The sequence below is a fragment of the Carya illinoinensis genome, chromosome 14 (assembly GCF_018687715.1).
Source record: "Carya illinoinensis cultivar Pawnee chromosome 14, C.illinoinensisPawnee_v1, whole genome shotgun sequence".
Taxonomy (NCBI): domain Eukaryota; kingdom Viridiplantae; phylum Streptophyta; class Magnoliopsida; order Fagales; family Juglandaceae; genus Carya; species Carya illinoinensis.
In genome coordinates, this window is record NC_056765.1 from 1844853 (window position 1) to 1986003 (window position 141151).

The following is a 141151-nucleotide window of genomic DNA, read 5'->3' on the forward strand; positions in this document are numbered from 1 at the left end:
TTGGGATCTGCGTGCAGACGGTGCCGGCAAGCTAGCTAGCTACCTCTCTCGTATGAGTAATGATACAAACGCAATATATTTTCACAACATATTTCTTAATAATATTGCAAGATAAGGATATTTTTATAAAATAATATTACTTTTATAAGATGTTTTATAAAAATACTCCTCATTTAAAATATTATTATGAAATATGTTATGAAAAATATTGTATAAATTATTTTCTCTCTCGTATTGCCTTTAACCAATATTTGCTCAAAGATAATTATATTATTTTTTTAATATAAAATAATTATTTTAACTCGTCACAATAATAAAATATATAAAAAATACGTAAAAATTAATTATATATAGCAAAACTCATATTTATTATATGCATTAAAATATAAAAGACAATACTATGTTGTCTAAGTTTGTTCCTTCAATTTGATCGTTCATATATTTTATTTATTTATTTTTACTTAATGGTTAAATAAATAATTATTAGTATTGATATTTTTTTATTAATGTTTAAAGATATTTAAAAAATATTAAAAATAAAAAGTAAACAAAAAATACAATTTGTACTAGGGGCACGTACAGTAATAAAATCTTGGCATCATGGTAGGCTAATAGCACTACCCTTAAGATAGGTATGTGTAATGAGACAAAATGAAAAACTGTGAGAATTTTATTAGTAGAAGTGAAATTATTTAGGTTAAGATATTTTATTGAATTTTGAAAAATTAAAGATAAATGATTAAATAAAAATATTATAAAGTTAAAAATTTTTTTGAATATAATATTTATTTTTGAAATTTGAAGGAACTATATTATTTGTTGTGTTTTGTTTTAAAATTTGGAAAATTTGTATGAGTTTTTGTATTTGGACAATATTAGATGAAAATATTAAAATTTTGAAATTAAAAAGTAATTTATATTTGAGTGATGTTTGGAAATAAAATTACTAAAAGTTTTGAGGTTCTCAACTCTTTTGCCAAACAAGGCTTAATCGTGAAGTGTTTTAATATTTATGAGAATATTTTACCTTAATTTTCTCAAAATTACCATCGTTTTTTGGCCAGCAGACCATCAAATTTTTCAGCTAGGATGTAGAACAGGCCACTGAAAAGGGTTTTTTTTTTTATAGATTAATTTTATAGTATAGTATAGAGTTATTTTATTTTAAAGTTGGTGTATAGAATACACCATCCACATTACTTACATGGTAAGATTTGATTTATAAAATTTAAATTTGAAAATATTACTTCTAAATCAAATTATATCATGTAAATATTTTATTAAATATATTATCTACGTCAGCTTATAAATAAATTTTTCTTATATTAAATGCTGCAATGAATAATTCAAGTCGTGATCAAAGTCTAAATTCGATCTCAAAATATTAGAAGATAAAAATTTTTATTTATAAGTCAGTATAGATAACTCATATAATAATTACTTAGAGCACTGGTATTGGTTTAGTCAAATGCCGGCATATATAAAAATTTTGGTTTTATATTAGTGAAACTCTCTGCATTAGAATAGCCAAAACTTAGAAGCTCCACATATAAGCTACAGTTAATCTAAACATTTCTCCATCTTTAGCTAGACATTATTCATATCCAAAACACATATTTAATTCCAAAATATTTATATCTCCAATTATTAATTAACATTATCAATAATAATATTAATTCACTGATTTTTGTATGGTTATTAATATTACTATCTATAATTATTAATTAACATATGGTTAGTATAGTTGTAAAATATATAAAAAAATATATATTATTATTAAAAAATAATATTATATTAATATTTTGGTTAATATATAGATAATCTAATGTAGGATTATATATTGAACGGTTTTGATTTTAGGCAAAAATAAAAGTAATTAAAAAAAGCCCAAGTCCATCTCACACAGAAAGGCCGAAGTATGGAGGTGGCCAATTGCCCATAGAAGCCCACTAGCAGAGAGAGCCAGGCCGAAACAAAATCTGTGCGACAAAGACCAAACATCCTCTGCATTTCCCCAACAGGGTACCCCTAGCACACCTGCACCCTGCACCCAAACCTTCTTCTCTCTCCCACCCTGCGAGAGCCGAGCGACCCCACTCTTCCCACGCCATGTTCCGCCGAGCCACCGGCCTCCTGGCCCGACGCTTAATGTCCTCCTCCGGGTCCAGGGCTAGGCCATACTCGACCGATCTCCCGGCGGCTCCCACTGAGGATTCAACCTTCGTGGAGGCCTGGAAGAAAGTGATACCAAACATAGAACCCCCCAAGACCCCTCTCTCCTTCATGAAGCCTCGTCCTGCTACTCCCTCATCCATCCCTTCCAAGCTCACCGTCAATTTCGTTCTCCCGTATGCCTCTGAGCTGTCCACCAAAGAGGTCAGTCAGTCTCGCCCACATTCTTATTCGTGAGTTTGGTCTAGTTTAGTGTGGATTTTTGGGGCTTTAGTTTATGTTATATGAATTGTTGGGGGTGTCGTTTTATTTTTGATTAGGTCTGGTAGTACGGCCTCTGTACTGTGAGCATTTGTTTTTTTAGGTTTGGTTCTTTTTATTCGGATTTTGAATGGTCTGCGCTAATTTGTGTGACTGTTGAATATCGCACTCATTTTGTCGATTAAACATAGATCTATTAACACTTTTTGCACAAACCCATCTAATCTCATTATAACTCGTCCAATCAATATAATTTTCTCAAACTTTTAGATAAAATATAATAATCAATTCAATATTTTTAAGTCACGAAATGAAAATTATATTCTAATAATATTTTATTAAACTTTTACGGCATCGGTTGTGAAAATCTAGGTTTTTGCTAGTTTTGACTTTTGAGTTCGAATGGCACGTTTTGACTCGTATTAGGATTTCCTAGCACCAATCAATTTTTACCATTCGGGAGAGATGGACGAAACACCACTGGACCAGCTGCATTTTCGGAGATAGAACAACTTCGGATATCAGAAAATGTCTTCTGTTGGCCAGCCTTTAGGTGAAGTGCTCTCATATGATTACACAGTTAAGATGAGATGAAATAAGATGTTTCGTTGAAAGTTGAATAAAATATTATTATAATATAATTTTTTAATATTAATTTTGTTTTGAAATTTTAAAAAATTGAATTGTTTATTAGATTTTGTGTAAGGATTTGAAAAAGTTGTAATGATGAGATGAGATGAGATAGTTTAGGTTTGGGTAAACAAACGAGGCCTAAATAGCTACTTAAGTTTGGGTTTTGATGGCCTTTGCTTAGTTTTCTCTTTTCTGTTCATACTCTTTCTAGGAACTTTTGAGGCACATTTTTCATTTTTCTTTTCTTGGGTTGGGGGGAGGAGGGACCATTTCTTGAACTCAGAGAGGAACTGTAACTCCAGGATAATCTCATAGAAGAATGCTGGGTTTGAAATCATCTCTTTAACTTTTGTATTTCTTGGACGTTACCTGTGTCGCGAGTAGAGAAACTCATTGTTAACAATGATTCTGCTTTCGTTATTTTTGTAGTCATTTTTCTGTAGTCATTTTTCTTTCAGAACTTTCTAGCTATTTACAGTCCAGCGTATCATCTTTTGATACATCGCCAGTCTTGTGTATAGGCTTCCAGGAAAGGTTTTCTAATTAAAAGCCAAAAAGTATTGTTTGCTATATGACTCAATATATTTCCTTTGAGTGACAACATATGAAGTTTATAGGTACACTGACTTAAAGAGTTCACTTGGATGTTGTGTTTCCCATAGTTTGTTTTCTTCTATTGCATATTAAACTTGTTTGGATTTTCAGCCTTGTTTCTGATTTAAATTTAGTTTTGATTTTCCTCTTGAATCTCCCCCAGTGAAGTTGCTTACAATGTAGACCTAATGATTATGCCCCCCTCTCAAGTTGTGACCTGTACCCTTTGAAGAGCAAATATTGTGGATGCCTTACCTATATGTAATATATATAATGTGGATACCTTTTTCACCTTTCAAAAAAATCAATAATCTTCTACTAGTGTTTTGGATTTTCAATTAGGATATAAGTGGTTGCCGAGAAATTGAAATGAATATTTGGGAATTGAATGTTACCATAACAAAAGAAGTGATGGTTGGCCTGTAGAACTATCTTGCTCATGATTTCCTAAAATTTTCTTGGGTTTAAAGCAATGAAGAGTCATTTGTTGGCGGAGACATTTTTTACTTTGGGGATTAGTCGAGAACCAGAGCTTATCTAGGGCAGTAAAAGTTTTCGGATACCCTGTCATAAAAATAAAAAAAAGGAGTCATTTTAAATTCTTTAAATGACTCAATTTAAACCCTATATTCCCGTGTGCTTGGGCTATGTCTATCTCTATATCAATAAAATTTCTTCTTACTTATAAAAAGAAAATTAAACCCTATGAAACTCCAAAAATTGAATACTATATTTTTCTGCATGAAGAGTATAATCCTTGTACGGGTTCACCTGAAGGAAGTATATATTAATTCTTTCTTTTTTCTGGATAAGTATATATTAATACTAGCTTGTAGAGTATAAGGCTTTTACCCAGCGCTTGAAGGAAGCTTTGTTGCCCATCATTGTAGCATACCGTTCTTGATGTCAGGTTGACATGGTCATAATACCAGCAACAACGGGGCAGATGGGTGTTCTTCCTGGACATGTAGCAACGATTGCAGAGTTGAAACCTGGCGTCTTGTCAGTGCATGAAGGGAATGAAGTGAAGAAGTATTTCATCAGCAGTGGCTTTGCTTTCATCCATGCGAACTCATATGCAGATATTGTTGCCATCGAGGCTGTCCCTGTTGATCAAATTGATCCAAGCCTTGTTCAGAAGGGACTTGCAGAATTCACCCAGAAGCTGAGCTCGGCCTCAACTGACTTGGAGAAAGCTGAAGCTCAAATTGGAGTTGGTGTGCACAGTGCTCTCAACTCGGCGCTGACAGGCTAGTGTTACATATAATTGTGCCTTCCCCCCCCCCCCCCCCCCCCCCCCCCCCCCCCCCCTTCCCTTCTTTTCTCTTGATTTAGCGATTCTCTCACTTCTTTGACTTCTTTAAGGCTACCCCCCATTGACGCTTTTGATTTGTCTCCTTGAACCAATACTACTCGAGACATTTGGTTCATCTACTTCTGTGTTGAATGTGGGGTTGGTGGAAATAATCTTTGAATATGTATTCTGGCATTCAAAACTTGGAGCAGAACTTCGAGGAACAAGAAAAGTTTCCTTTCTTTGTTTCTTTTATTCATCTTTTGGTTTAAAGACCACATCACCTACGCTGTTTTTGTATAGAACCTGTTCATAGGCAATGCGCATGAGGAACATGGTTTAAGTGAAGAAAAGTGTTACAATTACAAAGAGATTTTACAAAAGTAAATTTACAAACTAACATAATTTTATATGATACGTTATATTAATAGTTTTATAATCTAACGTACCATATTAACTTACTGAATTTACTTTCATAAATTCTTTCTGTTAGGAAATTATAAACTTGCCCTTGGAACTCAATAATTTATAAATATGATTGGACAGTGAACAACATGAGAGGATGCTTTTCAAGTCCAAATCGTTTTCAGTGCATAATTGACATGTCATTTTTTTTTTTCATAAGTAATATTAAATTTTATTAATGTAAAGAATGCGTAAGTCAAGTAGACTAAGATTATACATGTGAATACACCGTTCTAAGAGCTAGAAACCGTTGAACTCTAAAGCCATCGCCCACATGTCATCAAGCCCCATTATGTGTTATGGTTTTTAATTCCAAGTATATGTAAACAAACATTATGAAAAAGAACGATGTTTACAATCTCATGCATTGCAGCTGTTATCGTCGCGTTACAACTAAAAAACTATAAGTTTATATAGATGTTTTACGTATTGAAACTGACAAGCTCGTAAAAAATCATTTAAAATTAAGTTATATTAAAGTCTTCTTATATTTTGAATATATAGTAATTGATCTTGAACACGAATGAATTCAATCAATAAATATTAAGTTTATAAAGAGAATTATAATTTGTTCGCATCAAATCCATTTTACGATATGTATTTAGAATATAATTTTCTTTAATAATATTTATAGATCTAGAATATTTTAATTTAATCATAAGAAAAATTTTATTTTCAAGTTTGTGAATAGAGCAAGTCTAGTAAAATCGTTACATGACATAATTTTATTTAAAAAATAAATTTTAATTCATGAAATGAACAAACATATTACAATCGCTTAAGAGCATTGACATTGGTTTAGCCAAATTCATCTTCAAATTTGGCCAATATCAATATTTTTTTACATTTTTCTATTCCATCAAAATTTAATCCCCACAGCATTCATTCTCTATATAATAATAAAATATTATTAAATTAATAAATTTTTTATTTAATTTATTTTCTCACATTTTGTAATTCTACCAATTAAATGTTAATAATAATTATATTCTAATTAGATTAATATTAAAAAAAGTATTATTAAATGTTAATAATAATAATTATATTATATTACATTAATATTATTATATTATAATTAAATTAATATTAAAAAAGTATTATTAAATGTTAATAGTAATTATATTCTAATTAAATTAATATTTAAAAATGAATTATTAAATGTTAATAATAATTATATTCTAATTAAATTAATATTAAAAAAAATATTATTAAATATTAATAATAAAAATAATTATATTATGTTATATTAATATTACAAAAAAGTATTATTAAATGCTAATAGTAATTATATTCTAATTAAATTAATATTAAAAAAAGTATTGTTAAATGTTAATAATAATTATATTATATTCAATTAATATTAAAAAATATTATTAAATGTTAATAATAATTATATTCTAAATGTTAAATGTTAATTATATTCTAATTAATTTAATTTATTTGTTTGGAATGAGAAATTAATATTTTAATATTTGATAAATGAATAGTGATCTTCCATCTTTAGCCAATCACTATAGCAAAACTCTAAATTAATTTAGATTTGCCCAATCCAATATGAAGAATTTTTGAACTAAATTATGTAAAATTTAACCAAACAACTTATTTAGCCAAGCCAATATGAATGCCTTAAAAGTTAAGTTTGATATTAAAAATTTAAATTTTTTTATATAAATTTTATATTTATTTATTTTTTTAAAATTAATTATATAATACCTACACACTCACAATTATAATTATAATTTCTTATGATCCAATTACTCTAATCTTTGACAAAAAAGAATTGATGAAATTGAAAATAACATAACCAATTAATTAAATACAATAAATTCCCAATTGCGTTGTCACGATCCTAGGGAAATACTGTCCCTTGGATCTTCACGTCGTGGCGCAGTCGTGGCACGTGCAATAATTACGTTGCGTGCTGCACCAAGTAGGCCCCACGTGCTTAGTGCAGGTGCTGACCGGGCGACACGTACGATGTATGTGGGGTCCAGAGATAAGGACACCAGTCACCAAGTGGGCCAAGTACAGAGAACCAGCACGACGATGCATCAGATGGGTCCCACTTTTTAATTTGTTTACGGGAAGTGGGACCCAGGCCAACTCAGCTCCAACGTGGCGGTTGTTATACTTCTGTTTGTTTTTAGTTATTTTCTCAGGAAAATGAAGTCTTTATATACGCCCACTCTTCCCGTTCACTTACCTCTCTCTTTTCCAGCATCTCCATTATCATTCACTCTTCTTCATCGGGGAGCCTTCTCCATCATCTCCAAGAGCCGAGAGTCTGCATCGATCTCTGCATTTTTTTCAGCATGAGATCGACTATGTCCCCTTTCTTGGTGGTCGGCGAAAATCACGACGAGCCCGGCCACTTCCTTGAATCTTGTTTCCTTTGCCGGAAACCCCTTGGTTTGAACTGCGACATCTTCATGTACAGGTTAGCTTGCCTTTTATTAGTTTATTTCTTTTTTTTCAATGAAGAAGTTCATATACTACTTTTTGGTCTTCATATCAAGAACTTTATTTCCAATAAAGAGAGTCTTGATTTGATATTCTTAAACAAGCTCTTCCATAGCCCGAAGTACCTAATGATTACTTGGATTCTAATGGGTGCATGGGAAATTTTGCAGAGGGAACACACCGTTCTGTAGCAAAGAGTGTCGGAGAGAACAGATAGAGTTTGACGATGCCAAGGAGAAGAAGAGCTGGAAAATGTCCCCTCCCACTTCTTCTTCTTCCTCTTCCTCTGCACCAAACAAGTCTGTAAGAACGGGTGCGGTTGTGGTGTCCTAGTGATCTCTACCAAGGAAGAGGTTCCACGCGAAAGTTGGAACTTTAGGACTCGAGTCTCAAATCTTGTAAAGCTAGCCATGAAGAAGCCGAGGGCATGCATGCATGCGTCTTTGACAGCCCGAGATTTTGCATATTCAATGCATAAAATGAAGCCCGGCGTAAATGCCTGGTTTTGTGAAAATTTGGGTGTAATCGATGATCTCTGTTTAAACTTTTTTATTTTTTCTAAATTTTTTAGGCGATGATGTATCAAAGACACTTTTGCATGAGTAATCTTTACTCTGTAAATTTGAGTTTCTTAATTCCTTCAAGAATCAAAATCCATTTGTGTAGTAGCAGAACTCGGGCTTTATCGAGCTTCAAAACTCAAAAATGGAAAAAGCTATGCGCACAAAACAACAGAAATGCATAGAACTGTCACATAAAAGTAACTTCCCATCTAAAAAACCGTTAAAAGTAACTACTTTTTCATCATTGGCGACAAAGTAATTTCAGGATGCACAAGTCATCGATAAGGAATTTCTAGTAAGTGCACCAATAATAATTTGTAGTATCATTCTGCCTTTTAAGATGACAAGAGGGTCAAGATCTTGAGGGTCCTGAGAGAAATAGACAACTTTTACTTGAATTTTAAATTCGGCCAAAGATTTTAGAAGATCTGGATACCCTTATGTGCTCACTTTCATAGATTTCCATCTTTTAAATTCTAATCTGTAGAAGATGATGTATTGCGTTAAATTCCTTCTTATAACAAAAGTTTTGTTATTCGTGAAGCAAAAATGTGTTGGGTGAGCTCTTTCCCATGGATGATTGGATTGTAGCGGACGGTTTTCATGCATAATTAATTTGCTTTTACTTTTATTACTCGTGGACAGCAAAACGGAGAAACCTATGTAAAAGGAAACAAGTGTTCCACTACATAACCTGTACACAAAAGGATCGTCTCTTAAAAATTGCTAGCCATGACTTCCTTCCAAAACATACTTCTCTTCTCAGTGCCGGGTGATGATCAACATAATCCAACTTCTTTTCTACCATATCCGATGTTTCTGTCCATGAATTTTCGTTCCTTCAAGGTCATAAATCTTTGCTGGGGGTAAAACTATCAAGGAACTTGGGCTCTCTGCATGATCATAAACCTTCTTCTACTTACACCCTCCACATGCTCACCCAGTTTTGACAGCTGGGTCATCCGCCTTTTCCATGATTTTGATGCCTCCATCGTCTGATTCAAGTCAATCGGATGATCATTTTCAAAGGACTCGAGACTTCTCTCACAAGGGTCATCTTCGTCGGATTGTTCGATTATCTGCTTCAGTCTCTCTACTACCTGACTCATCGTTGGCCGATCTTTTGCACTCTTTAATAAGCAATTGTCTGCTAACTTGGCAATTTTTCGAGCAGCACTACTGGAATACTGGTTTTCCAGCCGAGGGTCCATTATCAATCTGAATCTTTTACCATCAGCAGGGAACCGTTTCACCCATTCCAAAAGTATCTGTTCTGCCCTTGGGTGGTTTCTTTCCACTGATCTCCTGCCTGTAAGAATCTCATACAGTACAACACCAAAACTCCACACATCACTCTTAATTGTCAGATGACCAGTCTCAATGTAATCTGGAGCAGCATACCCGTGTGTTCCTACCACCTGATCACCACAAATGTTCTAATAAGCACCTCAACAGTATATTAGAGTTGTTCCAACAGAACCTCACTTCTCTTCTAAGCATGTATCACTTGACTTTAACATACAAGACATCAATCCACCCCAAGTAATTCTTAAACATCTAGAAAATCATTAGTATCTTCCAGATAAGTGTAACATATTTAATGGTGAAGGAATCCAATATATAAAGTAAGGTCTTTTTAAGGTACTAATATGTTCTCCCAAACACACTTTGTGGTGGGGGTGATAGCAGCTTCTCATAATACCTTAACTTACCTGCTTACAATTCTGAGGATGCAGTACTCATTAGCGAGCATATAGTATATGAAGATAGTTATCCCTTTTTCACATACAAAACATGAAATCCAGACTCATGCAACAAGCAATGGCCGTGAAAGAATCACTATTGAAATAGTACCGCATCTCAAAATCCAAGGGGGCAACCCAAGCACACAGGAAAATGCAATATACAATATGAACCAGCCAACTAGGTGGAAGAAGGGACTGAATATTCCATAAAATCTAGAAAATGGGAGAAACAGAAACCATTGAATGGAGCCATCAATATCAATACTAATTGGCAGCAGTACACCCAACACTCGGTTTAGGGAAAGGAAAACCTATGACATGATTGGTCTGGGTCACAGCTCCGTTGTATTTGCTAAACTTTGGTGGACACCCATCAGTATGGCCATTGAAAACAGCAGAAAACTGATCCAAGTTGGATCAGTGCTTTGCCATATTGCTGGCTTCACAATTTCATTCCTGAATTCTAAAAATCATTTCTTAATTACCTCTTCCCGTTGATCAAAAGCATCCACCAGTGCCACACCAATAGCAGATTCAGAAACTTAAGAAATTCTTGTGAGGCCTTATCAAGCGAGGAAAATATTATGTAATTTGATTTTTAGTATTATCCAAGAGGGGTTTTTTCCTGATCTATTTAATTGACTATTATATTTGGGGGGAAAACACTTCTGCTAAGTGGCTTTCTATGCTTTAGAACCTTATATATCATATACTTCGACTCATTAAATAGTTACCAGTGATGCAACCTAAACTGCTAATGAAAACAATTGCACATGACACTTACAGCTGTTGAAACATGAGTTCGCCCAGCAATTGGTCCCTCCCTAGCAAGCCCAAAGTCAGAAAGCTTTGGTTTGAAATCCTCATCCAACAAGACATTGGATGTCTTGAAATCTCGGTATATTACCTTCAGCATGAGCATAGTGCATGTAAGTTTAACAATAATGAAGGGCGAACATGAATCTTTAAGATAACATGGGGTAGAAGGTATAATGTAGAGCTGATTGTGCAACAATGACTACCACAGATTGAAAATTTATGAGCGTATTTTTACAAATCAGAGAGAATCTGTAAAATGCTAAACTATCTGTTGCAATCAATCACAACATCGTCAAAAGCCAGCAAATGTTTTTTGGGGAAGTAAAAGGCGAGTGACTGGTATAGGAACTGTGCTAAAATTCCACAATCATGGCCACAAAAAGTAATATATACTAATCATATTTTGACTCACATCTGCCAAAGCTACAGCACATACATGGAGAAAGCCTGGTGCTGGGCAAAAGGTTAGGGAGTTCAAAGAGCCATGGTTATGGTTCAAAAGGGGAAAACTGTATTGCTGTAGGTACTTGTGTAGGATATTAAAATGCAAAATGATAGTTTTCAGAGCAGAACCTGAACTTCCAATCCCTCATGCAGATAAGCTAGTCCTCGAGCAGCTCCCAGCACTATCTGTAATCTTGTTTTCCAAGGAAGCACTGTGTAAGCCTTATTGAAAAGATGATTCTCTAAGCTTTTGTTTGCCATGTATTCATAAACAAGTAATCGCTGGATCCCACTTTTCCTGTCCATAGCACAGTACCCTATGAGTTTGACGAGATTTGGGTGCTCCACAACACCAAGAAATTGAACTTCTGCCACCCATTGTTTGTGGCCCTACATTGGAAACAGCAAATTAGAAGAACCATTCAGAAAAACAAAATCGTTATGTAATCACAACTGAATGTAGGGAACGTTAAGAGCATGATTATGGAAAGAAACAACAAGAGCAAGAGAGAGGAAGAAAGATCTTTCATCAACTGGGCAGATGGTTTTTTTCTTTTCTGTTTCTTTCAAAAGATTAATTTTCCCTCTTTTTTTCTTACGTAAACACAAGGATGGTCTATCAACCCAATTTTTCCAGGCAGAGGGGCTCTTCAGGTCTAAAATATTAAAAATAAATAAACTTTTGAGGTATAGATTTGTAGGATCATCCAAGACACATCTACACTGGCAAGAACACTGACTTGCAAAGTGTGGCTCAGTGGTAATGAAAACAGCAGAAACTGAAGGTATTTTGACATCTAAAAGTTGGTGGTATCCACAAGTGCCCATAGGTCCGTGCAAGAAAAATAGGTGGTTACAGGAATGCTGATGGAAAATTACCTAAGCTCAAGGTTGATGACAAGCTGCCACTTGCATAGAGAGTAATGTCACTATCTACTTAGAAGTTGACAGTTGATTGCATAAGCGCTTAGAAGTTTTTACAAAAAATGATAATGGCAAACTCTGATTGGCCCTAACACCCATTCTCAACTCTCAGGAGTCACAATTAATTAGAAAACTACTTTCCATATACTAATCAAGGTTTATACCGAGCATAAAACATGACATGAAAAAACCTCTAAAACACATCTCATAGAATTTACCAAGTCAATAATTCAATATTATTCTATCGAGCATTTGAGCATTTACAATAAGCATGAAGCCAACAGTATTATTAAACGAATTAAAAGAGTATGATTCCTCATATTGTTTAACAGACACTAATATTCTTACCTGTAATCCGTCCTTGTTGAGCTTTTTAATTGCAACCACAATTGGATCGCCCTTGCCCTCAGCATGCTTGATTGAGCCTTTATATACACTCCCAAACCCGCCTTCCCCAATCTTAAGAAGCCTACTGAAATCATGTGTCGCCTGTTGGAGCTCCAAGTATGAGAAGACACGCAAATTATGAGCCCTCTCCTCATACAGTTGCGGTATACTACGCGGGGAATATGCCGAACAGGAAGACTTAGTGGTCCTATTAGAATAATCGGATTTTCTTTGCTCTTCCAACTCTGGTGCTGATCTTTGTTCTCTGCCTCTGGATTTGTCCTTAAAGTAGTAGAAACACTTCATCGCGTGGAACTTAACAAGGCCCTAAATCGTGGAACTTAACAAGGTCCTGAATCTGAATGTTATCTTGTATTGGATCAACCCATAAAAAGGACTGCAACTGAACAGAAAAGTACAACTAAAAAGCATCAGCATCCTGTGTTGAGCGAAATGAGAGAGAGAAAAACATATAAAGTAAATGAAAAGAGTGAAATAAAGTGAAACCAAATGGACTGAAGAACGGCATCAGAACAGAGGAAATTAAAAGGTAATTGGCTCTAAGAATAAGTGTGAAGAGAATTGAAAAATGGAAGCAAACGAGATGTCAAGGCAAAACCAAGTAGACTACGAATGACCCTGGCAAACTGAAGGAATAACAAACGACAAAGAACAGCCAGATAGGGAATTGGTCACAAAATAGGAGCAAAAGCCGGCAGAACGAAGGACACCAAAACAGAGAAAATCCAGAAGGCAACGCAGTAAAGCTATAAACTTTATCACCGACTATAAAGAAGATGCAAGTACAAGTTTTTAGTCCAGGAATTCAGGATGACCATATTAAAAATTAAGCCAGCCCAGAAAAGAAACACGAAAAAACACCCGAGAGTTGAGAAATAAAAAGAAGTTCTAGTAACTGTGTTTGCTCGAGAAAGGCGTTTACCTCTGTATCGTTTTTCATTTTCTGTGGTGTTGGGGTGGACTTCCATAGATTTCTTTTCTTGCTCTTCTGCTCTCTCTCTCTCTCTCTCTCTCTCACACACACACCTCAAATCTGGATAATGAATGATCTGTGCTCTCTGTCAATTCTGTTTGGTTTACTGAGGGATTGGCCTGGAAAGTGAACTAGGAATTACCATATGGTATAGCCTGTACCCCTTCCCTTTGTACTGTTTTTTATCTAGAAATTCAGCAAAGGAATAGAGGATCAACATAAACGTCGGTTCTTTCAAAGTTGCTACTTACTTGACTGCTGATAGAATATGATCTTGTGAGAAACAAGGCCAGTATAAAGGACAGACAATTAGGTGTCGAGATCAACTATTCCCTGTAAACCCAAATTTGACACTTAATTTCTGGTGACTTTAACCTTCCTACTCGTGATGTCTCTTTGTCTTCTTGCTTTAACTCAGATTAAAATTTTGGAAGAAAACGCAGAACGTAGACCATGGATTCAGCCAGTTTGCCCTTTGTTTTATTAGCATGGCTCTCTCTCTCCCTCTCTCTCTCATGAAAATTGGAATTGTGTGACTGATATCAACATTAAAACGTATCAGCGCCTAAGACTAGAAAGATAGAGTTTGACTCACTGTAGATATTAAAAAAATAAGCCGTGTTTGGCTTTATTGATGTTAATGTCAAACAGATGCAGAGGTGTTAATTGTATTAAATTCTGGGCCACCTAACAAAAACTAGTTGCAGAAACAAACAATGGCGGGCCTCACTTTCCAGAGTAAAAAAGAATCTCTATCAACCATGCCATAGCAAATTAAAAGCATGCTTCCTTTGTCATGCAATATCCTTCTGATTAAGGTATAATGAACAGGATGATGAAAACGAAAACCAGCAAATGAACTCAAACCAGCCCTTACTCCAAGACCCAAATGACACATGAAATTACTTCTTCCTGGATCTGAAATTGACCTTGTTTTTCATTCTAATTTGTGACAAGTTGGATCCTTTTCGACAAACCGACTCTAATCTCCAAACCTTTGACAATACAAACACCATTCCCTGATAATTGCCTCCCTGACTATCATTTATCAAGTGTCTTTTAAGAATGCTTTGTTCATGGACAAGCTTTGCATGGGATGATTTGACCAATTATCTACAGTATTCCATAAAGGAAGACCAGTCCCGGCTTTAATGGAGGTCATCATTACATGAAGTTTGCAGAAGTTGGACTAAATGGAGAGGATCAACTGAAACTTCTCAGTGCTTTCGCCCGAATTCGAGTTTCAACGAAAGTAAAATGAACCGTTTTTCACTTTCAGAAACCTTAATTATTCTTATAAGAAAATAAGAAGTATTTTGCAATGATTTCTAGCACTTATAGTCAAAAAAAGCCGCCCGCATACTACGGAACAAGTATGATCGTACAAAGATTTCCATAGGAAAGACTCAGAAGATAAACAAAAGGCTCATTCCGAAACCTAATCATTAAGAATATTAGCATTGCATAACAGTTTTCGTACCCAATAACAAGCAGAAAGCCTGCAATTGGGATGGCAAGCAGCTCTTGATTTAACGCGTTGAAGTTTTTAAAAGTCTTAAAAAGAGGCGTCTGATTGAAAAAGAATCTCAAAGCTAATTCGGTGGATAAAAGAGATAAATTAATTAACATCAATAGATTAATGTTAGATGAATAGAAGAGATTAAAGTTAAATAAAATATTATAAAAATATTTATTTTTATTTTAAGATTTAAAAAATTGAATTATTTATTATTTTTATGCATAAGAGTTTAAGAAAGTTATAATGTTAGATGAGATGAATTGAGATATTCCATCAATCCAAGCAATGCCTAAAGTATACAGGTGTATAAGTCATGCGTATTTTTTTGAAAAAAATGAGTTCACCTTTAAAAAAAGAGTACTACTACATCCACAAAAGAATTACATAAAAATAATCTCACAAACTGAAATAGTTTCATCTGATCCGTTAGATCTGCATTATAATAAAAGTAACTTTACAATCTGACGAACCGCATTAAGTCACATCAGTTTATGAAATTACTTTTGTGTAATCACTTTGTGGCTAAAGTATTTTCCTTCAAAAAATCATTTTTTTCACGTGGATTCTAGATTTACTAACATTTGTTAAAATAGAGTGTACCGAACTTGCGCATCTTAAAACTGTAAATATTATTTCTCTTAATAACATGTGTCTCAAAAAAAGATTAATGCTACATATAGTGCTATTTGTAAAAGCCAAAGCTCTACTTTCTCATTTTGAAAAAATATATATAAATATGAGATTTACGTAAAAAAAAAAAAGTTGATATTACATGCGGTGCCATAGTCTTTATTTTTTATTTATTTTTTATAAATGTTTAGTGTTCTAAGTGGTAATATATTAGCTATCCTAAAAGGACTTGGAAGAAACCCTTTCGTGCATCTTAAGTTTTGACACTAAATTATTTTTTATTAGCCAAAGTATAAGAGATATATTAATAAAAAAAAAAAAAAAAGTGTGTCAAGCTTCCTTGTCATTCATTGATATTGTTTATATATCATGGATGTATATTCTATTGGACCAATAATATAAAAACCTTGTCACTTTTTGGTAGATCACCAGTCGTTATGTTACTCTCAAGTGATATCACATGTATTAAGTGAATAAATATAAGATTCACGATTAATTTTTAATAATTAATTTTATTTTTTAAAATAATTATACAGTATTTATATACTTCATAATTATATGTAATATTAATTTTCAATTACTCCTATATAAACCTTTATTAAAGTTATAAATCTTGGTCCCCATTTAGCAAACCAAAAAAATACTCTCCTAAAAATTATCTGCTTTGAAGGTACCAATTTCGATGCTCTCAAGCTCTAAACTTGGGGGAACACATTAACCTATATATTTTGTCAAGACTTGGAACGATTCTCACCTTTATGATCGAAATTGGGCTTAAATTGTGAGCCCAAAATGAGGATGGGCACAAACCCAGCAAACAGACAACTCAACACTAGCCCACTAAGGAGTTAACCGGCCCAAGTATATTTTCTTTGGATTTGTTTGAGAATCTGGTCGTCCTCAATCAGCACTTGCATTTCTAGTAATTTCAGCAACATATAAATCCAAGAGCCCAAAAGAAATAAAAAAGGTGTATGCTTCGTGTCTCGTGATCGCTTAAAGATTCCATTGCCTCCGGACCTTTGAATCCAAATTCGAATGGGAAAATAATAGTGTTAAATACATTTATAAATTGTATAAATATTGTATAATTTTTTTAAAAAATTAGTAAAATTTACAATTAAAAAATTTAATATTTTTATATAGATATCGTATTTACTCTTTTTTTTTTAATAATAAGTGTGTCACCTATAATTATAAATATCATTTATTATTAAAAAAATACTTTTAAAGGGCACCAAAATTCAAAATACACCACAAAAATTGAAAATGCTTTTAAAGTGAACCAAAATCCAATATTAAAGCTGTATTGAATCACAATATATACATAGATAGAGATGAATACACTTCTATTGAATGCAAGGAAATATGAAAGAAAAAAGTTTGATGGATGCAACCTTTTAGAACTTTTTGTAATCAATCCCGATGGCCAATACGTATCGTCTCATCTAGTTATTATAATTTTATTAAATTTTCACATAAAATAAAATAAATAATTTAAATTTTTTTAAATAATAATAACAATACAAAAATATATTTTAATAATATTTTATTTAATTTTTAAATTTTATCTTAACTTATCTTATTTGTAAAAATAAACGAGGTAAAATCGAATTTTAATAAGAGAAACTTGTTTTTTTACAAAAGGTTATTTATTTATTTGTATTTTTTAATGGATAATAAGTTAATAATAATGTTATGTATAATTATTTTTACGTATTTTTTATATATTCTATTGATGTGATGAAATTTAATATTTATTTTATATAAAAAAATGATATAAATAATCATATTAATATAATATATAATAAATATATAAAAATAACTGGATATAAAATTTTTTGATAAGTAAATAACTAAGTACTGTGTATCCATGAAATTTGGTCCACGAGATGTACAGATTTACCGATACAGTCTCTTGTTTTTTATCTGATTTTTTCAATGGTGGGCTTGACTTTTGGATGGCAAAGATTTTGGTGATGTTATCTTATTTTTGGTACATCCTTAATCAATGCCACTTGAACTCTATATATTTTATTATTTATTACTACCTAAAGAAAACAAACAAATAAATACAAAACATATATTCCAACCATGTCAATTTCAAAATCACAAACAAAAGATATGTCACAAACCAAAGCTATCTCCTCTACATATATTCATGCAACATCATTGTCCTAATCATAAATATATACTTTTTTATTTGAAATTCAAGAAGGTTTGATTATATATATATATTTTTGATAAGTGGGTTGAATTATATTTTTTTAAAATAGTTTTATGTTTGAATTTCAAAGTTTTAAATGAAATAAATAGACATATGAAGAACTTAGAACATCAAGAGATGTGATTAAATTTATTTATTTATTTTTAGAATTAAATGGCTCAAGTTGACTGAATTTTATTTTATTTATATAATATTTATGGTTGGCTCAAATAAATTAATACGAGACCCACATAAAAAAAATTAATTTTTTAATAACATATCTCATTTTTTTTTTAAATGACTACACGACATTTATGCACTTCATAATTATATATAGTATTACTATTTTTTATGTAATACTTATGGAATTAGCTCAAATAGTAAGTACCTTGGTTTTAATGATTTGCTCCCTCCATATATATATAATATAATTTTCAATTTCTCTTAAAGGCAAACAATTTATACGGGCTATCGAATTTTTTTCTAAATTATCCGAAATGTATTGAAATAAATTTCTTTATGTCCCCTTAAGATTAATTGAGATTTTATTCTCGAGCACCTTATATATATAAAAAAAAGGAGTAATATTTTGAGGTGTGTAACATTTTAATGGATGGAGCGAAATAGATTCAACAATTCGACTTAGAGAAATTAAAAAAAAAAAAAAAGAATATAAATAAGAGGAATCGTAGATGAAGAGGACAAGCGAGGGCCAAACCTTTTTGTAAAAGCAAAGAACGAAAGATTTTATGGATTCAAAGAGGACGAGGAGCGTAAAATATGTTTGATATTCTCTCATATTCCTCAAATTTTAGATGATTCTAGAAACTTGATTATTAATATTTCCAGTTTTAAAATGGACAAGTTTTATATATTTTTTTAAAAAATTTAAATAAATTTGAGATATATAATAAAAAATTATTTATTTTAATGATAGATCTTAATCTTTTTTTTAAAACAAAATACATAAAATTTATATATTTTAAAATTATATCTAACAACTTTGATAAAACAATAACTAGGTAGATGATAAACACGTGTACCAAGAAAAATTACTACAATTTTTAAATTTTTTTAAAATAAATAAAGCGTGATTTTACGTAATATGTTAGATTTAATTTATATTAAAAATAAATTTTATAATTTTATATATAGCATTAAATTATATTAATTTAAAATTTATTTTTATATAATTTTTTTGTAATTAAATTATTTATTGCAAAGAAATATATGACTAAAGTACAAAATAAAAAGGAAAAATATTAAAAAGATATAAAAAGAGCGAAAACATCGCAGTGGATTTGACCATTCAGGTTTGTTACCCCAAAACTCTCTCCTTTTTAAAATATATATATATATATATATTTTTTATTAAAATGTTTATTTATTTATTTGTTTTATTTTTATATATCGATCTCTCTGTCTTACATTTTTTCTAGTTTCATTACTCACTCCCTCTTCCATCTCTCTCTACAGTTTGTCTTTCACCGTCTCCGATGAACGTCCAATAAACCCTAATTTCGCTCTACACTCTTCACTCTACAGGTCCCTCACTCTCTTCCATATCTGTGTAATTTTTTATATGCGTTTGTGGGTTTTGTTTTGTTGCTGTAATGTCGTGGTGATTATTTATTATTGTTGATTTTTTTTTCTTTCTTGTGGTTGGATCTTGTTTGGCTGGCTGGCTGGATGCAGAGAAAGTTGTGAGGAAAATAAATTACAAAGCGCAACAAAATAGAGGGAATCTAAGGGTTGGGATATATGTCCTACAATCAATCAAGGCCGGAGAAGAGCGAGACGACACAGTATAGGAAACCCGAGAGGCGATCCACGAGCTCCAATCAGCAGCGGGGCTCCTCCGGCGCTTACGGTAAGGGCGGCGGGCCCGCCCCTTCTCCGTCATACAATCAATCCACCAACCGCAGGTATGGTTGCTAGGGTTTGTTATTTCGAATATTTTTCGCCGTTTTATTTTATTTTTTATGTTTCAAAATTTTGTGGCTTTGTTGTGAAGTCAGGGTTTGTGGTTTTTGTTTTGTGATGTATAGAGGGATTCGGGCTGTTTATTTCGTGATTTGTGATTTTGGGTTTGATATTTCTTTTGGGGTGTGTTTTTTAGTTTCAAGAAGAATAACAATAATGTACAAGGAGGGCAATCTAGGGCAAGCGTGTCCACTGTGAACTCATCTTCGTCGGAGTCTAGTAATCCTTCTACACCGCGTGGTACTGTTCTGCAGAATGGTTCCCACGTACAGCCCCAATTACATGGTATGATTTAAACAAAAAAAGCCTTATCTGTTGCATTGCTTTGTGAATTTCTTTGGTGAATGTTGGTGGGTTTTCATTATAAATGAAGGAAGCTTTATTTATTTTAATGATTTGTTTAACCTGCTTAATCTGTTGACATTATCTTTCTTATGGGGCTTGTTGTTATGGGGTGTCATAGGAGCAGCATCTGATGTGCTGGTTACAAGCACAGCTGCCAAGCCACCTGAGAGTTTGGCTCCTCAGAGAATCGCCCGAGCTGTTCCGAAGGCTCCAACTTCTCAATCTGCCTCCATGAGCTCTGACTTGACAGCTCCCGCAACACCCGCAAAGTGTATGCATAGGAGCTTTGGTTATATTTCTATTATTTGTGACTGATTAAAAGGAATATTTCTATCATTTGTGAACTTCAGTTTATCTTGACAGTGATTTATCCAAAAAAAGAAAAAGAGTTTATCTTGACAGTGATTTGGAGTCTTAGACAAATGAACTAATGACATGCATTTAATGTTTTCCTGTGGATTAGCACCCGGAGATGCGAGCAAAGCATTCCCCTTTCAGTTTGGGTCCATAAGCCCTGGTTTCATGAATGGGATGCAGGTATTTTTATGCTCTTACATCCACTAAATGCACATTCTTGATTTTTCTGTAGAATGGTGGTCGGTGTTGTTTTAAAAATCTCACTCTATGTGGTCAAATACTGTGGTCATTTTGTGTTTGTAGGTTCCTGCTCGAACTAGCTCAGCGCCCCCAAATTTGGATGAGCAGAAACGAGACCAGGTTTTTTACTTCATTTTTTCCCCCAATATCATTATGTGGACTGCTATCTATCACAAGTCTGATGCTTATTGATAGACTCTATCCCACTTTTTATGCATCAACTCATGTAAATTTACTCGATTACTATTAAAACTTGGCATATTTTTGATTTGCTATTTCACTTGTGCATGGACAGATGGTTGATAGTGTACTTCCCGTGTTCTTGTGCTATGCCTTTTAGATTTTTACAATGAACTCTGTGATTAGTTATCAAAAGAAATTGTGCTTTGACAGTTGGTGTTTGGATAATACTAGTTATCGTTGTGGGTGGAAATTTATGGCTCGGGGCATTTATATTTGAGCAATTTAAAAAACATCTATGATTTTTTACCTGCAGGCACACCATGATTCTTTTAGATCTGTGCCTCCTCCGATGCCAGCTCCTCCTGCACCTAAGCAGTTACCGAGAAAGGATGTAGCTCCTGCAATCAAATCTAATACTGGGGAGGCTCATTCAGTGCTCAAGGCAAGAAGGGATGCACAAGTCTCACCTGCACCGCCGGCAAGCCAACCACAGAAGCCATCTGTTCATCCTATGACTGGTATGTCCATGCAAATGCCATTTCACCAGCCAAAAGGTTCGGTGCAGTTTGGTGGCCCCAACCAACAGATTCAATCCCAGAGTATGGCAGCTGCTTCACTTCAAATTCCATTGACTGTACCTTTAGCTATGGGAAATGCACCCCAAGTGCAACAGACTATGTATGTTCCAGGTCTCCAACCCCTTTCTATGCAGACTCAAGGACTTATTCATCAAGGCCAAGGGCTGAGTTTCACCACTCAAATGGGTCCTCAGTTGCCCCCTCAGCTGGGCAATATGGGATTCATGACTCCACAATACCCCCAGCAGCAGGGGGGGAAACTTGGTGGTCCTCGTAAAACTACAGTTAAGATTACACATCCAGACACACATGAAGAATTGAATTTTGATAAACCGGCAGATTCCTATTCAGATGTTGGGTTATCGGGTCCTAGGTCTCACCCTAATGTGCCTCATTCCCAGCCTATTCCATCATATGGACCTACTCATCCTGTTAACTTTTATCCTCCCAATTCTTACAACAATGCCAGTTCCATATTTTATCGGCCCCCAAGTTCTGTTCCTTTAACAAGTAGCCACTTACCGCCCAATTCTCAAGCTTCAAGATTTAATTTTCCAGTTTCCCAGGGCCCCCAAAACTTGGCATTCATGAATCCACCTGCTCATAATCCCCTACCTGTAAATAAGACGGGGACCCAAATGCATGGTGTTGCAGATCCACCAAACATGGAACAATCTCGTGATGTACATAATATGATCTCCTCTGCTCCATCGACAACGACACCAGTTACAGTTAAACCTGCTGCTGGTTCTTATATTGGAGAAAGGGCTACAGACTCATTGTTATCAAATAGTCCACGTGTTGTAAAGGTTGAATCTCCTAAACTTGTGAGGCCGTCTATGGAAGCTAGCTCATCACATCCTAAAAGAGATTCTGAGATTTGTTCAGAAATATCTTTACGGCAGCCTAAACCTAGCACTGAATCATTGGCGTTCAAGTCCTTGTCGGTGGCAACAAATCAGCCAGTGTCAGTATCAGATGCTGGTGTTCCTGAGGGGCTTGTATCCAATCACTCTACTTTGGATTCAGTTTCACCAACTGAGGAATCTGCACCAGTTGTGCCCAATAATGAAGGCAGAAGAAGGGAAACCGTTGACAGGTCAAACTCTATTAAAGATCAGAAAAAGGCAGGCAAGAAAGGACTTATCCAATCACAGCTGCAGGTACTTTTGTGCTGTATTTGCATTAACATTTTTTAATCATCCTTTCAATTTAGTTCAGCCTTTTCCTATTCTTTTGATTTGATTTTTTATTTTTGCAAAAATTTACTACATTCTACAGGTTGGTAGCCAATATGCATCAACCTCAGATATGCCTTCTCGAGCTCTAGAGCTCAGTGCATCTTTTAATAGTGGAGTTTCAGGAGCTGTACTGGCTAAAGCGAATACTACACCTGTGACAAGTGATGTAGTTTCTTCATCTCATCAATCACCACCAACTGTTGGTGCTGCTGCTACTAATGCTTCTGAATTAAAGGTTGACAGTGTTGGAGAAGGTGTCACCAGTGTCTCATCTGAAATTTCTGGTGCTGGAATAATTGTTGATACCTCTGAAACTGTTTGTGATGCTAAACTAGATGAATCCAATTCTCAGGATGAACAATTAGCACATGAAGCTGTGGGAAAAGATGAACAAGGAGAAAGAAAATTGCCTGAAGGGCCCAAGCATATTAACAGTAGTCAGATATCTTCAGAACCTGTTTTGTTAAAATCTTCTGAGGGAAAACAATCTGGACAGGAGTCTGTTCTTAAGGAAATTACTATGAGTGATGAGGTTCTGACTTTAAAGGCTGAACAGAGGGGTCTGGATGAACCTGTGAGGTGTCATACAGGAATTGACAGGATGACTGATAATCTAGAAATTTTGAACTCCAAGGTTTTGGGTTCCACAGTTGGTGGAAGTCCTAATGGTGAGAAGATCTCAACTTTGGATTCCTCGTCAAGCAGAAGCAATAGCTTGGGCAGTAGTGAAATTGCTATGGTATCTGGGATATCAGATCAGCAGTCTGCTCCCATTATGACACCTGATCTTGCAGAAGCTACTTCAAAACATGGAGGGGAAGGTGCGGAGGACATTGGTGGTTTGATCTCTTCTGCAGCATCAGGTTCCAAGGATAAACCTGTCCTTGATCTGAACAGGGCAAAGAGTACTGCAAAAGGAAAGAAGAAGATAAAAGAAATTCTTCGAAAAGCTGATGCTGCTGGGTCAATTTCTGATCTTTATAATGCATATAAGGGTCCAGAGGAAAAAAAAGAAACTGTTGTGTCTACAGAATGTACTGAGAGTACTTCTAATGTGCATGTGAAGGAGGCACCTGCTGATGCTGTTGAACTAGATGCCATATTGAGTGAAAAGAGAGGACTGGTTGAAGCTGAACCTGATGATTGGGAAGATGCTGCTGACATATCTACCCCAAAATTAGAAGTCTCAGATGATGGACTACAGATCCATGGAAGAGTGGATAATTATGACAATGATGGAGATGGAATTACAGCCAAAAGGTATTCCAGAGATTTCCTTATTAAATTTTCGGAGCAATGCATTGATCTTCCAGAAGATTTTGTGATTTCAGCAGATATAGCAGAGGCTGTGATGAGTGCTAATTTTAATAGCTCTCATCTTGTTGAGCGCGATTCATACCCTAGTCCTGGAAGAATAATAGATAGAGCGAGTGGGGGATCTCGAACAGACCGCCGTAGTAGTGGCATGGTCGAGGAAGACAAGTGGAGCAGACTACCTGGTAATTTTGGTTCCGGGCGGGATGTGCGTCAGGATCCTGGTTATGGAGGTAATGCAGGTTTTAGGCCTGGCTCAGGTGGCAATTATGGTGTTCTCAGGAACCCACGTGGACAGACACCTATGCAGTATGCTGGAGGAGTCTTCCTTGGGCCATCCATGGGTCCTCAGGGAGGAATGCCTAGAAATAATCCTGATGCTGACAGGTGGTTGCGTGGTACTAATATTCAACAAAAAGGTTTAATTCCTTCCCCTCAGACTCCATTACTGATGATGCACAAAACTGAGAAGAAATATAAAGTAGGTAATGTGACAGATGAGGAACAGGCAAAGCAAAGGCAATTGAAAGCTATTTTAAACAAGCTTACTCCTCAGAACTTCGAGAAACTTTTTGAGCAAGTAAAAGCGGTTAAAATTGACAATGCAACCACTCTTACTGGCGTCATCTCACAGATATTTGACAAAGCTTTAATGGAGCCCACTTTCTGTGAGATGTATGCCGATTTCTGTTGTCGTCTGGCTGTGGATTTGCCTGATTTCAACAATGAAGAAAATGAGAAGATAACTTTTAAGAGATTGCTTCTGAATAAGTGCCAGGAGGAATTTGAGAGAGGGGTAAGAGAGCAAGAAGAAGCTAATAAAGCTGATGAAGAGGGTGACATCAAGCAGTCTGCAGAGGAAAGAGAAGAGAAGAGAGTTAAGGCTCGGAGACGAATGTTGGGTAATATTAGATTAATTGGGGAGTTGTACAAGAAGAAAATGTTAACTGAGCGAATAATGCACCAATGCATCATCAAGTTGCTGGGCCAGTATCAGAATCCTGATGAAGAAGATGTTGAAGCTTTATGCAAATTGATGAGTACCATTGGAGATATGATCGATCATCCCAAAGCTAAGGAGCATATGGACGCATATTTTGAGCGAATGAAGTTGTTATCTACTGATATGAACTTATCTTCTAGGGTCAGGTTCATGTTGAAGGATGCATTGGATTTGAGAAAGAATAAATGGCAACAGAGAAGGAAAGTTGAAGGGCCAAAAAAGATTGAGGAATTGCACAGGGATGCTGCTCAAGAACGGCAGGCACAATCCAACAGGTTGAGCCGTGGGTTAAGCATGAACCAGTCAGTCAGGAGAACACCTATGGATTTCGGTCCAAGAGGGTCATCAATGTTGTCTTCCCCAAATAGCCAGATGGGTGGTTTCCGTGGAGTTTCTACTCCGGTTCGTGGGTTTGGCAATCAGGATATTCGGTTGGAGGAAAGACAGCCTTATGAGGCTAGGATGTTGTCAGCTTCCTTGCCTCAGAGGCCAATGGGTGATGATTCTATTACACTGGGACCTCAAGGTGGCCTTGGGAGAGGAATGTCAATCAGAGGATCACCATCAATTCCAAGTGCTCCTGTAGCTGATGTATCTCCCGGCCCTGCAGATTCTAGAAGAATGACAGCTGGTTTGAATGGTTACAGCACTGTATCAGAGCGTACAACATATGGCACAAGGGAGGATCTCAATCCAAGATATAATTCAGATAGAATCGCAACTCCAGCTGCTTATGACCACTTGAGTTCTCAAGAGCGTAATGTGAATTATGGTAACAGAGACCTGAGGAATCTGGACCGAAGTCTCGATAGATCTCTTGCTACATCGCCACCTGCACGAGGGCAGGGAACAACTTCTCCTCAAAATGTCCCTTCAGAAGTGTGGCCTGAAGAACGCCTTCGGGACATGTCCATGGCAGCAATTAAAGAATTTTACAGGTTTCATGTCGTCTTATGCATGCATCTACTGTCTTGTTATCCAGTTTCAATTTTACAAGTTCAGAAAAGTTTTCATCCTGTGCGTGCTAGTATATAGCTGCTTGCCTTAAAACCCCTATAAATTCATGCAGTGGTGATGCCCAGTTATTTAATGTCCATTGAAGGAACATCTAGCATATGTTAGGGATTACATTGGAAAGTGAGAATCAAGAGGGCTATCATATCTGCTCATTGTTTGTTTTGAACTAATAGATCTTTTACTCAAATTTATTGGGGTGGAATTCTTTGGAGGAAAGATGGGCTTAGATTTTAAATAAGATGAGATGCTCAGTTTACTTGTTTTTCCTCTTCCATGAAAGTGGTGGTGGATGAGCTTGACTTCTTTATCTCGTACTCTGTCAGATTTGGAACTCAGGTGTGTAGTGTGTGAAAGGCAGCTTTCTTGGAAGTTGTAGCCTTCTATTTTATTGATTTGGGAACAAAGCCTTTCTGTAGATTATGTAAACATGCTACCTGTGCTGACTTCCACTGCTAGTTACATTTAAGAATGTTCTTTCTTGACTTCAGTTAACATGAACTACTGCCTATGGCCCGAAGCGAGTATGAACTAATACTTACCGTAGTAGCCAAGTTGATCGCCCATTTTTCTCAATTGGCTGAATACAAATCATGGAATATTAAAAAATAAAACCCTAGGGTTGGCTTAAGTGGTAAGAGCCTTGGTTATGGTGGTATGCTCTGTTTGTACTTTTGGGTGCAAGCAATTTCTTGGGGCCATTAGACTGGAGGAATTTCCCCTTAAATTACTTAATGTGCACTTTTGGGGAACTCCTTGCCAACTGTCTGTGCACCCACGGGATTAGTCGGGGCTTTGTTCCCAGACACCCAGTGCCAATAAGAAAAATGTTTAGTATCTCTTGCAAATTGAAATGTGTAATTTTCACTTAGTTTTGCCTTTTTTTTTAAAAAATATATGTATTAAAATTATGGAAGAATGAGATATCCCATAGCGTGCCCTTAAAAAATTCAATTGGGGCTGTCTTTTTTAGTTGTTGTCTCTATCTAGAAGGGCTTAAGCATTTGAATGATATTTTTTGTTTGGCTTTCAAATTTAATAGACTGAATAAATAAAGGTAGTTGTCCACCTCTGCCCAGATTAGGTTGTCAGCAAAATAGGAAGAGAATTATTTTTAGAGCAAACCACATGAAGTTTTTTCATGAAGAGAAATATTTAATAATTACTATCAATATTTATAAAAACTATTAGCCAACATGATGTTAAAGCTCTTTCAGCTTGTTTTTCCGAACTGTTGTCTTTTAGGTTCCTGGTAGTATAATAGGACATGTCCCATTTGAAGAGTTTTGTGAGATAATGGTGGGAATGGTGGGCTGGTACCTCATGTGCCTCAGCCAAGGCACAGCAGCAGGTCATAGGGGAAAGAGTACAAAGCATTCTAACTTATTGAAAAGAGTACAAAGTATTTTAGACTTCTAAACTTCTAAATTTTCTAATATTCATTGACATGACCTTTCAAATTATTGAAAAAATTAAATGATCAAATTAGTGGTCATTTAATGTAGGATTGGATGAAGTTCCTCAACAGGAAAACAACTTATGCTTCAGATATTTGTATGCTGTAATTCATCTCTCAACATCTATCTTGAGGAATGTTGGTTTTGCTTTTGGGATAGTTGCGGTATAAGGCCTTGTCAGTGATAATATATGTTAGTTTTCTTTTATTTTTCAATATACTGAATAACCTTTTTATTTCAGTGCCAGAGACGAGAAAGAAGTTGAATTTTGCATCAAAGATTTGAATTCCCCTAGTTTCCATCCGTCAATGGTATCTTTATGGGTCACAGACTCTTTTGAGAGGAAGCATATGGAAAGGGATCTTTTGGCTAAGCTTCTAGTCAATCTTTCGAAGTCTCGGGATGGCCTGTTGACTCAAACCCAGCTCATTAGAGGGTAATGATAGTTAACCATCTACGAGTCATCGTCTTTTCAGCTCACCATTATTTAGATATATATATATGTAGTGTTCGATTTTTTTTACCTATAAAAAAAAATGTAGTGTTCGATTTACTTACTGCTGTTTCCCTCTTTCTGGCCAGGTTTGAATCTGTTCTGACTACTCTGGAGGATGCTGTAAATGATGCCCCAAGAGCGCCAGAATTTCTTGGTGGCATCTTTGCCAAAGTCATTACAGAAAATGTGATCCCTTTTAGAGAGATTGGGCGGTTAATACATAAAGGTGGAGAGGAAGCGGGTCATCTTCTGGAAGTTGGGCTTGCAGCAGATGTTCTTGGAAGCATCTTGGAAATAATAAAATTGGAGAAAGGGGATTCTGTCTTAAAAGAGATGCAAGCAAGCTCCAATTTGCCTTTTGAGGATTTTCGGCCCCCAGATCGTAACAGGTCGAGGAAATTAGATAAATTTCTTTAGGGGATATTGATGCTCATTGTATCTTGCTAGGGGAAAAAAAAAATGAAAGAAAGAAAAATTGTTCTGTAGTATGTTAGGCTACTTATTAAATAATATTTTTCTGTGGGTGGGTGGCGATCTATATATGGGGTTTTCCTTCTCCTTGTCCTAATATTATTCTTGAAATGTTAACTGAGATTATGAAAGGTTCAATTGAGCATCGGAAAATTTTTAAGTTTTCCAACTGATATTTTCTTTGTTATATGCGAGTTCATAGGCATCTCTGTCTCCTTTTATTCTGTGAATGGTGATGTCTTCCAAACCTGAATACGTGTAAAAACTTCCTTGTTATATTTCTTTGGGTTATACGTGAAAACTAGGAAACATAATGGCGTTTTCGGTGATTTAGAATCACCATGTTTGCAGGCTTTATGGTGATATTTCAGTGTGTTGGGTTGAACACTGGCCTAATATAACCCTTTTATGCATCATGGTATGTTGCTTGTGACCGTCTGCTGTGTCTTCAAATTGAACTGAAAATGTCAAATTTCATGACATAAAAACAAGAAGAAAGAGTTCAATAACAAGTAAATTAGGGCTCCTTAAGGAGGGGAGGTACTTTGTCACAAATTCCAAATGGGATAATCCAATTAAGATGTATTGTGCATTCGTTTGTCCTGGCTGAGTTGGTGGCGACGTACTTTATGCCTGATGCTGACTAAAGTTCCTCAAGATTCTCTTCGAGGGGCCAGATTTTCTAGTTCAATCAACTTCCATTCCTAGGAATCCTTATCTAACTCAGAAATTCCATCCGGATTGAAGACATTGCTTGGCAGAAATTCATTTGCAAAGAGGTTTCAAGTGCTTCAGCCCTTTCTTTGGGAGTTCCTGATTGTAATTTATACAATGGAAGGATCCACTTTCTCTGTAGCCTGATTTTTAAGAAGATAAACGAGAATATGAAAGGCCAGATTGATGCTGGAGATGAACAGGTAAGACCAAGTGTGTTTTACATGATTGTTGCTTTGTTATAACAGTAGAATATGGGATTTTCTTGTAATCGTTGATTGTTATCACTGTTTCCTTTCCGCCATAAGTAAGTAATGGTTTCAACAAATTATGATTTCGTCCTCTTAAAATAAATAAACAGTTGAATATGTAGCCACTGGCCCACTAGCCATGAATAAATCTTGAACCCTTTACTATAAATTCACAAAAGAAGTCTTCCTCGATTTACAACACTCATTACAGTCCGTCCAAGAATATGGTAAAACACATGGGAGTGCACACGCACAAAGACGCTAGCAACTGTCAATCTGTTCTTTGTTTACTGCTTCCAATCCTCTGATTATTTAACTTATTTTACAAAAGAACATAGACAGCAACTAAAGGCAACATAAACCCTGAATATTGTGTAACGAACACGAGGTTTGGAGATATAAAACTTAGTTCCACCAATAAAATCCATCACATATTTCATATCCAATGTTTCTTTAACGATAAAGAAAACCCTTTTCCTCAATATTATTGAAAACCAAATATAGTTGATAAAAAAAGCAATATTAACAATCATAGGGAGAACGGTCTTGAATACACATCAAATGGTTCGCAGGCAGTCAACTGTGGTTCCTGTTAACAAATAAAAAACAAATAAATAAGGTGCAGTACCAGTTTAACAACCTAATCCTATCACTTGCTTAAAGACAGGACTTTGGACATAATATGAAATATGTTTGTAGTGAAATGTGTCCAATCAGCTTCAATTTCTGTGTGTTTGGAAACAACTAGCAATTGACTGGAAGGGTCCACTTTTAGTTCCCCATATATAAATTCCTGAGGCAGCATGCCAGGAATTCTAAAGTGGATATCAGAGGCAGAGCTTTCAGTCATTCTGCAGCATTATGGATTAACCAACAATATAGCAAACAATACCTGTTTTAGCCCACCACTAACACTGCCTCCTGTCAAAAGCATGGTGAGAAGAGATGTCACAACACCTCCACCCATGTCGTTACTACCGGTACTTCGAATTGCTGAACGCATTGAATTTAGCATTCCTCCATATGTATTCCCATGCCCACGCTCAATTGCTTGGATAAAGCAGAAAGTCATGGCACCTGTTGATGTGATCCTTGATAGAGCCTGTCCCCAACAAGCATCAGAATTACATAACATAATTTTTATTGAGGTTACTGTTGGTGTTCTTTACATTTATCATCATCTTCATCATGATGTCACTAAAAACAAGTATAGTTATAAACTGTACCAAAATATCTACTTAAGACTTCAAACTTACAGATGTATCAGCCGAGGTCTGATCATCATCACAACCACTAAAGGATATAGCTTCTCCCCCACTTGTTCCTTTCCATACACCCGATCGAGGGCGATGATCCTCCCATATATATTGTCCAGTCCTGGTGCCAACAAGAAGAGAAAAATCATGGTGAAAATTTTTGGAATGCTGGGGACTTAATAAGAACTAATTGCAAAGGGGAATAACTTCGTCCCCAAGATATATTAGTATCATAATCTACGAACACAAAAGAAAGAAAATTCGAGAAACAAACAGAACAGTAAATCTGCCAAAATCCCCCCCCCCCCCCTCCAAAAAAGAAAAAGAAAAAGTAAAGGTGAAGATGACAAATAACCTAATAGTTTGGGAAATGGTTAAAAAAAAAAAAAGGCGGAGGAAAGAAAATCCAAATTTTTTTTATATGTAATATTCAGATCATACATGATACCCAAGCAAAGTCAGATAACACAGACATACTGAACTAACAGCATATAAATATAAATATACATTCAATATTTCAAAAACCATTATGGGTGCAAAGAAGTGACTGGTAAAATATGTCACAATAAAAACTGGATGGCCCTCTCATTAAAAGTTTAAGATTTTGAAACATTTTGAAACATTGCTACAGTAGAAGTAAAAAGCAAAGTAAAATATAGATGTATACGTATAGGCTGTAAATATTTGAAACAGAAACCAACCTGTTCATCCGGCAAAGGAATGGCAAATCTAGTACAGTGCCACTATGACAAGCATCTATTATTGCATGAAGCTTAACACCATGAGGAAGAGGTCTAACAATTGTTGCATTGATTTCATCATCAACAATCATACCCTGAGTTTCGAAGTCCAAGGGACATAGAGTTTCATCATATCCGTCAACTTCATCACCGTTATAGTTCCTCTGTCGTGAACCATGACCAGAATAGTGAAACAGCAAGGAATCTCCTGGTTGACAACCTTGTACAAGCCAATATAATGCCATTCTAATATTGTATTTTGTTGGGATTTTGTACGGATCAGTTTCTTCTTCTGTGTTTTATATTTCAGGTAAGAATTTGCAATAAAAAATTTTTAGAATAAACAACAAAAATACTTCGCTGAATGGATCCGGAATAAAAATAGTAATCAGAGACATAAAAATATTATGCAACTGTTAAGACGCAATAGGCATGCTTCATTCCATGATTTCTAGTGAAGATGCTAATGGCATTTCAATGAACTCTCTTGCATTGATTTCTCAATACATAGTTCGCTTCTTCCTCATTTAATTGCCAAGAAAATTTGAAATAAAGCCATTGAAAAACCTCTTTTGTCTCTTAGTATCACAACTAGACATGACACTAGCAATCAGTTTAACTCATACAATTTTCATCTAAAATGAATATTGCACAAGCTCAACCTGGAAAGTAACACCTTCGCGTGGCAAATTAAATGCATGCCCTCCTCCATAATATTAATATGTTAAGTGAGACCGGGTGATGATTTGTACTAAGTCTTGATAGAGCTGCCTTGGATTGCCTCTGTGAGATTGAACCAGTTATTTGTATCACCATGTAGGGTGTTATCCCATGGGTCTTCTCTCACAAGGCACAAAGTTAGCGTGCAAAACATCTGCGATGGATGGCAGAAGTGAACTATTTATTGAGTAAGAACATAAAGTTAGGATCCATGGTTTGCTTCTGCTTCATTTTAAAAACCAGGTTGATAACATTTTTCTTGTGGTGTTGTATTTACTTTCAACTCTCTTTGTTGTTTATGTTTTAAAACTGTATAAGTACAATGAGGATGAGTGTGCAAGCCAAAGTAAGTTAGGAGATATTGACATAGTAAAGAATTGAATAATAAGTGTTTATCAGATTGGCACATGAGCTCTAATGATTTCATTAGGCTTATTTTATTACAATATGATTTTCCATAGTTTTGATATGTTTGATTTGTTATATTTATTATTTTGAGGTTTACTAAAGTGCTTAGTGTAAATGAAGTCTTGATGTTTATAGAATTCTTAACGCCTGGTGTAATGGATAGTAAGAACGCAGTATTCCATGGAATGGATGTGTTAAAAAAGCAAGTTGCGTCTGCTTTTTCTCCAAAGGACACTCTAAACTAGAAACCTCTACACACACTCCATGTACCTTTATTCAAAGGTGTTATCCATGAAAGTAGCATTATGGAATAACTATATAACAGTATTTGGTTCAATACTCCCTTGCATATAAAATATCCGCCTCTACCGTACTGTCGATAGCTACTTATATGCACCTAACAGTTCTCTCATTAATCCCATTCATAGAAGAGACATCATTCAAGCCTAATATCTCCTTTCCAGAGCAAGAAAATCTATTTTTTAAGATCACTCGTGAACTTTTTTCATTCCCACCACCCTCTAAAAATGGCTGCAAATTAGGCAAATAAACAGAGATTCACCATTTGTATCAACTATCATCTGAAATTCTAAAAGCCCTAACTCGCAGACGCAGCTCTCGTTAAAACTTGCATCAAAAGTTGATATCTCATACGAAAAGTTCCTTAACTTTGTTGATGAAAACTTTTTCTTGTCCGGCACATGTAAAAAGAAAGTTCCATTAAATGGCATGGCATTTTGCTGATCTCAAAAGAATCGAAAACCCAAATATCAGAATTGGAGTTCTCAAGAATAACCGTCGCAACACAAAGAAACATGCTGTAACAAAAACAACCAAATTTGGACATATTCAAGGAAATCATGAAAACGAAACAAAAGAATTTGTTTAAAACCCAGAACCTAAAGCAACCGAATTTATGAATTCATTTGCAGTCAATACACATACACAGACAAATACAAACATACATATACATACCGGTGAGCATGATAATGGAGTCCGGGGGAAACTTGAACTTGTTGATAAGGAGATAGCGCATGCACTTGGCGTCGTTGATGCACCCCTTGAGCTCATGCGTCGAGTACCTGTACGATATCCCGCATATAACCGCCCTCTTCCTCCCGTGCGCGTTCGGAATCGGCCCCCGGGGCGCCTGGCCGTAGGGCGAAGGAGCAGGAGGCGTCGGCTGGGAAGCGGAGGGGAAGAGCGGAGTGTGGGACGAAGGAGGCGGCAGTGCGCGGGGATCGGCCACGTGGGTGACAGCCTGGCAGATGGCGCAGCGGATGGATCGGGCGCCCTGCGGAAGCTGGAGAGGGTTGCGGCAGTTGGAACAGTTGATCAGCATAAACATGGTCGATTTCGTAAACTCCAAGGAAGTCTTGTTTCAATTCAAGGCCTGAGATTTTTGGTCTGGAATTCAGCGAAGTTGAGGGATGCGAAGAACAATAATTATAAAGTATTTAATAAAAAAGGATAAATCATAAAATTCACGCCCTTCTTTTAAAAATAAAATAAAATTTATTATTAAAAAAATATTTTTTTATATATATTTCAGATTTATTTACTTTAAAAAAAACGTATAATTTATACATTTTAAAATTGTAAATATTATTTTTTTAATTTAAATAAAAACAGATAATGTGAAAATGTAAATATTTTAATTTAAGAATAAAATAATTTATTTTTCATTAATTTCATCTGAAAATTAGATGAGAAGATAAGGCAACTTGGTCCAATGCAGCTACAAGTTTATTTTTTTATTTTTTTTTAATGTGAAGATTAGGGAGTCTGCATTTTGATTGGCTGAGGAGGTTGAAAATTTTAATACATGTTTGAAAAACTTGAATTGAAGATCCAATGGGGCATGGTAATGGAAGACGGGAGGATGGTGGTGACAAGGGGCTTAGCCATTGGTAGAGTGGGCCACACCTATTTCCTTAGTGACTTGCCACTTTTACCCTCCTTGATTTGGCTCTTCAAAATTCAAATTGTTATTAAGAGGCATTTTTTTTTTTTTAAAGACGTGATATATGTAGTTATAGATTATGTAAGTATTACGTATTTTTTTAAAAAATAAATAAATATATGATTTATATAAAAAGATTAATTTTTTAATAGTAGACTTTATTCTTTTTTAAAATAAGTGTGTATCGCTTATATAATCTATGACTATATCTAGTATTATTTATTTTATTATATACAATCACTTTTGTATACTCTTTATCCACTCTACTGATGTGATTGATTAAAATAATTATTTCATATAAAAAAAGTGACGTAACCAATTACATTAATAGAATATACGTGTATAATGAATATATAAAAATAATTGTATATAAAATTTTTATTTTTTATTTTATTTTTTATCATAACATCAAAAAGAAAGACTGAATTTTCTATTGAAGATTGGATCATAAACATTTTAAGCTGTAATTTAGAGCAATTTTCTTCACAATGTATAAATTGATGTATAAATGAAAATGAATGTTATATATCATATTTTTATTATACTTTTATCTTATTAAGTAAGATGTGATACATCTATCACAATTAGATGATAAAAAAATATGTAATAAATTATCATTTAATTATAATAAATGTGTTACATCTTACTTGTTAGGGTAATAATTTAATGTATAGAATTTTTTATAAATGATGATAAAACAAATAATTATGAATTTTGTTGTATTTATCTTTAAATGAATAACAAGAAATTTAGACAAAATATAAATATATTATGTAAAACTATGGAAAACTAAGTCAAAGAAAGTCTTTGATTTTACGTGGTTAATTGAAATAAACTAGACAAGTATTTTTATGAACTTCAACACATTTTGGATTATACAAATCATATTTCAAATAATGATGGTGATGGTACATCCCATCTTCCATCAATTATAAAGATTTTTACGGGAATTATGCATTTTAGATAAGAAAAATGGTAATTACAGTTGTGAGTGTGTAAGTGTCGTGTAGTTATTTAAAATAATAAATATGACACCTACATGAAGAAATTAATATTTAAATATTAAATATTATTTTTTTAAAAAATAATTATACGATACTTACTCACTCAATAACTTTATATAACATTATTTTTTAGATAAATAAAATAATGTTTTTACACAACTAGAGCATTGGCATATGTTTCAGAATGGGCCTCAAGATATTCATAAGCCCAAATCTTGAAAGGGCTCTGTCCATAATCCGGAAAGCATAAACCCTAGGGCACCAAATCTTCACCCACGGGCTTATATAAGTAACAATCCACGAAACGAGGACTTTTCGATTGGCCGCTCCCTCAGGAACGATCGAGTCTCGGCGGGTTTCCTAGGGTTTTCTGCTTCTCCAAAAATGGTACTCTCTCCTTCCTTCGTCGACTTTTATATTGGAGTCTGATATGAGATCTTTTTGCACATCAATGTGTATACTTTGTGGAAATTTATCTGATTTCTACTTATTGCGATCGAGAATACTGTTTAACTCAGAACGCATAACTGGTCTGGTAAAACTATTGGAGTCTCTACGGAGATAATAAAGATGAAAGTCTGGATTTCTCGCTATGTTATTAGGTGTGGTTGAATTTGAATATGATGGTTATTTCTCTTTTTAGTATTGTATCGTTTTAAATCCGATAAATCAGCTTATGGAGGTAAGTCGATGTAGATATGGTGTAGTTGAGTCGGGTCTTAAGGCAATGGAGGAGTTTACTTGCTCGTTTATATTTGGCTTTAAGCTTTCAGTTCTAGTTTTTGAGCTGCAGTTGGGTCAGTAATAGTTCTTCTAGAGAATGCAGCCTAGTATAGCTCTAAATATTGGTATAGATTGTTGATTTTTTTTTTTTCTTCTCATGAGATGAAGGTTTTGGTTTAGATGGTGTGATATTCCGCTATATTTCTTTGTTGCGAGGATGGTCCTGTATGTTATGGTGTATGGAATTTTTAACGTCATTACGCCTTAGTAGGTGGTAGGTAATTATTGCGATGCCTATTAGGATGGTATGTGTGGGTTTTGTGCCTGAGCTCTTTAGTGCTGGTTTTTGCAACTCGTACATTTGTTTTAATTTCTAAGTAGCATCTTGTGCATTTTTTTATGTTTCTTTGAGCTTTGACTCTCTTATATTTGGTTAGATTCTGACTTATCAAAAAACAATGTATTTTGTTTGATTCTGTAGGTTGTTAGTATATGAGTTTCCTGCTGGTTTTAATCTTTTTTTGAATATTCCTATTTCTGTAATTTCATAGTCATGGGTGGTGCCTTAATTTACATTTCTATCTTTTTGATGGTATGCAGACTAAGAGAACTAAGAAGGCCGGTATCGTTGGGAAGTATGGTAAGTTCTATATGCTTATTTTTCTCTTGATAGGAATTTGTATTTTTAAGCTTAATTGGTTGATGTGCTCCATTTTTTTATCTATTCATGCTACAAGGTTAGAAATATTGTATATTATAGAAGAAAGGAATTAGAACTGTAGTTATGTGATGTGTTTGTCGTTTCCTCATCTAAGATTATGGTTTATCGTAAATTTGAGACTTGAATAGTCTGGATTACTCTTGAGATCTTTATTGTGATACTGGTTTGGATATTATGGACTGAACGTAGTTTGACTTTTCTGTGCTGTATCATAAGCCTACTGATTAAAAAAAAATGTATCATAGATCATTGTGTTTGGATTAGTAGGAGGAATGTATTTCAGATTGAGCTTACTTATCAAAAAAAAAAAAATGTATTTCAGATTGAGCTGTATAGCCATTTTTTTTTTCTATCTGCAACAACAATTCAGCACCTATTTTAACCCATGTTCCTCCAGTTATCTCTGTGACAGTTTGTTACCTGTGTTTTTTGGTTGGGAATGTATGCTGCATGTTTGGGCCTAAGCAAGGTGGTGGTACTTATCCTATTATATTTCAGGCACTCGATATGGTGCTAGTCTGAGGAAGCAGATTAAGAAGATGGAAGTTAGCCAACATAGCAAATACTTCTGCGAATTTTGTGGGAAGGTCTTTTTCTTTATCCTTTGGTCTTATCATTTAGTGACCACTCTGAGGCTTCTCTCTGTTTCTACATGAAATTTCACCGCTCAGCATATGTTGGCTTTGGTGCATGCAATAATGGTAATGGTGTATTTTGCAGTTTGCGGTGAAGAGGAAGGCTGTGGGAATCTGGGGTTGCAAGGATTGTGGAAAAGTGAAAGCAGGAGGTGCATACACATTGAAGTAAGGATTTTCTTCAAGTTCGATTTTTGATCATATGCATGTATGTTTGTAGTTGAAGGTTCTAATAGCCGTTCTCTGCTTGAATTTGACAGTACTGCAAGTGCTGTGACGGTTAGGAGCACCATTAGGAGGCTGAGGGAGCAGACTGAGAGCTGAAACTGCATTCACAAGTTTTTGTCTTTAATTTTGACATTATCAATCAGAATGTAGTTCTTGAGAGATGTTTAAACTAAACAAAAATGGAGTATCGTTTTTGTTTTTATATTTGTTTCAATCAATGCCCTCGATGCAGACCATAAGTATAGATTCAGCTGGCTATTCAGTTCTCATTTATTTAGAAATTGCATTTTTTTTATCTGGCTGCTATTGCATGACATGTAAAAATGCGGTTGATCTCAGTTTGCCTCAATTACAGTGTCTTCGGTTTTCACTTTTCCACCACTATTTCGTGTTGCTACTATTTTATTACGATAACAATCATTTGCCATTTCGAGAGCTTGATGTCTAAATTTGCCATATATTTTCAAATAAATTTCCCCTTTTTATATGATTCGCGAATGGGATTGATGGCATGCATACTTGGACAATAACAACCATACGTTGAAAAAATAACCATAAAATGTCCTTTTAGCCAACTGCTTGCTTCTACGCCTAATTTTAGCATTAAATGCAGACCGACTTCAACACCTTCCTCCTATATTTGTGCTCCTTCAATTGGAAATTCACGCTGAACCTCTTCATGAAACTGGAATACTCCACAAAATCAGTAATTCCTTGAGAGAATAGCTTTTCTAGTGTATAGCTGAGATTTGTTTTGGTAAGAATTGGTGCAGTTTCCAGTGGGCAGTTGGCCAGGAGAAGCTGCTAGCTCCCTGTTGCCACAAAGTAATAAGCATCCTTGTTAAATGGAACAGATATCAGGTTTCCTAGCCATCCTCTCCATTTCACTTGCCATATTTTTTTATGATTGATCATTTATTAATTATTTTCCGCTTATTATATCACTTTAAAAAAAAAAGGGTAATAATTGAAATGGGGAGAAATCCTTATCCGCCACAACAGGACTTGTGGATTGTCAACTCCTGTCTTTATTATTAGAATGAGGAACATCACTTTAGCATTATGAAACAATGGCTCGGATGGATAAAGTTTGCCAAGAAACCCAGAAGAACCAGTTAGCAAAAATGGAAAATTTGAGAGCAGTAGATTTGTTACATCTATTGTTAACCCCCCCAAATACCAACCGACTCAAATACTACATTGGCTGGGTTGAGGTTTTACCTCGGCACTGGCACCGGCACCGGCACCGGCTTTATATTACATCTACCTCATCTTTACAAAAATGGCAGTGAGATTGAAAAGCAAAAAATTAGATGAATATCTGATATGGAATTTCTCATCATCAACCCTCTCTCTCTCTCTCTCTCTCTCTCTCTCTCTCTACACACAATCTTGAAGCAGTATAGCTGACCATTCCACTCCTCTTCATAGATCTTCCTCTCTACTCACAGGTTCCAAGAGGAACCATAAAATGAATCCTCCCAAAGCAAAAGGCCGAAGAGAAGATGACAAGATAAAATGCAAATCTGCTCAGTGAGGAAAACAAGATAAGCATGGTCCCGAGACTGCTGTCACTCATTAAAGGAGAACAAGCTGCAGTTAGGAGTCTCAAGTGATTGGAATTGGGATATTCTCATTGTTACTATTACGGTGTATTTGTTTTTGTACAGCCTTAACTGCAGCTACTCTAGCTGCATTGGCTGCCCTATTGGCTGCTGCTACTGCCCTGTTGACTCTCTCATCTACCTTGGCCACATCATAGGCTTTCTCTGCTGCTCGCCGAGCTTCCTGATCGTAAACCAGAATAGCAGAACCAATTAGGAAAAATCCTTAACAAGTTACATAAATTGCTAAATCAACAGTCCAAAGTTTGTTATTCTGTTTCTCCCTCCTGGTTCTCATGCATGTACTGATAAATATGTAGTTATACAACACTATATTTGTGTTGCATTCACCAGTAACATGTTTTACATATCACGGGCAAAAAGATTTTTGGGGATTTAAAGTATTACATGCCGATAAGTAGAGAATTGGATAATGAATAAAGATCTTGCATCAAGCAAACAAATGCAGGCCCAAAGTAATTTTATTTAAACGAGCTTGAGGTAAATATCTTCCAATGGGGAAGTGCTAATAATGTGCATGAAAAACTGGACATACATGCGTGCAGTTTTTTTCATATATATAAGTATATATGCCTGACAGTTACGTGAACAGTAAATGTAAAACAAACCATACATTTGGAAAATTCAAGATGAAACAATTCTTTTGGTGCAATATATAACAGCCAGGGGAGAAATAGGATAATCCAGATTATGATTGCAAAACTATAACACATGTATGCATCAACTGTTGTTAAGATATTTGGGGCTTACTTATTAAAAAAATATATATTTGGAGCTTTACAGTATTAATGTAGGAATTAGAGTACCTGCACTGCATTGAGTATTTTGGAATGATAAACAGCAACAGGAGATACAGAGGCAGTAGTGTTCTGCGTGCTTGGAATGTCAAGAATGCCGTTCTGCCAGTGACCAGATTGTGTTTCACCATTTCTGAATGTGTACATTCCAAGCCCTTGCCTTCTACCTTCATGCCAGGCTCCCTCATATTGATGTCCATTTGCAAAAGAATAGACCCCAAAACCATGCATCTTGTCCGCAAAATATTCTCCAGCGTATTTGTCCCCATTTCTAAACAAATAAAAATACATGAGTTGGAACAAAATATAGGATCAAAACTTCAAATATCAAAATTTTCAGTTCTGTTTTTTCTTTTTTGCGCCCAGGGTTTTTTTTTTTTTTTGGGGGGGGGGGGGGGGGGGGTGTTGGGGCATTGTACTTGATAATGCTGCCGTAGATATATGAACAGATGCAGAATCAACAATGAAACTTACTAATTGATACTCGGATGGAAAGATAGATTAGGTAATCATTCTAAATTCATGAAGAAAGGAAACTTGATGAGCAGGTGTGTGAATGTGCATTAGTATAGACATGAGAGAGAGAGAGAGAGAGAGAGAGAGAGAGAGAGAGAGAGAGAGAGAGAGAGAGAGGTGGGAGGGAGAGGGGGATAGGCATTCCACCTATTGAGTAAGAACTAAGTTGGTGTGTGGGTCTAAAACGACTGAGAGATAACATTCAGTAGCTATTTAACTTTGGGAATACACACCTAAGATTGAAAAAAAAACCACATAAAAATGGAGTGGGGAACAAGCAAAGCAATAGGGATAATATTTAATTATTAAAGACACAATGAATAGAATAGAAGGCTATACTTATTTACTAAAGGTAGATCTTCATACACGATAGTACGACCATTGGTTCACCATTACAGCTTTAACTAGTCATAGCTGCTTTAATAAGCAGATCTTTATAATCCAGTTAAAAGCACAGGATTAAAAATAAAACATAATTAACTTTAAACCAGTCATTAGAGGAAGAGATAATGCTGACACCCTTGTGCCTTAAAGATTACAGCTTTGAGCAATAAAATAACTAATACTCAAGCACTAAAAGAACAGGTCAATTTTCTGTATACTTCCAGTGTACATGGCTTTGGCTTATCTCATTCATATCAATAATATCTATCTTTTACTTATCAAAAAGAAGAAAAAAAAAAAAAAAAACCTAAAAGAACAGGTCAAATTACAGCGACACCATATATATCATCCAAAATTTCTAGATTTTCTGCCTATAAAAAATAATATTCTCTCTAATCCAGAAGGACCCAACAGAAATCATGACCGATTAGGTTCATCAATCTCTAACTTAAAAGAATCTTCTACAACATAATGCTAAAAAATATAAACCTAAACTCAATCATCTAAACGAATTCAAATACATAATAAGCAAGCAATACAACTACACAAACAAGAATTAGCAACCAAGATCAATCAAAAATCAAACACACCCAGTATCTATTATAAAATCTAACACCAGGTGGCACAAAAATCCATTCTTCAATCATTGATAACCAAAGCAAAAATAAAAAATAAAATTGACGATTCTTTTTGGGACCTGAAATGGTAGTGACCAAGGCCGTGCTTGACGCCCCATTTGAACTCCCCGACATACCGACTCCCATCCTCGCAGTTATGCACTCCACACCCATGACTCTGTCCATTAGCCCATTCCCCGGCATAAACATCACCGGTATAAAACCTATATACCCCAAAACCATTCCGAAGCCCCTGCCGATACTGCCCACGATACCGGCTTCCCCTGGCCCACGTCTCCACTCCATAGCCGTCATACTTGCCATCGACCCAGTCCCCCTCGTACCTTCCACTCATGTAATAGTAATACACTCCACTTCCCGAGCACTTTCCTTTGTGAAACTCGCCCTCGTACACGTCACCGTTGCTATAGACCTGGACCCAACAGCCCGAATTTGCTATCTTTTCGGGTTTAAAACGCGACCCAATTGACCAAAACACCGGCAGAGGCGGCCGGGAGTTGGGCGAGCCGTTGGAGAGCTTAATCGGGAAGGACCGCGCAAGGAAAAGGCGTATGGAGGGGAGGCGAGGGAGCGCGAGGTTAAGCGAGAACAAGAGGGCGGCGGAGAAGGCGAAGGCGGAGAGGAAGTCGAGGAGGAAGGAGTGGCTCGGATGGGACACCAAGAAGTAGAAGAACGGGAGGGCGAGCAAGAGGATCAGCCGCAGATGGACCCGCAATCGTCGAAAGTGCTTGGCTTTGCGGAGAGCTCGATACAAAAAGGTCTTGAAGGCGAGCGACACGGAGAAAAGGGAAGCGTTTTGGGGACTGAATTGCGGTGGGTGCGAGTGGAATTGGTAGATGGTGGGGGATTTGGAAAGGGATGAGTGAGCTTGGGTCAAAAGGGTCCGCTTGTAAGGGGTTGACGAAGAGGAAGAAGAAGGAGAAGGAGGGGTAATTGGGTCATTGTGATGTAGCTGTTGGTGGGAGGGGGATTGAAAATGAAGAGCAGAAGAAAGGTAGGGATGAAGAGATTGTTCGGGGTAAGGGGAAAGTTGGGAATTGTAAGAATGTTTGTGGTGGATAGAGGAGGGAGGAGGAAAGACGAGAGGAGGGGTTGGATTGAAATCGGAAGAGACGCCGCTGCTTTCTTTTCCGATCTGAACTTCGGATTTCTTCTGATGCATTACATATATAGAAAAGAGAAAACTCCTCTTCTTCCCTTACTTCTCTGTGACTTGTTTCGCTTCTGATGAAACTCCAGAACTCTCTCTCTTTTTCTCAGCGTATTGGTTGTGTTGCTTTTATTTTTGAATGAATTCAAATGGGTTTGGCGTATTTTTCAATGGCCAACGCTTTAGGTGTTGGTGATGTTGTTTCTTTTAGAGAGAGAGAGAGAGAGAGAGAGAGAGAAGAGCGGCGTGTGCGTGAAAGTTTATGGTAAAAGGGCAAGAGAGAGAGTGGTTTTTTGGAAGAACGAAGAGACGTAGATCGGTTGGGAATTGAGGACGTGGACTTATGTATTTCAATGAATTTACTAACTAATTCCTTGCTATTTTTTTCTCTCTTTTGAATATTAAAAATCTATTTTCTGAGATAATATGATAATAATTATTATTAAAAAAATATGTTTGAAAAAAAAAGTGTGAATGGAAATTTTTTTGCATTTTTGAAAATTAAACGATATTTAATGTTAAATTGTAAAGTGCCTATTAAAATAAATAATAGTATGGAAGGTTGTCTATGGCTACGGTTAGTAAATATTTCTTAAAAAAAGAAAAGAAAAGAGAAAGCTAAAGTCTTTAGGAATTTTCAAAAAGGATACACCATTTTCACTTGATATTGTGGTTTTTGGAAATTTAGGGAACCATTAACATTACTCGAAGCTTAGGGAACCCCTCACAATACGCCTTAGCGTCCTTTCAAAACTACACCCTATTAATAATAAATAACATTTCATGTGTCAAAGTTATAATATTCGTATTAATAAATGTTATTTTTGGACCTATAGAAATATAATTAGAGATTTTTTATTTGCTTCTAAAATAACCTCTCCTTTTTTTTTTTTCTTTCTTTTGACGTCAATGAATTGAGTTATGTTACGTACAGTCATTTTTACGTATTGTTTACGTGACTAAAACAGTGAAAACAAAAGTTGTAAATGGGATGATTTTGTTTATGACACTTATAAAATAAAAATGAATTTAAAAATAATATGATCACAAGTTAATTAAAAAAAAATTACAACTAACATTTTCTAAAATTCTAGTTTTTCAGGCCATATTGGAATTTTTATCTATTTTTTCTCTTGCTATCTTTGCTGGTTATATGCATAGATCAGAAGTTTTTTACCTTTTATAGATGCCAAAAAGGCAAAATAATATAGTAACCCAAGAAAAAAAAAAGGTAAGACCCCCTAACTTTGTAGACAGAAACTAAATAATCAGAGGATCACCAGTAGAAAAATGGTGTTTCACAAGTCTAATCTGCCTCAATGCTTGTGTTGTTGTTGTTGTTGATGGAGATTGGTTGCTTATCAAGAAATGAGTGAGAACAAAAGAGACTCTCAAATAAGGAAGCTTCCGATATGATTATATTTGTTATATATGAATCTAATGGACAATGATTGCCATTGACAACTCTATTTTTTTTTGGTTCTAATTATCATTAGAACTATTATTATGGTAAGCTTACTCCTTTGATTTTTCTCTACTCATGAAAATAATAGTTCAACAGGGACTGTCTTTTATTATTATTATTATTGTTATTGTTGTATTTCCATTTTTCCTAATTTTTCGTCTCATTTATTTAAATCCAATGCTACTCATCATCTTAATTTTTATCGTTCTCTCATTATTCCATGATATGACATTAGATGATTAAAAATTATTTATTATATTTCATTTGTAAACCTATCATTTAATATTATATTATGAGATGATGAGAAAATAAATGATGAACAGATTCTTTTAAGATTATATCCTTATCAGAATGAGTGAAGTGATTTTTCTATTGATAGGAAGTGTTCATCGCTTTCATTTTAGTTTGAAACTTCCCGTAGTCAAGTAGATCATCTTTTCACCCAACACAATCTAGTGCTGTATACATTTTTCAAAAAAGCAATCCCTATCACTCCTTACACATGCCATGAATGTGTTTGTTGCATAATGCGTGCCAAACAAATTATCATTACTTTATGACTTTCTTTTCAGTTTCTCCCTTGATTTCAACAGATAAATGAAATAATAAACATGTATGGAAAGATGGGTCGTATCTCTTAATAATGTGTAAGGGGAAGGCATTAGTGCTTTGCATTTTCTAATCGATCCATAGCCCAATGCATTAAATTGTATATAATGTTTTCAACGACATAAAATACATAGAGAAGTTTGCCAATGAATACACTTTGAGCATGATCATGACTGAAAAGAAAAGGCCAATATCTTTCTTAAATACCATGATATATTGCTTTTGTCAAGCCTTTGGATATCCCTAATGATTTTGAGATTTACAACTCTAGGATATTCTACACTCAACTGCAAAATCATAAAAGGCAACTCAGGCAAAGGAAACCGCAAAAGCACTAGGCGCATCCTCAGCCAGAGATAATGAGAGAAGCTTACAAAGGCTCTGCTAAATTCATGAAAATAAAAGAGTGGCTTCGCAGTGCTAATAGGCAAATTTCCACTTTAAACATTTTCATTGACAAAATCAATTGTAGTACTATATTGCATTTCATCTTGCCCGTTAGAGCCACTCATATTTTATAACATAAACATGAGGAAAGATGAGAACAGCCACAAATGGACAATTGGAGAATTCATCACAAATGGTAACTTCCACCTCTTATGTCACGGCTTGTGGAGCTTGAAGCCAAAAACTCTTGGAACGTAGCTCTGTGTTGCCTTCTGTGGCTTTATGTGTCCATATGTCATTAAAAATAAGTGGGGAAACGTGGTTCCGAAATAAGCTCCATCGATATCTTGAAAATGTCAAGAAATTTTGAGATTGCAACTAAAGAGAACTTGCAAAATTGAAACACGTCCTAGATTTGGCCACAGTACCACAACAGTCGAAACAAAGATTATTATTCATGCAAATCACAATCATACATGAATAAACCAGCAGTTCAAATGGACACTCCAGATGAAGACATCAAGCCACGAGTAGCTTAAGAGCATTAACAAAGGCACAAAAATTAAGTGAGAATTTAAACAATTAGCATTTCAGCAAATGAGTATCTTTGCAAATTAGAACGATTTACACTACCTCAGATTCCATGTATATGGTTCTGGACTCGGGGCTTGCAAATGATTATCCTACTCTCAATCAACCTCACATAGATCCATAGTTGGACCTTGCGTAATAACTCATTTACTAGCCACTACAATCCAAGCTTGGATTTGGAATCAAGATGTCATGATACTCAACCATAAGCATCAAACGTTAGCAAAATGGTTGCTCAGCACCACGGGCGACGGCGGCAGAAGGGTAACATTCAGGACAGCCAGTTAGATAGAAGGAAGAAGGAGAAGAAGAACCCCAGAGACCGTACTAAACATTTTCTCATCAGTGAAATGAATGGATTTGGATCCCCTGAGTTCCTGCCGGAACTCTAGGGCCTATAGTAAAAGAGAGATAGAAATACAAAGTGGTCCCACAGCAGCAAAAACTTAAGGGGATCTAAATCCAATCAAAATAATTTTGTTGAAGAAAAATATATCAGTGAGAATCAATGCTGAAGGAGATGTAGGATAGATGCAAATAATTTTCAAACCAAGCAACGACTATTGCAACAGAAGGATACTGCCTTGGTACTTGGATCGAGGATAATAAATATCTTCACATTTGGGGCAGTAGATTTTTACGGTGCTTGAGCGAGGGATATCAGACTGACCAACTGGGAGGCAGGGTTGCCCACAGCAGTAAACCCTAGGGCATCTTCCAAAATCATAGTTTTTGTACTTCTCCAACTGCAGAAGATTTAACAGTTATGCTTAAACAAAAAATTAATTAAAACAAGAACAGTAAACATAAACAAAAAGCATAAGTTAACCTGAAGCTTACCATTGCAGCCATTCCCTTGCTTGTCAGTATGTATCTAACATGTATAAGACCATACAGCATCTCCGCTGCTGATTCAACCAATTCATTTTGCTCTTCTGTAAACATGTCACCTGAGCAAGTCAACATCCGACCCATTAAAAAGGGCTTGATGGCTAGATTCTTCACATGCACACACACACACACACACACACAGACTACAAGACTGCGACGAACGTAGGACCCTAGTTAGCCTGATAGTGAAATTAGTCACTTCTTGACACTGCATTTTAACTTAACTCTTGATAATCATATGAGTCTTTTGCCCACAATCCCCATACTAAGTTATGTTCTAAACTGAAATACAAGTTTCACCCACAATTCACGACATCACATTGAATTTTGCCAAAAAATAGTATTAAAATACCAAAATATAATTAGAATAGAAAATTTGTTACCATGAGAAGATTCAACATCCAAAATCAGATCAAGTGCGTAATCATAATAAGGAACTTGACTGCTCAAGCCGCAAAGATTGAAATCATCTTGAACATATTCATCATCAACTTCACAGAAAAATTCATTTCCTCGCAAATTGCAAAACCATGAAATCCATGACGTATCATCTCCATCAGAACCACTAACATCCGATCCTTCACTGTCTGTTTCAGATTCCTCTGGAATCAATGCAAACAAGGCCACCATCAGCCAAAAAAAGAAAGAAAGGAGACAATTATAAAACTTTCAATCGATTATATTGCAATAAATAAATCGCTATTCACACTCATAGAATAAAACACTCATTTTTATTTGTTATAATATAATGCAGCTAGAACTGCCAACAAAGACGAGAGGTGTCGTGAAGCTACAAAGAACAGTGTAAACTAATCTCTAACACAATGATTTTGCTTTATAACAAATCGTAAACAGCAAAGTTGATTCACCAAACTCAGATCCCATATCACAAAGGTGCTTCATCAATCATTCTAGTCCTACCCAGTACTCGCTATTTGCTTTAACTAACACATAATAAAAAAGAGGAAAAAAACCCACAAATGAACTGAAGTTTACAGAACAGAAACTGAAACTGCAGTGTGAATAAACCTAGATCCCCCACAAAATTCACTTTTACAACACAAAAACAGTCCACTAATTAACCATAAAAAAAATAAAATTCACGTCACCCAAATTATAATACAACAAAATTGAAGAAAAAAGCACAAAAACAGATAATGGCCCACCATCAGAGCACTTGTTTTTGGCAAGCGAAGCGGGGCGAGAATCGCGATGATCGAGCTGCTGCGATTTACCGGTGGAAGTGGAGGGTACGGAGAGTCTCTCCTTGTCCTTACTGTTGAGACCACCCCTAGAAGTAGACGGGGACGACTTCTCTAGGTGCCTGTCCAGCGCATCGTTGATGCGCTTGCGATCCAACGGGCCTCCCACTATCTCCGATCTCGAAGACCCAACCCCACCTCCTCGATCCCTGTACATAATTTTTTCCAACTAACTTTCTCTCTTAAACGCAGGCCGAGATTCGAAAAAACCCAATATTTCAAGCTATGAAGCCGTACATATCTCTGAGACCGTACATTAGAGAAAAAAGACCCTCTCGATTCGGACAAGAAAGGGAGAAATTAGGGTTTTTAAGATCAGAAAATGGGGTTTTGGAGGGGTAAAATAGATCCAAGATGGCAGGGCCAGATTCGAAGACGAAGATGGAAGGGTTGGGGTTTGTATGATCAGAAAGAGAAAGAGGGAGGGACGGAGAGAGCTAGGGTTTGTGATTGAGAGAGAAATGGGACGACAGAGATGCAGCCTAGCTCCCCCTAGGTTCCCTCTATCTCCCTTTGTTTTGTTGTCTCCTGTAAGGGTTAAAATAAATTATTTCCATTTTTCATGTTATTCCATCTATATTTAAAAATTAAAATAAAACAAAAAAGCTAAACTATATTTCTCCAAATATTTATGGAATAATATATATATATGATAAATGTTATAGATATATATACATTACATAAAATAAACTTATAAATTAATGTGACTTTATAAAATTTGTTAGATCTATTTTATAATAAAAGTAATTTTATAATCTAACGTATCATATCAAACTATATTAGTTTATGAATTTACTTATGTGTAATATTTTTGTGACTAAAATATTATCTATATTATATATAATGTTAAAATACATAAATTTCACGTTCCTTTTTTAAGTAAGTTTTACCATTTAAAAAATAATTTTTTTACATGAGTCGCATATTTACTTATTTTTTTCAAAAGAATATGTGAGTCTTGCATAATTTAAAATTGTAAATATCATTTCTCAAGTAGTATTACATATAATTATGAAATATGTAAGCGTTGTACAGTTATTTTAAAAAAAAATAAGATCTACTATTAAAATGACGAAATCCAATATAAGATTGACATTCCCTATTTTAAAAGTAAAAGTAACAAGAATAATACATATTCTTCTATTTCATTAGTAATAAAAAAGTAACTTATTTATCAAATTTGATATTTATCTTTTTTATTTTTCTAGTTACCATCGACATATGCAAGCGGCAAGTAAACGTGAAGAATAAAAAAAAGTAAAAAGGACGAAAGCAAACCGATCTCTCTTTATCTTTTTCGAAAACTTTTCTTTCTTCTTGCTTCTTCTTTCCCGTCCCTTGTTCTCTGTTTTTTTTGTTAGGATCAATTATTTTGTGATTGGTTCTGTGTTTTTTGTCCAAAATTTTTGAATAGATCCATCTATTGGATAAGTTATTTTTTTTCTTTCTTCATATACTAGTCTGTTATCCATATGTAGATTTTATCTCAAGCAACTCTCTCTCTCTCTCTCTCTCAAGTTTGAGTCATTACGCCATTGGAGCAAGATGGGTGCAACTGTTCCAAGAAAGCCTCTAAACCTGAACTCTCCTTAGTCATCGACATGGCCACTAGCATGAGACAACCACTCACGTTTAAGAGCGAGATATATTCTACTAGTTTTGTCAATGTCAACCTCTTCATTCGCTAGATGCGCATTGTCTCGACTCATAACCAACTCTAAAAACCCTCATAGCATAATACCCTCTACTACAGGATAGGCAAAAACTTCTCGAAGTATCACTTCTAAATCATTCGCTCTAACGTGTTCGTTGATGGAAGACGCATCAAGCTTTGTGAACCAGATTTTTTTTTTTAACAAGACATATGGTTAGATAGATAAGAACCCAACAATAATGTCCCACTCAGCAAACGAGTGGTAACAATAACTATGAGATTGTAGATTGTCTAGCTTAGCAGCAGTTAATTCACTCACTCTCTTGTTCATGTTGACGCCGGCCTTCTTGCAGACGATGTTGGCTAAGCGGCGGCCAATACCTTTGATAGAGGTGAGGGCAAACATAATCTTCTAATTTTCATCGGCGTTAGTGTTTAGCACACGTAGAATATGCTGAAACTCCTAGTTCGCTACCAGCACTATTTTGGGCTCGCAAAGCGGAAACGAGAGAGAGGATTCGGAGGCAGTAAGCAGGCAGAAGAAAAAAGAGAGAGAAAGTGGGGGCCATCTGTACAAACTAAGGGTGCTACCCGCACCATACGGTGTGGGGTAGACCCCCCCCCCCCCGCGCCCCCTGCCCCCGCATAGGGCGGATGGGGAAAATCTCCCCCGTCCCCCGTTCATGACAATCATACGAGCTAACTTCCTTCTACATTCATCGGGGTTATATTTCGTATACCCCTTCAATGTTGGCCCCCCGGCCCCACTACTCTCATCCGCCATTTTAAAATCTAGTCTAGATTGACCATTCTCTATTAAGGATTTTAAAATTGGACTCTTTTTGTATTGTTCCTCTAGATGGACCTTCAGCTGGGATGTACCATGTTTCCTATAGTGACATCCATACATTTTCCCACAGTGATTACATTTAGCTTGTGGGTTGTTGGGATCACCACCCTCTAGTTTGGTAAAGTGTTGCCAAATTATGGATACATGTTTTTTGCCCTGTGTGGGTTTCGGAGCAGGGCAAGGTATACTTGTTATAGAGGTAGGAGTAGAGTTAGTTTCTGGGGTAGGGGTATTGGCTGGGGAATGAGAGCTATCACTGAAATCTGAAGACATTCCTGATTCTCTAACAAAAAATAAAAATAAAAATAAAATTCAAAGTGCAATCCAACACAATCAGGGCAAACTGCATACAAAACCAAATACATCAAAAAAGTAATTTGGGATTCCAATCCGAAACCCGACAATCAAATTAGGCCCCTCATTGATTGAAACCCCTAATATTATTTTTCATGATTACACAAATAAATATTCACTTACTTACTTTATTATGATCTTGACAGACACCAAACATCTCAATTCATGCATGTATTATTTTTAATTAATAACCTATACAAATTAGTGATTTTCTCTTGATTATGATCTTTAATTCTTACCACTCTTTTGTCATAAATAAATAACCCATCAATTTTTGTTATTTTATTTTAACGTAATGTCATGATTCAAACTCAAATACTTATTCTGATATTTTGTGAAATCAACATTTCCGACACTCACATACATAAATATAAAACGTTACTTTCATATTTGTCTATAATATATTACCAACTTTTTGAATTTGGGATTTGGGAGTTTCAATCAATGAAACCTCAAAAAAAATTGGGGTTCCAATCCGAAACTTTAAATCAATGAACCTCTAATCCGAAACTCTAAATCAAATTAGGGGTTTCATTGATTGAAACCCATAATTCAATAAATCTCCTGGTGCAAAAAGGGCATTTTAGTACTTAATAGTACCTTTTAGATAGCAAGTATCATTATTTATTTTTAAATTACTAGTGATGAAAACTGAAATATGAGATTTTAGATTAAAAAAACGTATATTTTTAATTAATAATATTCGTGATAATACAAGTTATATATATACACTATATAAAGTTCAAACTAAACTAAAGTTTATAAGATTTTGTGATAAAATTAATATTTTTATAATTTCTTATTTGATTGAGGATATGCCAATGATTATAAAAAAAAAATATATCACAAAAATCTTATAAACGTAAGTAATAAAAATTGTATAATCACCTATATTATTAAGATTTCCACCCCAAAATTAATATTTTTTTTATAGTTCTGACCCCAAGTTTTACAAACCAGCACACTTTATGACAAGTTATTATCATTTTTGAAAGAAGAAATTGGACTTATTTTGGCCATTACATGTGATAAATAAATAATGCTACAAATGAGTTTGGGTATAGCAATTAGACTATAATACTCTTCTCTTTGGATAAATACCAAGTGTTGATAAAAATCTGATAGAAATAAAATATTAAAAAAATAAATTCTAATGTCATATAGTATTTTATTTTCTTTTATTCTGAGTTACTTATATATTATTTTCTATTTTATTAATGAATTTTATTTATTGATTTCTTTAGACATATCATTTCCAAACGTAAATATTTTTTTGATTATTGGATAAAGTTAATAGTTTTATAATAAAATTGATATTAATAACACTATTTCAGCCAAATCTACTATTTCCAATGTAATATGGCTTGTTCCTCTAATTTCCTGCAGTATTTTATTTCCTACAATTTTAGATTATATAAATATTGAATTTAATTGTTACATTTCTTATTATTCTTAATTTTTTAATAGTTTACAAACTAGTTTTTAAACCCCATAAAAAAATTAGGGTTTCGGATTAGGACCCTAATTTAATTTAGGGTCCCAATCCGAAACCCTAACCCCTAAATTGATTTAGGGGTTAGGGTTTCAATGAAATTTACAAAAAAAAAAAAAAAACAATCCAATGAATCCAAAAAAATACCAATCCGAAACAATCACACAATCACACGAATCCACAACACACAATTCACAAATCCCATCCTCCATCTCCGATTCAACCCAATCCTACATCCAATTTCTGATCAAAATTCAAAAAAAAAAAAAAAATCAACGGAGAAAATCAAAAGAGGAGGAGAAAATTTACCGTGCGGCATCGTGTGAGAGAGAGGGAGGATGGAATACGTGCGGCGGACAGACTGGTTGCGAGAGGGAGGAAGGAACATGGGGGCGTTGCGAACGGGGAAGGCTGAAGGGAGACTCGGGACTCGGGAGGGGAGGGGAATCAGGGATCGGGGGGGTATGGGTTAGGGTTAACCCATTAATGAAACAGCGTCGTTTTGTAGTTGACAAAACGGCGCCGTTTCATTTAAGTATCCGGTTATTATATATATAATACATATATTATAATACATATATTATATGTATAATATATAATACATTATATTATATATATATATATATAACCGGTGCGGGGCGGGGGAAAAACGGACCGGGGGGAGTCCGTTTCCGTCCCTCGCCTCCGCTGGGGGTGGCCATACGGACCGGGGCCCCGCTGGCCACCCCTAGTACAAACTGTCAAACGATTGCATCTCAACTACACCCACTGACTGTATATAAAATTTTTCAAAGAAAAATTATGAAAATTCGTTATTGATCTTTTTTTTATGTTCTTATATAAAGAAAAAATATTTCTTATTTTTATTTATACCTATCACCCAATGTTATATAAAAAATCATATTAAAATGATTATAAATTATATTTTTTTAAAAATAATTAATTTTGGGTGAGCTTTTCCAATAATGATTTTTTCCCAAAAATATGATTAATCAAAATGGAAATTGGACCCATTTATAAAATAAAACGTCTTTTTTTCTCCAAAAAAAATGAAATTTATAAAGGTAACCCTTTTGTTATTGTTATTTATTTTTTAAAAATCAAAATGGACAATTTTAGAGACTTAAAAAATAAAAATCATTTTATGCGTAAGTGCCAAAAAAATAAAATAAAAGAAATCTCATATCCAACAAATCATCGGTTCAAACAAATCCGGATCCGAACACAGTCCAACCGGCTACCTCTCGGAGACTGAGGGAACCCAGAGAGAGAGAGAGAGAGAGAGAGAGAGAGATGGCGTCGAAAGCTTCAACACCGCCGTATCCAAGCGCTGCCAGAATCGCTGACTCGCCATGTTATACTCAATATACTGCTTCTCTCAAATGTAAAGCTACTTACTCTCAGACTTGCATTTCTTCTCCTATTCATGATCTTCGTCTCTATTTGTCTTCGTTTGCCGTTTAATCTTCATCCTGTTGTTTGCTAAAATTACCTTCGAAAAATCATAGACTCCCTCAAATTTCGTCTCTTTGAGCTTTTTATTTTATTTTCCTTTGATCTCTATAAATTATCTAATATCCTAGTTTCTTATTCTTTTCCGTTGGATTTTTTTTCAATTTTGTTGTTATTTTATTTATTTATTTATTTTCCCGTTTAGATCAATTGAGGTTTGAGCGTAGAGTTATTGAATTGAGCGTTAAAAAAACTTTGGAATTTTTATTTAATGAAAAATCGCAACCTTCTGTTTTCTTAAGAGCACTTGTTCACATTGAGCAAGCTATAATGCTCAAATTCTTAAGATGATGAATTCTCAAAAAGACAGAGATCATGACCATCGTATAATACGATGGTCCTTAGAAAGTTAGAACTGAGTCAACTGACACGCCTGTGAGGGCTCTTAAGTCCTAAAGGCCCTTTTTCATAGTTTTTCATGATCCTCCATCGCACATTCAGCCGTCAACAAGGTAAGGGTGCTAATGGTTGTGTTTTAGGGTGGCCCGGACTTTCACTTGTATTCTTAATGATCTGCATTCTCAGTCCTCTTTTATTGAAACTTTGGATATATATCTTCAAACTCATTTAGTGACTAGAGCAGCTAGGTGCTAGGCTGCTAGCAATGCGTGATCTCAGCTGCAAATGTCCAGATTGATTTTTGCAAGCAAGTGGATTTGAGCCCCCGCTCGTTTGGCTTGGATAGTCGGATTGTGGAAAGCATATATATGAACACTTAAAACACAATTTTGTATGGCACCGATGAAGATATCTCATATCATTCTCTTATTATTGTAGATAAAAAGTTTAAAAAGATCTTTCAAATTTAAAATGAAGAGGCAGATAATCAGAAAGAGATCATACGGTGTTCTTATTGTGAGACAAATATATTCATGACTTCTATGAGCTTTCTCGGAGTTGAATAATAGGAGCTGTGTGGGACTTAATGTAGGACATGACGGGCATAATGTCTTGAATGTACTTGTGCAACCAGCTAGTCTTTTATATACAAACCCTCTTTAACCATGTAAAAGAAAGCTACTTAGTTAGCTTTGCCAAGTATATCCCATGGGTGATGTGCCATGTGCATGTCCAGATTGTTTATGCCTCCATGACTAGTTGGCCCAGTTTGCTTGTTTCAAAAGAATCTATCACAAGTAATATAGATTTCGTTGCAAATTTTGCAGGTTTAGAAAAATTTAATTCGGACAAGAGTAAATGTCAAGAGCATTTTGATATTTACAAGGAATGCAAGAAAAAGGAGGTAATGGATCTTCTTCAAATATGGAAATGCTCTGTAGTCTGTACATTTCATTGTTTTATACATTCAACTTCTGAAAAAAATTGTCCTTGAGTGCAAAATTATTGGCTATAAACAGTGGCATCGTTCCTGATATAAATATACTAATGCAGAATGTTAGATCATAGGACAGATTTTGGAAAATGTTTACATCGTTGTGATCACACACTTAAACACACACACACACACTGTGTGAGTGTGTGTGTGTATATATATATACCTATATAGTTTTTCAATGGCTTGTGATTGTGCATAAACTCTTCTAAAAAAAGTAACTGTGCATAAACTATATGATTATTGATTCTTTTGTTGTTTTCTTCCTTTCACAGAGGGAAGCTCGACTGGAACGCAACAGGAATAGGTCATTGTTCTCTTGAGTTCCTTTGGGGATAGGCTACTCAATACTGTAATCAGCATAAGCTAGATTTGAGCTTACTACAAGTGTCCGTACCTCTTCTCTTTAGCAGTTAATTTGTTGATATCATTACTGAATTAGTTATAGAGCTGGCTCATAACTGGAAATAGTTCAATAAATTTCCTTGTGTTTGGAACAAAAAATGTACTGCCCTTTGCATGCGGCTTCAGGTAAGGGCTTGATTTTCATTTCAAAATGCGGATGTTGTTTACAATGTGAAGGATGTCTATGGCACTATACACCTTGAAAGCTCTAAATTTCATGAATTTAATGGTTGTATGAGTCATCTTTGGTGTGCTGTTTTATTGGAAGATGATGTGATGGTGACTGCATTTGCAGGTGTGGCATACATTGTTCATAATAAGTGACTTTACAATTTTGCATTGGAATAAAAAACAAAAACAACAAGAATTATGTTTCAGATAAAAAGGCATTTATTTGTATCAACCATATGGTAAAAGTTGGATAAGATCAACTCTCTCATGCAGATAATGGTACATTAGATCATAATTGATCTATCTCCTAGTTTATTTTCCCTTAGACATTTCATTATTTTACTTAGAACTAAACATCTGAATTCCCATATACAATGCAATAGCTAACCCCCCACCACCCAAGGCAAAGCAGAGGCAATTACGTACAGATCGTCATTCCTTTTCTTAGTGGCTGATCCATAAGACTCGGACATCGTAAAGTTCTTTTGTTTTTTCGATAAGTAAGTAGATATCAAAGTTCTTTTGTAACGATCTCATTATGGAGTTTCCAGTTAAAGTGACACAACAACTGAGAAGAGCAAGCACGACAGTTCGAAGAGCAAATGGTATGCCCGGACACATCCTCCTGCCTCGCCCAAAGGGAATGAGCTCAAAGTTGCTCCCTTCAAAATCTACACAAAAAACCTGAAACCTCTCGGGCCTAAAACAATCTGCATCAATCCAGTTGTCAGGATCCCTCCCTATAGCCCATGCATTGATCATTATCTGTGTGTTGCTTGGTATCTCATGCCCACTAATTTGACACTTTTCCATTGATTCTCTTTGGATTAAGGCACCTGGAGGGTGTAACCTTAGAGCTCTCAAGTAATCCAGTTTCTAAATGTCTGTCTCAGTTGTATTTCTCCTCCCTTCAAGGACTTGTGCATTCTCCATCACTCTTGGGTTTCCCAAAAACTTTGACAGTACCCATTGGATTGTGGATGCTGAGGTGTCACTCCCAGCAGATACAATATCCTAGAAGTAGATTTTGGGTTACAATGACACATAGTCATTAATATTTAGTATTATATGATAGAGTAATGATATACTTACATAAGTTCTTTTATAATTTTTTTTACAATTTATTTTACAATCAACCAATGAAATTATGCCAGTTCATTAGAAGTAAATTTCAATTTTACAAATCTACCCTCTATTTAATTTAAAATTATAAAAAATTTATAACTGAATAATTTAGCAACAAGAAGAAGCAAAAAAAAAAAAAAAGAAGAAGAAGAAGAAGAAGAAGAAGAAGAAGAAGAAGAAGAAAGAAAGAAAAGAAAAAAAAAAGGAAGAAGAAGAAAGAAAGAAGAAGAAGGAAAAAAACAGAAAAGAAAAGAAAAGCAAAACAAGAAAGTATTGAAGTGTGGGCTAAAACCTTCACCATGATTTTAGTCATCCCAGAAGCAAATGGCCAACTGTTTCTTTTGAACTATATTTGGTTTAGTTTGTAGTTTGATGCATGTCTACCCTGGATCGATGGGGGCCAAGTCCTAGGATTACGAATCCTTATTTTTAAAGGTATTTAAAAAGCAAAATTTGATTTTTGTAAGATGTGTATGATTGGAAGTTCCCAAAAATAGAAAAAGGGAAGTGTTGGATGTGAAGAGTGAATGCACCATTTGATTGTAAGCCATCAACAACGTTGTGATCTCTTGGAGTATCTAATCTTAGAACCACCTCTCTCACTCAGCAGTCAGCACCTTGTAATGAAATATAAAGATGCTTAACAATGACTTTGTGTTTCGTATTGCCTACTTTTCAATTGCAGGAAGAGACTAAAATAATTGTTGAATTAATAGTTAACTAATCATTCAATCATTATGATTCTCCCAAGAAGAGGGTATTTAGTGATACCTCAAGAAAGCATAAAGAATGCAAGGAAAGATAGATGCAGAACAAAGGGCAAGCAGGTCTATAGAAGCAGGGCCGGATTTGATGGCAAACATTATAGTAGGGCAATGCTCAAGTCAGGCACAGTTGATTGACCAATACGTGTCTCACATCTAACGGGTCTAGGTCCAAACCAAACGCCATGCTGTGATATTGAAACCAAAATTTCAAAGAGCAAAACTTCAAAGGAAACTTGCAACTATTAAATATGGCAGATACAGACATGTTGTGGCAAACATCTGATCTGAAACTTTCAGCTTTCAAGCATAAGCAACACAAAACACAAAATCAGCTAGAATGTATTTCACATTAAGGTATTTATTCGGATGAATCATATATAAAAAAGTTAGAGAAAATCAACTTTCACATGTACAGAGTGGTGTATTACATTAAGTATTTCGATTTTCTGTTTTCTTGACACCAAACATTTCTACTGACAGAGATATATACTACAATCCTCTGCAACAATAGGCAGTACATACATCTAAACTCAGTCTCTTCAAATTATTAATAAGAGGAATCCAAGGAGTGGCAATAAGGTACAAATCCTTCCTTTTTTTGGTGGTTAATCCGGGAGACTCAGACATGTCGAGCTTTTCTGGTTTGATTCCATGGGGAGTTTCCAGTTGAAGTGATACAAGTTACAACAAGTGAGAAAGAGCAAGTTCAACAGTTGCAAGAGCAAATGATATACCTGGACATATCCTTCTACCACTTCCAATGGAATGTATTCAAAGTTGGTCCCTTTAAAATCAATACTGGAGTCGTAGAACCGCTCTGGACGGAAGTGATTAGCATAAATATAGTATTTGGGATCTCTTCCCATAGCCCATATATTAATGAGCACTTTTGTGTTGCTAGGTATCTCATATCCACTGATTTTACACTTTTCTCTTGATTCTCTTGGGGTTAAGGCACCTGGAGGGTGTAACCGCAGAGTTTCTTTGACAATTGTTCTCAAGTAATCTAGTTGCTGAATGTCTGTCTCGTTAATGTTCCTCCTCCCCTCAAGGACGCTTCGTACTTCAGCTTGTGCCTTTTCATGACTCTTGGGTTTTTCACCAATTCTGACATTGCCCATTCTATTGTAGATGCTGAAGTCTCACTCCCCGCAATGACAATGTCCTAAAAAAGGGGGTTGGAGTTACGACAGGATAGAGTCTTACTAGGAAAAATACATAAAACCACTAATACTATCATCCAGTTTGACTCGTGTTAAATGTTGGTACGAAGAGATATAAAATACATTTTCTTAAAAGTTAAAATACTTGTATAAGGTTGCTTATTTAGACATTTATCAAGAAGAAGAGAAAGAAAAGACGATTAAGAAATGTTGATAATAAATTGGAAGATCTCAACTCAGTACATGCCAGAGTCATAGCTTTGATGTGATCTCTTGTGATATCAAAATCAAGCCCACCCTTATCATGAAGTTTCAACAGCACATCAACTAGATCTTCATGATCAGCTGATTCATCGTAGCCGGCTGAAGAACTGTTGGTACTCCTCTCCATCTTTTGCTTGATTATATCCTCCAGAATCCTGTCTGTCTTTCTATGCATTTTCTCCGAAGTTGACTTCATCCCAGTAAGGAAACCAAGGAACTTTAGTGAAGGGAACATAGCAGGCAAGTCAAAACCTCCACTCATAAGAAGAATTTCCCTAACCAATGATATGAATTCCTTTTCATGTCTACACTTTGCCCCAGTTGCTGCCCTGGAAGTCACACCATACGCCATGGACAAGAGTTTCTCGCTGAGATTGATTGGAAGTCCCCCGGACAAAGAGATCGATTCAACAAGATTCAAAGCCTCTTCTTCTCTAATTGATCTAAAGGATTGCACCCGCTGAGCACTCAGTAGTTCCATGACGCTAATCTTTCGCATTTGTCTCCAGTAGTCGCCATAGGGAGTAAAGACAATACCTGAATAGCCATAGGACATAATTTCGAGAGCAAGACAGGCAGGCCGATTTATGAATACAGTGTCATGTGTATGGAGCACCTCTTTGGCTATTTCTGGTGATGAAACAACTATAGCCAATACCTCACCCAGTTGCAATTGTTGGAAATTTGGATGTCCTAAATTCATCCTTATTAAGATTTATCATTTGCAGGAATAACAAGAAAAATAAAAAATAATAACAACACAAGAAATTTATGTAAAAACTCCAAAACAAGAGAAAAACCACCAGATCCAGACAAGAAAATTCACTATATGAAAAATTATTACAATCACACAATTTTTCTTCTCACTCCAAACACACTCACAAAGCTACCCCATTAGTAAAATTTTAACTTTATACATTTTCCCCTTTTACAAAAGGGGCAACAGAGGAATTTAACTAAAGTCAAAAGTTACTAGAAAAGCTTTCAACTGGTGTACTTAAACTAAGAGGCTATGCCTCTTATTTATAACTTGGCCTAATGCTTACCTATTTACATCCCACCAGTGTGGGACTAAAAAGAAGTAATTAGTTAACAATTTCTACCTTGCGACTTTAACTGGTCCCACAGTCAAGCTTCACCTCAATAAAGATTTTCATAACTTCCGCTATCATATTTCACCATAAAAGTATACCCAATCAGAATAAACTAATTCCAAATATTTCACTTCAGCCCATGTTGAAAAACAATTTTGCTGAAAAATTATGGTATAACTTCCACGTTTGACTCTCCTATAAGTTCATCAACCATCAACATGAATTTCTACCACACCCTGCATCAATGCCAAACCAATGCCTGTGTGCAAACTTGTAAACCCGCTAACATTAACACATCCTCTATCATGGCAACTTTGAGAATTAGCGGCATGCCATGAGAATGTACACGTTTCTTTTTAAATATCAAAATCTTCCATGGAGTGAGACACAACATTAGCATCATTTTTAGTATCTCTATTTACTATCTTGGAACTACTTGCCGAACCTACTTCAGCTCTTGGATAATTTTTTTTAACATGCCCAAATTGTCCACATTTCTAGCAGACTACTTTCTTTTTCATGGAGTTCTTCATCTTCCTATTTTCAGCTGCTACCATTACTAAGTTTTCAAGTGGAACATTATTTCCACTACTTAGTCTTCTTTTTTCAGAAAATATTTTACTGGTAACTTTTGAAAAAATTATTTTCTCATTCCCATGTATTAAAATAGGCTTCATGTACTCATAGGAAGGTGGAAGAGACCAGATTGAGTCTCAAGGCTTGATCCTCATCATCAATTTTAACTCCAATAGCTTCTAGCTCAACAATAATGCCATGGAAAACGATTAAATGATCTGAAATAATTGTATTTTCACTCATCCGCAGTGTATGAAACTGCTCTTTCAGGTACACATGATTTGAGACGCCATTCGTCTAATACAACTCTTCAAGTTTTTTCCAGAGATTCTTTGCCGTAGATATTCTATACACATTTGCAAAAATATTTTTGGCCAGGTACAGACGTATTGTACTTGCTGTTCTCAAATTCAAATCCTCCCAATCTTCATCGTTCATTTTAGATATGCTCCTTTCATCAGTCACACTACTATCAGTGCTGATTTCAGGTGTTGGTCTGCCTTTCAATGCCTTTTGTAATCCTGATTGAATCAAGACAACCTTGACTTGTACTTGCCACAAGCCAAAATTGATTTTCCCATCAAATTTCTTTACCTCAAATCTGACAAGATTTGAAGGCATACTTCTTGATATTGCTTTGATAAATTTACTATAGAAATGAATAGTACCTCACTAAATTAGTTCCTAGAAAGATTAGAGGGTCACAATGGACATACTTAAAATTTTCAATCTCATAGACAGAACCTCCTTAAACTGTACGTATCCACACTATCATATTAAAACTTCACTCTACAAGAAGAACCTAGTGATTCTAATACTAATTGTTAGAAATTTGAACCTCCCAAATTCACCATTCTAGGATTTACAATTTGTAGGAATAATAAAAAAAATAGAGAAATAATAACAACACAAGAAATTTACGTAAAAATTTCAAAATAGGAGAAAAACCACTAGACAATTCACTATGTAAAAAATTGTTATAATCACACAATTTTTCTCCTCACTCTAAACACATCTACAAAGCTACCTTACTAGTAAAATTTTAACTTTACATCTCTTTCTCTTTTACAAAAAGGGCAACAGAAAAATTTAATTAAAGTTAAAAATTACTAGATAAACTTTCAACTAGTACACTTAAACTAAGAGGTTAAGTCTCTTATTTATAACTTAGTAACCTATTTATATTGTACCGGCGTGGGATTAAAAAAGAAGCAATCAGTCAACAGCAATTGCATGATTGGTCCATATTTCAGTGCTAACTTTCTCAAGGAATGATGGGGCAACGAAGAGAAAACCAGCTGGTGCAAGTTCCCTATAAGAGTCAGTTTCCATGGCCCTGGTGGCAACTTTCTACGTATTTGGCCCTTGGCTTGGCTTTAGATGATCTTTTACAATAAAGAACCAGGATAAACAGGAAGAAGAGCCATGAAAGAGTTGGAAATGAGAGAATTTGAAGCATTGTGGAGTAAAGCTGCACAAGCGCTTATCTTATCCTCTGGGTTTGAAGGTCATGAAAGAAACAATATATTACGCCTCAGATATTGAAATTTGCAGATGCCGTACGCATTTGGGGGTGGCTAATTAATATAAAAACCTTTGTGCGGTATGAGTTGTATCAGGTATTCGTTCATTGCTCCTAGAAGTTAAAAAGTCAGCAAAATGCTAAATTTCTTCTCTTTTAAATTGTGACATCATATGGCCTTTTGCACAGGACCAATATAGCTAATGTTTCCTAAGGTGTGTTTTTGACTTTCTGACAAAGCCAATCTTAATATTTACTTTATGCCGTCTTTATTTTCTTTAATCTCTAGGCTTGTCCAACTTGAATTTATTTAATCATGTTACACTTTCTTAAGATAAAATCAATATTTTGAATATCCTATCGAATGTCGGGTACGATCAAAATATTAAAACGAAATATTTTGATATCGATATCATTTCAGGATAGTCAATATATGAATAAATTATATATATAAATATATATTAATTATATTCTAAAATAATAATCTATATATGAATAAATTATGCATAAATATATATATAAATTATAAATAGACTGGTTTGAATTAGGGTCAAAAAATAAACTTGTAGTTTGAAGAAATGAAAAAAAAAAGAAAAAAAAAGTGAAGGCCGAAATACTGACCGGTACATGCTGGAATATCGGCCGGTACGACTGGTATTTAGACCGGAACGAATAAAGTACAATTTATGTATCGGACCAATGGCTGCCGTACCGAACGGTACGATACGAAATTAAAAATACTGGATAAAATACATACTTGTTTAATTTATTCCTGCTGCTTTTTCTTGAGCTACAGCTTATCTGTATGAGATTACTCTCTAGATTTGTCCAACTTGTATTTATTTAATCATATTGCTCTTTCTTGAGATAAAGCACATGATCTATATGAGATGCGTTTGAATCTTTAGATGAGATATTGTGATCGCCGCTTTTTTTACATTTCTGAAAACAACACATGACTCGTCCTCTTCTTGAATGAATTATCAACGTAATTATATGCTCATATTCACTAAAGACATTTAGTTGGAAAAGGCTTGCAAGGCTTTTGTACTTTTACTCCTTCCCTTTTTGTGGGCAATTCTTGTGTGAATACAGATGATTTATTTAGAAGTGGCTGGATATATACAAATAGGGTGTTTGGACATCCTTAGATGTGGTAGCCGGACAACTCGCTCTGGCCAACCTTTTTTTTTTTTTAATTTTTCTAAAGGTAGTTGGCCTTCACTTTTTTATTTTTTTAATTTTATTTTTGTTTAAAGTTAAATCTTTATGAATATTGAAATTTTAATTCATTAATTAAGAGCTTGTGAGTGATGAGTTGTTTAGTTGGCAACACCATGATCCTTAAGTTATGTTTTATTCCAAATGGATCACGATTTATGGAGGAAGTTGAGGGATCTTGAATCCCCTGATCTACATATCCCATGACACCAAGTGGGATAAAATCAACAGCCACAATCACAATACATTACATCATAATTTATATGAAAATTCCTTGCAACAATAGATGTTGCATATACATATATACCTTTTCAGTGTCTTTAATTAAGAAAGAGAAGTTCAAGGAGTAGCAATTACATACAAATCATTATCTCTCTTACAGATTATTCTAGCAGACTCAGACATCTCAAATGGAAGGAATTCAAATTAGTTGGTCCCTTTAAAATCCACAGAAGAACCCATGAACCTCTCTGGACAAAGCATTCCATCATTCCATATTTTGGGTCTCTCCCCAGTTGGCATCTCATACCCTCCAACTTCAAACTTTTTCCCTTGATTCTCGAGGGATTAAGGCAACTGGAGGATGTAATTGCAGAGATTATTTGACAAATTGTTTCGCATATTATAGTTTCTAGATGTCTTCCTCATCAATGTTCCTCCTACCCTCAAAGACTGCTCGCATTTCAGCATGCACCTTCTCCATCACTTTTGGGTTTTTCATCAGTTCTGACATTGTCCACACTATTGTAGTGGCTGATCACTTGTCTCACTCCCCGTCGAGAGAATGTCCTGAGAATGGATTAGTCTTAGAAATAGCATAATGATATCATATCAAATTGAAGAGTTCTGCTTGCAGTCCTATCGTATCAACAATGTATAAGACATGTAATCTACGCTAACTTGCAAGTAGAAATACTTTGCAACAAAAAAAATTTAGCTTATTTGTCTGTGGAAAAAATAACAAATAAAGAAATGTTGGTGGAAAATAATTACACACACATATATATAGTAGAACCATGGTGATAGCTTTGATGTGCTTGCTTGTGATACTGAATTCAAGCACCCACCTCTTGAAGGTTCAAAAGCACATCAACTATATCATCATGAAAACCGGCCTAACCATCCTTGCCTACTGGAGGAGCACCGGTGCCACTTCTTTTCATCCTATGCTCATTGAGTATATAATATTCCAGAATCTCATCCATTCTTATGTTCACTTTCAACAACTCACCCCTTGTCCCTAGCAAAGGGTATGTATCATGCAAGTCAAAACCTCTAGCGAGTTTAACAATATTGTTGAGCAAGCTGCAATTATATGTATTATTTTTCGTATCAACACTTGGCCCCGTTTGCCGCCCTGGAAGTTATTCTATGTGTCAAGGGGAAGATTTTCTCGGTTAGATCATTGATTATTGGGATTCCTCCTCCAGGAAACCAATAATAATTCATCATTAAGATTCTCGACCTCTTTTTGATCTCTTATATATTGATCTAAACGATTGGACTCGCTTAGAACTCAAGAGCTCCGTTACACAAACCTTTTGCATCTGCCTCCACTAGTCACCCTAGGGAGCATTGATAATATTATTCGAACTGTAGGTTATAATCTCAACCAAAGGCGGTTCGGAGGGTCGTGTGTCTTGAGCACATCTTCGGCGAGTTCTGGAGATGAAATGACAGCAGCCAAGCCTTTCAAGCAACGATGTGGCTGTTTCTTGAAAGCCAGTTGGTGCAAGATTCCTAGAAAAGGCAGCTTCCATGGCCCTGGAGGCAACTTTCTATATATGGATTATTTGGCCTTTGGATTTTGATGATGACGATATATATCATCCGAAAAAAAGCAGGATGAACATCATGTACAGGATGATCATGAAGAGTTAAGTAAAAACTGGGAATGAGAGAAATTGGAGCATTATATAGAAATGATATTTGCAGTCTCAATACGTGCAAGCCACACGTATTTCATTTTAAAAAAATAGATAAATTTTAGACTCATAAGAAAAAAATAGTACATATTAATTGGGCAATTATTAGGATGGTAGGTATGTATGAATTATATAGGAAAATGATAATGTGTCATTTGAGTTTGTTTTCTTAATTTAACTGCTCATGTATGTTATTTTATTTTTTATTTTTTTCTAAATAGTTAAAGGAAGTGATTATAGAGAATTGATGTAATTTTTAAAAATATTAAAAGATATTTAAAAAATATCTAAAAGAAGAAGAAAAAAAAAATTAAAAAATGTAAATGCACTAGGAACACATCCAGCGATACATGCTAAATGGCATAGTAGCACCATCAATTTATATATGTGTTCCGAGGATATTCAGACTCTGTACTCTTCATTAATTCTCTCTCTTGTTGGGGGATGTCTTCCTTAATTTGGACCCTAACTGCAAGGTAATTAAGAATTAGAAGCCCTAACAAACAGGTAATTACTGCAGAAATCAATGGAAATTTTGATTATTTACATATGAGTCTTATCTGAATTTATATATTTTTCATGGGAAAACCTACAAATATTAGCACTTAATTTTTTTAAAAAAAAAATGAAAACGTTTTAAAAAATAACATACTCTAATTAGAATATAAAAACTCAATTCATTTTTAGGGTCTGACCTTGATTAAAATTAAGTGCACTGCAGACCAATGGGCTTTCATATATACATTTTTAACCCATAAATTTTGGAACAAGAAAATCTAAGATATTTTCAATTTTTTTTATTAAAGAATTACTATAGCTACAATAAGATTTCACAAAAATAAATTAACAAACTGACGTGACTTTATGTAATATGTTATATCTAATTTATGATAAAAGTAGTTTTACAATCTGACATATCACATCAAACCATGTGATCAGTTTGTGGGTCTAATTTTATGAAATCTTTATGTTGCTAAAACATTTTTCTTTCTCTTAAAATTAACCCAACTAGACAAGCTGGTTTTTCAAGTAATCGACTAGCTGCAAATTTGACAAGGCTTTGTTTGAATCCGATTGAATTTAGTGATTACAACTATATTGCAATAAGATGCATGCCTAACCCATGTTTGAGAGAAGCCCATGATACCAAAATGCAAAGAAATGAACTTCTCAACGTGTATAGCAGTTTTTAGTACAAGGATTTTCTTGTGTTACATTAAGTGTTTCGATTTACTTTTTTTCTTGACACCAAACATTTCTACAGACAGATATATACTGCAATCCTCTGCACCAAGAGGTAGTACATACATCTAAATTCAATCTCTTCAATTATTAAAAAGAGGAATCCAAGGAGTGGCAATAAGGTGCAAATCCTTCCTTCTCTTTGGGGTTAATCCGGGAGACTCGGACATGTAAAGCCCTTCTGGTTTGATTCCATTAGGGAGTTTCCAATTAAAGTGATACAATAAGTGACAAATAGCAAGTTCAACACTTGCAAGAGCAAATGACATGCCTGGGCAGATCCTCCTACCACTTCCAAATGGAATGTATTCAAAGTTGGTCCCTTTAAAATCAACACTGGAGTCGTAGAACCGCTTTGGACGAAAGTAATTAGCATCAATCCAGTATTTGGGATCTCTTCCAATAGGCCGGCCATATATTAATGAGCACTTCTTTGTTGCTAGGTATCTCATATGCATTGATTTCACACTTTTCTCTTGATTATCTTGGGATTAAGGCACCTGGAGGGTGTAACCGCAGAGTTTCTTTGACAACTGCTCTCAAGTAATCTAGTTTCTGAACGTCTGTCTCGTTAATACTCCTTCCCTCAAGGACTCTTCGTACTTCGGCTTGTGCCTTTTCCATGACTCTTGGGTTTTTCACCAATTCTGACATTGCCCATTCTATTGTAGATAATGTCCTAAAAGAGGGCTTGGAGTTTCAACTGGATAGTCTTACTTGGAAAAATACTCAAAGCCACTCAAACTATCATCCAATTTGACCCTTAAAGTTAAATGTTAGTATGGAAAGATATAATATAAATTTCCTTGAAATACTTGTAAAGGTTGCTCATTTAGACATTTATCATGAAGAAAAGAAAGAAAAGAAGATTAAGAAATGTTGATGATAAATTGGAAGATCTCAACCACATACTAGAGTCATAGCTTTGATGTGATCTCTTGTGATATCAAAATCAAGCCCACCCTGAAGTTTCAACATCATATCAACTAGATCTTCATGATCAATTCTTCGTAATCGGCTGAATCATTACTTTTTTTTTTTTTTTTGAATTTTTTTATTATTATTAACATATTTTTTGAAATTACCTCCTATCTAATGTAGTTTAAGGATTAGTTCATATTAAAAAATAAAATGAGATAATTTTAGATGATAAATAAAAGTTGAAAAAAATATTATTAAAATATTATTTTTTAATATTATTATTATTTTAAAATTTAAAAAAATTAAATTATTTATTATATTTTATATAAAATTTTAAAAAAATTATAATAATAAGATAAGATTAAACTCTTTCATGCTCCAACCGGCCTAAGTGGCCAAATATGGCCTTGGGGCTAGAAAGATGTTGTAATTCATTCACTGATTTACAACATGCATGACTTGCCTTGTCCTTTTCATATCAACTTTACCAATCAAACAATGGCATGTGTATCCGTACAGTACTTGATTATAATGAACCCTTTTTTTTCTTAAAAAAGTACTCAAAATTTACATTCGTGAAATGATTTATATAAATTTTAACAGATAAGTTTCATATAAACTATTATAAAAATGTATAAATAAAGTGTAAAAATAACTAATTTTTATTAATAAAATTTATTTTTTTACAAAAAAATTGTAAAAAATTTATCTATTCATACTTATTATTACTCGACAATTCTAAATTCATAAAAATTATTTTCTGTATATCACGTGATAAAATTAGGCATGAGAAAATTAATGTCCATTGGTCTCAATCGGCCATATTGCATGAGTTTTCTACCTAACCCACCTCTCTCTCTCTCTCCCTCTCCCTGCCTCTGTGCCCATCTTTTACACCGACAAAACCCTTGATCTGTGCTATAATCTATATAGTATATACACAGGAAAAAGAAACATCAATTCTTCCAAAGGCTAGCAGACACATGGATTATGCAAAACACTCTGTTGGAAATCCTGCACTACTCTTGATGTTCTTCATTGGAGTCTTCTATCTCTTTCTTTGGTCTTCCTCCATCACAAACGATTCCTCAAACACAGTAAGTATACATTCATTCCCGCTTCTAATTTATTCTTCATTCCGGCCACAAACATGCATGGGTTTTCTCAAATTTGCTTAGAAATTAAGTCAATCTCCTGTACTAATGCCTGCGCTCGCGCAGACCACCGACATTCATGCTCCTCGTGATCAAGATGACCTCGAAGAAGCACTATCCAAAGCTTCAATGGCGAACAAAACAGTAATCATCACCATCGTAAACAAGGCATACGCGGAGCAAGACGTGGGAGCCGACACCACCATGCTGGACCTGTTCCTCGAAAGCTTTTGGCTTGGGGAGGACACTAGATCACTGCTTAACCACCTCTTGCTCGTTGCCGTAGATCAGACAGCCTACGATCGCTGCGTTTTTCGACGGTTGAACTGCTACAGATTGGAGACAGACGGTGTGGATTTTGGGGGAGAAAAGATTTACATGTCGGAGGATTTCATCAAAATGATGTGGAGAAGAACCCATTTTCTGCTGGAAGTTCTCAAGCGTGGCTACAGCTTCATCTTTACGGTACGTGCGACATTGCTAGCTTTAACTTTATTGTTTTTCGTGCGGCAAGCAGTAAATATCACTGCCAGAGAGAGCCCCAGAAGTCGTCGAAGTAAGTTAATGTCCAGCCAGTAGGAAGTAGCGGTCGCTGTTGGATGCCGGTGGACATCGACCTCTGATTCACATGAAACATTAATGGAAAATCTATACATCGCAACTATCATCTTATCTGCATTTATCTAAATAAAATATATCCCATTTATTATCATTAAATATCGTAAATATGACATATTATATATAATACGACATAAATAAGATGGTAATAAGATATATAATATTACTCTATTAGTTTAGTGTAAAAAGTTATATTTTCAAATTGATGTATAGAACACATTTAGTAAAATATTTAATATCATAATTTAATTTAAAAAATAAATTTTAAATCTTATAAATCAAATTTTATTATTAAAATGACATAAATCATGATGTATTCTATATACTTGAGAAAATATAATCTCGTGTGGGACATGCATTGCAAATCTCCATGAACATGATTATACTATAGGAATAAAGGGCACTGCATTACATACTAATGGCATAAGTATTGCTCATTCATGTGGCCACTCTAAAAAAGAAAAGAAAAGAGTCATTCCTTACGGGGTATCACTTTAGCTAAAGAAGAAAAGATGGCGATAGGAGGACAAGTACTCACATGACTCGCTGGTTATGAAATTCATGTACGACTAAAGATAGAAAGTATTAACGTGGGGACACTAAATTCCCGGACCATAAGTCAAAAAGGACATACATTCATACACACACAATATATATATATTGTGTGTGTGTATGTATGTATGAGGTTTAGCATGACCTAGCTAATAGCATTTTTTGTTGCCGACAGATAGATAATCATGATCACCAATTATTGCAACATTGTTGTTTGATTCGGGGTTTTTCTTTTGTAATGCTATCTAGAGTAATGAAATGTATAAGCGAATATGTAATTGTTTTGAAAAAAAATAAAATTTATTATTAAAAAATTATTTTTATATAAATATTATATTTATTTATTTTTTTAAAAAAATTTCATAATCTTTATGCATTCAATGATTATAAATATTATTTTCTTTCCTATTTATCATGTGTGAATGGTTGAATTGAATGGTTGGCATTATGCATGCATTCAGTCCAAAAGAAAAAAATTGTTTCTTTCAATTATTCATTATTCATTTCCTATACGAAAAATATTATTTGTAACGAATTATTTATAATAAAAATAAATTTATTTTAATAAAAAATTATTATTTTTGTCGTATATAATATTCTTAATATTCAACTTTGAAAAAATTTTAATACCTTGTGGCTAATGATATATATACTTTGCAACAGGATACTGATGTAATGTGGTTAAGGAACCCATTTTTAAGACTAAGCAAAAATGAAAGCGAGGATCTCCAAATAAGCACCGACGTGTTTCTCGGCGATCCATTGCCGGAAAAACAACTTATCAATACCGGATTTTACTATGTCCGATCGAGGAACAAGACGATCGCAATGTTTGACAAATGGTACACCATGAAGGAAAACTCCACGGGACAAAAAGAGCAGGATGTGCTCCTAAACCTAATGCAAGCTGGTGGCATAATCAGAGAACTAAACCTCAGTGTAAGGTTCCTGGACACCCTTTATTTTAGTGGGTTTTGCCAGAATAGCAAGGATTTCAGGGCAGTGACGACCGTCCATGCCAACTGTTGTCGGAGCATCAATGCCAAGGTTAAGGACTTGAAGGTTGTCCTTCGTGATTGGAAACGATTCAAGAAGATTAGTTCCTATAAAAGGCTGGCCAATGTGACAGCAAACTTGGTGTGGTCGGGTCACTTTGGATGTTGGAATTCTTGGAGAGTACGTACTTATAAATAAGACTTAGTAGCCATTAAAAATCATTTTAAAGGGACTTGATAATCTTTATATATGGTAAGTAATAGTTCCACTCGTGAGTATATAAATATTGTATAATCATTTAAAAAAAAATAAAAAAATTTTTCAAAAGTAAATAAGACTCATTTGTTTAAATCATTATAATAGTATTTGTTTTTTTCTATTTTTTTCCATTTGCATGTTCGTATTTTGATCATTTCACAATAAGTAGTGTGTTGACGCAACGATTTGTAAATCACAAGTTGTTTATTGTATTAAGTCTCGATAAGAGCAAATATATATAAATAGAGTTCAATGTGTTAAAAGTTTATCATTCTTAGCGTTATGTGAAACATTTTACACTATTGTTATTTAAGTTATAAATATATAAAGCTATTTCATATTTGTTACGTCAATCCATGATCTAAGATAAAGAGTATAGTTACAATATAATGATGTGGTACATTTTTTAAATGACTCTATAAGTCAATTATTCCTTAAAATTTGGACTATTCATCTAGGGTGGAACCCGTGCTGCAAAACCCGAAGCTATCCGATCCGAGTACGGGTTATATAACCGGAGTACGGGGTTTAAAACTTGCTATCCGGATTTATTTAAAAAACTTACCTGTTGTTTTAGTTTTTAGGGTTAAATTAAACTAAAATCTTTTGTTCTATTTGTTTCAATTCTCTCTGATCGCTGCCCCCTCTTCAAATCGGATTCAAAAATCCTATCTCTCTTTGTTGTTGTCTTCTCACGCCTGCTAATATTATTAGAAATGATAAAATTTAGAAAAATTATTCGTATAGTTCTAGGTAAACAAGCTCACCCCAATTCTTTAAAAAAAAAAAAGATAAATTTAAGATTTATAAGAAAAAATTTATTTATTTATTTTTATAAGAAATCTCATACACAAGAGTTGATTATTCTAAAATTGTATATAATTATTTTTTAAATTTAAGAATCACAGTCAATTGAAATTGATGGAAGGGTAGTAGTTGTACGTGATTCACGAGCGTCCTTGATTTCAACAGATGATGGCCTGATTCTACATAAACGACATGTGAAGTGTGTCTACAAGGTAAGTTTATTCTGCAATAAAAGACAGAATCAGTAAACAGCGTTGGTTCCCCGTTCGCGTCCTCTATGCTCGGCGTCCTTGGAAATCGATGAAATTACTCGCCGGAAGAAACGGGCACGACGGTGTATTGAGAAATAACTGAGAGAGGAGCGGAACATTCATAATTGATTGGCCGGAGGGAAAACTCGCAACAAAAGAGAATGCACTACGGTTGAATGTTGGGGGCTGGCTGGGAAATTCAGGGCCAAGCGCATGGAAAACAACACAGCACCATGGATGGTGGTTACTTTGGATAGTAACCGTTATAGCCTGATCACGCACTGCACTGCTTAGAGAGAGAGAGAGAGAGAGAACGCAAGGGCAATATTGTCATTTCGTTTTTGGTGAAACTCTGTCGTTCCGTTTACACGTACGGAAGGAAAATTTTACTCCACTTGGACCGCTCAGTCTGTAACTCCAGTGAGATCTGTCTTCTCTCTCGCCCTCTCTGTCTCTTCGCTCGCACATCGGATCAATCAGGTATGGACCGATATTATCTTCTATTCTTCAGATTTGCGCCGCAAAAAAGCTCTTAGATCGTGTTCACTCTGATAGACAAAAATCACCGAATTTTCTTTTTCGCTTTACACTCTGGTTGGTTGCTAAGAAAATGCAGGAATGGTTACGATGATTCGCTTCATTGAAGTTTCTCTCTGGTTTTTCTTTATTTTATTCTGAATTCTTGCTTCCCTTGTATCTTGGCATAGTGGAGGATATGGATTCATCCGCAGTGCTATTTAATCAGCTCAAGGTTTGTATTGTTAGCTTCTTTGACCGGCTATCTCATGAAAAGGACGTGTGTTGGGTCATTTTAATGTAAGACGAAATCCTCATACTTTATTTGATTTTGCAAATCTTAACAGACAGCGGAGCCATTTTTCTTATTAGCGGGTCCCAATGTAATTGAATCTGAGGAACATGTTCTACGAATGGCGAAGCACATAAAGACTATTGCATCAAAGTATGCTTCCTCTATTTCTGATCTTATCTGTAGTCTGCAGTGGGAAAGTAATGCATTTGAATGAATGGAATAGTTTTGTTCTGATACAGAAATAAATTGGTTGAGAAAAATTACAACTTTTTCCTTTGTTCTATGGAGATACAGAATTATATCTTTCTTTAAAAGTTCTATCACATAGGACTTTTACTTGTAAATGGTAAACCAGACACGAAAGTTGTATCACTCGTTAATTTAGCTAATGATTAATGGAATTATATTAAAAAGAACACCCAAACTGGCTTTGATACTCGCTTGTATGTTCAACTGTATTACATCCAAAAAGGTGTGTTGAGTTTGGCTTGATTTCTTGCTGAAAATGTGTTTTTTGGGGCTTGACTTGACTGTTGCTTGACCCTGGCTCGACCGTGGCTCGAGCTAAGGTTCCGCTCGACAGTCCGCTCGAGCGAACTCATCCAGAGAGTTCCGCTCGACCTCCGCTCGACAGTTCGCTCGAGCGAACTCATCCAGAGAGTTCCGCTCGACCTCCGCTCGACAGTCCGCTCGAGCGAACTCATCCAGAGAGTTCCGCTCGACCTCCGCTCGACTGTCCGCTCGAGCGAAATCTTCCAGAGAGTTCCGCTCGACCTCCGCTCGACTGTCCGCTCGAGCGAGAAAGTAACCCTAACGTGCGCTCGACACTTCGCTCGACGTCCGCTCGAGTGAATGTTCTGAATTAGCGCCTTGTGCTATAAATACATCATTTTCTCTTCATTTTGAATGGTGTTCAGCAGCCAAGTTAGAGAGAGTTTTGAGAATCCTTTTGTACACAATCCTAAGAGTCCATTGGGTGTATTGGGGCTTTAGGATTAAGGATTTTGTGATCAATACTCTTGTACTCCATCTTGGTTCATAGTGAATTTGTTGAAACTGACCCCGACAGTGGACGTAGGCTCACATTGAGCTGAACCACTTAAATCTTGGTGTTCTTTGTGTGCTTGTTGTTTATTTTGTTGCTTCCGCTATTATTTACTTCAACTTAGCCTTTATTTATTTGGTCCATTCCCAACAAACTGGTATCAGAGCATCAAATTCTTTGCAAAATCTTGAGGAATATCTATGGCAAAGTTTGAAGTGGAGAAATTTGACGGTCAAAACAGCTTTAGCTTATGGCGCATCAAGATGAAGGCTTTGTTACGACAACAAGGCTTGTCAAAAGTTTTGGAAGGGAAGGTATCCGAGGATTCTCCTGCATCATCAAGAGAAGAAGATGAGAAGGCACATAGTGTCATTTTGTTGTCACTATCGGATGGAGTTTTGAGGGAGGTTGCCGATGAGGAGACCGCTTTCGGTCTTTGGTCCAAGCTTGAGAGCTTGTATATGAAAAAGTCGCTCACCAACCGTTTGTATTTGAAGCAACGGTTATACACCCTCAAAATGAAGGAAGGTATTCCTATTTCTGAACACTTAGATGAATTTAATAAAACTATTATGGATCTAAGGAATATTGATATTAAGCTTGATGATGAGGATCAAGCATTAATTTTGTTGTGTTCGTTGCCGGTATCATTTGAAAGTTTTGTGAACTTGATGTTGTATGGTAGAGATACCATCTCCTTGGTAGATGTAAAATCTGCTTTGAACTCTAAGGAGTTGAGAACAAAATTGTGTGTACAAGGCACGAACAATCAAGCCAATGGTTTGTTTGTGAAATATTCCTCTGGTGGTAGATCTAATGGAAGAGGTTCGGATTATGGTGGGAGTAGTTCCAGTAGTAGCTCTAAATTTAACAAGAAAAATGTTAAATGTCACTACTGTCATAGATTTGGTCATTACAAGAATGAGTGTCCCAGATTGAAGGAGGAAAGTAAAAGTTTCTCCAATGTTGTTAGCGTTGAACAGTCTAACAACTCTGATATTGTCCTAGCAGTCAGCGGCTCTAGTGGTCACTTTGGTAACAAGTGGGTCATGGATTCAGCTTGTACATTCCATATGTGTTCCAGGATAGATTGGTTCACTACCTATGAATCAATCAACGGTGACTCCGTTTTGGTTGGAAATGATATGGCTTGTGATATTGTTGGGATTGGTTCAGTTGAGATTAAGATGTATGATGGAATCGTTAGAACTTTGTCTAACGTTCGGCATATTCCATCTTTGAAGAAAAATCTTATATCTTTGGGCATTCTTGACTCCTTTGGTTACCAGTATTCAGCTGGAGGTGGAGTCATTCGAGTCTACAAGGGCTCTTCGGTGGTAATGACAGGGAAAAAGACAGATGGTCTTTATTTTCTTCAGGGCAGTACAGTGATTGGTGGAGCATCTTCAGATGTTCCAGATTCAGGTATTACTCATTTATGGCGCATGTGATTGTGCCATATGGATGAATGAGTATGGTCATTTATGAGTAGGCAATTTTTTGCTTTGTATAATCAGAAGACAGAAAAATTTGATTTGTTTGTTTGCATTGTATTCTTGTAAAGCAGTGCTGAATCAGGTTTGCTGGAGTTTATGTCTTTATGATTTTTTGGGGGTACATCTAGTGTGATGTGGTGCCCTGTTTGTACTCATATTTGTTGATGACCATTTGAAGAATAGTCTGGATTTGTTTGTCCTTGTTTTGTTATGTGTTTGATGTGTTCAAGCATTTGTGAAGGCTAGTGTCTACAGACAAGAAGGTAGAGCGTTGTTCATACCATATAGTTGGGTCCACTCCACAGAAATGGAGTAGTTGAATGGAATGAGTCGGACTCTTGTGTGAGAGCCCGTAGTATGCTTTTGGATTTGCCAAGCTTGTCTACAGATTTGGGTGAAGCGGTCGACACAACTTACTATTGGGTGAACCTTCTCTTCTTTATAATTTGTTTTTTCAGTTGTTGTTTCCACAGGAAAGGAGAGCATGGTTATAGCAAGAAAGTGGAGTTGCTGGGAGAGCTTCACAGCAGAGTGCAGGTGGTACTCTAGATCATGCTATTGAAATTAAGTATGATTTTGATTTTGGCATTGGCGTACAGTGAGAGCAAGTCTACAGTTTCATTTGGTAGATAGAGGAGACAGTTTAGTCACCTTTGGGATATGCTCATGCAGACTTTGAGGTATTCTTACTTTGGCAGAGAATATTTGTTGTTAGCCTCCGTGTGTATTCAGAAGCCGTTGTTCAAGTAAGCAGTCTGTTCAGTGGTGCGTTGCCTTTTGTGTGAAGAGGTTGATTCTTCATTAGGACCAAGCTTGTGATTTGGTCAAATTGTCTATGGTATTGAAGACTTTTGGGTGGAAATTGAGTTCTTCAAGGATAGACGTTGTGGTCGGGGTTTGTGATTCCCCTTTGGTGATTTGTTGGTGGGAATCGATTTCTTGGTTAATGGTTTTTTGTTTAGGCTTGACGGAATTCAAGCCAAGGTGGAAATTTGTTGAGTTTGGCTTGATTTCCTGCTGAAAATGTGTTTTTTGGGGCTTGGCTTGACTGTTGCTTGACTCTGGCTCGACCGTGGCTCGAGCTAAGGTTCTGCTCGAGCGAACTCATCCAGAGAGTTCCGCTCGACCTCCGCTCGACTGTCCGCTCGAGCGAGAAAGTAACCCTAACTTGCGCTCGACATTTCGCTCGACGTCCGCTCGAGCGAATGTTCTGAATTAGCGCCTTGTGCTATAAATACATCATTTTCTCTTCATTTTGAATGGTGTTCAGCAGCCAAGTTAGAGAGAGTTTTGAGAATCCTTTTGTACACAATTCTAAGAGTCCATTGGGTGTATTGGGGCTTTAGGATTAAGGATTTTGTGATCAATACTCTTGTACTCCATCTTGGTTCATAGTGAATTTGTTGAAACCGACCCCGACAGTGGACATAGGCTCACATTGAGCTGAACCACTTAAATCTTGGTGTTCTTTGTGTGCTTGTTGTTTATTTTGTTGCTTCCGCTATTATTTACTTCAACTTAGCCTTTGTTTATTTGGTCCATTCCCAACAAGGTGAACTTTGAAATTGTACCTCTTGTTTTTTTTCTTAGTAGCTTTCTACGAGGAAAAGGAAAATAAATTATATTCTTTATCTATTCTATTCAAAAAATTCAGCTAAAGAGATTCAATTTGATTGCTAATTAAACATGTAGAGTTTCTGATACAGAGTTTGTTTTTGAACCATGTAGAGTTGGGCTACCTCTGGTTTTCAAGTCAAGCTTTGATAAAGCTAACAGAACATCCTCAAAATCATTTCGAGGCCCTGGCATGATTGAAGGCTTGAAGGTTTTGGCTTCAGTTATTATTACTTTGTTCTCACGTGTTGTTATTTTTGAGATTTGATTCTTGATACTGCCAGATGTCTCATACATAATGGAAGGCAATATCTGTATAAATTTGAAGTTGTAGGAATGAAGTTTGAAATTTTGGATGTTACTTCCCAAATGTTAGGACAACAAAGTTTATATGGTAACAGAGAGAGGAGTTCACCACCGATAAAAATTATGGTTGAGATGTCTGTGTCACTTGTATTAGTTTAAAGTACACATTGCGCAGATCACTATTGGCATTACAATATACATTAGATAGCCGTGAACATTGGATATGAAATTAAGAAATTAAATATAGGCTCTAATTTGAGTTTCAAACAAAGTACTGGGTGATTGGATGCATTTTCATGCGTCTTGCTGTCTTTCTATGTTTATTTATGATACAGTACTCATATAAAAAATTGTTTCTAATAAAAGGTTGCATAGGAACGATGATTGCATATCTAGAATAGTATTTTTCTTGAGTAAAAAGGAAGAACATTATCTTTTTTCTGTACATGGATTAATTACACTGAGATTTAATATTGAAAACCCAGTAAAATTCCAGGATTAAAATTCTTTTTATTTCTACTCTTTATCTGCAGATACTTGAGAAGGTAAAACTAGCGTATGACATTCCTATAGTGACTGATGTCCACGAAGCTATCCAGGCAAGCTTTTGTTTTCTTGTGGTAGCCTTGTTCCTTCTGTTTTATTTCTACCTTGATATCTCGTTACATATGGCAGCAGCCATATTTGTTGACTGGATGTATACTCTTATTCAATCAATATTGGATAATAATTTGGCATAATATCCAAATTCATCCTAATTATTTGCTGCTCACGATGAGGTGTTTATATGTATTTCATGATCTTTCCTAAGCAAATGATAAGCCATCTTATGACTTTTTGGGTATGATAAGAGTGAATTGCATGTTTCTTCACGTAAGATGAAGTCTCTGTGAATTGAACAGGGGAAAGAGGAGGGCCAAAAAAATAAAAAATAAAAAATTGTGATTTATGTTGACAAGGAAATGCATTGATGTGAAAACTTCACTTGATTAGTTGTGTACCTCAGGAGCATTTGTGCTTGTATACCTGTATGACTAAGTCTATGCATCTATTTGTGTAAAATGAGGAAAAAAAGAGCTGTGACCAATGTTGTATTGTACTTCAATAGTAGGAAATCTTGATTTTGAACTTGTGCAATATCCACCATTAGAAATTCTACAGTATTCTAGATCAATACAATTGAGGAAATAGTCCTTGCAAGACTAAAATCATGAAATTCCAGATCTGGCCCTCTACAGGAAATGCTGTGTCCCTGAGACACTTAATAATATAACCTTTGAAACCATGTAGATCTTACTCATTTGAAAGTTGCTTGTTATTGCCACAAATGAAAGCTCTACGTTGATAAATTTTAAAATCAAACTAAATACAGTAACTTAAAGCCTTCTTGCATGGTTGCATGAATTGTTGACATCTATATTTCTTAAGAAAAGCTACTGCCAATATAAATAACAGGCAAAGTTTGGAACTGGTGTTGTTCACAATGTCAAGGACCCAATTTAATAAGGTTTTTATCTTTTGCCAGTGTGAACCAGTTGGCAGAGTTGCAGATATTATTCAGATTCCAGCTTTCTTATGTCGTCAGGTTAACATTTTTTCAGATGAACATTTGGTGTCCATCCATGATCAGAAAAACTTTCTAGTTTAGTGGACATGTGACCTCTTCTAATCCAAAACATGAAAAAATGTTCCTAATTTATTACCTCTTATAATGACAGACAGATCTTCTAGTTGCAGCCGCGAAGACTGGAAAAATTGTTAATATTAAGAAAGGCCAGTTCTGTGCTCCTTCTGTGAGTATTTTTATCAACCTGAAAAATCAGAACCTCTGTTGACATGCATAAATCCTTTATGCTTCAATATGGTACTGTTCTAATTTGTACATTTTTCATATTTTGCAGGTCATGATAAATTCTGCTGAGAAGATTAGATTGGCTGGAAATCCAAATGTGATGGTTTGTGAAAGAGGAACTATGTTTGGTTATAGTAAGTTTTCTGGTTTTGGCTTCAAATGTATAGAATATTTGCTTGTGCTAGTTGCAGTCCCTCTGCAATAAATGCTTAATTGGAAGCTAATATAATTTGTTTTGGGTCCTTTATTTTCTTCCAAAACATTTGATAATTTAACACTGCTCTATACTTCATAAGGTTATGAATGGTGCTTGTCATTGGAGTTTGGATTCAAGTCATTGATGCATTCCTGAAATTTTACTTGCCAGTTTGATCATATACCTGGTTGTTGTTTTGCAGACGATTTAATTGTTGATCCTCGCAATTTAGAATGGATAAGAGAGGCCAATTGTCCTGTTGTAAGTCACACTTAGTACCTTCAAGGTTCTACATAGGCCACACTTTTGAAAAAAATGAACTGTATGGTGAAGATTCAGGCCATTTTCTTTCTTACATACAATCCATCTCCATGTTAGTTTTGCATTGACTTTTCAACTGGAAAACTAAACAGAAATGTCTATCTTTTTTTGATAGGAATAACCACATCAGATCAAAAGATAGCATTGCATGTGCACATGCATATTCTTTGATGGCTTGTAATATTTTCAGTAACTCTGATTTTTACATCTTACATTCCGTGTCAACGAAAATGTTTCTAAAAAGACTAGATGGAACTGTTAGGAAGACTATCGTAATATGAATGCATATCTTTTTTAAAATGTAGGAACAATAGCTGCTTTCACCTGATGCTGCACAAAAAATTTTGACATTTAAGTGATTGTTTAAAATGATCTTTTGTTTGCACATGCTTTCAAAGATCTATTCCTTTGATATAATCCTTGTTTTTTTATTGGCATGCTCAGTGATATTTGCTCTATGCTGCCAATATATGTATGTGCGTGTGTAATATTGTATGGAGGAAAAGTATAGTTGCAAGCACAATTGTGCACTAATCTGTGCACCAATGTGATGTGATTGGTCAAAAATTAGATTTTATTGAAAACAGTGTTAATTTAAATTTTAAGTATGAATAAATCAGTATTGGTACACAAATTAGTGCGCGACTATGCTTGTATGTAGCAAAACTCTTGTATGGAATACCTTCCAATCTGATTATGTGTTCCACTACAGGTAGCTGATGTCACACACTCATTGCAACAGCCTGCTGGGAAAAAGGTGTGGATAATCTTGATTTGGGCAGCTACTTCTCTGTGAATTATGTAGAGAACCTCGTTATTCATCTTGAAAGAGAAATCATGAATGGCATCAGTTTCATATATGCCTAGGGTGGGCAATCATTTATGGAAAAGAATATGGACATTTAGAATATAATATACTGGTTTTATGTTGTAATAGGGATACTTGCAAGAGAAAATGAATATTTTAGGTATTTGTGTTTGATGGTCAATGTTCAATTAACATTTTAGACCCATGACTTCTCTTAAAAGAAAAACAAAAAGAACAAGAAAAAAAAGCATTTGATCCTCTGTTAAGCTTACAGGCTCAGGGTGTAGGGTATCGTCCTCTTCAATTCAAGTCTTTCATATGAAACCAATATCTTCTTGATGGCATGAATTGTGCCCAATCATGAATTGTGTCATGCTTTTCATTGCCATGTTTCTATGCTGTTCTTATGTGAAAAGATTTTCCCCTGTTTTAGTGCCATAAAAAAATTACAGGAGGACGTCATCTCCTAAACTTGCTTTTGCTTTTCCTTTTTTTCCCATATCAAGGGGTTAAACATCTGTTTTCTCGTATAGCTTGATGGTGGAGGCGTTGCCAGTGGAGGTCTTCGTGAACTGATACCATGTATTGCAAGGACAGCGGTTGCTGTTGGAGTGGATGGAATTTTCATGGAGGTATGGGAATCTGCTGAAATCTGATTATGCTGATTTCTGTCCATGTGAAACTAGAATGTTTGAGTGTTAGTAATCAAGTTACAGGCAGTACCTCCTGCGCATGTCAACACTGTTTCTTCAAGTATACCAGAAATCAGGAACTGTCTTCAGTAAATATTCTCTTTTGTCTAGTCTATCAAGAATACTTAGTCACATGAGTGCAATATGAATTATGAACAGCCTTAGCTTTTAGAAGTATGGCATTGTCATTTTTTTGCTGCTGTTATTATTGCCATTGTTATTATTGCATTGTAATTGTTATCGTTGTTGCTGCAGTTATTGTTGTTATAATTATTTTCTAAGAACTTCTATGGGTGCTTAGGTGCATGATGATCCCTTGAATGCGCCATGTGATGGTCCCACTCAATGGGTGAGTTTTATCTATATCACACCTTCACGGATTCTATGAGACATTACTCCTTTTGAGGTTTCTGCTGTATGTAGAGATTTTTTTTATTATTATTTTATCGAGAAGAGTTTTATTGAAGCTCTGAACTGGTTGGTATTTGGCTGTTTTTGTAAATAGCCTCTGCGTCATTTGGAGGAACTTCTGGAAGAGCTTGTGGCAATCGCTGTAAGTCTGTTGACATGCTCATTGAGTTTTTTTGACAAGTCTGTTGCCATACTCGTGATGAGTGATAATTCTTATAATTTTGTGTTTATTGGAGAAGAACTCTGTTCTTGAGTAATGCATGTACATGGGAAGCATGAGATCTGAGTCATGTCGTGTGCATGTGGTTGTTGAAATCTTGGTACTGCTGCAGTTGTCATTGTTATATGGGCTGACCAGATCTTTAAATGCATTTGCTCATAGATTAGACTATTCAGCTTATGATGTTACCCTCTTACTTTATGGTCTTAGATAGTGCAGAGTTCTTATATCTTCTGTAGTATAGAATACTTATGTGTTATATTGGGTAGATTTGATCATCAGTAGATGCCCAAATACCTATATTGTAACTAGTCTCTAGGGACTCAAGGAATGGAACCATATAACACTGAAATTTCACGTTTGCCACCATCCTCTTTCGCATGACATTGGAATACTTAACTAAAATACACGAGTCAGTTGTTATCATAACTGGCTGGGTGGCACTACGAAAATTGGAGCCAATATTACGGTAAAATAAGTTTCATCTCATGAAATTCTAGAAATAGCTGTTTCATTTAACCATAAACTTATTTTCGTTGTTACTGAATGACAAAAACATGCTTAATTGGTTTTGTATGTGAGATCAAATTAAATAATGCAATCTGTCGCGGTTGTCCAAATAGCAGATACACAATTTTCATTTTCTTTAGGAGTTCCTTTTTATACAAGTATCTTTCAGAATCTTTTAGCTGGGATTAATTTAACAATGCCCCTCCACTCACCAAAAGCTCAATATTGACTATATGTTTTCCTCTTTTCACGTCTTGTAGAGGGTAAGCAAGGGGAAGCAGCACTTTAACATTGATCTGACGCCATTTCATGATTAGAAAGACTAAAAGCTTCTCTCGGTGAGTACACACAACCTTTTTTCTTTCCCTTTTTTGTTGTTGTTGGTTCTTTGGTTTTTCCTGTTTGCTAGAATTATGATTGTTTTGTCTGATATAATACTTAAGATATACCATTCAATATATATATATATACACACACACATATATAATACTTAAGATGCTAAAAAATTATTCTAAGTCAAACCAATGAATCTCGGTTCAAGATTTGGAGGGTTCCAAGACTATAAAGAGTGTGACCTAGAATAAATGGATTATTACTGGAGTTTCGTTGCCTTCCCTATGTCAGAATTTGTCTTGCTTTCACTTTCAGTGTTTCTTATATGGTTTCAAGTTCTTCACCTTCTTAGGCTTTTCTTGGCTCAAGTAAAACTTTTTTTTTTTTTAAATAATGATGTCAAAACACAGACTATTTAAAAAAAAAAAACTAATTTATTTGGTTTTAATTTATTAATTCCTTTATCAAGATCATGCAACCACTGAAATCCATAGAAGTAGCTGGTGACCCGATGACTCTCATTTTGCTTTTTGCTGAAGGGAAGATGTAGGAACCTGAGGGGGTCTGTTTAAGACATTGATTATATGACTGGAATTATTAACATTATTGCATGTCTGTTTACAAGACCCACACAATCTTGTAACATAATAGTCCCACTCTTGCCAACATGAAGGGGTTACATAAAACATATGCTGTGTACTGCAATTCTTTGGTATCTGATGCTATCCCTGAAATTCTGCAATTTACCCAGTTATGATATCTGTTTTTTTTAGGCTGCTCTGCTTTGTTTGCAGTTTGAAGGATGCAGACCGGATTCAAAGTTAAAAGAAGCTGACAGATAAATGGATTTAATTGCGTTTAGTGGTGATAGGGCTGTAGCTTGACTCAGATAAATTATTGAATTTGAAAACATTTTTTGACAGTATATTTATGAATTATTCCCCCCCACAATAATTCAGTTGTGGTTGAATCGTCTAAACATGAACAAAATTATTATTTTATTTGAATTGCAGCCTGCAGGTTTACCATATCAGTTTTTGTACATAGAAACCGGTGTACAAAGCATACCTTTTAGTTAATTATTGATATAATAAGATTTGATTTGTTAGAGAATATTAAAATTAAAATCTCGAAATCATCGACTTTGAATAATGCTACATGCGACATTTTTTATACAAAATGGAATAAAATTATTTTACTTTTATCCCATACGATGAGGTGATGTTATCATCAATACTCTTAATTTATTTTTTTAAAATATAATTATATAAAATATTATAAAAATAATTGTATGTCTATCATTTTTCTGATGACAAATTTTATTCATCATCTTCACACATTACAATTCATATTTTTTATTTTATTTTTTTCTTTTATCAAATATGTGATATATGGATAATAAGTATAATAATTCAATTAGTTTAAGAAGAACAAAATAAAATTAAAAAATTAAAAATGTATAGTGTGCAGAAATGATGAGTAGCAAAGCTCTATTTCTAATAGAGAGTATAACTTAGTATTTTAAATACTATACCGTACCGGTTGGTATGGTCGGTATTTTCTATACTGGCTATTGGTCCAATACAGGTATTATACCTGTTTCATACTGCTCCAAATACTAGAAGGTACCGGTTGTAACGACCTATATTTCAGCATGTACTGGCCAGTATTTCGACTTTGACTTTTTTTTTTTCATTTTTTCAAATTGCAAGCTTATTTTTTTACTCCTAATTTAGATAAGGCTATTTATAATTTATATATATGTATTTATATATAATTTATCAATATATAAACTATTATTTTTGAATATAATTTATATCTATATATTAATATATATAATTTATTTATATATTGACTATTCTTAAATGGTACATGAAATAATACGGTATTAAAATAATTCGTTTTAATATCTTAACCGATATAATTTTCGGTATGGTGTTCAAAATTTTGGTATCACGTTTATAAACAGTGGGAGGAAATTACTATAAAGGTAATGCTACACCTGCATAGGATTCTCTTTATCGAATGATAAATTTTTTTAAAAAAATAAAAAAAATTAGAAATTTATTAAAATATACTTCTTTAACAATTAAGTTAAAAAAAAAAAAAATCGAATTGGTAGTGTTTTACTTACCATAATAATAATAATAATAATAATAATATTGAACAGCGTTACTGTCAATAAATTCGAGTGAAGATATTGAATAGGCGCTCACAGCGTATCCTTGTACACCGAGTGAAGCATTCAATACAACCCGACCTTTATCTTACTTTTCTAGGCTTTCCCATTTGTTAGGGTCGCATGTCTCTCTCGTAGGGTTCCCATTTCGACTTTCAATTTAGGGATCAGCTGTGTCTTTCGTCTTATTTCTATTCGTAGTCTGTTCAATATTTAGGTTTCCTCGACTTCTCACCCAGCTCTATTAGGGTTTCAAAAGTCTCATTTATATTCTTCTTAATCGTGAAACAATGCCTCCACGTGTGGCGAAGAGGGGCGCGGCTTCGGCGGGGCAGAAGAGAACGCCGAGAGCTAGTAGAGGGACTTCGAAGGCCCAGACTCAGCTGCCGGAGGCCCCGGTAGAAGAGTCGGTGAAGGTCGAGGATGTCCCGACTCCGGTCGTGGAGGAAGTCAAGATCGTGGAAAAGCCACTTGTGCTGGATCTCGAACGGGAGCCGGAACCGGAAGAGAACGGGTCGGGTCCCATGAAAAGTAAGTTTCTTTTGTGCCATCGAATTGGATATGGAAATTTGTATTACAATTATTATGCATTCCTTTCGTGTGTCCGGTGGACTTGCTGGACTTGTTCACAGAATTTGCGTTTCTCTATGGGGTTATAGAATAAAAAAAAAAATTGGTCCAGATTCAATACTCGTTTTCCCTGTTTGTGTGTAGTTTTTTTATTAAAAAAGTGTCTTGGTAAGAGAAATTTCTGTAACTTTATGTCTGGATTTTACGTATGCTTTTTTTTTTTTTTTTAAAGTTTTTTGGCCTCGATAAAGTTGTGATAGTATTTTTGAATAGATGAATTGGGAGGGTGGGCAATTGGTTGCATCTCGAATTTTTTTGGTGTAAATTTAACGTTTTAAATTTCTCGGTTGTCTATAACCCTTTTGAAACTTTTAACAATAAGGTAAAACTTGGTTAATTTACGAAAGAGAGAATGATAGAGCAGAAAGGCTCTCAAGGAGAATGGTTCAGTTGGAGCTTGTGTTGTTTTATCAATTTTCTTGGTAAGGAGCTGTTTTTTTTTTTTTTTTTTTTTTTTTAATATAATATTTTAATCCTGATGGTGCATTTACTCATGTGGCATAGTGTGTTTGATCAGCAATTAGTGACTACGAAGAGATCACGTGCTATTATTTTCCTTGTTCTTGAGATTCTTGTTCTTGTGGGGGCCTAGGATAACAGTCGGTATAATCAAATAAATACCATGTAGGATGAGCAATCTTTGTGGGTTATGTTATTTTTGCATTATGAGTTTCCTTGCACTTATTTTTCTTGCCTATTTGACCGGGCTGGATACCCCTTATTTCATGACAGTAGAAGAGGAGGTGAAGGAGTCTGTAGATGATTATGAAAAAGATGAACGGTTGGAACTGGAGGATAATGACCCTGAATATGAACCTGAAGAATATGGTGGGGTTGATTATGATGAGAAGGGAATAGAACAAGAGGATGTTCAGGAGGTGGGAGATGACGGGGATGAAGAACATGAGGAGGATGTTGGTGAAGAAGAAGAAGAAGAAGAAGAAGAAGGAGAAGGAGAAGAAGAGGGTGATATGGTTGAGGAGGAAGATGTTCATGAAGAACTTACAGGCGAAGAGGATGGTGAGCATGCTGGCGAGGAGCAAGAGCATGCTACACTGGTTGATGCAGACGAAGAGGAGCACCATGAAGTTGTGAAAGAGAGACGCAAACGTAAAGAGTTTGAAGTGTTTGTTGGTGGCTTGGACAAGGATGCAACTGAGGAGGATCTTAGGAAAGTTTTTGCTGTAATTGGTGAGGTTACTGAAGTCAGGCTGATGATGAATCCTCAGACTAAGAAGAATAAGGGTTTTGCATTCTTGCGTTTTGCAACTGTGGAGCAAGCAAAACGAGCTGTTACTGAGCTCAAACACCCGATGGTAATTTTTTCAAATCTTCTTGTAGTTTGAAATAGGAACTTATGTCTTCTCCTTGTAAATTGTATTTATGTTAATGATTGCAATTCCAGATTAATGGGAAACAGTGTGGTGTTAGTCCAAGTCAAGACAGTGACACCCTTTTCGTGGGTAACATATGCAAGACATGGACAAAAGAAGCCGTAAGTATATTCTTTAGCAGGAGTTGCTAAACGCTTTCTTATAAAAAAAGAAAAAAGAAAAAAGAAAAAGAAGAGTTGCTACATGCCTGACTGTTTGATTATAAATTTTGGTTACAGTTGAAAGAGAAGTTGAAACATTATGGGGTCGAGAATGTTGAGGATTTGACATTGGTTGAAGATAGTAACAATGAGGGAATGAATCGAGGGTTTGCTTTTTTGGAATTTTCGTCTCATTCAGATGCGATGGATGCCTTTAAGCATCTTCAGAAGAGAGATGTGGTGTTTGGAGTTGATAGGCCTGCAAAGGTTTCTTTTGCAGATTCCTTCATTGACCCTGGTGATGAAATTATGGCACAGGTAATCATTTGGGTCGAACTTTCTGCATTCTGTTAGGGTGATTGCAGCTCCTGTGGATTGGCTGTATTTAAGATTTTGTTGTTAATCATGGATGTACCGTGTTAAGCTTTTAGGGATGCTAGTAACATTGTGGCTTGGGTAATTGGAACTTATAATTCTTGAAATGGAGTTTGGATATTGGCATCAATCTATTCAATCGTCACGGAATCTATTTTTTAGTATGTACAGTATCTTTTGGACAAAGTTGTTTGAAGTTCTCTAAACTTGCATTTTGAGGACCTTTTTGGGTTTTCTAGTATTTGTTAAATCTAGCCTTGGTATATGTAATTTGGGGATGTCTTTTGAGATTTTTAATAAAATCTTTGATTACCTGTCAAAAAAGATTATAGCCTTTGGTATTCTGCTCTTTTTTTTTGTTTGGTTGGGTAGAGATTCTTTGAGAGTTCTAAATAGTTTAATAGGTATAGGAATTGCATGGTGTTGTTATACCCTTTAATTGAATATGCTTAGCAAATATATTTGGAATTTTTTATAACCTAATTTAAGATACAGGTTAAAACTGTATTTGTGGATGGTCTGCCTGCTTCATGGGATGAAGAGCGTGTTCGAGAGGTTCTTAGGAAACACGGAGAGATTGAAAAGATTGAGCTCGCCCGTAATATGCCATCTGCCAAGCGAAGGGACTTTGGCTTTGTCACATTTTCCACTCATGAGGCTGCAGTGACATGTGCTAAAAGCATTAACAATCAGGAGTTGGGTGAAGGAGACAGCAAGGTTAGTATTAGTTCTTAAGAGCTTTGGATATATTCAGTATTTCTCAATAATATTCCTGCTGGCATCAGTTGTGCATGGCTTGTATGATAGTTATGATCACATTTCAGGCTAAAGTTAGGGCCAGATTGTCAAGACCACTTCAGAGAGGCAGAGGAAAGCATGTTGGTCGTGGAGATTTCCGATCAAGTCGTGGGGCTGGAAGAGTTGCGAGGAGTTCTTGGATTCGTCCATCACTACATACTCTGCCTGTACATGGAGTAAGAAGATTTGGAAGTCGTGTCCCACCAGCCAGCATGAAAAGACCTAGTGGTTTAAGAGATAGACGCCATGTTCTGTCCATGCCAACAAGAGGCAGGCCCATGGCTCCTCCAGTTAGGCCCTATGACAGGAGAGCACCTGGTATGGTTAATTTCTTGAATCTCGGGACTGCAGGCCTCCACTTTTGCATGTATGAATAAATATATTGATTTGCGCTTTCTGGACAGTTCCTTCATACCCGAAAAGTAACTTGAGGAGGGAATATAGTCGGCGTGATGAGCTTCCTCCTCCAAGGAGCAGAGCTGCTGCATATTATGGTCCTAGGGCCATCCCAGAGAGACACCAATCATATAGAGATGACTACACTGTGCGTGGTCCTGGTTACTCTGATCTTCCTAGAACTACATCACGCCCTGCTGCAAGGAGAGCTTATGTGGATGATGGCTATGGCCAAAGGTTTGAAAGAGCTCCTCCTCCTCCAAGTTACCATGAGGGACGTGCCCGTGATTATGACTCCATTTCTGGGTCAAAGCGTCCATATGCTGCACTGGTTAGTATTTTTGACTATATAGTCTTGTTATGATGCTAAATTTTAATATCATATTAATTTTTACCACTTTCATATTTGAGCAATTTTTTATATATATTTGATACACGAATTTAAAATTCTAGGACGACGTGCCCCCACGTTATGCTGATTCGGGAGTCCGCCAATCTAGGGCTCGCTTGGACTATGAATATGGGGCCAGTGCTTCTCAATATGGAGATGCTTATGGTGATAGGTATGCTGTTGTTTTTTGGATTGAAAATGATTCTTACTTCTTGTCCCCTTTTTCTAACCGATGTGTTGCCGTGTTAACCCACTTTACGGTGTTATGTTTGCAGGCTTGGAAGATCTAATCTAGGATATGGCAGTGGCAGAACTTCTGCTTCTAGTCAGGATTCACATGGGCTTTATAGCAATCGTCAAGGCTCGAGTTATGGAGGAGGTGTGTTAAGTTGGTAGTAGCCTGATTTAGCGTTCACCATTGTAATTATTGTGCATTCGTTGTAGTAATCCTATTCTCCAAATTTGTATGTTTTCCCAGGCTCTTTCAGTGGCAATGACGTTGGTGGAGCTTACTCATCGAGCTATGGTGGTGATTATGTGTCCCGTGGAAGTGATGTATGCTTCTAACCTTCTCCAACTGAATGTCAGTGTTGACTATTAAATCTTTTTCCATTCTGTGTATTTATTATATTTCTGGTCCGTATCATAGGTTGGTGGTAGCTCTTACTCATCAATGTACTCTGGTCGTGGTGTGGGGGGCAGTAGCAGTTACATGGGGGGAACTGGTGGTTCTGGCTCATATTATTGAGGTAAGTTTCTATACTGTTGTTATTTCCTTTGGCAAAGCACATGAGGAATTAGATAGTTTATGTGCCCAAGTACCGTTTTATTGGAAACCGACTTTTTCCCGGAAGCATGGCATCTTTTTGATATTGGAAGAGGTGAGCTGGTAAAACTTAGAGCAGTGTGGTCACTAGTGAATTTGTCTATGGAACAGATCTGTCATGAAAAAGATGCTGCTCTAGGATGTGAACTAAATGAAGCTTATGCATTGTGATGCTTACAGTGGAGTGATTGTTGACAAGCCTAAGAGCCCTCATGTTGTGACAATCTTTTACAGAACAAAGAGACTCTGTTGGTTCAAGCCATCTTAGAAATCTACTGGCGTGCTAGTTTCTAAGTTGGAATTTTATGCTGTAAGGAAGTCTTAAATTATTCAGAAAGGAATACAAGAAGTGCTTAGCTGCTATATGTATGAATCACATTTTATTTTCTGTGTAGACTGCATTTGATGGACAAATGTGGAGATATGCTGCATCATCTGTTCTTCTGGACAGAAATATGATGAGATTGAGATTTCTGTAATTGGTTAAGGAATTTTTGGAAATCATCGTGCTTGAATTGATTGGAGAAGTTTTGGCTCCTACTAGACATTTTGGTTATTTTGGATCACTTGCTCTTTTCAACCGATACAAACTTAATTGAATATGAAAGTGAGTTAACCAGCTACTTCTTCAAGGTAGTATAATTATTGAGCTTGTTTGGAATAGCCATGAAGTACGGGAATGAGGTCATAGAATTGTTGGCCTTGATTTTCTATGGTTGGCTTATAAGCTTTGGTGCTATGTCAAAAATTGACATGATTGCTACATACTTATCGATCAGTTTGTTTTGGCCCCTTTTTGTGGACCGGGAACTGTATGGACTGGGAATGATATGGACTGGGAGTGCTACTTCCCGACTGATTGAGTAGACTATAACCAATGAAATGTAGAAGACAAGCTTAAATGGATGCTAATTAATGGAGTGTATATATTTTTGTTTCAGAAATATCAACTGACCTGCTCTTGTTAATGGACTTGTCTTTTGCCTGATTGGTATGTCTTAATGATAATACTTAACTGAGTGAGGGATTCATTGGAAACTTGAATTTTTGAGTTTATAATTAATGGAGAAGTTAAGGATGGAGAACTTGATTTATTGTGATTCCCATCATTCCAGAATTTTAACAATCCAGAATTGGCAGTATGATATCTGGATCATAATAGACTAGTAATGCTACTTCACTGACGGAGTAAACTTGGGGATTTGATTACTATGCACTTCGATGAGGATTGTCTGATCAAGGGTTAAATTCTATTAATAATTTTTCCTTTTATGTTTCACCTTTTCTATGGGTAGCATAAGTGCCTTCTTGATCACTCTCTGCGGTAATTGAGTCTCAAGTTTTGGTGTGATTTGTCGTTTAGGAGTTATCTTCATTAGCTATTCCTTCTCGATCGGAAGGCTGCTGTTCACTTTGTGAGACTTTGGACAAAGCGAGCATTCTCTTGCTGTTTATCACTATTTGGGTTATATACCCATTTTATTATTATTATTATTATTCTTAATTACTAAAGGCGCAGAGGGGTGTAACGCAAGGGACTTGTACAAATGGATACACACCCACAGGCCACCTAGGAAGAAGAAAGAAGAAGAAATAGAGCAAGGTTTTGGGTTTTGTGCCTGTTTTTAGAAAAATCCAGATGGGCTGTCTGGGTGACTCGAACTTGGGAATTGATATTGTTTTGACAGAACTGATATATATATATATATATATATATATATATATATATATCTCGTTTACAGTTTTGCTCTGCTCACTGATTTTTGTTTGGCAGCAAGACTTTTTAGCTTAGGAACCCTTTGAACCTTTTAGGTGCTAGTCTTTGTTCCCCAATTTGGCTATGTATTTTCTTTTTTCTTTTTATGAACACTATGTAAAATGAAGTGATATTTTGATTGCTTGAAATTGTTTTCCCCTCTCTCGCTCTCTCTCTCTCTGTGAATATTTATTTATTGCAAACGGTGCCATAGGAGATGCTTGGAGATATATTGCCTACAGAAATTTGCAGGTCTTAATTTGACACTGTAAAAATCAGGTATGGAGAAATAAGACAACATTTTCGGTAGGTTTTGCGGAACAGATAAAAGCTGGTTTGTGTCCTTCGGAGGATTCCATTTTTATTTTTAAGTAGTCGAGACTCTTTCTAATGAACTGACCCAAAATGTGGCCTTTAATCTTTTTAGGGTGTGTTTATTCGGTGGAATAGAATAGCAGCAGCCAGCTTAAGAGAGAGTAATAGTCATTCTTCAACATTAAAGAATGGCTATTCCTCTTTTTTAAAACTTCTCTCTCTCTCTCTCTCTCTCTCTCTCTCTCTCTCTCTCAATTTTAATTTGAAATTTAAAAATAAAAGAATGACAATTATTGTTACCCTAATAAATATTTTGGGCAGCAATAAATAATGTAGGAATTTACCTTTATGCGTTTATCTTTCTTACCTTAGATCTTTAAGTTTGTATCCGAACGTGAGAGGATATTAATCATTAAATTCATCAATTTTTTTGTTTTTGGGTTTTTGGTGTTCTAACAAAACGGATGAGTTATTTCGATCCAAACCCAATTTTGCATCGATGATATGTTCAAACCTAATGCACAAAATGTCGATTATAGTCATGTTAGTTAAGGATCAAGCTTTTTATTAGGATCTTAGACTTAAGGGGAGATATATATATATATATGTGTGTGTGTGTATGTATGTATTGAGTTTTATAGTATTTATTATTATTCAAAAAACTCACATAAACAGTAATAAATGTATGCTTCTATCTTTTTCACTTTAAGGTCGTGAAGTTGAATTTGATGTGATCTTTTTCCATTTGCTGATTTATTACAAACTATCTTTATTAAAGAAAGGAGAATACTAAATTATCCTAATGAGAACAGGATCACAAATTTCATACCATGAAAATCCCCGTAATTCTCGGCCTAGGAAATGAGTTATTGGGGGATCTGATCTGGTTTAGATGACAGCTAATATACAGACTAATTTGTTTATTTATTGAAAAATGATATTTGCAGTTGTAGAATATAGTGTGCAAGCGTCACAATCTATTTAAAAAAAATGAGTAAATTTATAAAAAAATTAACTTTTTAATGATGAATTTTACTATATTTTTAAAAAATTATACAGTACTTACCCACTACACAATTGTATCTAATATTATTTATATATATATTTTCCTTGTATAATACTTTTAAAAAAACAATTAAATAATAGAGTAAAATAGAACATAAAAGTTACGGACAGCTTCAGAGGGAGGAGGTTACGAACAGACAATCAACAACATCGAAAACGAAGCAAGGCCTGCTGCCTAGAAAGATAACAAAGCAAAATGAACGATCAAAACAAAAAGAGATTTGCTACTCGTAAGGCCTCACACCACAGAGATAAGCCCATACACCAAACCGAAAAGACAAAGCATTTAATTAAGAACACGCTATTTGGAATTATTTAGTGGAATGGAAGGAATAATATATGAGTTGGACGTATGTTCTCATCGAGCCATTGCCATAAGAGCTCCGCACAGTATCTGACGAAGTTCTTTATTCCATCTCGCTAAAATCCCAGAATCCACAATCGAGAGAGAAGGAATTATAAGATAAATCATTTCTGGGTTTGACATCTACGTCCACAAACTCAAATGGGTCGCAGACAGACTGATTCAGAACTCGGCCGTTGTGCACCTCTGCTTCTTTTCTTGATGGGGACAATCTCCTGTTGCATGGTTTATGTTTGTCTGTCCCTTGTCTTTAACAAGCCCAATACCGTTTCCACTATTTCTTCTTCTTCTTATTCTTCTTCAGAGGTGTTTGAAAACGAAGGTCAAGATGGAGGAGAGGCAGAGTGTTGCAGAGGTATCGAGCATTTGGAACTTTGGGGTGACGCTGTCAAATGGGGTTCCGAGTTCAAGTTCAATTCTTCGGAGGGGTGTTGCATGGCCTGTAAAAGTATGTGTAGGGGTGAGGATGGGCCTTGTTTGTGCGATTCCTGGGTGTTTTGTGGGAATAAGGAGGCTTGTGGTCCTAGATTTGGTGAGGTATTGTTTCTCTTTGACGTTCAATTTTATATTCGGTTTGATGAAATCTGATACTTGATCTGGTAGGTTCATGTTGCATTGGGCAATCTTCATGTGATGTTGCACAATATCTTGATAACTTGTTATGTATGAATTATTTGTAAGAAGAGGCAACGTCCTGAATACTGGGAAATCTTTTCAGATGATAGGTTGTTTCGTGATTGACCTACATGCAATACCATAATGTGAGCCCAGTTTCTCACCATTTTCTTCTTAGTGGGTGTTTAAACCAAGGCAATGAAAAAGCAAATTTAGAGTGTCAGGAAGTCTATCCCTAAGGGCACTACCACGTTTCCAAGTACATATAGTTTTTGCTCTTCTTATTCTTAACTCTGCCTAACAAGACATCTGATTGCTATAAAACATCTCATACCACTCCCATTTTAATGTTGATACCCAGGCATAATCTGATTGCCAACATACAATGTGCCTGGCTGTTGTCAATGTCTTGAAAAATTGTTTCAACTTCTCCTTCCTGAATTCAATATAGAGGATTTTTGAAAATGGAACTTGTTAATGCCAAAAATCGCACAACAGGCTGGAACGGGAAAGAGTCATCCTAGATAAAAACATGTGTAGAAATTTCAAGTTCTAGAAATTGAATGGAAAAAACATATGTAGAAACTAGATAAAAGAATTTTAGTCGTGTAATTGATCGGTTGGCTTGAAATCTGATCGACCTGACCTTGAGTATTGGTAACATGCATGAGAGGGGCATTGTTTTGTGCTGGACTTTGAGGTGTTGTAATGAATAAAGTTAGAAATGATAATTATAGCTCTTATGAATATAATAGACATATATGCTTATACACATGCGTCCAGGGACTTCAACAAGCCTGATTCTCAGATCTTTGTCTTTATGTTCTTGCTCTTAGTGCTGGTTGAAGAAACAGAAAGATACATTGGATCCAAATCTGCGAGACTCAGGGGATCAAGTCATGTGGACTTCTGGGCTTATCTTTGGAAAAGGAAATGTACGTTATTTTGCGAACATCATTTAAATTGTTATTACAGTGTCTGAGATTTTACATTATTGCAGATAAACATAACTTGATACATATAGTCCTCGCAGATTACCTTGATGACATGGATCTGGGCTCATTTCATGTACAGTTACTGGTTGATGAACATATATTTAAAAAAAAAAAAATTGATTGATTACTTATCAGGGAAAGGGAAAAAAATGGTAATTCAGCATTTAGAGGCTATCAGAAAGAAATGAAAGGAAGAAAATTAGTTACTAGATTCTTCAGGAGTAATAGAGCAGTTATTGACTTTCACTTTTTTTGAGATTATATTTTTTGGCTCCATCAAACAGGCTGAAACATCACTGATTTCAACATGATGGTGATTGTTTCAAAGATAATTTTTATTTATAAAGCTTTTTATCAAAGCCATCCTTGGTTTCTTATATCAAACCAAGATGCTCAGTTTTGTTTATTTTGAAATTTACTCTGGCTTATATTGAGCCACAGTTTGTAGCTGAGAACCCATCATTAACTACCTAGTAAAACTTAGATACCTGATTATTGACCATATTGAGGAGCTCTTCATCTCTGACTATGAATTCAAGAAATCTAAGAATCATCTTATTTTTTCATAATTTTAGCAAGAGGATTAATAGTTGTTGCATACGCACTTCTCTATTTTCATATCATCAGTTAGTTATCCTTTTACATGACTTGACAAGCAATGCCATTATTTCACCTGTAAAAAGACTAGATTGCTCTATCCACAACTAATTCTTCAATTTTATGGTGTTCGAACAAGTCTGTAACTTTTTTTTTTACCAATAAAAAAAAAGTCTTAACTTTTTATTAATGTTCATATTAGTCGGTGTAGAATCATTTTTCTTTCCCCGTATATAATGTCTCTTTCATTTTTCCTTGTAGGGTATTGTTGGCTTGAAAACTGGATATGGGATTATTCACATCAAAGTAAGTGCTATCTATTCTGGTTAAGGTTCCTGGTATTTTTGTATGGTCCTCTGCATGGGTAGTATTACTATATAGCCAATGCTAATTATACATGCAAGTTTATTGAATGAGTTTCTGTTTCTTTATTGTACTCTGGTGCTTCAACACAATGTGCCTCTTAATGTTTACTGTTGAATCACGGCGAGCAACACTGTGTAGTATGGTTTTAATATTATTTTAAACTTCAGATTATATGACACGATATTGTTTGTTTGAGTAAACATTGATCTGATCACAACAATTTTAAGCAGATTTTGTTATCATTGTTAATGCTACGAGGTAATGTCCACAAAAGCATGATTTTTTCCCTCTTCTTGCTATGTTTCTTTACTGTGCTCTTTTATCGCGGGCAACTGCTCTGACGACTTCAATATTTATATTACTTGAGCACCCTCTATTTGCCTAAAAGACTGGGAAAATAAAGAGGGTGCGAACTTGTAAATGTTTGGCCCCAAATTTCTGTGGAATCTACAGTTTTGTTTCCTTTATGTTGTCACCTTGATGACAAACAGGAGCGTTAAACTTTATGTGTTTGAAGTACTTTGATCTGTTTCTTCAATGTTAAACAAATACTACTTCCTCCAACTTTTCAAGTTTATCTTGATCTTGATTTCTGCAGCTATTCCCTGATTGTGCGCCACATTCTGTTTCCTATATACTTGAGCTGTTAGCATTGCACCATTGTGCGGGTTGCCAATTTTATCGTGTGGAAAGCCGGGGAAGATCTTGGGATTCACAAGGAAATCACATAGAAAATGTAAGATTTGGTCAATCATCACAGGCTGCTTTATGATGCTTTCCAACTGATAATAGCTCAACATCTGTTTTCCCACTTCCAATTTTATCTTAAATATGAAATAATTTTGAATGAGATGGTGTTAAGCACAGACTAAGAAATTTTTATGGAGAGAACTATAACAGATATTTTGTCTATTTCGCTCCTCTCTCTCATCCACCCAGCCAGTTGCACACAAGGGGTTCTGCTACCCCAAATCTAATGGACTTGCATGACTGTTGATTGCCCTGGAACTGACAGTCATCATGAGAGAAATTGGGACCGCCTTTTGTCAAAGTGAAGGTTTTAATGAAATTAAAACCCCTTCATCTTAAGTTTGGTTCATATATAAAGGGGCAGTACTGTAGTAGATGCATCAGACGTACCTATCATAAAATCTATTTTCTTATTCGAATTTAAATGTAGTAATTGAGTTAAAAGCTAGTTGTTCTTCATAAAGTAACTAAAAAATCCACCCTGCTCTGTCTATGTTCATTTATTTCAGTGCTATCTAATGGCTCCAAACTTTTGAACCTCCTAGATGTGTGGACATTGTGCGCTTTCACAACTGAATTTTCTCACACAAACCCAGCTTTGTTATTCTGGGAATTGTAAAGCCTGAATTTTATTGTATCAAATGAGTAATAATCTAGCCATTGACAAATAAAATTCCCTTATGGAATAAATGTTTGAGGCTCCAAACCTTTGACCGCAATGGATTCTTGTGTGAACTAGCTTGTTCTTTGTAGAATGATTGTGAAAGATATTGCTTTTAGAAAGAGCACTAATTTCAGCAGATTTATCATTTCTATTAAAATTGTATTTGCTTCTAGTATGTTTCATTTTCATACTAAGAGTTTCTTATGTGAGCTATCTAGGCTCCTTTTGGCCCTCCCTTTGCTGTAGTTCAAGGTACACTTGAAGCCTATGGGACAATATTTGAGGATATCCCAAGGGAAGAATGCCCCTCCATAAGAAGAGGATCAGTTGCATGGGTTGGTTCTGGTCCAGAATTTTTTATCAGCCTAGCCAACCACAATGAGTGGAGAAAAGCATATACTGTGTTCGGTTCTGTTCTTCCCGAAGATATGGAAATTCTGGAGAAAATTGTACATCTTCCTACCAAACCTGAGGTTTGGAGTAACATTAATGTCTCTGTCTTGGAGAAACCTGTTGCCTTTCGTTTTCAAAGAATCAAGACAAGTCTTGAAACTCAAATTTGATGCAGACATGGAGGGAGATTCAAGTGGGTCATGGAAATTTGTTAACAATGGTTTGGAAGAATCAAGTCAAGTTGTGGACACTGAAACTCCCACAAAACTAATGGGATTTCATGGCTGTGATTAAAGGGAAACTTCTCTGTAGTTTTACAGTAGATTTGTAACTATTATTACCCATTAGATTTTTACATAGAAATGAAAAGGAGTCATTTTGGACCCTAATGGAGCTTGTGATCTGTCAACTGTTTTTAACTTCTAAAGTTCGTAGCATTAGCAGACAATTGTCATGTATAATGACAGGCCTGAGGCCACAATAATCTCTCTTTCACAGTGGAATATAAAATTATTTATTTACGCATTACAAATAATCATCAGGAATATTTTCCCGGATGTGAATCCCACGAACGCAAACCGAGGAATTCTATACTAGCTGATTAAAGATACATAGTTAAATAAAAGTTAAAGCGTGTATAGCTTTCAAGGGATCCGTGGCGCAATGGTAGCGCGTCTGACTCCAGATCAGAAGGTTGCGTGTTCGATTCACGTCGGGTTCAATTCCCCCTTGGATCTTAATATTTTTCAAACCCACTTTTCAATAAATATATAAAAAGATATCGCATTCGAATGCTAATTGGAACCTCAGTTATATCTCTACCGTCCTTCCTTCCTAAATTACCCTCTTTTTTTTTTTTTTTTTGGCTTACCCATAAAGGGTTTGAGTAACATCACTAGAGATGCTTTCTGAACTTTTGTGGGATTGTACTTATTCTTTTCTTCTAAAATTGCTCTTTTTGCTTCATAGATAGAGACATCACGCAGGAAATACATAAAGATTGAAAGGTTTTATCGCCAAAGTGATGCAAAGATCGAAGCTCATCATGTGGCAATCAATAATTTCTTGAGACAAAAGTGATAAAACGCTATGATCCCATTCAAGCTACCGGCTGTGACAACTGAGCCACCACAAAACCATAGATTTCTGGCAATGAATAGGACCATATGATTTCTGGCAATGAGATGGAAGATCTCTGAGGTCCAACAAGATGTACAACATAAACATTCAATGTTCAAATCCCGGTCCCGGTGTCTGTAGAAAACAACTGCAGAATCACGAGGCTGGAATTGAAACTAGTCAAGGAGACATTTGGTGGGAAACATGGTATTTACAATCAACACAAGGTAAGAAACTATCTGGCATCCATCGCCCAAGAGAATCCCTTTTTTTTCAAAGGGCAAAAACCATTTCTGAAAGCAAAAAGAACTCGATTATGTCCAGCTGTGTTAAGATAAGCAAGAACTTAATTACATTCCTAACAAACATTCAAACATGGAATCCTTACAACAGCAACTGAAATTCCAGAAAACTACTGTCAAAATGTTCTGGAATCACATGAATGTGAGTGTCAGCGCCAGTTTGGGATAGTCTCTACCCACTTCACATTCTTTTCTTCTTCAAGCAGAGCACTTAGACACATGACATTCGGCATTGATACTTTATGAATTGCTATCTGATCTCCTACGTGTGATCAACTGAAACAAAACATAATACCACCGACATATCCAAATACCCCAGTGAAGAAAAGCAAATTGGTAGTGAAGTTAGATATGCAGATGATCATTGGAAAAGATACAATAATCATCAGAAAAACTATGTCACTAAGCTTCGAATCAAAACTCAAAGAGTCGTCAAGTGCAATTACAGAAAATTAAAGCTACCTTTTTCCAGTGAAAATAAAGCTACAACTAGTTAATTCCCACGTAGTTCTACTCTCTCTTAGAAAAGCGGCAAAAACCAGATTAGACAGAGACAACTAAACTAGGAAACTCATATAAGCTCAGTCACTTGGCCTCTAGAGCAAGCTCCATTAATGTCCAATGTCAAACCACTCACCTAATCTCAGTTACACAAAAAGTTCACAAGCAAACACCCTTCTCTTTGTTGTTTTGTTGGGGGGAGTGGGAGTAGTAAGGCCAAGAAACCCACAAATTCCAAGTACCAGAGTCACTCTTAAGACTCTGGAGAGGGCATTCGCTTTGGCTTCTTCTTCTTCTCCGAGACGGCCTTCGCAAACGCCTCCACAATCCGCTGCTGCGACTCCAAGATCATCTCGGTCCGCTTCATCTCCATCTCCATCCTCATTGCCTCGATTTCCCTCGCCATCTCCATCTTCATCTGCTCCATCCTCACAAACCCATCCCCCAATACCTTTATCGCAGACACAATCTCTGTCAACGGGTCCCTCTCCCTCTTACCCGAGCCTGCCGACTTCGCCGAATTACATTCCCTCAAAACCCTAGCCCCGAAATTACCACCAGAATTTGAACTAGGGTTAGGGTACGGGGTCGAATTAGGGTTGGAGTTATACTTGTGCTCAGCCTTGCCGAAGTATTTCGATCCGGCCTGCGCTATACTCACCCCGGTCGGGATTCTAATCCGGAACCCACTTCCTCCACTACCACCATCGCCGTTATCACCACCAGTCCCATTATTCCTGTACAATTTACTCATGTGCCTCATATTGGGACCTCCTCCATTCTTGAATTCTTCGTACAAATCTTGATCTTCATCATCGTCAGCGTCTATGTCGTCGTTGTCGTTATCGCTATCGGACACGTTGGCGCGTTTCTTGGAGGAGGGGCCCTTCTCCATGGCATCCATACGCTTGAAATGGACCCAGGAGGAGGTGAAGCGAGAGACGGGCATGGAGCGGGCGCGCTGGAGCTCAGTGCGGTAGCGCTTGCGTAGCTTCTCCATCTTGTGACGGCACTGGACTGCGGTCTTGGGAGGGGATGCCGCTGGGCACCGTTGGGCCACGGCATCGGCAACCTCCTGCCAGTGGGTGGCCTTAAGGTTACCGCGGCGGAGCGAGTACCACTTGTCACGGTACGAGTCAATCAAAGCCATCGTCTCGTCATGAGACCAGCAAGGAGGAGGGAGGCGTCGGGAAGCGGTGGTGGTGGGGGGTTGGGAATCGAGTTGCGGATCGGGTGGAGCGGGTAGAGAGAGCGGGAGAGGCACGGCGGTGGGTGGTTCCGGAGGAGTGGTGATGTCAGACATGGGAGGTGGTGAGGATGAGGAAGCCATGGCGGAGGAAGAGGTATAAAGGATGCACTTTTCTCGATCAAACGGAGAAAGGGAAGCACCCGTTAAAAAGGGTAGAAAACAGCGGTGGTGGAGGAGGAGGCAGAGATTGAGAAATCAGGGAGGGGTGAAGGAAAAGAAGGGCGGCGCAGAGGGAAAAGAAGAGAAGAGGGAGAAAAGGATGGGGGGGAGGAGGAGGAGGAGGTGGAGAAAGGTGGAGTTTGGTGATACATTTGGTATGCGGCTGATTTTGAGATGTATCTTAGATGAGAGGAGTGGAGGCCACCGCTTAGGTGGAGGGGGGTTGGGGGGGGAGGGTGATAGGCTGCGCACCCGTTCCCAACAACATGTCATTTAGGTCCCCCCAACCCCCATCCCCCACCCCTCCCCCCATTCTCTCCTCTTGACTTGGGCCACTACGCATCCATCATCATCAATTCATCACATTTCATCACCTCCTTCTCAACAGTGCATCATCTTACCCACCGCCCCTTCTGGATGTGGGTGTGGGCGGCTGTTACTTTTTTTTTTTTTTTTTTTTTAGTGGTGATTGGGTTCCCATTTCTATTTTTATTTTGTGGGCTTTGGATGTAGTTTTGTTTTTTTGGATATTTTTTTGGTGGTTGGTTGCGTGTTGGGTTTGACTGAAAAGCGGGGACAAAAGGTGGTGGGGGAATTGTATTTAGAATAATTCTTTGTGCAGTCCCGAATGGGGACTCCTCATGCACGAAAAAATGAAACGAATCGTTTCATTCCAGATTACTTGCCCCCAACTTGTAAAGATGAAATCTTTCCTCTGTGTAACCGATTGCGCTCTCTCTCTCTCTCTCTCTCCCCCCGTTTCATCCCAAATTATTTGCGCCCAAACTTGAAGTGAAGGCTTCTCTCTCTCTCTCTCTCTCTCTCTCTGTAACCGATTGAGCTCTCTCTCTCTAGAATTTCTTCTTCGTCTTGTCTAAAGCAAAGGGTTAACCTCTCTTGAAAGTCATCAATGGTCATGGATGATGGTAAACATATTTTTTTGGGAGGCAAAGGTTTGTATACTTGAAGCTGAACATATATTTTAATTCCACCCTTGACAACATTTTTAACATCCTCATTTAGGCAGCTTGAGGGAATTTCTGCCCTGTATCTAGTTTGGATCCTACAAACAGAGAGCAACTACTGAGTTGGTGCTCTGCTAGATCGGGTGACCTTACGTTGTTTACAGTGGGTCAACAAGTATAATTTGAGGCGAATGCTAGAGGGAGGGAAGGCGCTAGAGGTAGGGAAGAAAGCGTGATCTGACAAAGTGAGCTCTAAGGACCTTTTTGACATTTCACCATAATTTGAAGAGAGTAAATTACTTTTAAGTCCATTCGTCCGCACGCAAGCCTCTTTTCGGGACTGTACCTAGCAGTTCCCTTGTATTTATTGGTACGTTGAGAGAGAGAGAGAGAGAGTAGGGGCAGCAAAGCAATAGAGGGAGGAGGGACATGAAAGCAACTTTCATTTGTGGTGGTGACTGGTGGGGGTGGGTTTTGCGTTTGCGTGTTCCAAGACGCAAATGCCGCAATTTGAGTTGAAAAAAGGCCATCAATTCACATGGCTTGCTACAGTGAAAGGAGGGAAGGAAGGAAGCTGCACGTCGCCACCATGAGGACTGAGGTGTGAATAAAATGGGTAATGATACACTTACCACTCTTTTATCACTATTTTAAAAAAAGTGGTAAAAGAGTGGTAAAATAGTGGTAAGGCTATCATTATTCGAATAAAATTAGGAACGTGCTACGCCTACCGCTAGGCTCCTGTTGGGAGCTTTTGCTAAGTTATTTTTATTTTTATTTTTTATATTATTTTTAATTATTTTTAATATTTTTAAAAATAAAAATTTTTATAATATTATTAAATAATTTTTTTTTAATAGAGAAAAAAAAAACTAAAAAAAATGAAGCTCCAACGGGATCAGGGACCCCAACATTTTTCATAAAAGTAACCCAAAAAGTCAAAGCCCGACTTCAATCTGGTTTGCTTTTGGAATTTGGTTCTAGTTTTGTTAGTTTAAAGTTCAAACCAACTCTAGACTGGGGGCTGTTGGTCTTATTACAGTTGTGGTTTGGCTCTCAACTTCGGGTGAGCTATCTGCCAAGACAACAGAGAAGCAGATACCATTTCAGCATACGGGCCTGTTCCAGATTCCCAATTTATGTGTCCAGCCCAAATAACCCAAATTCTTATTTTTATTTTGTGGGCTTTGGGTGCTTGGATGTAGTATTGTGTTTTTGGTTTTTAATTTTTGAACAAGGATAAACACATAATATTTTTTATATTATATTTCACAATCATGTTTTAAAATGAGAGATTTTATTATAAAATATCATATAAAAATAACAAAATTTTACAAAAATACTCTCATTTTATATCATGTATTGTAAAAAATATTGTGAAGAGTGTTATGTGCATATCATTACTCTTAATTTTTTGGCGTGTGGTTGCATGTTGGGTTTGATTGAAAAGGGGGGACAAGAGGTGGTGGAGGAATTGTATTTATGGGTGTGCAGGGGTTTAGAGCACTCGCATTTGGCTAAGAGGTGGTGGGGGAATTGCATTGGTTTAGCCAAATGCGAGTGCTTTGCCAAATATAAAAAATTTGTGAGTAAATTCGTTGGCATTGGATTAGACATAATAACTTCATTTGAATTTTCTACAGTTATTCTTTAAATATATAGTAAACTATAGCTCGGTCATATTATTTTTGAATGAATATTTATAAACCCACTTCCTCTCTCTCCACTTCATTTCTTTACCACACATTTAATCTCTTTCTCTCCACTTTAGTTTCTTTCCAACGCAATTCTCCTATTTCTCTCCACTCTAGTTTCTTTCTCATTGTCCAGGAGCTTCTTGGTTTCATCTGGTCTTGAAGGCGCCACTGCACCACCCTCTCCACTCTCTCTCTCTCTCAGGTTTCGTCTGTTCTATTTCTCTCTAGTTGCACCAAGTATTTGATGTTAAAAAATAGATCTTTACATCTCTTCTTTAAAAAAATGTGATTTTTCTCTCCAGATCGTCGTCATAAACAACTCTATAGCCAACTCATCCCCTTTGCCCAATCATTTCATTGCCAGCTCCTCTTTGGTACTACTCACACCGAAGTCCCTTCTCACAAGTGAGTTTTGTCTTTCGCTCTTTCTCTTAGGTCTCATTTGGATGTTGAGCTGAATTGAGATGAACTGAATTTTTTATAAATAATAGTGAGTTTTGTGAAGTCCATCTAAGATGAATTTAGATGTGTTTAAATGTTAAAATGAATTTAGATATATTTATGGAAAGTTGAAAAATGTCATGGATTTAGCATGTTAAGAGGTGTTGAGTTGAAAAAAGTTGAGGGTCCCATGTGTAAATAAGTTTTGAGTTGAGATGAGTTTAATGATTTGAGAGTTATGTGTTTAAATGTTAGCCTCAACTTAAAATTAGACTAAATTGAGATAATCTCATTTCAGTCCAAATTCCAAATGGGACTTGAATGCAAAAATGTTATTGGGTGAAATTCCTTGTGTGAAATTTTGGTGAAATTCAAGAGTCAACTTTTCGTGAATCTACCACTTGTTGTACATGTGCAGTTAAAAGAAGGTGAAAACAAATTTGTGCTCTGAAATTTACATGAAATTAGAGAAGCTAGAAAAAACGATGAAAATTTGGAAAATCATGAGGAATAAAGTGATAAAAACAAGAGATTCCATTTGATTGTGTGATGAAAGATCAGTAAGATATAAAAAGTTGAGCTTTTTCTTTTTGTAAATGTTAAAACTTTATTTGTGATCATACAGGATTATTTGGGTATACAAGGTGTATGCATGAAAAATAGCAAGTCAAAAAAAGGAAAATTAAATAAATCTCAAAACTTGAAACACAAGAACAACAATGAGTATATATCCAATGTTAAAGGGTTCTAAAAAGCATTGCTATCGGCATCTCTTTATCCTCAAATTGGCAAATCTCCTTATCTCATTGATTGAAATAAAATATACTTAGATCATGAGGACAAAGTAAAATATATCATGGCAAGGATACAGTCCTTGACCTTAATTTGTACTTCATGGGGAAGTGTCTATAAGCCTTTCCACAACCTTAAATTATGTGCCTTTTAAAATTGAACGTGTCATTTTTAGAGTTGAAGGTGTGTCCAGGAAGAGTTTTGCTATGTACAAGTAGATTCTTGTACTAATCTGCGTACTAATACTGATTCCTTTATATGTTTAGGAAAAATCATTGAAACTAGTTTTATGTATAAGTAGTATGTATTGGTTACGGCGTAACAGATACTTGATGATTGTTCCCATCTTTGAAATAAAATTATAACTTTGCAAATGTATAAGACACTCCTTGGATGTTATTGGACGGAAAAATCTAGTTGTAAGCACAACTGCTCACTAATATGTGTATTAATTTAATGTGATTGGTCAAAAAGTAGATTTTATTGAAAACAATACTAATTTAAATTTTGAATATGAAAGAATCAGTATTGGTACATAGATTAGTACGCGACTTTACTTGTACGTAACAAAACTCTATTTTTAACAAAACATAAAAGCGCTCTTGACCAGTATCTTGTGCCATGACAATGAGACTAGAGCTAGTTTGTGGACTCTGCAAGACCTACATTTTTTTATAGTTCTGATAGTGACAACAAAGCCCATTTATGGAGTATCTTGGTGCTCTAACGGTAAGAGTATTGGCAATGGCCTACCCAAATACTAATGCAAGTCCAAACTTTAGCTAGATATGAGAAAAAGTTTCTACATTGGACTAGCCAAAAGTCCAAAACTCAACACTTGAACTATAGTAAATTAAGGGGGCTCTCCATTGTTGGAGAGTTACTATTCAACCTCTATCCAATTATTTTATTCTTTTCATCAACATCTCTCTCTCTCTCTTTCTCTTTATCACATTGAAATAAATCATATAAGTACTATATTGAAATAAATTACCACATTTTATTTTTTAATAAAATTATTAATTAATCAATGAAGTGTATTTGTAAAATACAAAAAAAAATTAATCAAATATTATTAAAATATATAATATTATATTATTATTTTACATTTAAGATGGTTAGTCTAATGTGAACTTATTTAACTACAAATTGATATTATGGTTAAAATGTGAAATTCTAACTAAATTTTAGACTTGACAATAGCTAGGCCATTACCAATGCTTTAATGAACATACCTCTGAAGAATTTCTATGGCCTTTCTCGGATCAATAGTAGCAACAACTTGATTTGCAAAAGGAACCAAAATAATAGAAAAGGATAATTACAACAAATATAAGAAAAAGTGGACAAGTTTCAAGTCAAAAGAAAAAATAATTATTTACAAAGAAATAACAAAATGATTCAAATGAGGAAGGTAAACTCTTTCCTGCCATTATTTATGGTGAAAGTTATTTATTATCTTCTTTCCCTTGCCATTATCTTTGGTGTGAGTTTTTCTCCATCTTTATTCATATATTTTCTACAGGCATTCAGTTGTAAGCTAGAAGTTCAGTTTTGGACAAAGGTGACCACTTATATAAGGTGACCACTTAATGGATTCTACAAAGAATCCATTAATAAACTGGTAATTACATTGATGTGATATGCTAATGACATGCCACGTGTTAAAAAAACTCAAATATGTTTAATAACTTCAACTTATGTTATCAAATTAAAAAAAAATTATATCTACAGTCGTGAGTATATAAGTGTCGTACAATTATTTTAAAAATAATGAATAAATACGGGACATGCATGAAAAGAAATTAATTTTTTAATAATCGACCCTACTTTTTTTTAAAGTAACTGTATAAAACTTACGGACTCTACGACTGTATGTAGTATTATCTAAAATTAAAAAAAGGTAGCAAAAAAATAAAAAACTTCAGAAATCTCAAAAAAAAAAAAAAACATATAACATCTAAAATAAAGACAAAAATTGCATGCTGTAATGTCCATTAATTTCTTACTAAGTGGGTTACGACCTAAATTCTCTAATATTGGAATTAATATATTTCATTAATCGTACAATGAATATGTCATGTAAGGTGGCCTATATATAAGAATTCAAACGAAACGCTATATATATAAGTCATTCTCAAGCAAGATGAGAATCTAACATCTAAGAAACTTGAAATGCAGGTAATCCACCGGCTGTACGTTAAACTATATATGCTTATAATTTCAGTACTAATGCGAGATCTATCAGATCATAATTCATGAAAGAAAAGTGTGTTTTTAATTGTGTTTTTAATTTCAGTACCACGCTATTTAATGCTTGTAATTGTGTTTTTATGAAAGAAAAGTGTTACAGTCACAAATAGATCTCATAAAAATAAATTCATAAATTGATGATACGTTACATTTACTTTACAATAAAAATAGTTTTACAGTATAATATACATACGTACCACATCAAGTAACGTCAGTTTGTTGTTAAAATATTTCTCTTTTTGAAAATAAAATGAAAATTATCATGAAAATAGAAGTAGCACCAAGGAAACTCTCTAGGCCAGGGATAGCGAAAGCTGTCTCTAAGTGATCAAAAGCTAGCAAGAGGATGATACATCTTGATCACTATTAATAATGGACAACGATATTTTTAAGTCCGGGATGACCCATAGACGCATGCATGCCTGCCCCGGCCGCCTGCTATCTACTTCCTCCCCTTAACTTTTTCTTTTCAGTTTCCATCTTTCCTTCTTAATTCATTTTTATCAAAATATATTGCAACAGCTTGCATTTCTATCCTTCATTTTCAGGAAAATGACAAGATAAACGTGTTATATATAGCTGATATTTTAGCACTTGGGGTGGGTCTATCGTGACAAAACGTTACAAAAAATGCTACAATTACAAAGAGATTTCATAAAAATAAATTCATAAACTGACTTGATTTTCTGTGATACGTTAAATATACTTTACAATAAAAATAATTTTATAATTTAATATATCATATTAAATCACGTGAATTTATAAATTTATTATTGTAAAATCTTTTTATAACCAAAAATTTCTTTTCAGTATGAGCAATCAATGGCTTCCTCCCTTTAACTAGCTTAGCATAAGATTATGATAGCTAATTCAAAGCCAATAGCCAACTAGCCCAATCAGATCGGTTTGGATATCTAAGATCATTTCACTATCTATACGCAAACTAAAGAAAGAGAGTAGGGGCGGCAATGGAGGGAGCGACGTGAAAACAACTTTCATTTGTGGTGGTGGGGTTTGGGTTTTGCGTTTGCGTGTTCCGAGAGGCAATTTGAGTTTAAAAATGTCCATCAATTCACATGGCTTAATACAGTTAAAGGAGGGAAGGGAGGAAGCTGCGGATCGACCCCCATGAGGTGTGAATAAAAGTATAGTCATGATACACTACCGTTCAGTAATGACTGCCTTGAACGCGTCTAATATTATTTTGATTTTTTATTATTTTTATTTTATATATTTAAATGTTTTTAAAAATAAAAAATATATCAATATATTAAAAATTAATTTTTTAATTATTAAATAAAAAATTTAAATTAATAAGCAGTCATGATTTGCAGCATACAAATACAGTGGCATCGTAATTTTAACCCAAAACCCAAATGATTCCATATAAAATATAATAAATAATTTAATTATTTTAAATTTTAAAATAAAATTAATATTATAATAATATTTTATATATGAATTGTCTCTTCTATATATATATATATAGGGATGACTCACCCACCACTGGCTGATACTAATGATGTATGGGTGCTTGCTTTAAGTCCATTTTCAGACGTGCAGATCATTCACTCATCAAAGCAATGAAACAGTAAATGCTTTAAATTCTATATATTGGGTTTTGATCTTTCCAAACTGCATGTAGAGAGTATAAAACCAGAAATTTTCTCACCATTGAAGACAGATTTTGAGCAGTAATGCTACTGTGTTGTAAACATAAAGACAAGGGTAAAGGGGCCAAGAAGTAAGGTTCCATTATAGTGGACGATCAGATGTGGGGTAATAGATGTGTTTGGGGGGACAGTACAGGCAACATCATTGTCTTGGCTCGTGAGCTGGTAATGATTTTTAAGACAATGAGGGGACCTTCAAACAACGTACAGCAATGAGCAGAAATATTGGTCGAAATCTTCATGCTAGCTAATTTATTCTTTTGATTTCCAGAGAAGCTTGACTTCACCTTAAACCCATGAATCTTCTATTCATTTCTAAAGTGCAGCTTGAACAGGACCTAATCATCAAGTTCTTTTCTTTAAATTAACCCTTTTTTGCAGTCTTAAAAGAATGCTTCACAAAACCGAATCCAAAATCACAAAACATAGCTTTTTGAGCAATGCACTAGACGAAGCTGAAACATTTGTTCAGTGACCCTAAAAAATACGCAGCCCATCAACAGGAAAAAAAAAATCAAGCATGCTGCAAAAAAAAAAAAAGGCATCGCATTTACCCAAAGAGGAGATACAATCAAAATCTGCTTGGAGAAGGGGGATGCATAACAACGGCTTCAACAGAGAGGAGGGAGAGAAGTGTGAGGAAGAGAGACTTACCTTGCCGAGCACAGGGACGACGGCAACCGCTGGAGAGATTTGGGGTTGCTGTTGAAGGACGGCGACGGGTTGAAGAAGACCCAGGCTTCGGGAGAGAAAGAAAAGAAAGAAGAAAAGTAAATAGAAGTTGTGAGAGGGAAATTTAAATTTCCTCAAAATTTGAGTGCAGAGTAAAGGCGCCAACTATAGTTTTCACTTTTCATTAGTTTTCTAGTCTTTCTCTTTTGTTATTTTCTTTTTAGCCGCCTCTTTCTTTCTAATTTGTTAACTAATATAATATTTTTTATATTATATATAATTATATTATATAATATATATAATAATATTTAATTATATATATTATATATAAGATAATGTTATTATAATTTTATGTTAATGTAAAAAAATATATAATAATGTTATTATAATCTTAAATATGAATAATTATTTGATCATATGGTTTAAATATAATATATATATTAATAACATTTTATGGCTTAATAGATTCTCAATATATTCATTTTGATAATTATATTAGTAAATTAGTAATACTAATATACATTAGTATATAATGTATATTAATTACAATTTATACTTTATGGTCTTATACTAACACTATTACTATTAGTAATACACTTTAAGTCTATATATAAATTACTATATAAATCACTATATTATTAATTATAATACTATATCACTTATGATACTATTAACTATAGTGATATAGTAATACTAATACTATTAATGATATAAACATATCATCAACACAAACTTTTCAACACCGAGCAATATTGCCAATCAAATTGTAGGCGCCCAGCTAAAGAACAAGGCTAACATCGCTTGTAGATCGAATGATCAAGAAATTTCTTAAGATCATCGATAGCAAACATATATAACTTGACCACTAGACCTAAAACAAACTTTTAACTCTTAGTTTTAAATAATAGAACGTAGTTAGATTAATATACGTAGAATTGACGTTGAAATAACACGAATATATACAACTTAACCAGTAAACCTTAAAATAACTTTAGCTTCAAGTTATAATGTATAAAATGTAATTCACTAAAATTTACTTGAACCATTTATTTGTCCAAAACTAAATTAAGCTAGCCTTTTATGAGGAAATAAACTCTTAAAATAAAGCCCACTAAGCTCTACTTATAGAAAATAAAGAAGATTCTTAAATTTTTTCTAAGTACAAATTTATTAAATTGTAAGCTAACTTTTGAATTTGAAAACCTCTAGGCCTAGCAAAGTGGCATTGTAGGTTGGTAGCGTTTAAAATTGTCGAAAATTTATCAATTATACACTAGTAAATTTAGGGGTGAAAACGGACCTGCCATCTAGTCGGTCCGTTTGGTCCGGTCGGTCTGATCCAATTATTTTTTTATTTTTTTTATACTTTGTTTTCAAATAAATTAATAAAAAATTTATTTAAATTACTAAATTAAAATTAAGTGAATTATTAATGTAGCTTATGTAACTAATTCTTGAAAAAAGTATTTTATATAGTCAATGATAATAAATTAGATGAAAATTATATCATTACTCATATAATTACTATATAAAAATAATATATTAAATTATTAAAAATATTTCTTTAAAAATATATATAGAATTCGATCCATTCGGTTCCGTCCAGTCCAAAATTTGTAGCCCTCAGGACTAGACCAAATGTCAATCGGTCCACACATTTTGGGACCAAATTGGTCCCAACTCCGATCTGGATTAATCGGTCCGGACCGACTATTGAACACCCTTAAGTAAATTAGTAGCTTTTCGATGTTTATATTATTATACTGGTAATAATATATAGCTTTGGTGGCTTTTATTTTATTTTATTTTTATTTTTTATCAATTCTCAAAATTTAAACTTAAGTGCAATTTTATATATCTTTGAATCTTTATCAGTTTTAAACTTCATTATATGATTTACATTGTTTTTTCAAATTTAAAGAAAAAGAGATTTCGAACAAAACTTCGACCATGCATGTCTCAAACTCCATCTAAAACTCACTCAATAGAAGAACTCTTCCAATTGGATTAAAAATTTTCAGATGAATAATCCTTCTATATATATATCCCCACATAACCCCAGGTATATCATGCCATTTTATCTTCCCTGTTAGCATAGCTAGGGTTGCCGAATGTTTTCACCACACAAAAATCGTGCATTACATTCCCACCACTACGTTCCTCTGTCACGGCCTCCATACATGTAGTGACCACCACCACGCACATTCCTCCACCGATCGATTGAACATCCTCTGTTTTGGACCCTTAAAACAGAGCACTCCATAGCAGTGCAAACCAAGAGCCAGGGCCCACGCCGCTGCCAGAAGCTACAATAGAGGGCGCCGGAGAACAACACTCCACCATCAAACACCCTCGTACGTAAGACTCTCTAACTCGGTTTCTGCCTCCCTAGTCTCACGTTATACTGATCTCTATGTATTTACTCTTAACAATTAAGAAAATCATGTTCGATTTAGTCAACTTCGATTTAGTCACCTTCAATCTGGTACTGATCAAGCAAGCCCGATCCTACCAATAGATTGATATTAACCTTCAATCTGAACATGATGTTACTCGATTTAGTCAACGACAAGAACACTACTGATGAAGACTTTACCTTGATGCAGAGGCCGTGTAGCGTGTTGCTATGATTGCTGAAGCAGAGGGTTTTAGTAAAATTGAAGCAACTCACTTGGAGAGGACTCTCCCTCAGTTACTTATGGATTTTTAAGGTATTATGGGAAATGCATTATATGGGTCTTATTCTCTTCGGCTTCTCTCTTACCTACTCAGATATTTGCTTAATCTTTTTATGAAAATTGTAGAATCAAAGTGAGCTGCTTGAGAAAGTTTTTCTGTCTTGGTTCTCGGATTTTGATAAAAAAAAAAATTCAGAAACTTCTGATTGGGATATTTCTTAACTGAAAATCAAGTTCTGCAGTTGAAAGTCAAATTATTGGCAACATATTTCAATATAAATTATTTGTGTGAGATAGAACTTACAAGAGCAATTGGGTAAAATGAAACTGTTAAACATACTAATTATATGGTAAAATTTAGTTTGAGACCAATCACTAAACCATACCACCAATTTGACCCTCCTTGTTTACAAAAGTGTGAGTGTGGTCCTTCACAAGTAGATTTTTATCAGCACCCACCTGTGTTCAAGCAGAGATAAGAAAATTTATTAGAGACTACATATTTAGAAGCCCTTTCATCAAGATGAAGACATATTTAGCAAGCATATTTTTAGATAAACAGCCTACTTAGCAAGCATATTTTCAGATAAACATGAGATTTGGTCAAGTTTTGTAGATTTATTCATAAACATGGAGAGGACTAGCTAGCTATGATTTTTTCTTTGCTTATGGTTTTTTGGTTTTTAAGCAAAGATATGATGCTAAAAAGTTAAAAGTTTGAATTCTTTGTGATACAAAGTTTGGTTGTTAGGTGAACCGATTGCATCTTTCCATCTCATTTAAGGTCAATTTCTGCACTGCAGTTTGCTTATTGGTCACTTTATCAATTGTGTACATGTATATATATTTTTAGCATAGATATTTTGAATTCTTTGTAGATTGGAGATTTCAGAATTCCATGGGTGCAACAAATCCAAATGAAGAGGGCCCAAAACTTGAAGATTCCAGCTCTCCACATGATGAAACCAAAGTCTACTGCCCCGAGAGGACCATGACCAAAACAGTGTCTCCAAAATCAAAATGATTCATATATTGTAATATTTTATTTTATAATGCAATGTATAAATACAAAATAATGCAGTGAATTATATTGTGTGTTGCATACATTTTTACATGATGAATATTGTATATATTTTCTTTTGCATGCATTTAGTTAAAATGGTAATTAGTTTCTAACTTTAGTTATTTTTTACATAAAGTTTTCTATTTTGATATATTTTTATTATTATGGACCATGTTCAATGCATTATGTTTTTTAATATGATTTTTTGAAATATATGCTTGTAAATTTTTTTTTTAAATTAAGCTTTTCAAGATTAATTTTTATTTTTTTGCAAAAATTTAATAATATATAGGCTTTTCTATTTATTAAAAAAAAGAAAAAGAAAAAGAGAAAACCTGGGTTCAGTGCGGAACCCAGATTCCGGGTTTTAAAGAATCCGGATTCATCCGAGTTCCAACCCGGGTCATAACCCAGCTAATCTAGGCCAGACCTGGTCCAGGTTTGAAATCCGGTTTCCGGGTTGGTCATACCCTGGTACCCGGTCTAGAACCCGGATTAACAACCCTACTCTTCTATAATTCTATTGAACCTCCCTCCCTCCCTCCCTCTAGAATTGGAATGCAATATATGACATTTACCGGTAAGGCATCTCAGAAATTCAACTAATTAAGATTTTGTGGATATTTTTGTATCATTTAAATAAGTTTTTATTATTATTTATTTTACTACCAATAAATTTATAATAGCTTTCACTACTGACGTTATATATTCTTATCAGTGTAACAATATATACACCGGTGCATTTATCAATTACCGGTGTTTCATTGATCAATTTTCGACATTTTGTAAATGCCGCCAATGCTATATAATTATTACCGGCGTAACACTATAAATGCCGGAAAAGTACTTATGTATCGGCGTAAAATTAATCAATGGCCGACATTTCTTCAAACGATATAAACACCGAAAAATTCAACACCTTACCAGTGTAAACTCTATCAATTGTCGGCGTTTTGTGAAACGCCGCTGAAGCTATATATTATTACTGACGGTATATTATAAACGCCGACAAACACGGTTAATATAACGGCATATAATCAATGAATTATTGGCGTTTGTTTAAACGCCACAAACAACATATATTATTACCGGCGTAACAATATAAATGCCGGGAAACTACTAATTTACTGGCGCATCATTACTATCTTTGCGGCCTTGTTATAAACGCCGCCAAAGCTATATATTATTACCGGCGTAACAATTTAAATGCCGGGAATCTCAATAATTTCCCGGCGGAAACATTAAGCGTCGGTAAATTTATATATCTACCGGCGCATAAACAAACGCCGCACATATAAACGCCGCCAATTTTGCTTTTTTTTCGTAGTGACAATAACATACCAAGCAATGCTTAGCCCTCCGAGAGGTATTTTGTCACCAGAGAGCAGAAGACCTAGATTCGATTTACATTTTACAAGGAGATCATATGCAGCGCCTGGAGAGGCTGCCTGGCTAATGATCCTGAAGTTTTTGCCCTTTTCACTGTTTTTAATGGCATAGGATTCATTGCATCCATTGGCATGATATCACTCCTCACCAATGGATTTCCTCTGAGGGTAGGCTTGCGGCTTGCCATTCTTTCAATGACTGCTACTTTTGTTATCAGAGTTTTCTATGTTGCCCCTACGAATGATGGAACTGTGTATGTCGTGGTTGCGTTAATGGGAGTGGTTGTCCTTGTGGAGTTTGCTCGGTTCATGCTCTGGTTGCTGAGGAAATGGGGTGTTCTTCCTATCAAAACATCAAGATCATGTTCCTCTACAATTAATCGATCAGTGGTTTGATTGTAATATTGTCACTTTTCCTTCGTTTGTTTCGTGTTTAATGTTAACCATGCAGTAAGTGTGCTTCTACAGGACATAAGATCTTGTGCATGTCTTACAAGAATGCATATCACCTAAAGTTTCTTGGGAATTAAGATGTGGAATATGTATAAGGTGCTTGTCACTAACTGTGTTGGGATTCTTGAAAAAGAAGTGTTACTGTCACAAATAGATCTCATTAAAATAAATTCACAAATTGATGATACGTCAGATTTACTTTACAATAAAAATAACTTTACAATATAACATATGTACGCATCACATCAAGTAACGTACATCAGTTTGTAGCTGACAAGTACTTTTTGGATGCATAAAAAATGAATGTGCATCCAAAATTGTTTCTCTAGTTTATTGCATTTGGGATTGTGAATGTGCATAATAATTTTTTTGTTAACATTTACAAAACTTGTCAGACTAGAGATGTTAGTTTTATAGATTATTGGATTCAATTGATAAAAATGAATATGATTGTTAAAGGCTATTGGAGATTATGAAAATAAAAAATAAAAATTAATTGAAAAATAAAAAAATATAAATAATAAATAATAATATTTTATTATTATAGAGAATGTAATAACTAATCTAATGTAGACTTTAAATTTTAAATGATTAGTTAAGAGTAAAAATTTTACATATTAATCAAATTTTAAAAATTGTGATAGCTAATTCAATGCCAATAACTAATTAGTCTAATCGACCATCAATCTAGTTTGGATATCTAAGATTACTTTACTATCTAAACGTAAACTAGAGAAAGAGAGAAAGGGAAGCAATAGAGGGAGGGATGTGGGCATGGTAGTTTAAAAATAAAAATAAAAATAAAAATTATATTTACTATTTAAAAATATTTTTAAAAATAAAAAATATATCAATCTATTAAAAATTATTATTTTTAAATTATTAAATAAAAAATTAAATTAATGAGCAGTGATTTGCAACAGACAAATGCAGTTTTAACCCAAAAGTCATAGCCATACTCTAATCTGGTTTGCTTTGGAATTTGGTTCCAGTTTTGTTAGTTTAAAGTTCAAACCAACTCTAGACTTGGGGCTGTTGGTCTTATTACAGTTGTGGCAGGTGGCAGATAAATGATTTTATATAAAATATAATAAATAATTTAATTATTTTAAATTTTCAAATAAAATTAATATTATAATAATATTTTATTTAAATTTAAATAAAATATCTAATCTTATCTTATTTAAATGATATAATTAAACGAGATCTTATTATTTGATCTCTAATGAAAGTGAAATATTTTAATTATAAAACAATTATGTAAAAATAAGTTTATAAATTAACTTAATTTGATACAATATATTATTATAAAATAAATTTAATAATGACAAAAGTTCATATCAATTATTTATTTTTATAAATTGTTTTGTACACTTTTCAAAAAAGAAATATAATGAGAGGAGGAGTTTTTTTCAAAAGGCCAAGCACGGTCAAGCAGATACCATTCCAGCATACGGGCCTGTTGTAGATTCCCCAATTTATGTGTCCAGCCCAAATAACTCAAATATGTTTAATAACTTCAACATATGTTATCAAATTAAAGAAAAATTATATTTATAGCAGTGATTGTATAAGTATTGTGCAATCATTTCGAAAATAGTTAATAAATATGAAATATGCATGAAAAGAAATTAATTTTTAATAATCGGTCATATTTTTTTTCAAAGCAACTATACGGAATTTACAGATTCCATGACTGTATATAGTATTATCCAAAATTAAAACAAAGGTAATCAATAAATAAAAAACTTCAGTAATCTCACAAAAAAAAAAAACATTTAACATTTAAAATAAAGACAAAAATTGCACGCTGTAATGTCCATTAATTTCTTACTAAGTGGGTTACAACGTAAATTCTCTAATATTAGAAAAAAATAATATTTATAATTATAGTTGTACAAGAACCGTGTAGTCAATCTGAAAAAAATAAATTAATATAAGATTCACATAAAAAATTAATTAATTTTTTAATAATAAATTTCACTTTTTATTAAAATAATTACGTGAAATTTACACATTTAACGATTATATATAAAGAATAACGCCAAACACCATCCATTATCATCACATCTTAGTTTCCTATATGAAAATTTGAATTTCTACTTGCAACCGGGCTGAGAAACCCCACGCAACCGGGCACTCCTTTTGATGAAATCCTGTAAGCAACTCTCCCTTTCAAACCAAATACAACAAATAAATTGAATTTTCCTAAAAAAAAGAGGATTCAGAAAAGGGAGAGGAGTAAAAAGATGAGAAGAAAAATAACAGTTTGGTGAAAAAGAAAAGTCTTTAATTTCTACTCAATTTTCATAGAGAAATTCTACTTGTAACCGGACTGGGAAAACACCCGCAACAGAGGTATACATCCCTTGTCTTAAAGAGTACTCCTGCAATAGGCCAGCTGTTGTGGATAAGGAGGAATTCTGAAAGGATGAGAGCTTCAGAATTGGAGGATGAGAGCAGATGTTGAGATTTCGCCGTGATCCTTATCCACAACAGCTGGCCTATTGCAGGAGTACTCTTTAAGACAAGGGATATATACCTCAATAAACAGATCATCATCAACACCAAAAGCTTAGCTCTTACCGTAAAACGTCTCTGCATTTCAGACGTACGTACGTACTAGCTAGCTCGAATGGATGCAAGATTGTTTCAGGCGGTTTTTCACGACGACGTTGCTGCATTTCACACATTACTAACAGAAGATCCGCTCTTACTTCATCGTGTTGCCCTCAACTCGATCGATAACCCTCTACACATATCATCGTTGGCTGGAAATACAGCAATCACAAAAGATATTGTTCTGCGAAAGCCAGAGTTTGCTGGGGAGCTAAATCAACAAGGGTTTAGCCCCGTGCACATCGCCTCCGCAAATGGGCATGTTGAGATAGTGAGAGAGCTTTTGAATATTAATGCTGGAGTTGATCGTGTCTGTCTTTTGAAGGGAAAAGATGGCAAGCTTCCACTTCATTGTGCTGTGATCAAAGGTAGAGTTGATGTTGTGAGGTTGCTGGTTTTCGCTTGTAAAGAGTCTTTAGCACAGGTGACGGTTCATGGTGAAACGGCGCTTCATCTTGCAGTGAAGAATAACCAGTTGGAAGTTGTCAGGGTCTTGCTTGAAGAGATGAAGAGGCTGGACATGATGATGGAGGTCATTAACTGTACGGACAAGAAGGGGAACACAGTATTGCACTTGGCAACGTTGGGAAAACAACATGAGGTAATTTATAAGTTTAATTAGCAAGTCTTTGCGTACTAATGATCTACTAATCTCTCAATGATCTACTCTTCCATATAAACAAATTAACAAATGGAAAATGCTAGTTTGTCCCTTAATTCATTTTACCTTGTGAGTTGGACAGTTCATATATTTTAATATTTTTTTTCTTTAACAGTTAAGGAACTAATGACTACTAGTGTATTAATATATGTATATATTTTAACATGTTTATAGATGTTTAAAAAATATTTAAAAAAAATGCAATTTACACTAGGCGGCACACGGCCGAGTAGAAAGATCCTTAGAGCATTTCCAATGGTTTTTTTTATCCTATCTTTTAAAATACATCATTAAAATTTACTTTTTATATTTTACAAACTAACTTTTACAATATACCATATATCAATTTATCTATTTTTTCTTCATATCATTTAAATATTATACTTTTTAATATTTTTTATTAATTTCAAATATTTTCTCTAATTATCAATGATATCTTCATATCTTTTTATATTCGCAATATCTCCCTATATATAATATTATATAATTATGTTCTATTTTAAATTAATCCAAATTTATAATCTAAATCAACAGACATTTTGGTTTGCTATTGCACCCCAGAAAATAATCTCTTTCCTAAATACTTATTATCCAAATACATACTACAAACCTTCCTGCACCACCCTGATCCAAATACATACTACATAATATTCATTCAAAAATACATTTATTCTCAAAATAAATACATAAAATTACTTTTTAGTTTTTGGAAGGAAATAAAATTACTTGGAGCTGAAACGAAAATAAAATACATTCACATTCACGTTCGTTCACGAAAGGAATTTGGAGCTGAAACAGAAATAAAATTACTTTTTAGTTTTTGGAGGGAAATAAAAAGTAGAAGGTAAGAGAAAGAAATGAATAAAATATTTATACATTCATGAACAGTGTCCACCAAATATAGTTTGGTATTGTAGCAAACTAGATATTATTAGTGATGAAATACATATTCTATTAAGTGGATATTTTGAGCTCTTTCCTTTAAATTTTACAAAAAGTTGGATTTTGCATAATCCATTGGGAGTGCTCTTAGTAAAGAGTTTTCATCTGAGGAGACGTAAAAGCCTCTGCTCACAATTTACTAAGGTCCTGTCTAGTTTCACTGATGGTCTTTACTAATCTCATCTCAACATTTAAATACTATTCAAATACAAACACTTTTTAATTTCAATTTTTCAACTATTTCATCAAAGTATTACGTTCTATTCATTACAACTTTCCTAAACTTACAAGTAAAACACAAAAAATAATTCAACCAAATCTCAAAACAAAAATAACGTTATAATAATATTTTAACTTTATAATATTTTTATTCAACTTTTTCTCTCTCATTTTTTAAAATCTCATTAAAAATCTTAACTCAAACTATTCACTACTATTCACAAACGATTTCACTACTATTTACATATTTTTCATCTCATTTCATCTCATCTGTGTAATGATACAAGGTTTGAGACTAGCTAGCTCTAGTTGCTTCAATTAAGTACTACCACCAGGCAGGTGTCAAAGAAGTTTAACAGCAACATTTTAAGAGATCAGATAGAAAGAGATACCACGTTTTGTTTTCGTATATCAATGCTTTTTTTAAATCATCATATATAAATATATATATATATATATATATATATATATATATATATATATATATAAGTATTAATACTCCTAATTACAATGATACTGCTCCTTCACACCCGAGTCATCTCTCTGGCGATTCCTGTGAAAACCTAGAGGTGGTGCGATAGTAGGATTTCTTGGAAATCTAAAGGTGGTGCGATAGCAGGATTTCTTGGAATTACTTGGGACTGCTTTTGTGTAGGGACGATGGCATAAGGCCTTGGGGAAAGGTGGAAACAGTTACGTTTGACTGAGGAGGAGGAAAACGTTCTTGATATCAGTAACCCGAGTGTGGATGAGATTCAAAGGAAGGGGAATCTGAGTTTACTTGGAAAGGTATGTTCGGATCGCGTAATAAGTAAGGAAATTTTAGCCAACTCTATGGCTAGAATTTGGAGAATTAGTAAGCGGGCTATTTTTTAAGAGGTAGCAAAAAATACGTTTGTAATTACTTTTGCTACACATGCAGATAGACAAAGAATTATAGATGGTAAACCCTGGCTATTTGATAATTTGTTATTCTTGCTAGTGCCATATGATGGGGTGATGCAACCAGGGAAAATTATCTTCGATCATGAGACTTTTTGGCTACAAATTCATAATCTACCACTGAATTTTATGACAAAGGACTGGGGATTGAAGATAGGCGGGTCAGTAGGTTGTGTATGCAAGGTGGACGTGGAAGATGATGGCATCGACTGGGGTAAGTTTCTACGAGTTAAGGTGGAGCTACCACCTATAAAGCTATTGCAAGGGGCCGTTTCATCAATGTGTTTGGGGAAAGGGAATGGATGCCTTTTAAATATGAAAAACTTCCAAAAATCTGCGTTGTTTATGGCTTGCTAGTGCATGGGAATGAGGGTTGCTTATCAAACAAAGAAGGGATGGGGGCTGAAATATCAAAAGATGCAAAATTTGGACCATGGCTGCGTGCTGAGAATTTCACTAAAAGATGGTTCCCTAACTCTACTTCAGATATAGGATAGGGTGGTAAAAGGGAAGGGAAGAAGGAACCAGGGGTTGGAGAGACAGAGGGTTCGATAGGTAGCTTCGCTCAGGGGAGGTTGGAGAGAATTTCTAAATAGGGGCACTGTCGACTTAATGTTTTGAATTCAAAAGACCCCGAGTCCATCAATAGCAAGGAGGATGAAACAGTTACAAAAGATAAGGATGAAGTCTTAAGGGAATGGAAAGGGGAGACAGAGAAGGGAGGATCTCTAACTGGGATTTTGGAGCTGGTTTTGAAAGAGCAAATAAATGATAATTCAAATGAGGCAGTAAGAAGAGAGGGGGCTGGAGGAGTTGCACAGAAATAGTCTCTAAATGGGAGGAAGTGGAAAAGGTGTGTTCGTGGACCAGTCAATGTTTCTATTGGTATTAGGACCCCTCGTGATCATAAGAGATCTGTTGAAAATTCTGAAGATGGAAATAATTCTTCAAGAGGGAGGAAGAAGAGCAGAATTGAGGAAGTACAAACACAGGGTGATCTATCAATGACATTGGCGGATGCTGCCAGACATCCCCAGCAAGCATTATAAAAATCCTAAGTTGGAATTGTCGGGGGCTTGGAAACCCCCGAACAGTTCAAACCCTTTGCTTACTAGTGAAGGAACAAAAGCCCCGAAGTGGTTTTTTTAATGGAGACCAAATTAACATATGGTAAAGCTAAGTCGGTTGCAAGACATCTCAGATTTGAGGGTTGTATAGTGGTGGAAGCTATGGGAAGGAGTGGAGGCCTGATGTTACTATGGAAACATGAAAGCTGCTTAGATCTTATTAACTATTCACAACGACATATTAATGTGTCATTCAATGATGAACAAAGTAATTTTAAATGTTTTTGACTTGCTTCTATGGTCATCCAGTTACTAGTATGAGAAGTGCAGCTTGGGAAATGTTATTATCTTTCAAACCAGCTGTGGGTGGGTGGGGTGTTATAGGAGATTTCAATGAGATTTTAACTCAAGATGAGAAAATGGGAGGATTACCGAGAAGTGAAAGGCTTATGGGTATGTTTAAAAATGTGGTAGTGGAGGGAGGATTATCTGACCTAGGATGGCAAGGTGAAAAGTATACCTGGTGTAACCGACATGAGGATGATTCCTATACTAAAGAAAGACTAAACAGGGCTTTGGCAAACTCGGGTTGGAGAGCAAAGTATATAGAACACTCTGTGAGCTCTCTTCCAGCAGTATGTTCTAACCATTCTTCGATTTTGTCACATTGTTTACTTGTACATGATTGGATTAGAAGATTTCACTCTTCTTTTAAATATGAGGCAAATTGGTTCAAAGAGGAGGGATATCAAGAAGTAGTGGTCTCTAACTGGCAAGGTGGTCAGACACGAAGGAGTAGGACTGAAAATGTCTAGTTTAAGTTGGAAAGGTGTAGCAAAGGGCTTAAAAGGTGGAGTAGAAATTTTGAGAAGATAAGAACAGCTGCTATCAGACAGAAAATACATATGATGGATAATTTACATAAACATCATTATTCAAAAGGAATGGCAAAATAGAAATTGGTTCAACATGAACTTGATTTCTTGCTAGACCAAGAACACATCATGTGGAAACAACGGACAAATAGGCATTGGTTAGAAGGGGGAGACAGAAACACGAAATATTTTTATGCATGTGTAAATCAAAGACGAAAAAAGAATACAATAAAGAAGGTACATGACACTGAAGGCATATTGTTAACTGAACCAACTGCTATTGCTGCTGGTTTTAGGACTCATTTTCTAAATGTTTTTAAATCTTCTACACCATCAACTGGAGCCATTGAGCAGTGCTTGCACGGGATTGATACAAGAATTACAGATGATTTGAGGACAAACTTGAATAGGCAGTTTTCAGAAGAGGAAGTGAATTTTGCTTTGAAGCAAATGTCCCCATAAAAATCTCCTGGGCTTGATGGATTTAGTGCAGGGTTTTATCTGAATCATTGGGAGACAGTGGGAAGTGAAGTTTCACAGGCAGTGCTAGAGTTTTTAAATTCTGGACAGATGCAGAAGGACCTCAACCATACTCACATAGCTTTAATTCCCAAGGTAAACTCTCCTCAAACTGTGCATGAATACCGACCTATCAGCTTATGCAATGTTTTTTACAAGTTGATTTCCAAGGTTATGGTTAATAGAATGAAGGGTGTTTTGTCTAAAGTCATATCTTGGAATCAGAGTGCTTTCATCCTAGGGAGATTGATCACAGATAATATAATGATTGCATATGAATTATTACACTCTATGCAATTGAGGAAAAAAGGGAAAGAGGGAAGCATTGCTATTAAGCTAGACATGTCAAAAGCTTACGACATGGTTGAATGGGAATTCTTAGAGGCTATGATGATGCGATTGGGTTTTGGGATTAAATGGACAAGGCTGGTCATGGCTTGTGTAAGATCTGTTACCTATTTGGTCAATGTAAATGGAGTGCCAGGAGCTACTTTGGTCCCTTCAAGAGGTTTGAGACAAGGTTATCTCTTGTCCCCCTACTTATTTTTGATTTGTGCAGAATGCATCACTTCTCTATTACAACAAGCAGCAATTAGTGGTGTTATTCAAGGAGCTTCAGCTTCAATGGGAGGTATAAGGATAAATCATCTTCTTTTCACTGATGATTGTGTTATTTTTTATCGGGCCAAAATGGAAGAATGGTATCTAGTAAACAACATCCTTGCTCAGTATGAGTTGGCTTCTGGTCAAACTTTAAACAAGCAGAAGACTAGTATCCTTTTTAGCCCAAATACCAAGCCTGCAACAAGGGAGTTTATATTACAACAAGCTGAAGGTATTATGTGCAACAACTACAATAAATACTTGGGTCTTCCAACTGTTGTTGGGAGGTCAAAGTACAATACTTTTAGGGGTTTAAAGGAAAAAATTTGGAAAAGGATTAATAGTTGGAAAATTGTGTTTCTGTCTATTGCAAGGAAAGAGATTCTCATTAAAAGTGTACTCCAAGCGATACCTGCATACACGATGAGCGTATTCAAACTACCTGGTTTGCTACTAAAAGAAATTGAAACAATGCTCGCTACTTTTTGGTGGAGTCATAAGAGAGGAGAGAAGGGAATTCATTGGCAGAATTGGAAGAAATTGGGGATGGTTAAAAGCAAGGGAGGGCAGGGCTTTAGAGATCTAGATTGTTTTAATACAACTTTAATTGCAAAACAAGTTTTCAAAGGCAAGTATTTTCAGAATGGTGACGTGCTGCAGGCAAAGGTGGGATCCTCACCATCTTTCATTTGGAGGAGCCTTTGGTCTAGACTAAAGCTGATAAAAGATAGTATGGTCTGGAGGGTTGGTAATGGTAGAAACATTAGAGTTTGGAAAGATAAGTGGTTACCATGACCGATAACACATCAAGTACAGTCTCCAATAAACCTACTGGACCCTAAAGCTACAGTGGATGCATTAATTGATGAGGAGAGAAGGTGTTGGAAGTATGATATGGTGGATTCCGTGTTTAATGAGACAGAAGCAAAGATTATCTCTGAAATTCCTATTAGCCATAGGGGGTCTGCAGATAGATTAATATGGATGGAAACTAAAAGAGGCCAATTTTCTGTCAAGAGTGCCTATTTCAAAGCTTCAATGCAATATCAAAACAAACAAAGTGAATCATCTAGTGATAGACAGAATAATGAAGTATGGAAAGATTTATGGAAGTTGAACATTCCAGGGAAAGTAAAACAGATGATATGGAAGGCAATAAGTAATATACTACCTACAAAAGAAAATCCTTTTAAAAAGAAATGCTTAAAGAGCAACATATGCCCCATTTGTGAATCAGAGGAAGAATCTGTCATCCATGCTTTGTGGACGTGTCCTGCAGCAGCTGATGTTTGGGGGGATAGTAGAAGTCAAGTCAGAAAATGGAAAAGGAATTATGAAAGCTTTGACATACTATGGGCTGAGATGATATCAAGATTACCAAAGGAAAGTGTGGAGCATAATTCTGCTATTCTGCACCAGCTGTGGTATAGAAGGAATGATTTCATCTTTAAAAACAAATTCAGAAGTCCTACTCATGATGTTCTTGAGGTGGCTATTTCTGAATTATCACAATTCCAACAGGTGCACCAAAGAGATACCAGGGTATTAGAGAGGGTCCATTCTGGGAGAGCCCAGCAAACATGGTTTCCTCCAGTGGGGTCTCGGTTTAAAGTCAATTTTGATGTAGTGTTTGATAAGGAAAATGGAACAATGGGCATCAGAATCATTATTAGAGATAGTGATGGAGCAGTGCATGCAACTCTTATTGAAGCAAAGGATCATGTCTATTCAACTAGTCAAGCAGAAGGAAATTCTATGGTGAGAGCAATGAAGTTATGTTTGAAGCTGGACTTGGCTCAAGTTGATTTTGAAGGGGATGCTAAAGTGGTAATAGATGCTGTTAATACCAGATCAGTCGATAACTCATGGCATGGTCAACTTATAGAAGATATTAAGAAAGAGTTATAGATTCATCAAGAGTGGAGTCTTACTTTTATTCCCAGAATCTATAATAATGTTGCTCATACAGTAGCTAAACTGGGATTAAGGGCTGAGAATGAGATAATATGGTTAGAAGATGGGCCTGTAGAGGTGATGCGTGCAAGTTCTCTTGACAATAGATTTAATCCTCAAGTTATATGAATGAAGGTTTTCTTTTTTTTTTTTAAAAATACTCCTAATTACATTTTGAGGATTAATAGGGAGTACTATCAATCTCTTCCAATATTTTCCAATCCTGAACGCCATTAGATCATTTCCCCTTATCTTTCATGAATCAACCTATGATGATCACTTATATGACCTTTCGGATTGTGCAAACGATTCTGAGTACTTTTGCAATCAGTATTAGCTAGCTATGCCAATAAGTAAATTAATGATAGTAATCCAATGCAATAAAGAGTTTTATGGGGATCGGTAGTAGATTGCTTGTAAAGAAAGGATAACCAAAGTACTACTCATGTTAATTAAAATATATCTGAAGTTAACTTGGTACATGGGTTTCATATATATGTATTACTCTGCAAATGATTCATTAGCTAGGGTATCATTTCACCTGAATGCTTGCTAGCTTATCAAGGAAATGCAAATTAAGAGAATAAGTAGTACTTCATACTCCAATGTAGTTTTGAACTCATTATATATAGTATTTGAAAGTCAATCTTTCAAAAAAATTGCTTCATGGCACAAACCCCTACTTGGGTTTAATTTTATAAGTCAAAGAGAAATGATATTTGTAATCTTAATATGCGTAAGTTCACACACTCTCTTTGAAAAAAGTGAATGGATTAATTTAGAATCCATATGAAAAAAATTATTTTTTAATATTAAACTCTTTTTTTTTTTTCCTGAAAAGAGTCCTCGACACTTTGCACATTTGAAAATTATGTCTAGTATTACTCTTAATAATCAAATGAGAGATGATGCATATTATGGACAGACCATAGGGATGCTGATTGGAGAAGATGCCATTGCTACTAGGGTTGATGTAAATTCTGTGAACTCGAGTGGATTCACACCCAAAGATGTCCTAGAATTAATGCTTCAAAGCGGAGATGAATCCTCCAATTTGTATGATGTGGTTGAGATGTTTCACCATGCTGGAGCACTGAAATCTGGGGAAATGATCACAACAAATCAAGAAACCCTTAAAGCTTGTCATGATCGAAATGATCAAGCAAAAGATCAGCACCTTGATGCAAATCCATCATTAGAGACAGTACCTTCTTCTTCTTCTGGCCTATCAAATATCTTGAAGGAACTGACAAGAGAAGTAGAAGAATCATCAATGGAAAGCCAAAATGCGCTGATGATTGTGGCTATACTCATAGCAACATTAACATACCAAGCAATGCTTATGCCTCCGAGTGGTATTTTGTCAGCAGAGAGCATAAGGCATACATTCGGTTTACATTTTACAAGGAGATATCCAGCGCCTGGAGAGGCTGTCATGGCTAATGATCCTGAAGTTTTTGCGCTTTTCACTATTTTTAACAGCATAGGATTCATTGCATCCATTGGCATGATATCACTCCTCACCAAAGGATTTCCTCTTAGGGCAGGCTTGCGGCTTGCCATTCTTTCAATGACTGCTACTTTTGTTATCGGAGTTTTCTATATTGCCCCTACGAATGACTTAACTGTGTATGTCGTGGCTGGGGTAATGGGAGTGGGTGTCCTTGTAGAGTTTGCTCGGTTCATGCTCTGGTTGCTGAGGAAATGGGGTGTTCTTCCTATCAAAACATTAAGATCATGTTCCTCTACAAGCAATCGATTAGGGGTTTGATTGTAATATTGTCACTTTTCCTTCGTTTGTTTTGTGTTAAATGGGAACTGTGCAGTAAGTGTGCTTCTACACGACATTAGATCTCATGCATGTCTTACAAGAATGCAAATCACCTAAAGTTTCTTGGGAATTAAGATGTTGAATATGTATAAGGTGCTTGTCACTAATTGTGTTGGAATTTTTGTAATGCCAAGTTAAGTTTTACTTGGGTGCTTTTATGAAAAAGAAGTGTTACTGTCACAAATAGATCTTATTAAAATAAATTCACAAATTGATGATACGTTAGATCTATTTTACAATAAAAATAATTTTACAATATAACATATGTACGTACTACATCAAGCAACAGTAATTTGTGGTTGACTAAAACATTTCTCTTTCTAAAAAAAAAAAAAATTTATCGTAAAAATCGAAATACTACCAAGGAATTAACTCTCTAGGCCAGGGATAGCGAAAGCTGTCTCTAAGTGATCAAAAGCTGGCAAGAGGATGATACATCTTGATCACCATTAATAATGGACAACGATATTTTTAAAGTTTGGGATGACCCATATACAGCTTTATCAAAATATATTGCAACAGCTTGCATTTCCTTCCTTTATTTTCATGAAAATGACAAGACAAACGTGCTATATATAGCTGCTATTTTAGCACTCGGGGTGGGTCCATTGTGAGAAAATGCCACAAAAAATAAGACAGTTATAAAAAGATTTCATAAAAATAAATTTATAAACTGACATGATTTTTGTGATATGTTGAATATATTTTATAATACAAATAATTTTATAATTTAATGTATTATATTAAACTAAAGCATAAGCTTTTTCCTATGAGCAATCAATGGTTTCCTTAACTAGCTTAGCATAAGCTTTCACCCATCTCGTGCTCTATTAAAAATTTAGCACTTTTTTTAAGAAGATCTTGAGTTTAGTGAAAAGAAGTCTACGCACTTGCTTGGATATCGTTATTGAAGTCTACATGTAGACTGTTGCTAAATCTCCGTAAAACCAAAACTTGACCAAGTTGATAGAATGATTGGGGGTCAACATACAAGGTCATAATCGGCATTGAACAAAGCAAGCCCCGAGCTTGTGGCAAAAACAGTTGCATTGCACATGTTCCTTGTCTCCCCTTTAAACAGTCAGTACAACTGTCAGATAGAACCAACTGTCATTGCTGTAAAAATAACAATTCACAGGAAAATGCTATTACCCACCCTTACATGACTCACCCCTCCACTAAAGATTAAGGTTAGATTTAGAATAGATTTGGTATGAAAGTTAGAAATTATATAAAATATTATTTTTTAATATTATTATTATTTTAAAATTTAAAAAAGTTGAATTGTTTATTATATTTTATATAAAAATTTATTAAAATCATAATAATTAGATTAGATTAGATGAATTGAGATAATTTTAATATCCAAACTGAGCCTAACATAGCCAATTAAGCCTACCCACGTTGCCTTACCCTTACCCAATTTGGTTTTATACTCGCCGCCTATTTTGTTCGAAATGTTACGGTTATAAAAGATTTTAAAAATAAATAAATTTATAAAATAACGTGTCTTTATATAATACGTTAAATTTATTTTATTATTTAATATAACATGTAAATCATATTAGTTTCTAAATTTTGTTAGACGAATTTCTAGGTAGGTAAAAGCATTTCTCTTCTTTATAGATTGTGTCCAAGTTCTAGCCACTATTGCAACCTCTGCACTTAGAGCACTAGCATTGGTTTCTTTATATGCATCTTCAAAATCATAATTTTTGAAAATTGATTTTGCATATAAAGAAAAATTCCCACATTGGATTATGCGTTTTTGAACCAAATAACAATAAAATATTATTATTATTTTATTTTTTAAATTATTATTTTTATATATTTTATAATTAACATAATGTGCTCAAAAATACAAATTCCATATATCTAAATATTACCAATTTTATATATCAAAATGACTACTTTTATCAATAAATATTAATATATATTAAAAAAACACTTTGTATCATCAACTTAATATAAACTTAATATATGAAAATCATATTAATACAAATTTCACAAAATTGATTTTAATGGATAGGAGAGAGAAAAAATAGTAAAATAATGTTTGAAGAGTGAATTGTGGTTCTTCAAACTTGAATAAATACTATTCATAATTCTTCAAAATTTTGAAGATACATAATTTAATATAGACTAATTTAAAGGGATATTATTTAAATATAAAGATGCATAGGCTATTGCCAATGCTCTTATATTGGCAAAACTTAAAACGCCAGACAATATGAACGTGGATAGAGAAAACGCATCGATCCACAACAAAAACAACTTTTATATATTAATGGAGAGAGAGAGAGAGAGAGAGAGAGAGAGAGAGAGAGAGAGAGAGAGAGAGAGAGAGAGAGAGAGAGAGAGAGAGAGAGAGAGAGAGAGAGAGAGAGAGAGACCGTGAAGACGAAAGTCCCATCTGTACATACGCAACTAACTTCCAAAATCCGACAGCCAGACAGAGATCTAAAGAAAAAGTAGAGATGTTCTTTCTAAGAGCATTCCCATCCGTATCCACATCCACATCCCTATAATTTAACTTAAAATCACATTTTCTCAAAATTTTCCCTAAATTTTATTCATCTTCTAAAAACCTCTCACATCCCATTCTCCATCCTATCTCTATTTTATTAAATAATATTTCTCTATTCTTTTTTTATTACTTTTTTCTCTCTCTTCCATTTACAATCTTAGCTACTAACTTTTTCGTCTTATTATCTTTTTTTTAAATATCAATTTCTATTAAATTTTTTTATGGTTTTGACTATCAAATACAGTATTTTTTTAACCAAAATTTGTATTATAAAAATAGTAATTTTTTTTTTTATTTCATTAGTGCATTTTCTAACGTGATGGTAGGACTGTTCATAAAATTCGGCCCGGTCCGGAATCCGGCCCAGATTTAATCTAGGCCGAATTCCGGATTGTAAAACCCGGACCTAAGCGGTTTGGATACGAATTTAAAATCCGGATACCGGGTTTTTATTTATTTTTTTCCCCCCGGGCCCCGGCTAAATATCTCCCCCCCCCCTCTCTCTCTCTCGTTCATCTCAGAGTCAGAAACCCTAGTCGCCGCTCATCTTTGCCTCATTCTCTCTTGCTCTCATCAGTCGTGGGGCCTCATTCATCTCAGAGTCAGATACCTTGGAATAACGATGATGAAATGGTACAACTTGTATAGGTTTTGTTCAGGTAAGATCTGTGCTACGACATTCTGTGTTAGCATCCTTCTTTTGCTACGGCTACGACATTTTGTGCTAGATCTAGGTTTTTTTGTTATTTTGTTAAACGTGGGTATAAAATATATGCTGTTAGTTTGATAGATCTTGGTTTTTTTTAGTTATTTTGCTAGTAAAATGGCCTAGATAATGCGCCCTTTCAACAGAAGATTACAGTTTCTCATTTGGCCTTAGGTCTATTTAAATAAGATGCCATCACCTCAGAAAAAAATAATTGAAAATTTCTAGCCAACTCTGCATATGATAAGATCATGTTTCTGATCTTTCCTGACCTTATGAAAGTCTTGTGGAAGGATCAATAATTTTAAGAACAATATAGTATTGTGAGCATATTTGTTTTCAATGACTTTCTGCATTACCCTGTTTGAGCATATAATATAGTGTTTTGTTTACTGCATGGCAATCTCTTTATACCCTCATATTTGTAGCAGCAGTTGTGTTCCTCATGATTGTGCACATTCATAGAATTTGCATTAGGATTGTGACGAACATATATATATATATATATATAGGATTTGTAGCAGCAGTTAATTTCTAATTGTCAATGTTCTTAATACTAATTCAATCGCATTACACATACTAGTTGCTTCGAGGACTCAAATATTATACATCAAATTTGTCTTAGCTATGTATAAATATTAGGAATATTATACATCAAATATTAGGAATTTACCAATGGTATCTTAGCTATCTATAAATCAAATTTGTTTTGTTGATTAAATTGGGGAATACTTGGCCTCTCTTTCTTCTTGTTTGACTATATATTTATACAACACTACCATGTACGGATTGCTTAGAGGCACCTTTGATTCCTACTCTGTAATAATATTGGGCAATATATATTATTACTCTATTTTCAATGCAACTTTTATTCCTACTCTGTTTTCTAAGTCACTCTCTCAACCTCACCGTTGTAGAGAGAGACCCTTTCATGTATATGAAATTATCTCATATTTTTTCAATCATAAAAGTTCAATCATGTTAAGGAATTGATGGGTTCTGTGTTTTACTGCAGCTAACATGGAAAAAAGCTTTCCCGTAGGTGGGTGTTTCCCTGTTTTGGGATCCATGGGGAAGGTTTGCCATGGCCTAAGGTGACCCAAGGCTTGTTTGTTGGGATTTTCTTGTATAGGAGCATTCCATCTAGCCTAGAATTCTAGAGAACTATGTTCTTGGTGAGCCAATAAGGGATTCATTGCAAACCCTACAAGAACAAGTTGATTTTACAAGAACGTAACAAAGTAGTCTTGTTTGGATCATAAAATGCCAGCACTTTCAAGCACACCCAAATATCATTGTCTACCTTATCAATCTTTCACGTTATCTTGCTAGTGAGAAACGACATCACTCACACAGAATAAATGATATGCCTTCGGATTTACACAATACCATTTGCATTTATTAATGATTAGCATGCAAATCAACCCGCTAATTCAAATGAGCATGAACCCTTTGATCGACACGTTTTCAATTTCAAACCTAAGATATATTAAAATCAATTACAGTTAGAATAATTAATTCCACTTGCTACCTCAAAGGATCATAAAAATCTGCTTCTAAAACAGACTTAAAAAAAAAAAAAAACCGGGTTACCCGGTACCTAGATTTCCTGGTTAATAAAATCCGGATTAAGCCGGGTTTCAGCCCGGAGTCATAACCGGGTATACCCGGGCCGGAACCCGGTCCTGATTTTAAACCTGGGTTCCGGGCCGGGTATATTGATTAAGCTGAAATATTGCATATTTTAGCTATTTAAAACCAATGTATTTTAAATTTATCATGACATTATTATTGGTTTTAAATGGAAAAATGGTTAAAGTGAATAAATCAAAGTTGTGATTTTAATTGATTAAAAGCATGAATTTCTGCTTGAATTCTACCAACTATTGATTACTGTGCATTCTAGTCCATAATTTTTCTTGCTTTCTATTATCATTTGTGTTTGTACCATTGTTCTCCGTGTTCTCCTTGTGCTTCCTAAACAATAGTTGGGATGTAGAGAAGCTAGTGTAGTTGGTGGGGATTGATGTAGCGGAGGCAATTGTTTCTAATCTTGGGGGTCGAAAGCAAGGTGATGACCGTCTTATATGGCTAGTTACGTCGGATGGGTCTTTCCCTACCAAGAGTGTTTGGTCTTTTGTTCGAGTTACTGCTCCTAAATCTCAATGGTCTCATTGGATTTGGCATGGTATTTTGCCAAAGAAAATTTCCATACTCATGTGGAAGGCATTGAATAATAACCTTTCTGTGGATGATCAGATTAGAAGAATTGGTGTCCCTCTAGTTTCCAAGTACAAATGCTGCCATGAAGGTGCTTTTGAGGATCTCAACCATGTTCTCTATGGAGGTAATATAGTAGTGGCCATATGGAAGTTTAGCTCACATTTGCTAGGCATTCCTTATGTCGCTAGTCGATCATGGAAGGCTACGGTTGAGGCTTGGTTTCGTTGAGCTTCAAAGTTATCTCAGCAAAGAGATATTATGCTGAGGAAAATCAAGAACAAACACCATGCAGCAACCACTCACTCGGAACTGCACTCACACAATGCACATGCAGCAGCACAAACACGTGTTCACATGGACAGCAAAAGAAATGGACATGCTTTGACAGCCAATCACACATGCAGCAATAAACGTGACAGCAGCCACTCACACGATGCAACCATGCAGCACATGGACAGCACTCAAACAAACCATGCACATGCAGACAGCAAGCAGCAGGAGAAGAAATGGACGATGCACATGCAGAACAGAAAGCATCATTCGGACACCAGCTCACACAAGCAGCTTTCGGACAGCACACATGCAGACATGCAACATCATTCGGACAGCACTCAAACAAACAATACACAGCAGACCAGCCTTCGGACAGCAAACATGCAGACCATTCAACACATGGACAGCAAACATGCAGACCATTCACACATGCAGTACACATACAACAGCACATGGATTGAGCTGGAGCTGAACGTGCAGCAGCAACAAATTGATTCCTTCTTTTTCGAGTAGCTGGACGTGCAGCAGGAGGACAGCAACCAATCATTCGGACCAGTTCACACATGCAGACCAGCAAAGCATTCGGATTCACACATGTAGGAACACAGCACGTTGCAGAAAAAAAGAGCAGCCACTCACACCAGCTCACACACGCTGTACAGCAGCAGAAAGACACCCATTCACACATGCAGAAAAGTGCAACACACATGCAGTTCACACATGCAGACTAGTAAACGTGCAGCATCAGAGTTTTTTTTTCTTTCTCATGTGGACGGGAAGCAGCAGTAGCAGGGAATGAGTATTCGGTTAGCTGGAGCAGCTGGACGTGCAGCTATTTATTAGCTGGTAGCAGCAGTAGCAGAAGACAGTTTTTGTTTTGGACTTATTTTCTCTTTGTTTAGAAGCTAGCGGCAACAGCAGTTTTTTTTTTACTTACTTCTTTCTGTTTAGAAGCTAGAGAGAGCTATTGTTTTTTTTGGTTTTTCATTCGGCTACAGTTGAGCAACTAAGTTCTTGAAGTTGCACTTGTTTTCCCGTTTGAGTTTTCTTTCCATATATAGCCGTAGGGCAACCTTGAGTTTATTTTCCTTCTCTTCTGTTTAAGTAGCAGAATTTTCATTTCATTTTCTTTGACTTTTCTTTCTTAATATAGATTGGGCAGTTTTTGTTTTTGCCTACAATGCTTTGTTGTTTTAAGAATTTTTATTAAGTATTAAGAATTGTTTTAGAATTTTATCTCATTAATTGTAATACCTTAATTTCTTTCAAGTGTGCTAGTTGGTTTCATGCAACAAGAGAATTGTTTTAGAAGTTTTTAATCAAGTATGCTAGTTTGTTTCATGAAATAAAGGAATTGTTTTAGAAGTTTTTAATTAAGTGTACTATTTTAATTTATTGCAAGAAGGGTTTGGTAGAGAGCTTTTGTTTTTGTTTTAGTTGGGTAATTTAATTGTTGTTTACTTATTTCATGTTATTTATTTTTATTGTTTCATTAAGCTTTCATTTTAATAGTGATTACAATTGTTATGGTTTAATTTGAGAATTTGTGATTTAGATACAATGATAAACCCTAGAATATTGGTTTTATGCATTTTCAATTTTCAATGCATGTTTTGTCAATTACTTTCTAATCTAGTTTAATTCTTAATTTAGTTTTATTAATCTCTGAATTTAATCTGTTAGTCATTTACATTCCAATCCGACAATCAAAAATCTAAAAATATGAATCTAGTCCATGACTAGTAACCTCTTCCATCCATTGTACATATCATCCTCTTGTTTTCTCTTTGTGAAGTTTTTCACATTTTTCAACAAGTTTAATTTTAAGTAACTTTCCCTGAGGAGACGATCTAGGAATTTATTCCTAATTATTACACGACATCCTCCTGCACTTGGGATAGCATTAGTGCTACTCATTTTTGAGTGAGTCAAGTTTTTGGCGCCGTTGCCGGGGAAAGTTGTTTAACTTAAATTTAAACTTGTTATTTTATTTTATTTTTTTATTTTTTTCCTACCATATTATCTCCGGTTACTCATCTCATTTGCATCAACCACTCATCTCTACCATATTAGATTGATGTTTCATGTCATGGGTGAGAGACAGTTTAAATAGGTTGCTTAGAGTCACACCGAGTGTTGAGAGTAGTATACACAGCTTGGAGATAGATAGCTCGTCTGTCTTTTCTTTGAGTGAGCCAGGTGACAAAATTGAAATCGAATCAGAAAACATGGCTGCACCTGCACCACGCACTCTTAAGGACTATTTGCAACCCACTCGTACCACTACACCTTCATGCATAATTTTACCTGAAAATGCACCTAATTTCTCTATCAAGCATGGCATGATGTCAGTGATACCTCAGTTCCACGGGATGGATTCTGAGAGTCCTTACCAACACTTGACAGATTTTGAGTTGGCTTGTGCTACTTTTATCACTAGGGCTGTTATTGATGAATTCATTAGACTTCGTTTATTTCCTTTCTCTTTAAAGGATATAGCGAAGATTTGGTTTAACTCTTTGAGACCTAATTCCATTTCTAGTTGGTCTGACATGCAGCGTGAATTCTTACAGAAATTTTTTCCTTTTCAGAGAACTCAGTTTTTGCAAGAGCAAATCAGCTAGTTCAATCAGAGACCTGATGAGACATTTCAGGCCAGTTGGGAAAAGTTTAAGGATTTGGTGAACATTTGTCCACATCATGGTTTTGAATCTTGGAGGCTGGTGAGCTATTTTTACACTGGTCTCACTCCGGAATGCAAGCAGTTTGTTCAAACAATGTGCAATGGGGAGTTCTTCAGTAAAGAACCTGATGAAGCATTATCATTTTTTGACTACCTTGCTGAGAGCGCACAACAGTGGAACACTCGTGCTAATCGAGTTCCATTAGCAGCACAGCCACTGAGGGCTATTTCTGGAGGGGGCAGATATGAGCTTAAAGAAGACACTGATGTTCAAGCCCGAATAGCTGCATTGACTAGAAGACTAGAAGTCATGGAAATAGAAAAAGTGAAGGCTGCGAAAGTAGTAGAGGCATGTTCTATATGTGCTGATTCAAACCATAAGACCCAAGACTGCCCAATTATGCCAGTATTTCAAGAAGGTGGGTCTGAGCCAATGCAATCAGCTAACAGGGTTAATAGAGCACAAAATCAGTCTTTCTCCAACACATATAATCCGGGGTGGAGGAATCACCCAAATTTCTCATGGAGGAATGATCAGCCTGGTCGATCTCCACCACCTCAGCAGCAGCCATTTAATCAGGGTGCTCCTCAGCACCAGTATCCGCCATATCAGAATCCTCAGAGCTATCCTTATGTAGCTCCTCCTGGATTTCAGCCTCATGTAGCTGCACAAAGTTCTCAGCCTTCATCATCTGCAAAGAAGACTCTAGATGACAGTATGGCACAGATGGCCAATACACTTCAGCAATTCATGCAGATTCAGGCCACCACAAATAATCAGAACACTCAGGCCATAAATGAGTTGCGTGGCACTATTAATAAGATGAGCACAACCTTGAGCACCCTAGAGAAAGGGAAATTTCCAGCACAACCTCAGCCTAATCCTTAAGTATACAGACAACAACAACATCAAGTGCATAATGTCTCAGGAGACGTTATTGAGACAACAAAAGCTGTTCTTACCTTGAGAAGTGGGAAGGAAGTTCCCCGACCTGAGATGACCATAGACACAGAGGTGGTTGCTCCAACACCTAAAGATGCAGCAGAGACGGATGAAGTTGAAAAAGAACCAGAGGTAGTGAGACCAGAGCTGAAAAAGCCTGTGAGCGCAGATGTTGAGACTAGTAAGGGATACCAACCTGTGGTTCCCTATCCTCAGAGATTGGCACCTGGCCAAAAGAACAAGTATCACACGGAGATTCAAGAGATTTTCAAGCAAGTGAAGATCAATATTCCACTCTTGGATGCCATACAACAAGTGCGTTCATATGCAAAGTTTTTGAAGGACTTGTGCACGGTGAAGAGGAAGCTGAATGTAAAGAAGAAAGCTTTCCTAACGAAGCAAGTTAGTGCATTGATATTGAGCGAGACTCCTCAGAATTTTGGAGATCCCGGCTCTCCCAACATTTCCATCATGATTGGTGAATCACGCATTGGGAGAGCTTTACTTGATTTGAGGAGTAGTGTGAACTTGCTACCGTTCTCAGTATATGAGCAGTTGGGATTGGGTGAGCTTAAAAAGACCTCCATCATGCTACAGTTGGCTGACAGATCAGTTAAGGTACCGAGGGGTATTGTAGAGGACATGTTGGTCCAGGTGGACAAATTCTACTACCCAGTGGATTTTGTGGTTCTTGACATGCAGCAGCCAGTCTCCAGTATTTACCAAGCTCCTGTCATCTTAGGAAGACCATTTCTAGCTACATCAAATGCATTGATCAATTGCAGAAGTGGAGTTTTGAAGCTTACCTTTGGGAACATGGCACTGGAGTTGAACGTTTTCAACGCTTGTAAGATGCCAGCACATTTTGATGACACAAGCGATTTGAATGTTGTGGAGAGTTTGACACCAACAGATTTTATTTGCTCAACTTCTCCCTTCTCTGATGATGACTATATTTTTCAGACACCTGAATTTTTACTTGATGAAAAAATTGATCATATCAATGAAGATGACTTTGATTTTTTTGATTGTTTTGCAGATTCTTCATTACCACTTGAAGTACAGTTTGCGGGAGCAAGATGGAAACCCCATTTTGAAGCTCTACCACCACCAGACATGCTTAAAACTTCAAAGGAAGAAGTTCCCCAGTTGGAGCTGAAACCGCTTCCTCAAGATTTAAAGTATGTGTTCCTTGGTCCTGAAGAAGGCACTTTTCCGGTGGTGATTTCCTCAAAGCTAAATCAGAAGGATGAAGCCCAGTTGATTGAAGTATTAAGGAAGCATCGAGGCGCAATTGGTTGGACAATAGCTGACATCAAAGGCATTGATGCCGCTGTATGCACCCACAGAATCCATCTTGAAGACGATGCTAGACCAGTTCGTGATGCTCAACGTAGGCTCAATCCTACCATGAAGGAAGTTGTGAAAGAGGAGGTGTTTAAGCTACTCGAAGTGGGTATCATTTATCCCATCTCAGACAGTAAGTGGGTAAGTCCAACTCAAGTGGTACCAAAGAAATCTGGTTTGACTGTCATAAAAAATGATAAAAATGAGTTGATTCCAACTAGAATGGTTACTGGCTGGAGAATGTGCATTGACTATAGAAAACTTAACTCAGCCAGTAGGAAGGATCATTTTCCTTTACCATTCTTGGATCAAATTTTGGAAAGAGTAGCTGGTAATGCATATTATTGTTTCTTGGATGGCTATTCTGGTTATTATCAAATTGCTGTAGCACCTGAGGATCAGGAGAAAACCACTTTCACCTGTCCTTTTGGCACTTTTGCTTTTACTAGAATGCCTTTTGGTCTGTGTAATGCTCCAGCTACTTTTCAGAGATGCATGATGAGTATTTTTTCTGATATGATTGATGACATTTGTGAAATATTCATGGATGATTTCTCTGTTTTTGGAAAATCCTTTAAGAGTTGTTTGCATAATTTGGCACGTATTCTCCAGAGATGTGAGGAAAAAAATCTTTTACTTAATTGGGAGAAATGCCAATTTATGGTTACTCAGGGCATTGTATTGGGGCATATTGTTTCTTCTGAGGGTATAAAGGTTGACAAGGCAAAGATTGAATTAATATCTAAATTTCCTATACCTAGGACAGTTAGGGATATTCGCTCTTTTCTTGGTCATGCTGGCTTTTATAGGCGGTTTATTCAAGGGTTTAGTTCTATTGCAAAACCTTTGTGCACTCTTCTACAAAATGATATTGAATTTGTTTGGACTGATGAGTGCCAAAAAGCCTTTGATACCTTGAAAAAGTCGCTTACCACTGCCCCTATTGTGCAACCCCCGCAGTGGGACCTTCCCTTTGAGATTATGACAGATGCTAGTGACTATGCCTTAGGAGCTGTTTTGGGGTAGCGAGTGGATAACAGACCTTTTGTGATTTATTATGCCAGTAGAACTTTGAATGATGCCCAGAAAAATTATACCACTACTGAAAAAGAATTGCTTGCAGTGGTTTTTGCACTTGATAAATTCCGGGCTTATATTCTTGGTTCTCCTGTTACTATTTTCACTGACCACTCTGCTCTTAAGTATTTGTTGGCTAAGAAAGATGCAAAACCACGCTTGATTCGCTGGATTCTATTACTTCAAGAGTTCAACATCAACATTAAGGACAAGAAAGGAGTTGAAAACGTGGTAGCTGACCACCTCTCTAGATTGTCATCATCTCCTTCTTCACATGTCAGCCTTTCTCTTGATGATAGTTTCCCGGATGAGCAGCTGTTTGTGGTTGATAGAGCTCCCTGGTATGCTGACATAGTCAATTATCTGGTGACTGAGCGAATGCCTTCTGAATGGTCAACCCAAGATAAGCGTCGGTTTTTATCTGAGGTAAAACATTTCTACTTTGATGACCCTTATCTTTTCAAATATTGTTCGAACCAATTGATTCGGAGATGCATTCCTGATGATGAGTTTTCTTCGGTATTGAGATTTTGTCATATTGGTGCATGTGGTGGTCATTTTTCAGCAAATAAAACAGTGGCAAAAATTTTGCAAAGCGGTTTTTATTGGCCTTCCATGTTTAAGGACGCTTACTATTTTTGTAAAGCATGTGAGTCTTGTCAAAAGTTGGGAGCCATTAGCAAAAGAAACATGATGCCCCTTTCCCCCATTCTTACTTTAGAAATCTTTGATTGTTGGGGAATAGACTTCATGGGACCTTTTCCGGTTTCCTTTGGAAACACATATATTTTATTGGCTGTGGACTATGTTTCAAAGTGGGTTGAGGCCATCGCTTGCAAAACCAATGACCATCATGTTGTACTAAAGTTTTTACAATCTTTGTTTGCTCGATTTGGCATGCCCAAGGTTATCATTAGTGACGGGGGTTCTCATTTTTGCAATAAACCATTTTCTACACTTATGAAGAAATATGGTATCACACACAGAGTTTCTACCCCTTATCACCCTCAAACAAATGGGCAAGCTGAATTGGCAAACAGAGAGATAAAAATCATTATGGAGAAAACAGTAAATCCTAATAGGAAAGATTGGTCGATTAAGCTTATTGATGCTTTGTGGGCTTATAGGACAGCTTTTAAAACAAATCTAGGGATGTCTCCCTATCGATTAGTTTATGGTAAAGCTTGTCATTTACCTGTTGACATTCAACATCGAGCTCTTTGGGCCATAAAACATGTTAACATGTCACTTGATGAAGCTTCAGGGTTGAGAAAATTGCAGATCAATGAATTGGATGAAGCTCGTCGGAATGCTTATGACAACGCGCAACTGGCAAAGGAACGCATGAAAATTCTGGATGATCAGAAAATTCATCCAAAGCATTTCACACTTGGCCAGGAAGTTCTTCTTTACAA

General features: G+C 35.4%; 14 protein-coding genes, 1 non-coding gene and 1 pseudogene across 22 annotated transcripts; 10 read left to right on the top strand and 6 right to left on the bottom strand.

Annotated features, from left to right (window-relative positions):
• The first annotated feature begins 1998 nt into the window (after window positions 1-1998).
• LOC122294987 (ATP synthase subunit delta', mitochondrial-like) lies at window positions 1999-5213 on the top strand. The gene is made up of 2 exons (XM_043103987.1): window positions 1999-2376; window positions 4571-5213. The coding sequence occupies exons 1-2, from the start codon at window positions 2110-2112 to the stop codon at window positions 4913-4915; spliced, it is 612 nt and encodes a 203-aa protein (XP_042959921.1). The 5' UTR covers window positions 1999-2109; the 3' UTR covers window positions 4916-5213.
• Window positions 5214-9040: 3827 nt separating this feature from the next.
• Window positions 9041-14294, bottom strand: LOC122293405 (probable serine/threonine-protein kinase PBL19). Of its 2 annotated transcripts, XM_043101969.1 has the most exons (5): window positions 13705-14293; window positions 12723-13164; window positions 11580-11840; window positions 10972-11094; window positions 9041-9860 (listed from the first exon to the last, which is right to left on the bottom strand). In XM_043101969.1, the coding sequence occupies exons 2-5, from the start codon at window positions 13065-13067 to the stop codon at window positions 9318-9320; spliced, it is 1272 nt and encodes a 423-aa protein (XP_042957903.1). In that variant the 5' UTR covers window positions 13068-13164; window positions 13705-14293; the 3' UTR covers window positions 9041-9317. The 2 variants fall into 2 exon arrangements, with proteins under 2 accessions (XP_042957903.1, XP_042957904.1); XM_043101970.1 differs by lacking the exon at window positions 10972-11094 and having other exon boundaries at window positions 13705-14294.
• A 5199-nt stretch (window positions 14295-19493) lies between these two features.
• On the top strand, window positions 19494-28979 carry LOC122293406 (eukaryotic translation initiation factor 4G-like). 2 transcript variants are annotated; one of them, XM_043101971.1, is made up of 10 exons: window positions 19494-19655; window positions 19806-20035; window positions 20230-20378; window positions 20557-20709; window positions 20902-20975; window positions 21099-21155; window positions 21532-22959; window positions 23078-26292; window positions 28067-28261; window positions 28408-28979. In XM_043101971.1, the coding sequence occupies exons 2-10, from the start codon at window positions 19872-19874 to the stop codon at window positions 28736-28738; spliced, it is 5766 nt and encodes a 1921-aa protein (XP_042957905.1). In that variant the 5' UTR covers window positions 19494-19655; window positions 19806-19871; the 3' UTR covers window positions 28739-28979. The 2 variants fall into 2 exon arrangements, with proteins under 2 accessions (XP_042957905.1, XP_042957906.1); XM_043101972.1 differs by having other exon boundaries at window positions 20563-20709.
• A 918-nt stretch (window positions 28980-29897) lies between these two features.
• On the bottom strand, window positions 29898-34336 carry LOC122293407 (metacaspase-1). 2 transcript variants are annotated; one of them, XM_043101974.1, is made up of 5 exons: window positions 33857-34336; window positions 31715-31973; window positions 31014-31134; window positions 30650-30859; window positions 29898-30346 (listed from the first exon to the last, which is right to left on the bottom strand). In XM_043101974.1, the coding sequence occupies exons 1-5, from the start codon at window positions 34227-34229 to the stop codon at window positions 30287-30289; spliced, it is 1023 nt and encodes a 340-aa protein (XP_042957908.1). In that variant the 5' UTR covers window positions 34230-34336; the 3' UTR covers window positions 29898-30286. The 2 variants fall into 2 exon arrangements, with proteins under 2 accessions (XP_042957908.1, XP_042957907.1); XM_043101973.1 differs by having other exon boundaries at window positions 31715-32045; window positions 33857-34334.
• A 1777-nt stretch (window positions 34337-36113) lies between these two features.
• LOC122294245 (60S ribosomal protein L37a-1) lies at window positions 36114-38413 on the top strand. The gene is made up of 5 exons (XM_043102833.1): window positions 36114-36235; window positions 37172-37211; window positions 37791-37879; window positions 38013-38095; window positions 38188-38413. The coding sequence occupies exons 1-5, from the start codon at window positions 36233-36235 to the stop codon at window positions 38249-38251; spliced, it is 279 nt and encodes a 92-aa protein (XP_042958767.1). The 5' UTR covers window positions 36114-36232; the 3' UTR covers window positions 38252-38413.
• An 857-nt stretch (window positions 38414-39270) lies between these two features.
• Window positions 39271-43514, bottom strand: LOC122294240. Its single transcript, XM_043102826.1, has 3 exons — window positions 42175-43514; window positions 40587-40848; window positions 39271-39943 (listed from the first exon to the last, which is right to left on the bottom strand). Exons 1-3 carry the CDS (start codon window positions 43275-43277, stop codon window positions 39764-39766), a joined length of 1545 nt encoding a protein of 514 aa, XP_042958760.1. The 5' UTR covers window positions 43278-43514; the 3' UTR covers window positions 39271-39763.
• Window positions 43515-45760: 2246 nt separating this feature from the next.
• Window positions 45761-49009, bottom strand: LOC122294243 (putative casein kinase II subunit beta-4). Of its 2 annotated transcripts, none has more exons than XM_043102829.1 (5): window positions 48375-49009; window positions 47592-47810; window positions 47158-47252; window positions 46898-47063; window positions 45761-46072 (listed from the first exon to the last, which is right to left on the bottom strand). In XM_043102829.1, exons 1-5 carry the CDS (start codon window positions 48625-48627, stop codon window positions 45942-45944), a joined length of 864 nt encoding a protein of 287 aa, XP_042958763.1. In that variant the 5' UTR covers window positions 48628-49009; the 3' UTR covers window positions 45761-45941. The 2 variants fall into 2 exon arrangements, with proteins under 2 accessions (XP_042958763.1, XP_042958762.1); XM_043102828.1 differs by having other exon boundaries at window positions 47158-47267; window positions 48375-49007.
• Window positions 49010-54014: 5005 nt separating this feature from the next.
• LOC122294246 (cytochrome c oxidase-assembly factor COX23, mitochondrial) lies at window positions 54015-56312 on the top strand. Its single transcript, XM_043102834.1, has 3 exons — window positions 54015-54204; window positions 55499-55575; window positions 55941-56312. The coding sequence occupies exons 1-3, from the start codon at window positions 54114-54116 to the stop codon at window positions 55986-55988; spliced, it is 216 nt and encodes a 71-aa protein (XP_042958768.1). The 5' UTR covers window positions 54015-54113; the 3' UTR covers window positions 55989-56312.
• A 2151-nt stretch (window positions 56313-58463) lies between these two features.
• On the bottom strand, window positions 58464-60263 carry LOC122294644 (annotated as a pseudogene).
• Window positions 60264-68854: 8591 nt separating this feature from the next.
• Window positions 68855-71713, top strand: LOC122294241 (uncharacterized protein At1g28695-like). Its single transcript, XM_043102827.1, has 3 exons — window positions 68855-69158; window positions 69282-69680; window positions 71049-71713. The coding sequence occupies exons 1-3, from the start codon at window positions 69045-69047 to the stop codon at window positions 71577-71579; spliced, it is 1044 nt and encodes a 347-aa protein (XP_042958761.1). The 5' UTR covers window positions 68855-69044; the 3' UTR covers window positions 71580-71713.
• A 990-nt stretch (window positions 71714-72703) lies between these two features.
• On the top strand, window positions 72704-84340 carry LOC122294244 (2-dehydro-3-deoxyphosphooctonate aldolase). Of its 3 annotated transcripts, none has more exons than XM_043102831.1 (15): window positions 72704-73177; window positions 73405-73448; window positions 73561-73658; window positions 77778-77874; window positions 78503-78568; window positions 79495-79554; window positions 79688-79762; window positions 79871-79955; window positions 80220-80278; window positions 81051-81095; window positions 81680-81778; window positions 82140-82187; window positions 82344-82391; window positions 83240-83317; window positions 84086-84340. In XM_043102831.1, the coding sequence occupies exons 2-14, from the start codon at window positions 73413-73415 to the stop codon at window positions 83294-83296; spliced, it is 873 nt and encodes a 290-aa protein (XP_042958765.1). In that variant the 5' UTR covers window positions 72704-73177; window positions 73405-73412; the 3' UTR covers window positions 83297-83317; window positions 84086-84340. The 3 variants fall into 3 exon arrangements, with proteins under 3 accessions (XP_042958765.1, XP_042958764.1, XP_042958766.1); XM_043102830.1 differs by having other exon boundaries at window positions 72705-73177; window positions 84107-84340; XM_043102832.1 differs by lacking the exon at window positions 72704-73177 and adding an exon at window positions 73183-73291 and having other exon boundaries at window positions 84107-84340.
• Window positions 84341-85536: 1196 nt separating this feature from the next.
• Window positions 85537-90997, top strand: LOC122294475 (heterogeneous nuclear ribonucleoprotein Q-like). Of its 2 annotated transcripts, none has more exons than XM_043103243.1 (12): window positions 85537-86022; window positions 86857-87437; window positions 87527-87616; window positions 87734-87973; window positions 88526-88747; window positions 88855-89146; window positions 89233-89555; window positions 89678-89787; window positions 89891-89994; window positions 90094-90170; window positions 90265-90364; window positions 90553-90997. In XM_043103243.1, exons 1-11 carry the CDS (start codon window positions 85782-85784, stop codon window positions 90361-90363), a joined length of 2379 nt encoding a protein of 792 aa, XP_042959177.1. In that variant the 5' UTR covers window positions 85537-85781; the 3' UTR covers window position 90364; window positions 90553-90997. The 2 variants fall into 2 exon arrangements, with proteins under 2 accessions (XP_042959177.1, XP_042959176.1); XM_043103242.1 differs by having other exon boundaries at window positions 85538-86022; window positions 86854-87437.
• Window positions 90998-93630: 2633 nt separating this feature from the next.
• On the top strand, window positions 93631-98769 carry LOC122294477. The gene is made up of 5 exons (XM_043103245.1): window positions 93631-94478; window positions 95393-95491; window positions 96410-96454; window positions 97113-97250; window positions 98147-98769. Exons 1-5 carry the CDS (start codon window positions 94083-94085, stop codon window positions 98489-98491), a joined length of 1023 nt encoding a protein of 340 aa, XP_042959179.1. The 5' UTR covers window positions 93631-94082; the 3' UTR covers window positions 98492-98769.
• Window positions 98770-98970: 201 nt separating this feature from the next.
• On the top strand, window positions 98971-99042 carry TRNAW-CCA. Its single transcript has one exon. It is a non-coding gene; the product is annotated as a tRNA-Trp (tRNA).
• Window positions 99043-100121: 1079 nt separating this feature from the next.
• Window positions 100122-102139, bottom strand: LOC122294476 (trihelix transcription factor ASIL2-like). The gene has a single exon (XM_043103244.1). It carries the CDS (start codon window positions 101571-101573, stop codon window positions 100497-100499), a length of 1077 nt encoding a protein of 358 aa, XP_042959178.1. The 5' UTR covers window positions 101574-102139; the 3' UTR covers window positions 100122-100496.
• A 16042-nt stretch (window positions 102140-118181) lies between these two features.
• Window positions 118182-128141, top strand: LOC122293933 (ankyrin repeat-containing protein BDA1-like). Its single transcript, XM_043102395.1, has 2 exons — window positions 118182-118946; window positions 127052-128141. Exons 1-2 carry the CDS (start codon window positions 118362-118364, stop codon window positions 127895-127897), a joined length of 1431 nt encoding a protein of 476 aa, XP_042958329.1. The 5' UTR covers window positions 118182-118361; the 3' UTR covers window positions 127898-128141.
• Window positions 128142-141151: the final 13010 nt, after the last annotated feature.

Excerpts from the sequence above, each read along its gene's own strand:
- LOC122294243 (XM_043102828.1), bottom strand. The coding sequence starts at position 48,627 with ATGTACAGGGATCGAGGAGGTGGGGTTGGGTCTTCGAGATCGGAGATA. Across the intron at positions 47,811-48,374 it reads CAAAAACAAGTGCTCTGATG|AGGAATCTGAAACAGACAGT; the intron begins GTGGGCCATTAT and ends CATTGATTCCAG. Across the intron at positions 47,268-47,591 it reads GGATGTTGAATCTTCTCATG|GTGACATGTTTACAGAAGAG; the intron begins GTAACAAATTTT and ends TGACTTGCTCAG.
- LOC122293405 (XM_043101969.1), bottom strand. The coding sequence starts at position 13,067 with ATGAAGTGTTTCTACTACTTTAAGGACAAATCCAGAGGCAGAGAACAA. Across the intron at positions 11,841-12,722 it reads TCAACAAGGACGGATTACAG|GGCCACAAACAATGGGTGGC; the intron begins GTAAGAATATTA and ends TTTCCAATGTAG. Across the intron at positions 11,095-11,579 it reads ATGAGGGATTGGAAGTTCAG|GTAATATACCGAGATTTCAA; the intron begins GTTCTGCTCTGA and ends CTCATGCTGAAG.
- LOC122293406 (XM_043101971.1), top strand. The coding sequence starts at position 19,872 with ATGTCCTACAATCAATCAAGGCCGGAGAAGAGCGAGACGACACAGTAT. Across the intron at positions 20,036-20,229 it reads AATCAATCCACCAACCGCAG|TTTCAAGAAGAATAACAATA; the intron begins GTATGGTTGCTA and ends TGTGTTTTTTAG. Across the intron at positions 28,262-28,407 it reads CAAACCCAGCTCATTAGAGG|GTTTGAATCTGTTCTGACTA; the intron begins GTAATGATAGTT and ends CTTTCTGGCCAG.
- LOC122294477 (XM_043103245.1), top strand. The coding sequence starts at position 94,083 with ATGGGTCGCAGACAGACTGATTCAGAACTCGGCCGTTGTGCACCTCTG. Across the intron at positions 94,479-95,392 it reads GTGGTCCTAGATTTGGTGAG|TGCTGGTTGAAGAAACAGAA; the intron begins GTATTGTTTCTC and ends TCTTGCTCTTAG. Across the intron at positions 97,251-98,146 it reads AAGGAAATCACATAGAAAAT|GCTCCTTTTGGCCCTCCCTT; the intron begins GTAAGATTTGGT and ends TGAGCTATCTAG.
- LOC122294245 (XM_043102833.1), top strand. Across the intron at positions 37,212-37,790 it reads CGGTATCGTTGGGAAGTATG|GCACTCGATATGGTGCTAGT; the intron begins GTAAGTTCTATA and ends ATTATATTTCAG. Across the intron at positions 38,096-38,187 it reads GGAGGTGCATACACATTGAA|TACTGCAAGTGCTGTGACGG; the intron begins GTAAGGATTTTC and ends TGAATTTGACAG.
- LOC122293933 (XM_043102395.1), top strand. The coding sequence starts at position 118,362 with ATGGATGCAAGATTGTTTCAGGCGGTTTTTCACGACGACGTTGCTGCA. Across the intron at positions 118,947-127,051 it reads CGTTGGGAAAACAACATGAG|ACCATAGGGATGCTGATTGG; the intron begins GTAATTTATAAG and ends TATTATGGACAG.
- LOC122294475 (XM_043103242.1), top strand. The coding sequence starts at position 85,782 with ATGCCTCCACGTGTGGCGAAGAGGGGCGCGGCTTCGGCGGGGCAGAAG. Across the intron at positions 87,438-87,526 it reads CTGAGCTCAAACACCCGATG|ATTAATGGGAAACAGTGTGG; the intron begins GTAATTTTTTCA and ends TTGCAATTCCAG. Across the intron at positions 87,617-87,733 it reads AGACATGGACAAAAGAAGCC|TTGAAAGAGAAGTTGAAACA; the intron begins GTAAGTATATTC and ends TTTTGGTTACAG.
- LOC122294476 (XM_043103244.1), bottom strand. The coding sequence starts at position 101,573 with ATGGCTTCCTCATCCTCACCACCTCCCATGTCTGACATCACCACTCCT.
- LOC122294244 (XM_043102831.1), top strand. The coding sequence starts at position 73,413 with ATGGATTCATCCGCAGTGCTATTTAATCAGCTCAAG. Across the intron at positions 79,763-79,870 it reads GCCAGTTCTGTGCTCCTTCT|GTCATGATAAATTCTGCTGA; the intron begins GTGAGTATTTTT and ends CATATTTTGCAG. Across the intron at positions 82,188-82,343 it reads GTGATGGTCCCACTCAATGG|CCTCTGCGTCATTTGGAGGA; the intron begins GTGAGTTTTATC and ends TTTTGTAAATAG.
- LOC122294240 (XM_043102826.1), bottom strand. The coding sequence starts at position 43,277 with ATGCATCAGAAGAAATCCGAAGTTCAGATCGGAAAAGAAAGCAGCGGC. Across the intron at positions 40,849-42,174 it reads CTTGGTCACTACCATTTCAG|AAATGGGGACAAATACGCTG; the intron begins GTCCCAAAAAGA and ends TTATTTGTTTAG. Across the intron at positions 39,944-40,586 it reads AAATACTCAATGCAGTGCAG|GAAGCTCGGCGAGCAGCAGA; the intron begins GTACTCTAATTC and ends GTTTACGATCAG.
- LOC122293407 (XM_043101973.1), bottom strand. The coding sequence starts at position 34,229 with ATGTTTATGCTGATCAACTGTTCCAACTGCCGCAACCCTCTCCAGCTT. Across the intron at positions 32,046-33,856 it reads CTCCATTATCATGCTCACCG|AAGAAGAAACTGATCCGTAC; the intron begins GTATGTATATGT and ends TATAAAACACAG. Across the intron at positions 30,347-30,649 it reads TTAGTGGTGGGCTAAAACAG|GAACCACAGTTGACTGCCTG; the intron begins GTATTGTTTGCT and ends ATTTGTTAACAG.
- LOC122294987 (XM_043103987.1), top strand. The coding sequence starts at position 2,110 with ATGTTCCGCCGAGCCACCGGCCTCCTGGCCCGACGCTTAATGTCCTCC. Across the intron at positions 2,377-4,570 it reads CTGAGCTGTCCACCAAAGAG|GTTGACATGGTCATAATACC; the intron begins GTCAGTCAGTCT and ends TCTTGATGTCAG.
- LOC122294241 (XM_043102827.1), top strand. The coding sequence starts at position 69,045 with ATGGATTATGCAAAACACTCTGTTGGAAATCCTGCACTACTCTTGATG. Across the intron at positions 69,159-69,281 it reads CAAACGATTCCTCAAACACA|ACCACCGACATTCATGCTCC; the intron begins GTAAGTATACAT and ends GCGCTCGCGCAG. Across the intron at positions 69,681-71,048 it reads GCTACAGCTTCATCTTTACG|GATACTGATGTAATGTGGTT; the intron begins GTACGTGCGACA and ends ACTTTGCAACAG.
- LOC122294246 (XM_043102834.1), top strand. The coding sequence starts at position 54,114 with ATGGCGTCGAAAGCTTCAACACCGCCGTATCCAAGCGCTGCCAGAATC. Across the intron at positions 54,205-55,498 it reads ATATACTGCTTCTCTCAAAT|GTTTAGAAAAATTTAATTCG; the intron begins GTAAAGCTACTT and ends CAAATTTTGCAG. Across the intron at positions 55,576-55,940 it reads AGGAATGCAAGAAAAAGGAG|AGGGAAGCTCGACTGGAACG; the intron begins GTAATGGATCTT and ends TTCCTTTCACAG.